The sequence below is a fragment of the Rattus rattus genome, chromosome 6 (assembly GCF_011064425.1).
Source record: "Rattus rattus isolate New Zealand chromosome 6, Rrattus_CSIRO_v1, whole genome shotgun sequence".
NCBI lineage: Eukaryota > Metazoa > Chordata > Mammalia > Rodentia > Muridae > Rattus > Rattus rattus.
The window spans coordinates 81,927,241-82,071,419 of NC_046159.1; the positions used below are offsets into that span (position 1 = coordinate 81,927,241).

The 144,179-nt window shown below is 38.1% G+C and overlaps 1 protein-coding gene across 2 annotated transcripts; it reads left to right on the plus strand.

Annotated features, from left to right (window-relative positions):
• The first annotated feature begins 2,426 nt into the window (after positions 1-2,426).
• Snca (synuclein alpha) lies at positions 2,427-100,032 on the plus strand. Of its 2 annotated transcripts, none has more exons than XM_032906403.1 (6): positions 2,427-2,601; positions 4,655-4,801; positions 16,932-16,973; positions 22,137-22,279; positions 98,399-98,482; positions 99,437-100,027. In XM_032906403.1, the coding sequence occupies exons 2-6, from the start codon at positions 4,681-4,683 to the stop codon at positions 99,467-99,469; spliced, it is 423 nt and encodes a 140-aa protein (XP_032762294.1). In that variant the 5' UTR covers positions 2,427-2,601; positions 4,655-4,680; the 3' UTR covers positions 99,470-100,027. The 2 variants fall into 2 exon arrangements, with proteins under 2 accessions (XP_032762294.1, XP_032762293.1); XM_032906402.1 differs by lacking the exon at positions 2,427-2,601 and adding an exon at positions 3,343-3,544 and having other exon boundaries at positions 99,437-100,032.
• The last annotated feature ends 44,147 nt before the right edge of the window (positions 100,033-144,179 follow it).

Below are 144,179 nucleotides of genomic sequence, written 5' to 3' on the forward strand. Positions count from 1 at the left end.
AACCATCAGCACAGTTAAAACAGCTGCATTTTGTGCTCAGTGCTTTGAAGTGTGGATAGAATAAAACAGAACTACAATAATAAAATGGAGATTATTTTACAACTTTATTGTAGTCTTTTCTGTCTGTGTACACGTGCGCGTGCGTGCGTGCGCGTGCGTGCGTGCGTGCGTGTGTATAGAGTCTTGCAACACCAAAGAATGCTGATACAGAAACTCCAAATATAACTGATATGTGTCTTCATGAGGACTTCAGCTCCCGATTTTCTATGATCATATTCACATTTGAGGGCTATTTGTGACACAGCTGGGTCCTACATTTTTGCTTTCCATCCCTGATCTGGGAGACTTCCCAGAGTGGTTTACAGTGATAGAGGATTGTGCCTCTGGAAAAGCCTACTGGATTAATGCACCCTAAGAACTCCAGGTTCCCCATCTATAAAAGTGACACAATACTAAATTTATCCCCTTGTGATGATTAAACAGTACAGCAGCTCTGTTCTTTGCTAGACATAAAGCACAGAACACAGATATGAAGCTATGCTCCATTGTAGGAAGCACAACTATCCCAGTAAGTCCCTTGTTGATTGGCTGTTGGGCCCTGAAGTATCTTTCATTTTATTTCTCTTTTAACTGGAAGCACAAGGCTTAAGAGGAGATCCCTGTGACTTATAAATATGTCATGTCAGGAATTACATTAAGTAGTTGTCCCTGTAGTCTCCCTAGCTAACTGAATTCTCTAGGTCACCGTGAAAATGTATTATTGGTAGTAATATAAAAAGAAAAGAAGGTAATAAACTACTGATGTCTGCAATCACATAGGTGAACCAACACATTACGCTGACTGTCGTAAGCAAAGGCAATGTGTTCCATGAATATGAACAGACTCAAATAGAACTATAAGTATAGTTCAAAGGGATGAAAAATTTCCAGTTATCTATTGTCTTTTGAGATTTCACCAAGGTCAGACACCTGGCCAGACAGTCTGACTGAAAATAATGGGATCCAGATAGTGCTTGTGTCAGGAACCACACCTTAACCAGTAGTGTTTAGTTTCACATGCAATGGACCTTCTAGCTATCGAAATGGTCTCTCTTCAAAATGCTTTGCTATCACATGGACTTCTTCAAGAGCTGGAGACACTTAAAATCGGAGCAGTTCACTCTATAAGCTATGTTTCAATCTAGAATATCATTTGATGTCATCGTGGGTATTTCAATCATTCTTATATTTTTGAATGTGTGCTAGAATGGTCCCAGATGGAAAACTATGAGAAGCTTAAATGCCTGGAAGGAGAGGAGCTGGTAGTGACAGAGTAGCCCTGCTGATGACACAGAATGATCTCTCTGAAAAGCTGCAGAAGCGGGTGATATTTATGTAAGAATCTTACTCTCACAACTGTAAATATGTTTAGATGTTTTATATACTAAAATTTCAGAGGAGAGGCAGCATCACAATTCACTTTCTCCCTATAAAAGAAAAACAATAAACCTGGATAAATAGAACATAACTTGGTCAAGTTATTAGAGCCAGAGAATCAACTCCCGGGTGCAACCAAAACAGACCTGGGGAAAAATTATTCTAATGAGACACTTGTATCCTTTCATGGCTTCAGACTATTGACAAATAGACCTTCAAAAATTGCAAATCCTCCAGGAATTTGCTGGGGGAAGCAAAAGGCTGAAGCCCTGTGCCAGTTGTAGGGTGAGCATGTCTGCCAGGAAGATATATAAGAGATCAGATACCTAGACCACCTTGCAGAAGAGACTGAAGCATAGACAGTGATGGTGGCTGGAAGCACACTATGACCAGTACTACTCAGTCACACACACCTCCTGACCTCTATTTAAACAAAATGAACTTCGGGGTCCTGAACCTCTCTGCTCCTCTTCTCAATGTGGCCACACTGAATTACTCCCCTTTCCAGTATTTCATTATTTACCTGGCTTGTTGAGGACAGGTGTTCTAACTTACCAGGTTGGGGACACTAGAGCCCAGGGACTGACCCTGTCTACTTGCAGGGGTGCCACTTTCTTCCTCTAATTTCAAGTTAACATGGTATGTGCTACTACTGTGTAGAAAGGTTGATTTTTAAAAGGAACAGCAAGAATGGAAGGCAGTGCTTAATGAATTTCTGCCACATTATTTCTACTTTGCATTTGTGGTTTTATCTACCTCCTTCCCATACAGCATGTCAAAACCAATTGCTTGCCCCTTATTTCAAAATGCTTTTTAAGATTTCAACTTTTTATTTATTTGTTTATTTATTTCCTTTTCAGGATTTAGAAATCAACTGACTGCAAAGGTCAGAGAAAATATTTCCCCTTCTACTTTTTTTTTTTTTTTTTTATACAGTAAAAGCTTGATTTAGCTTACAGTGCCCAGTACAAGTCCAGAATACAAGAAAGGCACGGCTGGGGGAGGAGCTTGGCACTCAAATCTACTCGGCTATCAAACAGCAATATTCTGCTCATCTCAGAAAGAAATGGAAATGTGTTAAGTAACACAGAAATTGTCTCGAAGCCTGTGCATCTCTCTGCGTGTCTGCTGGGCTTGGAAGAAGGGTCTGTTAGCTGGAGCTCCATGCAGCCAGAAGTCGGAAAGGTAAGAGGTGTGCAAAGTCTGCCATTAAGTAGGAAGAAACTGCCTGTGATGGTCCCAGAGGGTGAATCCCACAGGCACTACCTTCCAATCCTGTAACAGGGTTCTCAATAGTAAGCCACTTTTTCAAGTGCAAAAAAGCCTTTAGGCAGCTGGTTTTCGACGGTTGGGGTTTATTTATTCCTTGCTCCACAGATGGGGGGAAAAAAATCAGCGTCTGGCAGCCGCTGATTGGTGGAAACGAAAATGGTGATAGTGGAGTGGGAAAGAGGATTTGCTGAGCCTCCCCCTGCCTCCTCGACCTGTAACTCTTCCTTAGTCGGCTCCCCTTCACACCCAGGAGAACCCTTTTAGACTCCTCCGGGGTTAAAACAAATGGAATTCTCAGGCTGTGTGAACAAAAGCAACCCGAAGGGTGTGTGCTCCCTCCCCTTGCCTGGCTCCGCACAGATCATTTCAGGCGGTTCAGCCCTCTGGTGTCCGCGTCCCCGCTCGTCCGGAGGAGGGGGGTCGCCTAGAGGAACCGAGAGCAGGCTGAGGCAGGGAAGAAGGGGATGAGATAGGAGAGAGGCCAGCTCAAGTTCAGCCACGATAGAACCGAGGGCCCCCTGAACTCGAGGTGAAACTCAGACTACCCTCTCTTCCCTCCTCCTGGGGAGCGTGCTCCCGGTACCCACAGTCCTCACGCACCTCCATCCCGTCCCCTCCCTAGGAAAACGAGCGAAGGCACGAGGCAGGCGAGGGGCGGGGAGAGGCGCTGACAAATCAGCTGCGGGGGCGACGTGAAGGAGCCAGGGAGCCAGAGCGCCCGGCAGCAGACGGCAGGAGACCAGCAGGTGCTCCCCCTGCCCTTGCCCCTCCGCCCAGAGCCTTTCATCCCTCTTGCATTGAAATTAGATTGGGGGAAAGAGGAGGAATCAGAGTTCTGCGGAAGCCTAGAGAGCCGGTAAGTACCTGTAGATGCAGTAGCTCTGGGGATCTTGGAGAGCCCTAGCTACCAACCTGGACGCCTAGAGGAGACAAACTATGGCTACCTTGGCCGTGGGGACAGAGCCAGTGACTGGAAAGTACATCACTCGGCTTTCCTTCCGTTGGAGACCTGCCCTGCCATCCTCTCAAAGCCCGAGGGAAAGGCCAGGTTGCCTGTGGCATCTGCTTTTTTCAAGCGGAAACGCTAGGGTGTTTCATGTTGGATGCTGGATGCTGGAAGCTGAGTGCTGGGCATTGGGTGGAATTTGAGCATCCAACTTTTATACTCCAGCCCCAGGGCATTTCATCTTCCTTCTATAGCGGAAGAAGGGTGCATTTGGCCAGTGATTAATAGAAGTGCAGAGGACAGTAGGCAACAGGTGATAAGGGGTTAATGAGCACAGGGTGCAGGGTCTTCTAGAGGATTCCAGCTGAGGACAGAGCTTCATGGTTGGGTGGTGCTCAAGTGATAATGCTCAAGTGCATGGACAGCGCCTGCTCTGGGCAGATAGCCAGCAACTAGCTAGTGGTGGGTGGAAGGTCTTGCTAGATTAGAAAGACTGGGCTGAAGGCAGTTGGCCTCCAGTTCCCTACTTCCGGATTAAACAGTTCCCCTCCCTTCCTTCTCCAGACTGACGACTCCTCTCTACGTCTTTTTTCCCTCTTGCCCCTATTCCACCTCTGCTCCCTCACCCTCCAGTTCTTTTTTCTAGATAGTCTTTTTATTTCGAATGTCTCCTTTGGGCCCTGGGAACTTGATGGGGTAGAGGAAGTCCGTCTCCTCTTCAGTAACTCCTGAAATGTGTGAGAACAGCCAAGTGATCCATCTGGATCCATTACATTCTTAAGTGGCATGACTTTTTACTAGTGTTGAGTGAAGTGCTCACAATCAATCAACACTGTGCCCAGTCCTCAAAAAAAAGAAAAAAAAAATCGCACACCAGGATGAGGCAGGAGGGGTGGGAGGTATATACTGATTTTTTGGTGGTTTCTTTCCCCTCAATTTCATTTCTTTCTCTAGCTGTTTTAAACCTTGCTTTCTTTTACCCCCAAATTTCTAATTCAAAATGTATTCTGTATTCTCTAGTGTGGAGCAAAGATACATCTTTAGCCATGGATGTGTTCATGAAAGGACTTTCAAAGGCCAAGGAGGGAGTTGTGGCTGCTGCTGAGAAAACCAAGCAGGGTGTGGCAGAGGCAGCTGGGAAGACAAAAGAGGGCGTCCTCTATGTAGGTAGGTAGTGACACTGTGACTAATGAATTAGGGTGACTGCTGTGTGGCGTCTGATTCGTGCACATCACAGCTTCTCAGCTGACAGAGTGACAGCTATGGGGAGGTGAGAGAAGGCAAACCTGCATATTAACTCTCAGAAACAAACAGGGACAGTGCTTTCTTTCCTTAGAATAATTAATTTTGTTATTTATGTAGGGTTTTTATTTGTTTTCTACAATCTTGTGCATGATTACACTGCATTTTTAAAATTGTCAACCCATGAAAAATAACCAAGAATGTGCTTATGAATCAAAGACATTTATGGCAGCAAGCTTGGTGGCACACGTCTGTGATGCCAGGGTTTGGGAAGTGCAGGCCCAAAAATCAGGAGTTGGTGATCATCTGTCAGCTACCAGTGTATTTGATTTCAGTCTGGGCTATGTGAAACTCCACAACCAAAAAAAAAAAAAAAAAAAAAAAAAAAAAAAAAAACAAACAAACAACAAAAACAAAAAACAAACAAACAAATAAAAAAACAAGCTGCAAGTACTCTGGGGCGAATTATAATGCTTAAAACAAGACTTTTGCATGATTTTGCATGTAGTGAAAATACAAATACTTTGGCCCCAAAAAGAAAAAGGAAAGCAAGTCTGCCTCAGCAGATCTCCCTTTAGGGATTACTTGGTTGATGTGGATGCAGGAGCTCAAGGAACCCCAAAAAGATCTGTGCAGTTCACCTGTCAGAGGTCATGCATACAGGGAAAGTAAGAGGTTGATAGTGCCATTTTTGCCTGACAGTATACCTTGGAAGAGAGGCCAACACTTCCTTTATCTTTTCTCTGTGTTAAATTTACAAATCCCTTCCAATACTATGATGGAAGGAATAGACACACATGCGCACACCCTCATGTCCAGCAGAGACCCAGGTGCACGTGGTAGCACAGTTGCAGGGTTCATCTACCTCTCTTTCCCTTTTTGAGCACTTGTTTCCACCTTCTTAGGAGTACATCTATCTTGGTAGAAGACCTAGGATAAACATTCAGACTGAAAAGGTGCAGGACAGGTGGCAGAAGTGACAGAGATGCTACCCAGAGTACCAATTGAGGGAAGTCATCCTGACCCTCCAAAAGATCAGTGTGGAATTTACATTTGCAGACATTTTCATGAATGTATCTTCTCATGGGTGTTTCTAGCAGATCACCTTTTCCCATCCTTTATAGAATAATTTCACATTGAATAAATTCTCTCTTTTTCTGCTTAAAACAACCTTTCAGAAAGTCTGGAAATGAATATTGTAAGAGAAAGGTGTCATTGAGCTAATTTTAGAGTATTCTTTTAAAAATGAATCTGAAGAATTATGTTTTAGATAGAATTCAGAATATAAAAGCAGTAATTTGTAGATTTTGGGGACCCTCAATTCTCTTACATTTTGCAATTACAAGCTCGTGACTAATTTTTTTAGTTCAGTCACTTAAAAAGCACATCTTCTCTGTAGATCACTAATTTTAAGCAAATTTATAAGATATTGAATATTAATTTAATATATTACTCTTTCTGGATCATAAATGGATTTTGCCAAGTAGAACACTGATTTGTTTTTATTGTTAATTGTGAGTTTGGGCAAATAAAATGATTAGTTTTTCAAAGATTAATTTCGTTGTTCTGTGTGAGGCCATTATATTGAAAGTGTGATTTTTAATATGTCTGAGGATATTAAAATTACCAATGTCTGTTATAATATTTAGCAATGTATAATTAATCCACTGCTGATTATGTTCTGGGGTCTAATTAAAACCTGAACACATGCATGAAGAGTAGTGTGTGAAGATAAGAATCAGAGTTCAGATATTTGTCAACTTCTGTTAATGTTCAAGCACATGTTAGAAAAATCTTAGATAATCAGCTGTACTGTTGACTACATTGATTATTGTCTAAATAATCAGCTATACTGTCAAAGTTTGAAAGCAACCATAGGCAAAAGCCAGTGTGACCCCGCTTCAGTAAGGATTGACCCAGAGGATGTAGAAAAGTGAAAGACATGTAGACTCTGGACTTAACATGCCACAGACAGAAATTTAATTCAAGCCACGTGACTTCTACCATTAGCATCTCCAGGAAGCAACTTAGTGTCTTTGAGTCTCCTCCCCCTTTTCACACATACAGTTCATAAAAATGCAATCGCTTTGCAGTTACTAATGTTAGGTCCTTAAGGTAGTAACTGAGTGCACTTTCATAGGAACCTTGACTCTTGTCAGAGAAGCTGTTCGATTTAACAGGTATTCAGCCCACATGATTTCTTATTTTTCACCCGAGATATGAAACTATTATTAATAACTAACTGGAAGGATTAGAAATAATCTGGGCTTTGACCATAGCTCCTGTGGCACAGTGCTTGTCTGCCAGCGTGCAGCACCGGGTTCTATCCCTGTACCGGAAAAACAAAAGATTAAAAATAAAAGGTTAGAAGTAATTGAAAATTTTTTAAATTTCAGCACTTATGAAAGCTTGGCAGAAGTCACATCTCTAATAACACAACATGCGTTGGACAACTGCCTTCCAAGGAATTGAAGAATTGCCATAGTAATCAGTGTGCTGATCGTCTTTGTGATATTTGCACAGAAATCTCAATTAACATATTCTAGCTTTATAATCAACAGTCTCAATGGTGTGGTGTATCATTATAAATTGAATTTAAAGTCAAAAAATTTTCTTCACCTGTGAGTTTTACAGTATTAAGTTGAAGAAAATCACCTTCAAATTCTGTTTCACTGCTTGGTGAGCACCATGGTCACATATCTAACTCTTTTTTTTTTTTAATTGGATATTTTCTTAATTTGCATTTCAAATGTTATATCTTTTCTCAGTTTCCCCTCCAGAAAACCCCTATCCCCTCTTCCCTACCCCGGCTTCTATGAAGGTGTTCCTTCTACCCACCCACCTCCCAGCCCTGGCATTTCCTTACACTGGGGCATCAACCCTTCAGAGGACCAAGTACTTCTCCTCCCATTGATGCCCAACAAGGCCATCCTCTGCTCCATATGAGCATGGAGCCATAGGTCCATCTCTGTGTTCTCTCGGGATGGTGGTTTAGATCCTGTGAGCTCTGTGGGGTTCTGGTTGGTTGGTATTGCTGTTCTTCCTATAGAGTTGCAAATCCCTTCAACTCCTCCAGTCCATTCTCTAACTCTTCCATTGGGGACTCCATTCTCAGTTCAGTGGTTGGCTGCGAGCATTCACCTTTGTATCTGTCAGGCTCTGGCAGAGCCTCTCAGGAGACAGCTATATCAGGCTCCTGTCAGCATGCACTTTTTGGCATCCACAATAGTGTCTGGGTTTGGTGGCTGTATGTGGGAAGGATCCCCAGATAGGGCAATTTCTGGATGGCCTTTTCTTGAGTCTCTGTTCCATACTTTGTCACCATATTTCCTCCTGTGAGTATTTTGTTTCCCCTTCTAAGAAGGACTGAAGCATCCACACTTTGGTCTTTCTTCTTCTTGAGCTTCATGTGGTCTGTGAATTATATCTTGGGTATTCTAAACTTTTGCCCTAATATCCACTTATTAGACAGTGCATACTATGTGTGTTCTTTTGTGACTGGGTTACCTCATTAAGGATCATATTTTCTAGTCACATCTCTTAAGTCTGATATGTGACACTTACTACATGTGGTTAGGCAGTCAACATAAAAACCAATGATATAATTCAGTTCTTACAAACCTCTCCAGTCTGCACCCTTGTGATATCCCACAAAAACAAGACAGGGTGGAGGGCAAGGCACCCTCTGGGCTCAGAGAAGTCATTATTATATCATCAGCTTTCATATCTTACTTCTTATTTGCTTCTTGACACCTACTTCTTTTTGCTACATGTTTTCACTTAGTGCTCTCCTATAAACTGAAGATAAATTATTTAGAATATAACTCATAATTAAGACAACAAAGGTGAGGTATGGTTTGAGATACAGGGCTTTCAAGACTGTCATTTGTCTTTAATTAAAGAGACATTTCGTGGTTTTTACCAAATGACAAATTATATGGTACTGCTGAGACAAAGAAGACAAAGGACCAGCCAGTGAGCATTTCTTTCCATTAGTCATGGTCTTAAAGATTGTTGAGAGTGAAGATAAAATACAGATGAGAATAATTCTCTCAAGCAAGTTGTTCTACTATAACTTGTTCAGGGTGCCCTGCCCCTCACCATTTCCAGTTTTGACTTTAATAGCATCTGTCTCAAACAACACAACTTAATCATCTGATATTGCAATGCATAAATTAATAGTAATTATTCAAGGTACAGACATTACTGATAGCTCTTCCCCTCAAAATAAAATAATGAAATTATAGTTGGTGACTAAATTAAACTGCTTTCAGAATTTGTCCATGAGTTGCCACTTTCCATCTGTTACATGATTCGTACAAAGAGCAACATCTGTGGGTGTGTTGTCTCTTGTACCCTGATAATAAATCCACGTAACAGTTTACAGACATGCAGCTAAGAAAGAGAAAACTGAGGTGAAATCACATCAAGGCAATCAAGTGAAATTTTCTGGGAGCAATTGCTTTACAGAAGAAACAGCTGACTATTCAGATTGCAGAAATGTAAATTATGTATTTAATAATTTTGGAATTAGCAGTTACCTCATATGCTGGTTAGTATTTGTCAACTTGAAGCAAAGTAGAGGTAGCAGATGTGGTAGTGCAGTCCTAGATAGTATGTATGCAGTTAAAGGACTGGAGGTAAATGTATACGCGTACACTGAGGATCTTGACATACTCGAAGCCATTGTTTCAGAGAAAGTAATGCGTTCTCTCTCTCTCTCTCTCTCTCTCTCTCTCTCTCTCTCTCTCTCTCCCCCCCCATTGTTGAAGCATCAATCTGTTTTGTTTGATTGTTTTTCTCTTTTTTTAACTGGATTTTTAAATTTACATTTCAAATGTTATTCCCTTTCCAGGTTTCCCTGACATAGGCTCCCTATTCCACGCCTCCTTCTTCTATAAGGGTGGTCCCCTCCCCACCCACCCGCTGCTTCCCGCTCCCCGACATTCCCCTACATTGGGGGGGGTCTAGCCTTGGCACAATCAAGGATTTCTTCTTCCACTGGTGCCCAACAAAGCCATCCTCTGTAACATATGAAGTTGGAGCCATGGGTCAGTCCATGTATAGTTTTTGGGTAGTGGTTTAGTCCCTGGGAGCTCTGGTTGGTTGGCATTGTTGTTCTTATAGAGTTGCAAGACCCTTCAGCTCTTTCAATCCTTTCTCTAATAACTCCAACTGGGCTCCTGTTCTCAATTTAATGGTTTGCTGAGAGCAAATGAGTTGTTGGGAATGCCTCTGTATTTGACAGGCTCTGGCTGTGCCTCTCAGGAAACAGCTATATCTGGTTCCTGTCAGCATGCATTTTTTAGCTTCATCAATCTTATTTAGTTTTGGTGGCTGTATATATATGGGCCACATGTGGGGCAGGCTCTGAATGGCTGTTCCTTCAGTCTCTACTCCAAACTTTGCCTCCATATCCCCTCCTATGACTATTTTTGTTCTCCCTTTTAAGAAGGACTGAAACATCAGCATTTTGATCCGCACTTCTTCTTGAGCTTCATGTGGTCTGTGGATTGTATTTGAGCTTTTGGGCTAATATTTACTTACCAGTGAGTGTGTACCATGTATGTTTTTCTGTAATTGGGTTTTACCTCACTCAGGATGATTATTTTCTAGTTCAATCTATTTGCCTATGAATTTCATGAAATCATTGTTTTTGATAGCTATAGCTGAGTAGTACCCCATTGTGTAGATGTACCACAATTTTCTGTATCCATTCCTCTGTTGAAGGGCATTTGGGTTCTTTCCAGCTTCTGGCTATTATAAATAAGGCTGCTATGAACATAGTGGAGCATGTGTCTTTGTTGTATGTTGGAGCATCTTTTGGGTATATGCCCAGGAGAGATATAGCTGAGTTTTCAGGTAGTTCAATGTCCAATTTTCTGAGGAATCTCCAGACTGATTTCCAGAGTGGTTGTATCAGCTTGCAATCCCACCAACAGTGGAGGAGTGTTCCTCTTTCTCCACTTCCTTGACAGCATCTGTTGTCACCTGAGTTTTTGATCTTGGCCATTCTGACTGATGTGAGGTGGGATATCAGGGTTGTTTTGATGTGCATTTCCCTGATGACTGAGGATGTCGAACATTTCTTTAGGTACTTCTCTGCCATTTGATATTCCTCAGCTGGGAAGTCTTTGTTTAGCTCTGTACCCCATTTTTAATGGGGCTGTTTGGCTCTCTGGAGTCTACCTTCTTGAGTTCTTTGTGTATTTTAGATATTAGCCCTCTATCAGATGTAGGATTGGTAAAGTAATGCCTTCTCAACCTCATGCTAAAAGAGCTATCAGAGTCAGATCACAGCATGAAGAGTTGTGGTGGCATGAATAAGAATGCCACCCAGAGTCTCGTGAGTCTGGTTCCAGCTAGTGGTAGTTTGGGAAGGAGTATTCAGTGTGGCCTCCTTGGAGGAGGTATGTCACGGGGGAGACTCTGCAGGTTCAATAGCTATCCGTCATTCCCAGTGTACTCTTGGTCTCCTGCTTTTAGATCAATATTCAAGCTCTCCATTATTCCTGCTGCTTTCCCCTCCCTACACCACTGTGGACTCTTAAAACACACAAGTTTTTAGGACATGAGAAAGATACCCACCCTGTAAGGCATACACAATGAGAAGAAGGCAAGCCTTGCTGAAACTACTTACTATAGTTTTTTTGCAAAATAATAAAAATTTAATCTATAAAATATAAGATAAATGTTAGCCGTATTATTTTATCATTTCCCAAAATACTCAAAAAAGGCACAGAATGTTTAATAATTTGACTAATAGCCATAAAACTTCCCCTGCTTATACAGTTTCCCCAGTCATTATTAGATTATGCACACCACACAGCTCAGCTTGTCCTTCTCACAGCTCTAGAGTCCCTTGCAAAATGAGTGGTGCCTGTGAAATGCACCCAGACAGCACACATGCAAAACACTAGAACATGTCCATTTCTGTTAATACGTTTGCCTTTCTCACTGTGCTGCTTCTAGTTCACTGACCTTTCTTTTGCTTTTGGCTCCAGCTTCTCCTTCAGAAGCATTTGTGTGGGTAAGAACTAGAGCTCGCACCATGTCTGTATCATGGCTCAGGGCTTTGTGTCAACTACTTACTTTTATTCTTTTGCCAAGATCGTGATGCAGATTTGGTTGTCCTTTAGTGAAGTAAAGAGTTAAATCTGGATGCTGTACTGGGGTGGGGACATTCTTCGCTTACAAACTGAATATTCCTCTATATGCTTGTTTTTTTTAATTGACTCCTTTCTAAAATATCATTTTAAATATGATAGACGAATATTTCACTTAAGGCTGTGTTTATATATGTTCAAAAACATTTACTAAATACTTTAACACAATTTTGCATACGTACTTACATCATCTTATTGATCATATTATTCAGCGTGTAGAAATGTACCTCTGAATTTTAAACAATTTTGCAATTAGAAGTTACCTCTCAGGGTTGGAGATTTAGCTCAGTGGTAGAGTGCTTGTCTAGCAAGCAGGCCCTGGGTTCGGTCCCCAGCTCTGAAAAAAATAAAAAAAGAGAAAAAGAGAAAAAAAAAGAAAAAAGAAAAAGAAATTACCTCTCAGTGTTTGTCAACTTGATAGGAAGTAGAGAAACGTGGGAAGAGGATATGTCACTTGAGGAATTGACTATATTAGATTTACCTGCATTAATATTAGTGAAGATATTTTTTTGATTGACAACTGATGGAGGAGCATCCAGCCCATTGTGATTGCACCACCCCTAATCAGGTGTTTTTGAGTGTTGTAAGAAAGCAGGCTGAGCAGGCCATGGAGAGCAAGCCAGTAAGCAGCATTCTCCCCCAAGGCCTCTTCATCAGCGTCTGCCTCCGAGTTCTTGCCATGCTTGAGTTTCCACTTTTGATTCCCTAGATAATGAACTTCTAAACTGGAAACTGTAAGAATGTAAATTTGGTCACATTGTTTATCACAAAACAGAAGACTTTGGTTTTGTAAATTAATTATGTAGAGGGAATGTTTATTACAAATGTTGGTAACTGTACTTTATTACTGAGTACTTGGCTTCTAGGAAGTTATGTATATGATATTGTTTTGTTCAATTTTTTCAGCCTATTTCCTGTACAGTTAGCAAGCCTTTTTTTCTTAAATAGTGCATTTTAAAAATCAAAATTAATAATTTCCCCCCATATCTTGACCTAAATCTTTTTCAATTTATATGCCATCATGTCTTTTTATCTTCTACATTCTTCTGTATCTACATATGATTATTTTAATTAATGTTCTTCTCTCCTTCTCTTTAGTCCTTTCTTCTTTGTTTTCTTGGTAATATTGAGGCTCAAATTTAGGTCCTTAAATATCAGAAAACATTGCTCTAATAAGAAGTATATCTTCATCCCTATAAGATAACTTTCACTTAAATGTGTATTACTTATATGTATGTATGTGTATATATATTGCATATGTATGTATATTATGCATACATGTAGATGTGGGTCTGTGGGTCTCCTCTCTCTTGGAAGTCATTGGCAACTGGCCTAAGAGGCTGAGCGGAGCAGAGGAGGGTCAGGCTTCAGACTACCTTAAGTACAACAGATTGACTTCTGGGATGAGCTTCAGTGAGACCGAACAGCTTGCACAGTAGTAGGGGTTTCTAGGGTGGGTGTACATTATTGGCTAGAACTGAGATGCTGGGGATGCTTCATTTACATAAAGAGGCATTCCAAGAATTATTTACTGGGAGAGAGGAAGATGAATCTGTAATCTGGCTGTAACAATGCGATTGTCCTTAGAAGTGAGGTTTGTAGAAGTCACGTGCCACAGCAAGTAGACTAATGGTAGGGAGAGCGTGATCCTAACTCATCCTGTCTTAGGATGAGATTTTCAGGCTTCCAATCACGTCTCAGTCTCACTCTTGCTCCAGGCCCGCTCTGCCGGGTGCACATGTACACAATGATCTTCCCACATATGCATTGAGTATACAGACTTATAGCCATCTTGCTATTATTTGTAGAGATGATCCTTTTTATATTTCTTTGTTGTTCTTGATGTTTTATTTTTGTTGTGAATACTCATTGTTCATGGTACCATTTCATAAGGAATTTTTTTTTTATTAACTTGAGTATTTCTTATTTACATTTCAAATGTTATTTCCTTTCCCGGTTTCCAGGCAAACATCCCCTAATCCCTCCCCCTCCCCTTCTTTATGGGTGTTCCCCTCCCCACCTTCCCCCCATTGCCGCCCTACAATCACATTCACTGGGGGTTCAGTCTTAGCAGGACCAAGGGCTTCCCCTTACACTGGTGCTCTTACTAGGATATTCATTGCTACCTATGAGGTCAGAGTCCAGGGTCAGTCCATGTATAGTCTTTAGGTAGTGGCTTAGTCCCTGGAAGCTCTGGTTGCTTGGCATTGTTGTTCATAAGGGGTCTTGAGCCCCTTCAAGCTCTTCCAGTTCTTTCTCTGATTCCTTCAACGGGGGTCCTATTCTCATTTCAGTGGTTTGCTGCTGGCATTCGCCTCTGTATTTGCTGTATTCTGGCTGTGTCTCTCAGGAGAGATCTACATCCGGCTCCTGTCAGCCTGCACTTCTTTGCTTCATCCATCTTGTCTAATTGGATGGCTGTATATGTATGGGCCACATGTGGGGCAGGCTCTGAATGGGTGTTCCTTCTGTCTCTGTTTTAATCTTTGCCTCTCTATTCCCTGCCAAGGGTATTCTTGTTCCCCTTTTAAAGAAGGAGTGAAGCATTCACATTTTGATCATCCGTCTTGAGTTTCATGTGTTCTATGCATCTAGGGTAATTCAAGCATTTGGGCTAATAGCCACTTATCAATGAGTGCATACCATGTGTGTTTTCTGTGATTGGGTTACCTCACTCAGGATGATATTTTCCAGTTCCAACCATTTGTCTATGAATTTCATAAAGGCATTTTTTTGAGAGCTGAGTAATATTCCATTGTGTAGATGTACAACATTTTCTGTATCCATTCCTCTGTTGAAGGGCATCTGGGTTCTTTCCAGCTTCTGGCTATTATAAATAAGGCTGCTATGAACATAGTGGAGCACCTGTCTTTTTTATATGTTGGGGCATCTTGTGGGTATATGCCCAAGAGAGGTATAGCTGGATCCTCAGGCAGTTCAATGTCCAATTTTCTGAGGAACCTCCAGACGGATTTTCAGAATGGTTTTACCAGTCTGCAATCCCACCAACAATGGAGGAGTGTTCCTCTTTCTCCACATCCTCGCCAGCATTTGTTGTCACCTGAGTTTTTGATCTTAGCCATTCTCAGTGGTGTGAGGTGGAATCTCAGGGTTGTTTTGATTTGCATTTCCCTTATGACTAAAGATGTTGAACATTTCTTTAGGTGTTTCTCAGCCATTCGGCATTCCTCAGCTGTGAATTCTTTGTTTAGTTCTGAACCCCATTTTTAATAGGGTTATTTGTCTCCCTACGGTCTAACTTCTTGAGTTCTTTGTATATTTTGGATATAAGCCCTCTATCTGTTGTAGGATTGGTAAAGATCTTTTCCCAATCTGTTGGTTGCCGTTTTGTCCTAACCACAGTGTCCATAAGGACATTTTTATGTAAGTATGTACAACACGATTTTCCCTAATTTGTGTATGTATTTTCCTCAAGGTTCCCCTCTATTATTCTTTTTCTCCATTGCTCTTCCTCTCCACATCTTTAGTAGAGCACTATTGCTTTTGTATTCTTTTTATATTGCATGTCTGGGAGAAAAAAATAATGCCATGTTTATCTTTGTGAGTTGGGTCATTTCACTTAACATGATCATCTGTCTGCTTCCCTACACATATCATCTTTTCATTCTTCTTTATTACCAAGTAAAACTCAGTTATGAAACTCTGTATGTGGGGAATTCTCACAAAGTTAAAAATAGAATTTCCAGCCATGCCACTTCTGAGCAATCACCAGAGTCAGCATACAAAAATGATTTACTGCATACCCGTGCATATTTGACCATTCAACCATAGAGTGTTATGGAATCAGCCCAGATACTCACATATGGGTGACAGAAGTAGAGACTCTGGTATAAATCAAAACAGGTACTTTTCAAATGAACCTTAAACATGCAAAAAATTAATTCTAAGTCTATTTATTGTACTGAAATTTTCAGCATTAGAGAGATTATTATTAAAACAGTTAACAAACTTACTTTTGATAATATGTGCAATAGTTATTTATTTGTTTATTAATGGTCCATGGCATAGATAGAATTATCTTATCTTACATACAGAACTAGTTTGAAAGTGCCCACAACAACATGAGGCCAGTCACTGAATTATGATTTAAATTTCCTTATGCATGAAATGGGTATTGAATGGCTGCCTCAGAGATGAGATGAGGTGAATCTGTACCAGAGGTTGGGCAGACATGACACCTTCTTTCCTTTCTTTTTTTTTTTTTTTTTTTTTTTTTTGTGCAGTCTCTGCTCTGCTGTACTTTTACAGCATTCTCAAGTCTGCACAGAGAACCTTATTATGCCCATGTTATCTCCCCTTTCCTTCTATCTCTAAATCAATATATACAGCATCGAGGAAAGGTCATTATATATTGTGCAAAATCTTCATTTAGAAGAGAAAATTGTTTACATTTATCTGATACATAAAGGCACAAAACTTTTACTTATCAGTGATGCTTCTCATGATGTTCCCACCCGTGTTTACATTGCATGGTCAAATCACACATCTCTATTGTCTCAAACATTTGTCAGATCTTTATGACATGAACCACTGTAGCTTATAGCTTTTTGAGCTACACAGTGCCCAGTTGGTGTCTATGATCACCCCCTTGGAACAGCACAAGTCCATCATACTGCTGATTAACCCAACTGGCTCCCCACTAAAATCTCTGCAGTCTTCCCTCCTGAGCTCAACGTGGACATGCCTGTGCTAACTTTCCTCTGGGGTAGCGAACAGGTCTCCCACTTAAGTGATTTCTGAGTGCAAATGGTGGCTGTCTGTCTTCTGAGGTTATCTTTGTACATAAACTCCTGAATATTGAGAATTCTTAACTGACTGTTAGAAATCCAAGGACAGTTTAATATTTGTGCATTCAATTCTTTTTCTAGGTTCCAAAACTAAGGAGGGAGTCGTTCATGGAGTGACAACAGGTAAGCTCTGTTGTCTTTTACCCAGGGGTGATATCCCTAATGCCTTCTAGGCTAACTGCACTTGACATTCACAGTTCAAGATACAGTTGTAAAGGCCATTGTCTTCAGAGGAACCTGGGTCAATTTATTTTTATGAATCTATTGTTTTCTTTTGGTATGGGGAGACTGACTTTTGCTCCATAGGCAGAATGGCTTTTGCTTCAGCCTTCTATCTAGCCATATTACAGGCATCACCAACATATCTCCCACACTGGCTTCCTTTAAAGTTTACTGTTTATGAAGTATTTTTAATAGACAAATATGAATTAATAACTTATAACCAAATTTTCTAATGGCTGAGAATGACAGCTTTAAATTTGTTAATGGTATTTAATTCTAATGGTTTGGTATTTGGATAGTGGGCTAAATAAATAAAAGGTAATGATGCTATTCTTTCTTTAAATATATAGTGTAAACATTTCTGTAGTATGTAGTATTTGCACCATAAACTATACTGATTAGAACATTTCCTCTGCAATTAAGGCTCCTTTTCAGAAAATATATTTAGTAGTGTGCTATTTAAAATAACTATGTATTATTGTATTTGTGTTCACTTGGCATAATTTAAAAACAATTTCAGTAAGACTGAAGTAATAAAGACTAAACTAACATGATAAAATAAGATCAAAAATGACAAAGAGAATGAAGTGACTGTGGGGAGGAAGAGATACAGTAGAGTAATAAGATGAGAAAAGCAAAAGAGAAAAAAATATAAACAATTTGCCATAATTTGGTATTAGCCAACCCCCTAATGTGCATCTGCCATGCATCAGACTTCCTTCAATGGGAAGAGACCTGTCAGGAATGCAATATGATCGATCAGGAAGCCTTGGCCATTACACCGTGTAATATAACATTGGATTATACAGCATCACACGGAGGCAACCTGTGTCTTCCAGTGGCCCTTTCCTGAGAAATATTTGCCAGCCATGGAATAAAACAGCTCATCCCTTTTAGCACACTGATAAAGAATACAGATGCAAAAGCAACATTGAAGCCCTTCTTTCAGTTGCTGTCCCACAAAAAAGTGCAGTTAGCAAGAGAGTAAGCAGGCTCATTGGTTTCTGGAGGCTGAAACTTAAGCGTGACTGTAGTAGGATAGAGAGATTAGACAGGTAGAGACGCGTCTAGAGCAACGGTGTTGAGGAGAAGCAATTGGTGGGGTTCAGAGTATGTTGAGCATGCAGCGTTCTCTATTGACAAGCTTGGAAATGTTTAATATTCCCTGAACAACAGGACATAAAGCATAAGTTTTATGCTGTGTGTGAAACAGGGTGTGAAACTGAAGAAGCAAGAAAGGGAAGAGGGGTGTAGCAAGTTTACGCAATAGGCAACATTTTACAAATATTTTCTAGAGAATAATCTTCAGCAAGCTTGCATTTCCATAATTTTATAATGCTGACAATTTTTACATGCTGTATCCATTTAGTTTGTTAAAGAATTTGAAATAATCCACAGTAAATAAAGACACATAATATAATATAACCCAGGGGTCTTGAAACATTTGCTACTGAAACTTCCTTTCAATATCTAACTGTATCTAATGAATCTAGTGTTATAAAACACTATGAGAGACACTGTTAAGCAACCAGGACACCATGTGTAGTTGTAGGCAATGTGCATTACAATTCCACCAGTTAAGAACCCTGACAGTAATATACAATATGAAATATACTGCCACAATTAGTCTGGCTATGAATAAATGCATCGTCAAAGGAGGCCATAGTAAGTACTATTTCTCCCCATTGCATATAAATAAATTGCTTAATTTATCGAGTAGTATTATTTAATATAAACCCTAAAGTTCAATTACAGGGATAAATGCTTCTGGTAATCTCCTCAATATGAAGATAGATGGTTTATTATACTGGGTATAAAAGGCATACCAGAGCTGTATCACACCTGTCCAGTAAGTGTTTCTATTATTCTTAGTAATGTTTACACAAAGAAGCAGGAGAGCATCCTATAGCCTATACAATTACTCACCACTCTTGAAGTTCTCCCAAGATTTATCCCAGTAGCTTCTTTAGCAGGAATACAAACCTAGAAACTCTGGTGGTAACTTTTCTACTTACTAATTCCAATTTTTCTTAGCCAGATAACTCTTCAATATAGATGTAGAAAATATCTTATATGCCATTGCATTATGTGAGGAACAAGACAACTCTGCCCATAATTTTAAAGAACTCAAAATATGGAGCTAGAGATAGGGAGACACTCAATAAATCACGGTAACATTCTCAGTGTTTGCCACTGAGATATAATGATCTGGCCAAAATGCAAAACATGGAGGAGAAACAGGCTGTGACACTAAAAATGAAAGTCAAAAGTAGATAAAGACTTTGGATTAGATAGAAGTCTGTTTATCAAGTAGGCAAAACTGACACATTGGGATAAACAAGTCAATTAGAGTTCTACTATATCTATTGATTGGGATGTAAATACTCTGATTCTGATTACAAGATCTTTAGCCACAAAATAAATGTCATTTATTGAACAAAAAAAGTACAAATAAGTTTGTGTCCTTTTGTCTTTTAAGGCAATGTCAATGAGTAGCAAAACAGGGTAAAAACCTTAAAGGCCAAACAAACAAACAAGAACAATAAATGAAACAAAAACAAAAAAGAGATAATCCTATAGATATTTATATATTTTTAAAGTTTATCTCTTATTATTGCCATATTTATAATGTTCCTTATTTGTTATTAAGATAAAGCACTGATGGGAATCATGCATGAATTATACTTACTATACAAATTCTGTGCTTTAAAACAACATATTAATGTTTTTAAATAAAGAAGTATGCATATAAAGTGAAATTATGGCTAGCAAAAAATATTACTATGCAAAAAGGCAAAACCTATCTTTGCCTTGCTTTGAAATATTTCAACAAGAAAAATGTGTTCATCTGAAGCAAAACTTTTTTTATCATATTCTTGGAAGAAAATCATAATAACCTGAAACACAGAATTCAGCATGATTACAGCAATGTTTATAACAAAATTTCTAGGGAGACCCTGGCCTTTACAATTAGACTGTGGATGCCCAGTGCACTTCTGGAAACTTACAGTATGGTAAGGAGTTTATATGCAGACTCACAGGGGTCTAACCTGAAAGACAGCTACAGAGTCACGTATGTAAATGCTGGTTGCAATAAACCTGACTGTTAGGCTTCCCCACACTGTCTGGTTTTAAGGGGTATTCTCTATGCCTTTACAAGCCAACTTAACTTCAGTTATAAAACTTGTCTTTTCCAACATGATTTTCTTTGCCCACAACATTGAATTCTTGGCCTTTCTGGCTGATAACGTGAAGTGTGTATAGGACGATAACATGTGAATAGCTCTGATGTGGTGTGATTCCTCTCCTCAGGGACCCTGGCAGGCGTTTCAGGAAAGCTTGAAGAAAAACACGTGTTATTTGCTTAGGTAGGAGAATAGAGGACAATATGAACTCCAAAACCTAACAGTCTGAAATTTTATACAAAAGCAAAAAAAAAAAATAAAATTGTAGTGTAATGAAAGGCAAACATGACATCCAGGTGGGAGACATCAGTGTTTGTGGAAATAGGGTGCAGAGGTTCAGGCGCAGACAGCTTCTTTTATTTATTTGGTTAATGTAGAATTATTTTAAAAGTATAATCTTTTGTCCTTCACTTCTTGCATGGTACTATGGAGTCAATGGAAACAGTATTACTTTTATTTTGTGTTTCTATTATTTTGTGTTATCACTAATATGACTGAAATTCTGTCCTAATATTTTTGTTTGGCTGGAGAGATGGCGCAGTGCTGAAGAGCACTGGCTGCTTCCAGAGGATCAGAATTTTGTCCTCAGCACCCATGCTGGGAGATTTTCACCCTCTTGCAACTTCAACTCCAGGGGATGTGACACCACCACCTAGCATCCCTGTGTACTTGCATAACTGTGCACATACCTCAGCCTGCCAGAAAAAAAAATATATATATATAATTAAAATTAAGTATTTTTAAAAGATCCATCCTTTTTCTCTACCATGTTCCTTTGTTATCTCCAAAACCTACGAAGAGCACATACGTACACATAGACCCTTTGTACGAGAGGCGCTTTAAGGAAAGACTTGTTTGAGATTTCAGCTGTTAGGTTTGGGAATATATGCACCTCTGTGAGCCATGTTGGCAATGAAATGCAAGTCTAAATGTGAAATGCATTTATATTTCAAATTCCTTGTACATATTGTCTGCGGGCAATTTCATGCTCTAATTGACCCCAAAGGATTCATGTGTTTGAATGCTCGGCCATAGAGAGTGGCATCATTTAGGAGGTGTCACTTTGTTGCGGATGTGTTGTGAAGAAAGTATGTCACTGTGGAGGTGGACTTTGAGGGCATATGTGCTTACTCTGTGCCCAATGTGGCACACGGTCACTTCTGCAGCCTGCGGATAAAGATGTAGAACTCTCAGCTCTGTTCTCCAGCACCTTGCCTACTTGCATGCTGCCATGACAATAATGGCCTAATCCTCTGAAATTGTAAGTCAGCCCTAATGACGTGTTTTCCTTTAGAAGCATTTCTATGGTCATGGTGTCTCTTCATAGCAATAGAAACCTTAACCATTTTAGAATAATTCTGAGAATGTAATGAAATTCATGCTATGAAGTTTCTGCTAGTATCACATTGGTGCTGCTCAAAAGTGAAGAATTTAGGAACATTTTGGATTTTGGACTTTCAAAGTATTGGCACTAGATATGTTTGAAGTGTATACTTAGAAGGGATAATGGAAGTGACCCTGGGAAGTGAGGTCCCAGAGCTGGCATTGACACTGAAACCATGCAGAGTTGCTCAGACTCACCACTTGACACTGTTGGATGCAATGTTTTCTGTCCTCTCACTCCAACGCAAACCAGATCCAGTTCACTTGTTGTTATGGATTATAATTAACTTCTGAATATTTTTCTAATTTGTGCACTAAACTCATATTTAGTGTTTGGCTGAAACATGTCACTTCTACCTTGCTGTCCTGTCTCTTCAGACTCCTGTTACCTATGGTACATGTGCCTATAGAAGTCGACAGCTGCTGGAAGTGGAATTGGTCAGGTCTCTGTCACACCACCATCTTTTAATCTGTTGTCACTCTTGATTTTCTTAAGTGGCTGAGAAGACCAAAGAGCAAGTGACAAATGTTGGAGGGGCAGTGGTGACTGGTGTGACAGCAGTCGCTCAGAAGACAGTGGAGGGAGCTGGGAACATTGCTGCTGCCACTGGTTTTGTCAAGAAGGACCAGATGGGCAAGGTATGGCTGCCTGTTTTATGCTACAGTGATAACCCTGGACACCATGGTCCTTGCATGCATAAGAAAGCATGCATATGATATGAGGAAGGGCTGACTTTAAAGGGCTCTTATTTTGGTGCACTGTTTTCCTTGGGAAAGGTCACGCACACTGTACAATAACCTTGATTGTTTTGTTTCGGGAGGAAAGCTACAGAACTGAACACTGTAGTAATCCCTAAGAAATCAGTGACATTTCAGAAAGAATGGCTGCTTTCATGGAAATGGTGGGTCTGGAATTCCTCTTTATGGCAATAGAAAATGTTTTCATGAGTAATTTCTAAATTTCCAGGATGAAGATCTTTTATCTGATTTCTTTGTAATGACTTAATCTCTTATGAAATGACATATTTGCATATCACATAACTACTCAGTACCAAACATGATTTTGCAAACTGGGCTACTTAAAGTGCATACCAAACACAGACCATGGCTTCATATGGTGATTCTTACATTGTTAGAATTTTAAATCTGCTTCTGGATGAATATGGGACGGTAGTGACATATTCTAGGTATTGGAAAAGATGTTTCACAAACCTCATGATCTTACAGGAGGATAAGTTTTGCATTTTTATGTCACATGTCCTTTTACATTTTTTGAGGGACTCCAGCTTCCCCTGGCCGGGCTTCTCCCCATGCTCTTCCCCCAAAGCATGCACTTTGCTCTCAGTTCCTCTTCTCCTGGGTCTTTGTTAAATGATACCTTCCTTGAAATGCCTGACTTATTTAAAGTTGGAACCATTCTTACCCATGAAAACCCTAATCTTTCTACTCTTATTTCTTCTTATTCGATAAAGTGTCATTGTATTTAAAATAAATTAATAATTTACTTATTTTGAGTATGTTGTTTAGTTTTCCTTGTCTAGGTAGGCACTATCATAATGTAAATATTTATTTTGTTTGTTGATACTTCATGTGCCTAGGCAAGTTACTAACTACAAATTCAGCACTTACTAAGTGCTTATGAAGGATAGAAAGAATGGAGAAATGACAATTTTCTGAGTATTAATAATCATATACATGCTATTAAAACCTTTGGCTATTGACTGATTCAAAAGTTGTAATCAAATGGCTTCTGAAGAGGAAATGATAAAACCCAAAAGAAAGACACTTTCATCTGTGGACAGATTATCTCAGTCTCTCTTTCTCTATCTCAATCATCCTAGGTGACAGGATACACTTCATGGATAAAGGACTGGGAAATCCATAATGTACTTTCCACAGCCAGTTCCATTGTTAGAGCAATTAAGTGTAATCCCAGATAATCTAGGGAGTGCTCAGAGAAGTGCGTTGCTAATGTGAACACAGGACTAATCAACTCAGCTTTGTTTGAGTGTAATATGCTATTGTAGTAACCTTGTTTGTGGTAATAATTATATTAATGCCTATTTTCCATCTGAAATTGTAATAACATGTTTATCTTTACCATATTTCAAAATTTAAGAGACATCAGTTTAGTATCGAGGAGTCTAGAATGGAATTGTAGGTTCATTGACAACCTAATGAAAAAAAGGGAACTCCTTGTCTGAAAAATACATGACCACACACATGCACCAAAGCACCAAAGGAAGGCCATCAACAGACCCTCAGTTTAAAACCAACCCCTGATCATACAGTGAAGAATGTGGGATTTGTAGAAGGGAAGTGAGTCTCAGGTTCCTGGAGCAGCAGGAGTTACCTGATGACCCTTGCACACATCTATCTGCAGTATCCCTTGCCTAGCTATGACACCAACACACACCTTCCTTTGTCTATAGACTAGGTTGAGCAATACTAGAGTTAGTGGAAAAACTTATTGCTTCAGAATGTATACAGGCCAGGACGCATGTCTCATTCCATTTCCCACTTTGCCTGCATTCAGAATACACATTAAAAGTCACAAATGGTTTGTTAAAAACAGTTCACATTTTGTCAACTCGGACTCGTTTTCTACCTGTTAAAATACCAGTCCTTAGCTTAGTATTCTAAAGTAGAAATCTAACAATGTTACAAAATGAAACATTTGCAGATATCTCTCCTAGGGGAATTAACTGTAGGTTCCTAAAATTTTCTAATATAAAAATGAAGCCATAAACAGAAATTGCAGTAAAAAAAAAATTGGGATGAAACCCAGTGGGTATGTGGTTAAATGGTTGATCTTCGTAGCACACGGGCCATTTGGTAGCGATGAAAGCTTATGTTATGTGCCAAAGCCCCTTTCTTATGCAATGAGGGAGCTCCGAGTGCTGCTATTTTATCAGAAACCTGATAAAGCCCAGTCAGGCATTGAAGCTCTGAATAGGTCTCATCACTCAGGGAATACTCACATAAAAGCCAGTGAGTATGGCTGTATTTCTTGATGCTATACATATCTAGAGTTTAAATAGAATTGAATTTGTTTCTAATGAAATTTGAGATATTTTATTTCATCTTTCAGATTCTAGTTAAAATTATCTTGGTGAAAAGAAACAAGCACATATTCCTTTACTTTTTTTTTTTTTTATTAAATTGGGTATTTCTTATTTACATTTCAAATGTTATTCCCTTTCCTGGTTTCCAGGTCAACATCCCCCTAACTCCTCCCCCTCCCCTTATATACAGGTGTTCCCTTCCCCATCCTCCCCCTATTACCTCCCTTCCCCGCAACAATCATATTCATTGGGGGTTCAGTCTTGGCAGGACCAAGGGCTTCCCCTTCCACTGGTGCTCTTACTAGGCTATTCATTGCTACCTATGAGGTTGGAGCCCAGGGTCAGTCCATGTATTCCTTTACTTTTTTAACTGATTGTCAGTGACCCCATTTGGCCCATTTATAAGAAACTTGGAGAAGAGGGATTGGACCAGTAGTGCTCATACACAGCTGTCTAATAGAAGGAATTATCCACACTGTATTTTTTGGTTGTTGGAGTCTCAAGGATCAGGAACATTGGGGAAATCTAGAGTGACCTTGGATATACCCAGCATGCTTTCTGAGGGTATTTGTCCTATTGCTTCCTCGATGATAAAGGAACAGGTACACTTTCTTCTTCCCTTCCTTTCTTCATATTTGTGCCTTCTTGTTTGGAACTAATTAGTAACAGTTCATTCTTGGTCCTATTATTTTGTAATTTCATCTCTGATTTGCGGTGCCTAAGGTAATATTTGTCCCCAGCTTTAATAAGGTACTATTAGTTAGAGAAAATTGTATTTATCTTCTAACACATGTTAACAGCACAGTGTTATGTCAAATACTCATACAACCCAAAGTGCTTGTAGCATTCAAGATAATTAACATAATCAATGCCTTAAACGACTTTTTCTCTTATTGTGCTAACAGTCAGGTATTATTAACTGCAGCAACTGTGTCACATGTTAAGTTTCATGGGTATTCCTTCCCTCCTCTCCCCTTACCCTTGATAACTTATGACCTACATCTTGCCATTTCTTCCCATTTCTTAGCCTCTGGTAGCCACCATTCTAACCTGTTTCTATGGATTGGATGTTATTTTAGAATATGTTCTACATAGAAGAGAGATCACAAAGTATGTACATTTGTGTATCTGGTTTATTTTGCATTATATAGTGTCCTCAAGGTTTATCTATGCTGTGGCAAATGTAATTATTTCTCTATCTGTAAACACATTTTGAGGACTGAATAATATTGCATTTGTACACATCTTTTACTCTAACTACTCTTTTTTTGTAAAATTTTTATTGGATATTTTATATATTTACATTTCAAATGTTACCCCTTTTCCCAATTCCTCCCGCTCCCATACCCTTCTCTTTTCTTCTATGAGGATGCTTCCCCTCCCATCCACTCCCATCTCAACACTCTGGCGTTCCCCTACACTGGGGCATCAAGCCATCACAGGATTGGTACCAGACAGTGCCTTCCTCTGCTACACATGCAGCTGGAGCCAGGGATCCCTTCATGTGTACTCTTTGGTTGGTGGTTTAGTCCATGGGAGCTCTGGTGCGGTCTGGTTGATTGATATTGTTGTTAGTCATAGGAAGTTGCAAACCCCTTCAGCTCCTTTGGTCCTTTCTCTAACTCCTCCACTGGGATCGTGCTTAGTCTGATGGTTAGCTGCAAGCATCCTCATCTGTATCAGTAAGGCTCTGGCAGAGCCTCTGATGAGACACCCATATCAGGCTCCTATCAGCAAGCACTACTTAGCATCAGCAATAGTGAATGGGCTTGGTGGCTGCATATGTGATGGATCCCCTGGTAGGGCAGATTAATCTTTTGTTTGTTTCCATATCTGAACTATTGTGAGTGGTTTCTTTCTTTATACCTAACAACACGATTATCAGACAATTTGGTATCTGGGATTTTAGTGTTTAAGGAAGTTGCATACAATCTTGGTAATGACTCAGTTATATTCCTAGCATCTGGTGCTCAAACTTCCCTGTTCTCTACATCTTTGTTATTCTTGCTGTGAGTTGTCTTTTGATGACTAGTCTAATGGATATAATCATTGTGGTTTTGAATTGTATTTACTTAAGGGTTAGTGATGAATGGTTTCTGTATAGCCTTTGGTTATTTGTATATCTTCTTTGATAAGTGTCTATCCAGCCAATTAATTCAGTGTGTGTGTGTGTGTGTGTGTGTGTGTGTAAATTTTTATTGGGTATTTTATGTATTTACATTTCAAATGTTATCCCCTTTTCCTAGTTCCCCCTCTCTCCCATCCCCCCTCTATGTGCAACTATGAAGATGTTCCCCTACCCCTTCCTGCCTCCTTACCCTGACATTCCCCTACACTGGGGGGGTCCAACCTTGGCAGGACTAAGGGCTTCTCCTCTCATTGATGCCCAACAAGGTCATCTTCTGCTACTTATGCAGCTGGATATGTCTATGTGTACTCTTTGGATGGTGGTTTAATTCCTGGGAGCTGTGGTTGGTTGTTATTGTTTTTATGGGGCTGCAAACCCGTTCAGCTCCTTCAGTCCTTTCTCTAACTCCTCCAGAGGGGACCCCATTCTCAGTTCAATGGTTTGCTGCTAGCATCCGACTCTGTATTTGTCATGCTGTAGCAGAGCCTCTCAGTAGACATCTATATCAGGTTCCTGTCAGTATGCACCTCTTGGCATCCCCAATAATGACTGGGTTTGGTGGCTGTATGTATATGGGCTGGATCCCCAGATGGGGCAGTCTCTGAATGGCCATTCCTTCAGCCTCTGCTTCAAAACTTTGTCTCCGCATCTCCTCCTATGAATATTTTTGTTTCCCCTTCTAAGAAGGACTGAAGCATCCACACTTTGGTTGTCCTTCTTCTTGTGCTTCATGTGGTCTGTGGATTGTATGTTGGGTAATTTCGAGCTTTTGGGCTAATATCCACTTATTAGAGAGAGCATACCATGTTTGTGTGTGTGTGTGTGTGTGTGTGTGTGTGTGTGTGTGTGTGTGTGTATAATTGGGTTACCTCACTCAGGATGATATTTTCTAGTTCCATCCATTTGCCTATGAATTTCACGAAGTCATTGTTTTTGATAGCTGAGTAGTACTCCATTGTGTAGATGTACCATATTTTCTGTATGCATTTCTCTGTTGAGGGACATCTAGATTCTTTCCAGCTTCTGGCTATTATAAATAAGGCTGCAATGAATATTATGGAGCATGTGTCCTTGTTATATGTTGGTGAATCTTTTGGGTATATGCTCAGGAGTGGTATAGCTGGGTCCTCAGGTACAACTATGTCCAATTTTCGGAGGAACATCCAGACTGATTTCCAGAGTGGTTGTACCAGCTTGAACCAACAGTGGAGGAGTGTTCCTCTTTTTTCACATCATTGGCAGCATCTGTTATCACCTGAGATTTTTATTTTAGCCATTCTGATTGTTGTGAGGTGGAATCTCAGCGTTGCTTTGATTTGCATTTCACCGATGACTGATGATGTTCAACATTTCTTTAGGTGCTTCTCAGCCATTTGACATTCCTCAGTTGAGAGTTCTTTATTTAGTTATATAACCCATTTTTAATAGGGTTATTTGATTCTCTAGAGTCTAACTTCTTGTGTTCTTTGTATATATTAGAGAATAGCCCTCTACCAGATGTAGGATTGGTAAAGATATTTTCCCAATCTGTTGGTTGCCATTTTGTCCCGATGACAGTATCCTTTGCTTTACAGAAGCTTTGCAGTTTTATGAGGTTCCATTTGTCGATTCTTCATCTTAGAGCATAAGCCATTGGTGTTCTGTTCAAGAAAATTTTCCCAGTGCCCACGTGTTCTAGAGGCTCTCTTTCCCTCTTTTTCTTCTGTTTGTTTGAGTGTATCTCATTTTATGTGGAGGTCCTTGATCCATTTGGAGATGAGCTTTGTACAAGCAGGTAAGAATAGCTCCATTTGCATTCTTCTACATGCTGACCATCAGTCGAACCTGCACCATTTGTTGAAAATGTTATCCTTTCTCCCCTGGATAGTTTTAGTTCCTTTGTCAAAGATCAAGTAACCAGAGGTGTATGGGTTCTTTTCTGGGTCTTCAATTCTATTCCATTGATCTACCTACCTGTCTCTGTACCAATACCATACTGATTTTATCACTACTGTTTTTTAATACAGCTTGAGGTCAGAGATGGTGACTTCCCAAGAAACCAAGTTTTTATTTGCAAGTGTTTACTTATTGGAGCAAGCTTCTGGGCTAGGGGTGGTGGCATGTGTCCATTAGTTCATCTTTAGAACTCCATCTGGTGCAGCTGTGCAGACTCTGCGTGTGTTTCCTCAGGCTGTGTGAGTTCCTATGTGTGTTGGTCCTGCCATGTTTAGAAGGCCTTTATTCCCTGCTGTCTTTCATTCCCTCTGGCTCAGACACTGTTTTGCTCATTTTTAAACCAAGTTACTTGCTTTCTATTGAGCACTGAACAGATACACAATTTGCAAATTGTTTCTTCTTTTTACAAGTTACTCCTATATCTTGATAGTATTCTAATTAGCCGTGGAGAGGCTGTCAGTCTGAGGCTCAGACCAATGGGGAGAAATTTTCCTTTATGCTTTGTTATATCAGTTTTCAGGTATTAAATGTTGTGTTTGGGCTTAGGCCTGCTTTCTGTTTTGTAATTGGCTGTTCAGTTTCCCCAATGATGTCTATTGAAGACTTCCCAGAGCCGCCTTTCCCATTGTGTGCTTTTGACACTTTTGGCAAAGCTTGCCTGCCGTCAAGTCTGTGGGTTTACCGTTCTCTGTTCCAGTGCATACATTGTGCCAGTATAATGCTGTTCTGGCTACTCTGGTTTTGTAACAGATTGTTTTGATCTCGCATTCTGATGCCTCCAGGTCTGAGCTGAAATTCTGGTGTTATTGCTTGTTGCTCAAGGTGGCTTTGGATATTTAAAGTCCTCTGATTTGACTCTTGCGGGTTTATGGTTTTTGTCTATTTCTGTAAATTGTAGCACTTTTAATTTGGGGAGGAGTCACATCCCAACTCCAAGCCATTTTGGCTATATTGGTGATTCTTCAGATCCATAAATACAGGTTTTCTTCCCATTTACCTCTGCCTTCTCATTCTTTAAAATGAATGTTTTATAATTTTCAGGTATTTAGGCTTTAAAACATGCATCAAATTTATTTCTATGTTCTTTTTTGTTGATAGTCTTGACACTTTTGACACCATTTAACTATAATGAATCACTGGTTTCTTTCTTAGGTAGTTAGATATCTGTATAAAACTGATTCTTAGTTTTGCACATTAACTTCATATCTTGAAACCACTTTACATGTTAATTAGTTCTATTTGATGTAATGTATATATCAATTTGCACATATAAAATACATGTATATGTTATGATTGTACTATAAACAATCAGCCATAAACACTTAATGATATGAAATATGGAAGATTTTATGAATGACTCAGTAATAGGCAGACCTGATCTACAATGTGCTGTGTGTAAAAGCTTATCAGTTGCTACAAACTTAGTAAACTTACTAAACTCATTTAGTGGAAACTGACTAGTATGCATTGGCACAAATAAAAGCTAGTAGTGATATTATGTACAACAGATAAAACTATTAACCCTTTTGACAGAGAAAGTTCTGGTTGTACCAAGAATGTTGAACGTTGGACGCCACGTTGTTGAGTAATGGCACAGTGTTTACAATGCAGAGTTAATCACTGAGCATCTGTCTGGGACATCTGACCTGTCTGTCTTTTATAGCTGCTTAATGGTGTTCTGTTTGAGCCTACTGTTCAAATCAACCATTGCTAAATAAATGGATATCTCTAGTTCAATTTAGAGTGCTCTGAAAAGTTGTAGCCAGATGTTTAAACATGTTTTAAAAAAGGTGTGAATGGACTGAGTCAGTTTTGGAGTGTGCTGCCTTGTATACATGATATTACCCTGCCTCCCATCCTGTCCTTTTAGGTACATCCTATCTACATGGTAAGTCATAGTTTTCACACAGGTAAGCTTGATGTACCAAGAAAAGGAGTGTTCGTTATTTTTCTCCAGAGTCAGAAGGTAGTTCTGAAACTTGATACTTTTGAAACTTTCATCATTAGAATATAAATAATGTTTGAAATCCTCAATTTCAAGACAGAATAAAACACATGCCGTCTATAATTATCTCTTGATTCAAAAGAAGGTAGCTAACTAAAGGGAGAAAGAACAGTGTCATATTTGGCATGGGCTTTAATGATAATGACATTCTTCTCCCTTCTTCCTGTTGGCATGATTGATGTGTGCACTGTTGCCCAAATTAACTCTTAAACCCTGAAATCAAGCTTGATCAGATGACATACACTGCCTCTAGCTGATTCATTTTATCACAATCTCACAAAGAATCCACAGGCCATAGGCAAATGGAGTAGCCTCAGACAACTATTTTAACCATAATATATTACCTGTTTAGACACGAGAACACAAAACTGCTTTCACTCCAGTTCTAGGTTCAGTGGTTTATAATCTGACAGCATGAAATATTCACAACACAGACATTGAATAAAAATGTTCAAAGTCTAGACAATGGATTTTGTGGTTTACAAGAGAAATGCACTGTAAGGCCTGCATGGCAGTATGACTTTAAGCATACCAGTGGACAAATACAGGCTATACTATGCAACCAGTTTATTTCTTCACAAATGCTGGCATAGATTGACCCTCTAACAAGTGCTACATAAGAACAATGACTATAGTGTCATCAATTGTTATTTTTTAAATTTTTATTGGTTATTTTATCTATTTCAAATGTTATCCCCCTTCCCTGTTTCCTCTCCACTAACCTCCTATCCCATCCTTGTCCCCCTGCTTCTATGAGAGTGCTCCCCCACCCAGCCCCCTCGCACCCTGCCAACCACACTCCCATCCACTCACTCCCACCTCACTGTCCTAGCATTCCCCTGTGCTAGGGCATCGATCCTTCTCAGGACCAAGGGCCTCCCCTACCACTGATGCCAAATAAGACCATCCTCTTCTACGTATGCAGCTGGTGCCATGTATCCCTCCGTGTGTACTCTTTGATGGGGGTTTAATACTTGGGAGCTCGGGGGGGGGTGCCTGGCTGGTTGATATTGTTATTCTATTTGGTTTTATTGTTCACATGTGAACATTTATTGCTACTGTCCTTTCACATAAAACTATTGTGTAATATCTTTGATAGGGTTTCATTTGAACTGCTATCATTATATTTAAGGTGATTTCAAAGTTAAGGATTTTATTAAATTTATTTATTAAAGGGATTAAAAATGATAAACTCATCTTCACACACTCCTACAGTCAAACAAGTTAACATGCTTGCAATCTCACAGAATTACTACTCTTTATTTTTTAGTAACAGAAGCTAAAAGTTACTTTCTTGGAAAATTACTTGTATATACTCAATATGACATATTGTCTTTACATACCTGAGGTCTCCAGACTTACTCATATAGTTGCTTGTATTCTTTTTAATGTCTTTCCACATCTCACTTGTATTTGTAACAAAGTGGCAAAATCTTCACATGGGGACAGAACCTGATTAAAATATGTTTGCATGATAGTCACTAGTCTTATCCAAATTCAAAGAGTAAGAAATCATTTGATTTGTTCCTTTTTTGCATGGAGGCTTTGATTCTAATCCCATAGAAACATAGCTTGTATTGTTACTTATCAAAATAAATGTCAGAAAATATTCTATACTTTTCCAAATATTCAACAATACACAACGATTCAGGATATAACACAATTATTGATATTTCCCTTGACAATTTCAGGAGTAGAAATAAAGTGAATAAGACTTGTTGTGTTGGCATTGGAATATATCATCATGAAAATTGGAAGTAGATGACATATATCATCAATCTATTAGGTGAATATAAATTGTCAATTCTGATGTAAGGTAATTACTCCATATTTTTTATTAATGACTTTTATTAACACTTTAATATTTAGGTATACTTTAAGGATCCACCCTACTTTCTGGTGTAGTAGAATCATTAAATGTATTTATAACATTTTCATGGTAGTATTTAATTTCCATTAAAACAAAAAATGTAGTCTGGAATCAGTTGAATAGAAAATGATGAAATAAATGAAAAATGGGAAGAATTAAGTTTATTTCAATTTCCTTTATACCTTATCTTTCATTATTATTTCTTATTAAAATAATCTGACTAATTTATTTGGAACTCAGTTCACACAAATGAATACAGTTGCAGGTCTGTGTATTTGAGGAGTAAAATGAAATTTAGATTTTAACTATACTTGTGAGGCGATGAGTTTGAAAATTCACAATAACAAACCATCAGCAACACACATTCTCTCTCTCTCTCTCTCTCTCTCTCTCTCTCTCTCACACACACACACACACACACACAGACACACAGACACACACAGTTCTTTCTATTTGATTATTGAAAGTTGACACAAAAAATGAGAATAAAATTTAAGTATGTTATATGATTTCCTGTCATACTACTTTGGAGAATGCATACTCAGTTTAGCTTTGACATTTCAGGTTTTGTTCAGTGGATTGTATGTTATTTGTTAAGTCTCTGGGGGTAGGCATGTGCTTCCTACTTGTGCCACCAAGCTTGGAATTAATCAATCTGTTAAACAAAGTCTAAAAATTACTAGAATATTTCATCTTTAATTTTACAACATATGTAATTCAGATACCTTTCAAAATATCTCTGCTAGAACTTCTAGAATCGCTTATAGCAGCAATCATCTGTCCATGGAGGACAGCCACTGTAACATTGAGACGAAGATAGTTCATACATGTTCTGGTTAGAGCTACTTCATATCTGCTACTCAACCCATTTTGACCACCATCTGGTCCTGGCCTTTATCCCCAGTGTCTGGTTTCTATGTCCTGTTTGCTCAGGCATATAGAAATTGTGGCTGGGTATAGATGACAACTCTGTTCGTCATGGAGTGTGGCATTATTCTCATCTCTTTCACCATGCTGGATGAGGTCACCACACTGCTTTGAGCACTGACATTTTTATCCATGAAATAGAATTGCTGAATGAAATGAGCTCAAAATGTTTTGTATCTCGATTCAGTGGCTTGAATTCTAGGCCACTTGTTTTTCAATTATTCATCTCCAGCCCCCTGGCAACTCATTTAACCTTTCTAAAGAAGAGCTTGTCCTCTGTAATTGGCCAGCCAACTGCAGAGTTGGAGTGAGAAGGAAATGTGGCAGCAAAGACAATCAATCAAATGGATTGTAGCATAATTGTGGTATTTGTCAGTACAGAGCCTGATGTTCACATTTATATCTTTGGTTTACACATGTGATTATCGCAATCGTTTTTCTTAATGGTGTGGTTTGGCTTTGTTAAGTGGTTTAACACTGAAAGTAATATACTTCAGAGAAGAGGTCACTTTATTTGGCTTAATAAAATTAGTCACATCCCTTGATTTAGTTTTTTTTCTCATGTTGATGTGATTAAATTCCTCTGACTTAAGCAATATAAAGTAGAACGGTTTTCTTTGACTCATGATCATGGGTACAGTCTACCATGGCAGGGAAACTGGGGCAGCAAAAACTTGAAACATCAAGTCACTTAAGAAAAGAAAAACCTAGTCAAGTGCAGAAGGTGTTGAATGCTAACAGTTCAGTCATGTGCTCTTTTTATACAATTCAAGATCCTAGCCTAGGGTATGGTGCCACTCACAGTGGACTGGTTTTTACCAGTTCAGTTATCTAATCAATATAACCTCTTACAGGCATTTCCAGAGGCTAATCTACATGATTCTACATCTCATCAAATTTACAATTGAGGCTAGCAATAATACATTTGTTACTTTTTCTTAAATTTCTCAAAACCACTAGGTTTTATTAAATGTTATCTTCATGTTATAATTGGAAAGGGTTCAGTTCAAATGACTTTGAGAAACACTGGTATAAACAAAGTTTTAAAAATTATCTTTTAAATTGAAAAAAAAAAACCAAGTACTTAGTATATTACAGGGGCAATATAAGACACTTTTCTTTCTTAGTGCCTCTTCGCACCATGCATAGAGAATAATTCTAAATGTTCATGAACCACAAATAGGAGATGGCTTAGATAATGACCCTCCTCACTCTGCTTTCCTCCTCTTAGTAATAGCTGTTTTGGATCCCAGATAAAAGGACATTCAGAGCAAGCAAATGAATGATAACTCAGCAGGTTATATCATAATCTATTTTTTGGAGACAGTTTTTAAAACATTGTGAAAGAAGGACAAAGAAATATTCCCTGTCTTCCTGTGAGGTTTTGCATCAAATCCTGGAAAATATTCTGATAGCCTAGATGGTGAGTGGTCCATCTAGACCAACTATGAAATTGGCATCCTCTTCATCTCAACCCCTTTCCTCCCAGACATTATAGAGGAACACACAGAAATGGTTTCCTTGTGCTAATTCAATTTGCTAGAAATTCTAAAAGTGGGAGCTGTCCCATAGAGAAACTCCACACAGACCTTCAAGAGATCTTACCTAAGGTCTATTGAACATAGGACTATGGTTCTGCTGAGAGGAGAAGCAATAGACACACAGAGTGCTCTTGCTCTGGCTGGTGTTTGGTAGTCATTCCAGACACCTCAATAGCTCTGTGACCACTCTTCTATGTGCTTGAATGGTGCCTCACTGGTACAGTCCCAACCTATGGCCTTTGGAAGGAGAGCTTTCTCCCTGCTCTTCTCTCCCTTGTGGTGAGCCAGCCTACACTTCTTTCCAAGACCTAATTCGAACCCAGATAACCTAAGAATTTGTCATTGAAGTGTTGAATATCAGGAACTGAGGTTGGTGTGGGAAGGGCACACTGCTTTCTACTGTGCTCACATGTTGAGAATCTCTGTGACACAGGTTAAGAATGTATTGATGGAAGAATCCCTGGGAACACACAGGACACTGGTGGAAAAGCACAGCAAGTGCTTCTCCACTCAGTGTATTTTGAGTCCAAGAGTTTAACAGTTCTAGATTTAGATATAAGGTTATTTATCAAAACATTGGTAATGATACATTTCTTAAATGCTAGAAGCTTGGCAATAGCCACTGGGCCAAATACATGATGGCTTATCCTATGTAATAATTACTTGAACAGAAAGGTGCAGAAGAGTAATGGATGGCATAATATGTTGCTCTTGCTTCATTAAGTGAAAAGACAAGACAATGAAAAAGTAATAAAATTTGTAAAACTTTTGTTCTTAAAACATACATACACATATGTGTGTGTGTTTCTAAGTGCTATCTTCATTTAATTACAAGTAGAAATTAAAGATATAAAATGTTTTTGTATGTTTCTAAATTTCAATTAAATTGACACATAAAGTCATTTTGGCAGTGAAGGACTTGAAATTATTAATATGGCTGTGACCATTGATGTTTATTCATTTACTATCCACACATGCATGTGTTGACCTATCTAATTCATATTATGTGTTCAACACTGTACCAAGTATTATAAGCGTAGTGATGTAGAAGATTGATTTTGGGGACCCAGTGCATTGACATCAATCATCTTGTCTCCTTCTAGTATGTAATGAGATTTCTCTTGTGAAGTTCTGAAGCTTTGGATGATTAAAACTTCCTAGCTGGAGTAGTTTTTTGTTATATAGTACTCTTGGTTATAAATATCAAATTAATATGAAATACCATTTTGTCAATTCTCTTTCCTGTTGGCTAATGATAATTCCATGACATATCCAAATATCAGAACAAAATATCTTGAACAAAAATATCTAAATATCAAAATATCTTAAACAAAAACTTTCTAAGCGCATGGATTATATTGCCTCAGTGGTTAATTTTTGGCTTATGTATATTTGACAAGAATTTCTGATCTTTTGAACCTTGATAATTAACTGGCTTTGCTGATTCTTATCTTTGGACTCGGAGAGAGCTGTCCTCATAGTCAGTATGTGCTAGGGTCACTAAACACATTCAGTTGGGTAATTTATGAAACACAGAATTTACTCATCACACTGTAAAACTGGTAAAATCGGAGATCGATGAGTTTAAAGTCCTGCAGGATCTCATCTTTGTTCGAGGATGGCATCTTGTTACTGTATCTTGGAGGGGAGGTTTTACAAGGTGGATAGAACTGAAGTGGTAAATTTGTCCCCTTATACCCTGCTATTGGACCACAAATCCCTCATGGCACCTTATCTATAAAGGGCCCTACCTTGTAATGCTGTTATATTAGTGATTGCATTTCAAGTAATGGGTTTTGGGGATATTTGGGTCATAATAGCTATTATCTTTATTTTCATGTACCATTTGAATGTTAGCTTCTTCTCTTTATTAATAACATTCACAGTAGGGACAAATCCCTGTCTTACATATCATTCCCCATTTGCTTGTTATCCTGTTTGGTAAGGCACAAAAAGCCACAAAAGCACATTCTGGAACTTCTCTATTATTACACTCCCAGTAGTTAGACACATCTATAGTGTATTGGTTTATTTCAGAGGTGAACAGGAATCTCATGTATATTGTGGGAGTTTTTGAACTATACATGTTTATATTTGAAAGCATCATTTAACTGTGGGTTTTCCTTTGGAAATAATGCCTTCCAAAACAATTTTCCACATCTCAAATCCAAATATACCAATGATTTCCTGTAGCAATTAGATCATAAATAATAAAATGAAACTGAGGTAGACTCAAAAAAGATTTCATGTTCCTTCCACCTTTACTGCCTTTAACTGGCTAGGCAGGCTGCCTTTTTAAAAAGAACAAAGTAAATTCCTTGGAAAGGAACACTATGGTTTACTCAGTGACAAGAGAGAGAGAGAGAGAGAGAGAGAGAGAGAGAGAGAGAGAGAGAGAGAGAGAGAGAGAATACACATGCACACATAGCTCTCTCTCACACAGAGACAGACACACCCAGACACACACACACACATACACACACACACACACACACACACACACACACACACACACACACACACACACACACACACACACTGAGAAGGTATGTTGAGGACCGTGAATGAAACTATATTGATTGACAGGACCGTGTGCCTTTGTCACTGGACTCTTCATTTGAGTGGAAACCTGCAGGTCCTGCTGAAACCCTGGGCTGTTTGAATTCTTCAGCAATGATATTTCCATTATACATGTCATAACACATTAGCTTTTGTGATTCTGAGTATTCACTTCTGAGGTTTCTCAACATTCCAAAAGGAAAATTATGACTTCCTTTATTTATAGCTTACAATAGTCTATCTAGAAATTTCTCATTTGGGGGTAAATCTTCAAGAGCATCATTTTTTTTTAATTAAAAAAGTATATCCAAAATTCCCAAGAAATTTAGCCTACTGTGCTGTTTGTTCTGGTTGAAACCACTGTAGCTAAGTGTCTTGGTCAGTGTTCTATTACTAGAAAGAGACATCATGAACAAGGAAACTCTTATAAAGGAAATTCTTAAAACTGGGGCTAGCTTACAGTTTCAAAGGCTTAGTCCATTGTCATTGTGGCAGGGAACACAGACAGGTAGCCATGGTGCTGGAAAAATAGCTGAGAGTTCTACATCCAAATCTGAAGCCTGCAGGAAGAAAGAAAGCTGCTAGTCCTATCTTGGGTTTCTGAAACCTCAAAGTTCTCCCCTAGTATCATGCTTCCTCTAACAAGGCTACACTTCCTAATTCTCCCAAGTAGTGTCACTTCCTGATGACTAAACATTCAAATATATGCCATTTTAACTATAGGGCCATTCTTATTCAAAACATAGTTAGCAAATTGATACCCTATAGCATAATCATGTTAAATCATGTTGTTACCTATTAGTGCTTATTCATAGATACAAAACACATCCATGGGACCTGGATGCCAGTGAGAATTATGTAAGCAAGATACTTGACAGATACAGTCTTTCAGTTTTGTACTTGCTTGACCCTCATCTAGATGATAGTGTTAGAGAAGTCCAAAGCTGGCCCTGAAACATTCTGAAATCACAGGTCACCCATCCACACCTCATCTTGTGATATGGGCATATACTTGGACATAATAAGTTGTTTGTACCACAACAAAAATGTTGGGGAATTGGTTATATAAATCATCAGCTTAGATTTTGCTGGATTTATTCACAGTATTTAATGTGGAATTACATCTTCTTCATTTTTAAGTGTTCTTTACCCAGCATTTTAAGCAAACCCAAGGCAGGCTGTACATGCACATGAACAAGTCTTTTGCTACAATCAGAATCAGAATCTTTTAAAATTAAATTCAAAATACATTTCTCAGAAAAAACGTGTTTATAATTTCTGCTTTCATGTTCCACTGGTTATATATCTATAGTTTTCTTATAAAATTCCATTTTCTGTGGGCTTTTGATGTTAGTTCCTCTAAGTTTTCTCTCAATTTTGAGCTTGTTTTTCTCAATTTCTTTTCTATGTGTCTCCTTTTGGATAATTGAAAGATGTACAATTTTTAATACTTATATTTGATACAATTGAAATGTGTTTTAAAAATCATCACTGTTACTACAACACAGTTTTCTCCAAAAGTTGTATCTGTGGTTTTTGTGCATTTCACTGTGCCTGGCTGATGTTCAGTGTTCTAGGATCCAGTGAAATGCTACTGCATCATTTCACCCAGTTATATTTCACATAAGCTGGTAGCGATAATACGATAATACTTTGGTTAGGACTTATCGATGCCTAGGTACCAGCAGCATCATACTTTGTCTGCACATTTCAGATCTTTTATGCAACCTAAGCTGGAAATATATTAATATTCAATGTTCCATTCACACAGAGGGTTTTGGATGACAGGAGAAGGTAATTCCTACACAGAAAATGATAAAAATATCAACAACAAAACTCTCTCAGCATGTACAAAGACACAAATTGTACATTGTCCTAGTCTGTTATTATGTTCTATCACATGAAAATCTAATTGTGTGATCGATTCCCAGGGAGCATCACATGTTGTCATAAGTCCTGAGATACAAGAGTGATTAAGATGCCTTCTTGGATCCAGAATAATGAGCATAGCATTTGCATGGACACCTCTGACTCCTCTCTTCTGTTCCATTCCCATATTGAATTCAATCTAAAGGAATAGTTTCCTCAGTCCGTCTTAGCAGTAGACATTCTATTCAGTGCTACCTTTCTCCTGTTCACAATGGAATCCCCCCCAAATCTCTTAACCCCTGGGCAGTTCTGAAGATGAAATGCTAAGATACTAAATCGTCCACAAATTTATCTTGATATCCTCTCTAGGCTCACTTTTACTGAGTGTGGCAAACAGAATTGAGGTTGTTAAGAGTCTGCTGCTGTTGCTATTTATTTAATACAAGGAAAAAGTAAAACAGTATTATTGCTACAGAGCCATGATCAAAAACAACACTCAAGAAAGTATAAATCCTGCCTGTAAGAGCATCTGGCAAAGAGACCCAAGATTTTGGCACCATCCATATGCTATGTGATAATGTATGCATATAGTTTTGTTTCAAGAAATTAGAATTCTGAACGAGTCTGTGCAGTTAGGCTATGTAATGTAGCGTTCTCCAGTGTCAGGAATGCACAATGTCATTAGTTATTTAATAATGGAAACTTTAAGAAAAACCACGTTTTAGAGGTGTGGTGATAAATGCCCTAGTGCCTGCCATAAAAGAGATTAGAGTTTATAGCCTTGGTATTCTTTTGAGGTCTAGAAATTTTAATGCTTCATCCTGACATTTAGGATGAACCAAGTTGCACTGTGGTTGGTGAGTGTCACATTACCCTGACAAATTATAAACGTTACGAAGAAAGGACTGTCACTAGTGAGTCAATACACTTTTTATAGGGTTTTATACATTTCAGATTTTGTATTGTTTAAAGTGCATGGGGTATTTATTTAATTTCTACTTGTCAACACTAATGCTACATAAAGAATGATGCAATATCCTTTTTACAAATGCATTTTAAAGTTTGTAAAAAATTCCAATTATACCCCAAATCTCATAAATGGTTTAGTGACTTGAAATTCCATGTCTACCTGGCTCATGAAGAGTACTGTGCCTCAAAGGAATTTCATTCTAACTTATAGAATTTTACGAATATAATTAGATATATCACAACATATGGCCTTTTAATCAAAATTCCTAACAGTTAGCAAATCTTTATCCTATGAAATATTTAAACCAGTAGCAAATGGGTAGTGAAGGATTTATGTCCAGTGTATGTAGAAGTCAGATTTTAAAAGTCACCCATTACAAATCTTAGTTTAACTACTCTGACATTCTCTGCATTTAACATGTTGCCTTTCCATAGTTACCTATTCGTTTCTTCAGTGATTCATTTGAACAGCAGGGCCTCTGGCTTTGCTTTCCTTCATTCCTTAAAAGTCTACATGACAGCTAGCTGCCTGATAAGCTCACTATACAACTGTTGGATGACCAAATCTTTAGTCCACAGAGGAGGGGAAGTTAGCAAGAGAAACCCGTGCATTGCATCTGTACACACACAAAGCATGCTTTGACATTTTGAAATATAGTGTGGATGCTTGTTTCTGTTTTTGTTTTTTGTTTGTTTGTTTGTTTTTACAAAGCTAACTCTGAACTTATTACATGATCCAAGAGTCAAAATCATTGGTATTTTGCTTGTGTTGAATACCTATGTTTCCATGTGAACCTGCTAAGTAGTGTGCTACCAGATTTATCTGCAGTTCCCCAAACATGGAGGCAGCCAAGAACTTCTTAACAAGTAAAACATGATGCATCCACTCAATGGAATTTTATTCAGCGTTGATTAAAAAATGGCCATCATAGCGCAAAGACATGTGGAGGAAAGTAAATATATATACCAAATGAAATAAGACAATCCTTAGACTATGAATCAAGAATGTGATAATATGTAAAAAGTGTGATGGTTTTGGAATGCCAAAATTCTGAGGCCAGTAAGAAAATAAAGCAGTGGTTGCAGGGGCCTCTGGATAGAGGGAAGGCTGCATAGTGAAGCAACGTAGTGGGGGTGGGACACAACTAGGCAAGGAAGTTATGATGCCATGGTTTTCCATGCTGGGCATTTGTTGACTCATATAAAAGAAGGGGATGCCAACTGTGATCTTCAGTGATGTTATCTCAGCTCACATTAACTTTAAAAACTTTAAAGTTCGTAAACCTAGTAAGGCAAGATGATAAGGTGGAATTGGGAAATCTGGAAATCCTCATTATTTCTGCATTATTATTCTGCCCAAAGCATATCTAAAAATAGTATATCAGAAGGGTGTACACCCTTGATTATCTGTATTTCTAGAGTGCTAGGAGCCTCATTTAAATCCTTTATCATCCTGTGTTATCCCTTTTGTTTCACCTTGGTAAGATTAGAAATGGAAATATGTAGGTTGAAAATGTATGGAAAAAATTTGTATCTTAAAAATAATCTCATTACTGCACAGGCTGGACTTAGGCCTCCCTGCACTTATGCAGCAGAATTGCCGCTTTGTCTTCCTTCATGTGGGTCCATAATAACTGGAGCGGCGCTACTCTGAAAGCTGTTGCCTCTAAGTGGAATATGTTCCTCTAGCTGGGCTGTCTTGTCTGGTCTCAGTGGGAGGGGAAGCATATTGATGTGCTAGGGTGAGGAGGGTACCCAGGGGGCACCCAACTGCTCAGAGGAAAAGGGGAAGGGGGTGAGAGAAGGGTTGCAGGAGGTGATGGCAGAGAGGGGTGCAGTGGGCTGTATGCAAAGTGAGTAAGTAAGTAAATAAATAAAACAGTAATCTTGGTACTATAGTGTTCCTCAGATAAAGAGGAGCAGAACATGTCTAATGGGTCCCTTAACCATGGAAAATTGGTAGGCATTACCTATGTCTGCAGTATAGCTAGAACCTGGGAGAAGTGTTTGCTCTGATAGCTCCACACAAAACTGGAGCACTGGGTAGAGATTTTGTCTTCTCTCTTCAGTTTCCATGTAATCTGTATGCTCAGCAGCTATTTGTTGTGGCATTGCTGAGTAGTCCCTTTGTAGGCACTGTAAAGATTTTGTAGTGACACTGATGGTTTGACATTCAAGTTTATGTCCAGTCCATGTATAATCCTAACTGCTTGTCATGCTTTGGAAGATTATATATCTTCTTCCGGCTAAGAGTGCATCTTAGCTGGATTTGTACTTCTACAATATTGATCACATTTCACAGGTACCTAGACTGTACTATTCAAGAAATGATCCCTTGACTGAAGGCTTAGTCAGTCATATATTTCTCCTTCCTTGCTCATTTATAACATTACACAGGTGAATGCTACCAAAGGTACATGCCGTCCATGGCTTCAAGGCTTGGCCTCAAGTCATGATCTCTGGGTGTTGCTTCAAGACATGGCCTCAGGGCATAGGCTCAGGACATGGTCTCAGGGTCCACCACCTTAGGGTACCTTTGGGTGTCTTTGCAATGTCCAAGATGAGCTACTCCTTATTGTAAACATGTATCATCTCGCATAAGAAGGGTAAGGTAGGTTTTTAGAAATCTTTCCAATTAAGCAAATGTAGGTATAAAAGGAACTAAAGCATTAGCTCATGATTACTACAAGGCTGTGTGCACAAACATCCCAGTGACGAGGGCCAAGACAGAGAAAACTCAGTAACTATTTACAATTTTACTTTTCTCTAAATATTGTGGTATATACTTCCTCTGTATTTATTAAAAATCCTGCAAGAACAGATGGTACGCACAGATTAGACAACTTCATTAAGTGACTAATTATGGAGGTTGGTAATAAAAGCACCTTATAGCAACCAGTAAAACAATCAGGAGAGGTCACCATAAAGGGAAGAACGAGAGCTAAGGAGAGGGATGGAGTTGGGAAAGGGAGGACAAGAGAGAGGATGTGAGAGCAGGGGGAGCAAGCAGCAAGCACTGTGTGAAAATGGCCTCCTGACTGGGCTTGCCATCTGTGAACTGACAACTGCCTGCTTACCCTGGCCAGGCAGGCAGTGACTAGGGACTGTCTGGGAACAGATTGCCTCACCTCATATGACCTCCCCGATGCCTATCTTCATGGTGCTCCAATTTATCAATGTCCCACAGTTGTATAGACATGTCAGACATAGAGTAGTTGTTTATGTAGGACAGGTTTCTCCAAAGGGACTCTGAGTGTACCTCAATCTGTGGGAGAGATGTGCTTCCTAGCGTAGGCTGCACAGGGGCTGAGGATTCTCTGTCCAACCTCTAATGCTCAGGACACATCCTATGATTCAGTCAATTGTTTAGATGTCACAACAAGTCCCAGTACAGTTCATATAGTTCCTCTTCACTACGTGTGGTAGGATGGTGCCAGTGTCTGAAACAAAGAAACAAACAAACAAACAAACAAACAAACAAACAAACAACAAACCAGGTGAAAAGAGACCTGGGGAGAGACAGCAGGAAAAATAGAAGACAGCTCGCAAATACATCTGGTGGTGTTTATGAGATTTATTAAAATTCAACAAGGAGTGCATAATATTTAGCAAATGAGGTTTGTCTTTAGAAAAATCCTTGTGGGATTTATACAAGGATCTGTTAATAAAGGGCACATACAGCACTCATAATACAATCAGACATGTTATGTAAAACAGGACAAGAAAGTAATAGGATAAGAGTGTTTGCACAAGGGATTTTGTGATATAACACATGATTCTTCTGCCTTCACTGTGCACTTTTAGAGGCTGTGATTTGCATAGTGATGCAGCCACATGAGACAGTAACCTTGACATTTTTGCACCTGTACATATTTGCACACGAGACACATAAGCTTCCTGTCTAGTTATTATTTGATTCTTTATTCATCTCTTATTTATTACCCAATGCATTATCCACAAAACTGTTTCTTACATTTTTCACAATTTAAGCTTTTAAACCACTGTGTGGATTACAGACATATTATCCAATTTTGCCTTTCCCACCAGAAATGCCATATGTTCTCAAAAGCATTTATGATTTTATTTATAATTCTAGCTAGATTGTTTACTTAATATTTCTTTGCATATACCACATGTTTCCTTTGATCCCCCATTTCTGCCTCAAAAGGACAAAACGTTCAACTTAATCTCTTTCTCAAATAAGCATTCCTACCATTAGAAACAGTAGTTCACTGTGACCCACAACACAAATCACAGATGTATTTAAGGTTTGTAATTATGCTTTCTCCAATAAAATGGACCTAGGTTCCTTGTCATTCCAACTCTGTCTTCCTTTCTCTCTTCCATCATTTCATTCAGAGACACTTCGCCTGGAGAGTGTAGGAGACCATCAGCTTGTCTATCTGGTTGGCCTTTCCTTCCAGTTAACCCTTAGCTGCCTTTCCCCCTAGCCACATCATTTCCTGTGAACACACATTTTACCAGGTCCTCACGATAAGCCAGAGTTTGTTCTAAGCTTCCGTTTTTCTCCATCCTCATTGTGTACATAGATTTTCTGTCATTTTTTTATTCATACATTTGAACTGAAGATCCAAGAAATTATATTTTCTAAGACAGTGGTTAATAAGTACTTCTTATTGATCTCTACCCCTGTGTGTGTAAGGTGTTTGCCACTGGCCTGATGTTGCCACTGAACCTTTAGAAATGAGATACAGTTGTAGCAAGCATTCAACTGATGCATAGGTCAAATAGGATTCTACACACACACTCAACTGAGACATAGATTAAATAGACTTCTGAGTGCCATATTACAAACTACAAAGTAACCTATTTAATATACTTACCAATGGTTGTATTTGGAATCTATGTCATATTATCAAAAATTTTATGTCATTTAAAAGATACTATGTCTTGGAAATCCAGTACACTCTTTATACCCATATCTCACAATTTAACAATTGACTCATTTGGAAACTATCAAAGTATCAACTTCATATGAGGCTGAACAAGATAGGGTAAATATCTTCTTATGCCTATTGTCAGTACTGAAAGCTACCCTCTCTAAAACCTTTCATTAATAATCTTATTCATTAAGACTTTGGCATATATTACTATAAACCTTTTGCTTGGTTACTGGAAATTGAATTAAGCAAGAGGGACAAAGTTTTCAAAACAAGAAGCCTAAAAAGAACAACAGCAATTGAGGGTTGGGAGATGATTCTTGCTGTCTGAATGTGAGGACTTGATTCTGAATCACTAGAACCAATGCAGATCCAGGTATAGTACTGTGTGTCTGTAATCCCAGGCTACCTATGATGGACATAGAATCTTTTGTCTTATTAAGCTGACTGAAAAAAAGCTAATGTAAGTAGACAAGGAAATAATAGCAATGGAAAATATGATAGAGAAAATAGTTTCAAACTTTAGAATGGTTTCTTTTTGTTTTTTTTTGTATGTGTGTGAAAGTTTATGTGTATAATATATTTGTGTGTGTGTGTGTGTGTGTGTGTTTGTGTGTGTGTGTGTGTGTGTGTGTATGTTTACCTGTCTGAAAATGTTCACAGGGCCAGAGGTGGAGGTGGATACTAGGGTCATCCTGTTAATCACTGCCTGCCTTATTCCCTCTAGACAAGGTCTCTCACTGAACCAGAGCTAGGAGGGCGGCCTGCAATGCTAGCAACCCTTCTTTGTCTGCCCCATAACTCAGGAGCTGTAGCAGGTGTGATTATGTCCAGAGTCTTACATGGATTCTGGGGATTTGACCTCAGAGCCTCATAGATTTGCCAGTACTCTAACCCATTAAAAATACTTTCCCCCCCCATCTTTATTATCTTGAGTATTTCTTATTTACATTTCGATTGTTATTCCCCTTCCCAGTTTCCGGGTCAACATCCCCCTAACCCCTCACCCTCCCCTTCTAGATGGGTGTTCCCCTCCCCATCCTCCACCCCCATTACCACCCTCCCCCCAACAATCACGTTCACTGGGGGTTCAGTCTTGGCAGAACCAAGGGCCTACCCTTCCACTGGTGCTCTTACTAGGCTATTCATTGCTACCTATGAGGTTGGAGCCCAGGGTCAGTCCATGTATTGTTTTTGGGTAGTGGCTTAGTCCCTGGAAGCTCTGGTTGGCTGGCATTGTTCTTCATATGGGGTCTCAAGACCCTTCAAGCTCTTTCAGTCCTTTCTCTGATTCCTTCAATGGGGGTCCTGTTCTCAGTTCAGTGGTTTGCTGCTGGCATTCACCTATGTATTTGCTATATTCTGGCTGTGTCTCTCAGGAGAGATCTGCATCCGGTTCCTGTCGGCCTGTACTTCTTTGCTTCATCCATCTTATCTAATTGGGTGACTGTATATGTATGGGCCACGTGTGGGGCAGGCTCTGAATGGTGTTCCTTCTGCCTCTGTTCTAAACTTTGCCTCCCTATTCCCTGCCAAGGGTATTCTTGTTCCCCTTTTCAAGAAGGAGTGAAGCATTCGAATTTTGGTCATCCTTCTTGAGTTTCATGTGTTCTGTGCATCTAGGGCATTTCGAGCATTTGGGCTAATAGCCACTTATCAATGAGTGTATACCATGTGTATTTTTCTGTGATTGGGTTATCTCACTCAGGATGATATTTTCCAGTTCCATCCATTTGCCTATGAATTTCTTAAAGGCATTGTTTTTGATAGCTGAGAAATATTTCATTGTGTAGATGTACCACATTTTCTGTATCCATTCCTCTGTTGAAGGGCATCTAGGTTCTTTCCAGCTTCTGGCTATTATAAATAAGGCTGCTATAAACATACTGGAGCACATTTCTTTGTTATTTGTTGGGGCATCTTTTGAGTTTATGCCCAAGAGAGGTCCTCAGGTAGTTCAATGTCCAATTTTCTGAGGAACCTCCAGACTGATTTCCAGAATGGTTGTACCAGTCTGCAATCCCACCAACAGTGGAGGAGTGTTCCTCTTTCTCCACATCCTTGCCAACATATAGGCTAGAGAGCTGGCTCAGAGGTTAAGAGCACTGGCTGCTCTTCCAGAGTTCCTGAGTTCAATTCCCAGCAACCACATGGTGGCTTACAACCATCTGTGATGGGATCCAATGCCCTCTTCTGGTGTGTCTGTGGATGGCTATAATGTACTCATATAAAAATAAGTAAATTAAAAAATACTTTTCTTGAGATTTAAATAATGGACATGTATCACTCAAATGGATGTGGCAAGGATTTCAAGTTCAGCTAGAGGTGGTAGAGAAATGAAGGTCTTGAGAATGGATTTTTGGAATCATGAAGGGTAAAAACATAGCATTAAATCTTATAACATAATAAATTTAAAATAATTATTTTAGACTTTTCCTGAAAACTAACTACACCCTTAATAAAAATTCTCAGGTAAAATTTTTTTTCTTTTCAGACTAAATATTTGGTAAGTCTATATTGGGGAGAAGTACATTGATAACCTAAAAGACATGTTCTTTTCATGTCACATTAGGAAACACGATTGTTTTGTATATTTTTTATCTGTGCTTTCAGTTGAAACTAACAGCATTATTGAAGGGAACAAAGACATTTTTTAATTTTGCTGAAAATGCATTAAACCAAGAGACTTTTATGATTATTTAACACAATGAATAGATGATGAAATTATTTAAAATCCAAATTATTATTTGTGCAAAACATGGCACAGATAATCAGTCCTTCCTTAATACGTTTGTGAGAATTTTTGACAAGCTGCTGTGAATGTTCACCGAAGGGAACATATTTTTGGCAGCACCCTTCTATCTCCTACACAGAGAGAAAGTCTTTACTGTGAAACAAATGTTTCTCAATGTGTACCATACTCTCCTATCTCCTTTAAACAAACCCGTTTTCTTCTGCAATGTTGAGTTAAGAGAGAAGATTTGCGATGATCCAAAGTCATGTTGACTTACACAGATATTTTATAACCAGGCAGTGCTGCATCATGTAGTAAAAGCTATAAGATGCTAAATGCCAAGCATATAGGAATAAGGCTCTGCCAGCCCTCTGACTGTTATTGCAACTGGATGGTTTAAAGGAACATTTGTTGCTCTCAAATTGTTCATAGACCATCCCAATTATAAGATCTTGAGTGAAATGTGAATGTCCATATTAGGTTTCTGATAGGGAATTTAAAAAAAAAACCTGATTTTCAGAATCATTCTGGCATTACTGAAAGTATGCCTGCTCACCACTTCTCCCTTGTTCTTTCACGTGCCCTTTGGCATTTCTACCCACCCCTATATGGCTATGGGGGTGTGAAAACAGCAGTGCCTGGTATCTGAACAGGCCTATTGGTGAGGAAAAATGATGTGAAGTTAGGTCAAGGTTAATATTCAGAAGCCACTGAAGTGGGAAAGGAAAGAAAGAGGTGTCTAGAGAATTCTGAAAAAGAAAGCATGGCTTCAGATTGTCTGTCACACCAAAACAATGGAATGAATACTAAGTAGAATAATTTTAACACTGTTTGTTTTTCACAGTAGTGTTGTGGTTGGTCTTGTCTTCCTGACTGATGAGAAACTATATGTTGTCTGTATAGACTAGTCTTGTTCTTTCCAGGGGATACATGCTGAACATTAAGGGTTATGTCCCATCATCCATCTTGCTACACACACATACACACATGCACATGCACACATGCACACATGCACACACTCACACACACATGCAGAGTAGGAGGAAAGAAAAAGAGGAGAGAGATGGAGTGGCAAGAGGGAGAGGGAGAAAGGGTGAAGAAAATGTCAATGAATAAAAAGACAAATGAGGTAAAATGTTTATGATTAGAGATTCTGGTAATGAGGGTATAACACTCCTTAAACTGTTAGTTGAAACTTTTTTGCAGGTTTGAATTTTGAATTAAGTCATCCTTAAACTACAAAAGAAGCATGGTTCATAGAATCTCCTATAAAAAATGCTCAAATATAATAAATGTATAACGGGAGTTTCTGAAAGTGGGAGCTTCTTAAGCAAAGAAGTTGAGGCATCTAATCTCTCTCCTGCTACTGACCACAGCCCTATGCAAGAGTGTGTCCATCATTCCATCTTTCGTTTGGAGAAGCACATTTAATTTGTTTATCCATACCATGGGCTTTGATTCATAATCTGAGGAGGCTGGAAAAATGTCCCATAGAGTTCATGCCTGACAGAGAAGGTAGAACAGATTTTTGGCCACCTATGAAGCCCACTATGAGGCTGACACTAGAAACGTCCCTCAAGATGAGAACTGAGAGTATTTTTCTTTGGCTTGAAACTAGGCTAGGAATTTAACAAGAGGACACAGTTCTGTCAGTGAGCTCACAAAAGATGAATGTGCGAAAAATAATAATGACTGTAGAGAGCTTGTGCCATTTAAGTAAAATGGAGCATTCTCAAGTACAATGTAGCAATAAATTGCTGTAGGCAGGCTAAATCTCATCATTAACTGCAATCATGTCAATGAGAGAGAAAGATGAGTTACAAAGAGAGCAATTGCTAAAGCAGTTTTTCCCTTTATTTTATTTCTTTTGTTGTTTAAAGATATTATGCCTGTCATCATTTAGAGTAAAGACTGTAGTTTTATAACCATAGTAAGAAAACATGTTATCAATGAAAATGTTGCATTTTTTACAAGCAACAATCTAATCACCTTGGTGTCTCTGTACAGAATTGAACTGGTCATGTATGTGGCCATGACCAGAATGTGAGGATACCCCTTTATGCTGCAGATTTCCACCCACTCACATCCAAATCCTCTCCAGAGAGTATTGCTAGTGGCAATTTCAGAGACCAAACATCCTTTTGGCTAGAACATAACCCTGTAAACAAATCTATATGCTATTCCAATGAAAACATCTTTAGGCATTGTCCTACTGGGCATAGATTCAAGTAATTAAAGCCAGCCTGTGGGGCAGCTTGAACTTGGCTCCTTGTGTATGATTCACCCCTAGAAGCATCTACTGCCAGGAGGACACTGGCAGCCTTCATGAATGGAGCTCAGAACTTTCTTCCAATTAGAATCCCTAGGTTATCTTTTATTTGAAATAGGTTTTGGATTTATGAAGGAAATCAAAACTATTATGTGGGTAAGTAAAATATAAGTAGACTCAGATAAGTGCTTATAGTGACTTATCCCTTACTTTTTGATAAACTTTTTGGATTCCATTCTACTCAGGACTTCATTGCTAGGTGAGTGAAATGTTTGTAGACTAGTTTTCAATAGAGTATCAAATATACTGACATTATATGGCAGTAACAACCCTGGGCATGGGACACAGTAGCACATACCTGTAACCCAGCCCAGGAGGTAGAGGCAGGAGGGCTTCTGTTTTAGGTAGACCGGAACCTACAGTGAGTTTAATGCCAACAACAACTATAGGGTGAGGTTCTGTCTCCAGAGACCAAAAAGCAAAAACACTAGGAAGGAGATTTAACATGTCATATTATGTAATATTTAGCATGATAGCAGGATAATAGTGTGGCTGTACCACAGTCATCATTGCTCGTGTCTTCATTAGAAAGGTTACTGATCATAGCCAAAAGTATCCACAAGGTCAATTCACATATGCGGCTGTACAAAGCATAAGCCTTTTGGGTAGAATATGGCAGTGTGCCGAAGGCAGGGAACGTCTGTGCTTGGGCAGCTAACAATGGATTAAACCCAAACCTGCTTTTGCCCTCCTACAATTCAATCAAGAAATCAGGTAGCCTCTCTGCCCTCTATTTATTTTTGAATTAAACTTCATCCACTCAATTTTTAAAAATTCAAATCCATTTTACTAGATTTTAAATATTATAAGTACAGTTTTGTTGGACACTCCTCTTTATATCTTAACTAGTCCTTTGGAAAAATTGGGGTAAATACTAGAAGTACAAAACTGCTACTCAAAATATTGTAAATTCCTGATGGATACAATTAACACATCCTATTTAGTAAATATTTCTCATTTCAATATTTATTCACCTTTCATTTTCACAACATTTTTCTAAAAAAGTGCCTGTCAGGTCATGAAAGTGTCAGTAAAAATTTCATGAAAGCATTTATTCATAAGCAATCTTTAATGTCAGTGGAATCAGTTGCTTCTACCAAAAGAACATAGAGGTTATCAGTAGCAAATAGTTTTAGAATTCTAGGGTCTTATTGTGTTACACCTCTTCTTAGAATCTAATTATAGCAGGAGAGTTGCATAATAGTAAGGCAGTGTTTACTTGTTGGAAACATGGAAAAATAACCAGTTTAAAAGGAGTAACACTTTTTATAGTTTGACTGTTATTAATTTTGTATTAATAAAGTAGAGAAGTGTACTTAGTGGTCTTTAGTTTCAATTTCAGGTATATTAGCTTTCCTTTAATATGTCATAATATTTGTCAATAGCTACTATTTATTTATTTTATGTGTATATGTGAGTACCAGTATGTGCATTACATGTGTGTGCATGGTTCCTACAGAGGTCAGAAGAGAGTATCCAAGGAACTAGAGTTACAGGAGGTTGTAGACCAAAATGTAGGTTTTGGGAACAAACCTCAGATTTTCGCCAGTATTATCAAGTGATTTCATAACTGCTGAGCCATCTATCCAGTCTTTCTTTTGGTTGGAGTGGGTTGTGTTTCAAAATGTAGCATCTAAATCTGTAGCCCAGGCTATCCTGAAACTCACTATACAGACTTTCCCTAGACACAAGCATATAATACTGCTTTTAACTAAGCTCCATTTAAAGTAATCCATTTGCCTTTGTGTTTTAGTTGAACATGTAGACTTACTTGAAGCAATCCCTAGACACAGAACATAACTAATAGCTCAGTTCCAAGATGGGGCTCATATGGTATATGTTAAAAGGAAAGCAGTAAGAGAAAACCATCTGATCATCTTTGGAGGCTTGTAGAAAGGTTACCTTGACATCTTATCCCACCTTTGGGTGCAGGTAGGTGATTGATGCAGTGATATGATGACCAGGGCTTGATGGATCTAGAAAGAGAAAGCTAGATGATATTCCTCCAGAAGAGCATCTTGTTTCCTATAAAACAATGAAACAGTTATCACCTTGTTGATGGAGAGATGACATATCATTTAGGAGCACTTGCTGTTTCTCCATCGAACCTGGTCATAGTTCCCAGCACCAACATGATTTACAACTGTCTGTAACTATCATTCCAGGAAATATTGCATCCTCTTCTGATCTCCATGGTCTTCAGGCAGGTGAAATGTGCACAGACACACACACACACAGACACAGACACACACACACACATACACAAACACACACACATGCAGGCAAAATATTTATATACATAAAAATAAACCTTTAGCACATTTAAAATATATTCACCTCCTCCCCACACTTACATGACATATGAGTCCAATACTGTTTGTATTATAGAACTTTATACTTTCTATATTATCTTAGACAAGTAAAACCTAAACTATGTAAATTAATAGTTCTATTTTATACATCTGAAATTGATTTATTTTAATATTGAATCTCTGTATGCAAATTAAAATTAAAAGTAGCTAGACATATATTCCAAACAAAATATTTGTAAAAAAGATGATTATTTTAAGTTTTATAGTTGAGTAAATAATATTGACTCTGAATGAGTTACTAAAGTTTTTCAATTCTGATTTAATGGGAAGGATCAGTCAACAAGACATTTTCTTTAATATTTATGGCAGTTTTTTGATTAGAAAATACATTGTAATTTTCTATGATGACAATTTCCTAATGGTCTGTGCAAGTTTCAGAAGATACCAATGAAGTCTCCAGGACAAGGGTTGAGGATCAACTGTCTAGGTTCAGGCAGGATGCCCATTGTTCTTTATCTTCAGTTTTATCTCCGGATCCAGATTAACTGATTTACAGTCGTCAACTCGATGGGAAAAAGAGCACCTGCACATGTCTAGCTTTGACTGGGGGAGCCATCTTTGTACATAGCTCCCTGTGTTCTGGTATCATCACACATTTTATCCCCTGTGATGGTTCTTTGGCTGTTGCATAGGTTAATCAACCATGAGACACCTTATTATTGCCCATCTCCACATAGAATAGCAACAGCTCTTTAAAAACCACACTTGCCTGTTCTTTGTTGTCTGCAAGCTACTTGGTAGGGCTGAAAGCCAGTAGAAATGTTTTCTTTCACATCCAGGCAGTTTCCTGATTCATTAGAGGACATTCTTTATCTGAGCAGAGGAATTCTCACATTTCCCCCACCCCATCCCTTGTTGTAACATTCTGAGTTCCATGGCCATGTATTAGTCCAGCCCTGTGTTTGGACACAGGGGAAGGAAGCATTTCACATGATCTTTATAATTGACTTGGATTAAGTATGCACAAAGACTCAAAGGTCCCCAGGTGCAAGCGCCTCTCCTCTCACCAGATCATTTCCAGTCATCCATTGCTTCGGCTGCTGTTTATGGACCAGTATTGAGTCAACTTCAATACCTACCTTGAGGAATATAGGGACCATTTGTACATTCTCTTCCATCACTGGTTATTCCTGTAAAATTACATATTTACTTTTGTTTGGCCTAATCTTGACTGTGACCTGGGTTTGACTTTAGACTTCTTACACTTTAACATTGTATCTGCAGCATAAATAATTTTTTTGGATACTTTGATTGTTAATCCAAAAATTTTTTCCCAAGTCATTATAACAGGCCCCAAATTATGAGTTACAATACTATGGTCAGTAGACCTATTTGTGCTGGATAGCAGTAATATATAGTGCTTTAATAGCAATATTAAAAAGGTAATGCGCCTCATATGAGCAATGGACTTTTTGTTATTGCCTTCTCCATTTTCCATACCAGATATATGTGTGTATGTATATGTGTATATGTTTTATATGTGTGTGTTGTATATATACATGTGATATACATATATCTCACATGCACACATACATATACATATTCTGATGTGCATTTGTGTGTGGAGGCATCACATGCCTTTTTTCCATTGTTCTCATAATATTTTTGAAACACTGTCTCTCACTGAATATGGATCACTCTATACTATACTGGCTGACTCTTGAACATCTTCAGAGCCCCTGCAGTGGTTTTATAAACACTTTATGCCACCTTTTGATTATATGATGTGTCTGAGTTCATTCCCTCCTTTTCAGTAAACACTTTACCCATTCTGCATAATTTTTATGCTCTAGACAAGGTATTTAATTTCATTTTTTAATGTGTCCACCATAGCAAAGTCTCCGAATTATAAATGTGTTTCTCCAAAACCCTCAATTTAAGAATATGGTTGCCTAATTATACTTCTGAAATTAATAACCAATATAATATTATGTTTCACTAAAATAAATATTTGTAGATTTTATTAAAGGCAGTTAATGAAACTAAAGTTAACAAAATCCTTAAATACTGTTTATCACCTTTTGTGAACAAAATATGATGAAAATGTTTTGTTCATAACTCTGCCTTCACTATATCCATCTGGACTCAAAGAGATAGGAATACTTTCTGTCATTCACAGCGTACATCTGCAGATGGGTGCTAGAACTGATCATAAAAGGTAAACAGGTTGTGGATTTCAAGGGCTCAGGAAGAGTCATTGTAGGTTGCAACTCCATCAGTCTCTGAACATCATGGCACATGTAGGGAGACCAGAAAGGAATGTGTTTTGTTTTAGGCCTCTATAATGAAAAGTAAATGTGAGAGTTAAAACTTCACCTTGAAAAGCCCCTGTACATTTTATATGTTTTTCCTATTTCCTTATGAATGGGTAGAATACAGAGATCGAAAACCACCAATCTCATCCCAATATCCACCCCCATTCTCCTCCCAGTACCCCCCCTCACAAACCTTCCTCTGTTCCTTCTTTCCTTTTTCCTCTGAGAACAGGGAGCCCTGCCTGTTGATATCACCTCATCCCCCAGTCACTAGCACATCAAGTCATGGAGGTCCAAGCACATTCTATCCCACTGAGACCAGGCAAGAGAGCCCAGTTAGGGGAACAGGATCCACAGGCAGGCAACAGAGTCCGGGACAGCCCCTGTTCCAAACCATTCTCATTCCTAATAACATTTTCTTAGCACTATGCTGATGACTGGAACAAACATATAGCTTTTGTTCTTACTTGACTCTTACAACTTCAAACATTAAAATGGTAAATTTTCAGTTAGCCTTTGATCATTAGACAAGCTAATTAGTGAAGAATTAGGCACAGAATTCTACATAATAAAATAATTACAGAAAAGACTTGTATCTAAGGTCAGTATTAGTATGACATCTTTTCCCATCTGTCATGCAGAAACAAGTAATTCCTTAAGGATGCTTGAGGTCAGAAAGAAACACCACTGAGACTACACTGCTGTTCTGGTGAGCAGAAGCAGCAAGAGACTCTCCCAAGCACAGGGAACATATTAAAGCCCTGCGTCTGTTGGCTCCACTAGTGCATGGAATTTCAACTGGCGGATGAGTTAAAAAATTAAAACAAGTTCTGCCTGACAGCCACTCATCCGGAATATATTCTTTGCTGTCATGAGGATTAGCCATCTGTTCTCAGATCTGAAGAATATTTTTTCCTAGGTCTTACCCATCTACTGTCATTATTATCTACTATCATTGCCCATCACTAAAATCATTAAATCACATTTAAAGCTGTGAGGTCTAGGAGCTGTGAGTTATCTTTATGATAGCGTACTTGTCCAGTGTGCTAGCACTTGTCCTGCATAGGTTCTGGGTTCAACCACCCCTAACACCATCAAAATGCAAATGATCAAATAGGAAGATGTATTAACTTTATGCTTTATTAGACTCTACCTATTTCTACTAATAAAATACCACACTCTGTGGCAGTGAAAGGGAGGACATGCCATGCATGCTGCTTGACCAGGTTTTAGACTTGGAACTAGTTTCAGGTTATGTTCATAAAAGCACATGGAAAGGAAAAGTAGTAAAATTTGTGTATTTGGATTATTTACTTTGAGGGCTGTGCTTATGGAAATCTTGTTTTCAGGTTGTTTCCTTTTATCCAAAATAGAAAGAATTTAAAATTATCTGATGCAGTGGTTTTCAATCTGTGGGTTGCAACCCTTTTGGGCTTGCATATCAGATATTTACATTATGATTCATAACAGCAACAGCATTAGAGTAATGAAGAAGCCAAAAAAATATGGGTTGGGGTCACCACAGCATGAGAAACTCTATTAAAGGGTTGTAGCAATTAGGTAGGTTGAGAACCACTGTTTTAAGTTCAGTCACAATTTGAAGCAACACAAATATAAGTGCTCTTGGGTAACTTCTACATGGTCATCTTACTTTAGTAACTTATCCAACTGGGAGAAGTGAACAGACTGCTGCAGACTGAATCTGAATAGAAATAAAAGTTCTACACACCCATAGTTCCCTTAGGCACATCCTTCTATGGCTTGCACTACACTGCTGCCACTCAGCCTAGATCCCCTCTCACTCTTTGTGAAAAAGTGATTGTATCCTTGGGGATCTATAAAGGTTCTGACTTTGTGAATTAACCTCAAATCAGGGAGTCACAGGACTTCCAACTTTGTTTTCAAAGATGTGTGAACGCCCCTGTAAGACATTGTTTATTGAAGCCTTTGTGAGGTTCAGCTATTTGAAAGACCAATTATCTTATTTGTAATCAACTCTTGTATTTTATGTGAGTCTCTGTGTGCTGAGAAGGATAGGATAATTCAATCAGCAATCACTCATAGGACTTGTACTCAGTCTATGTAATTAATAAAGAGGTATTAGGATCAGTGAAATGAGTCAGAGGGTAAAGAAACATTCTGCCAAGTCTGATGACCCAGGTTTGGTCCCGTAGAATCCACCTAGTACAAGGAACAACACCATGCCACAGGTTGTCCTTTGACCCTTTGACCTCCCCATTCTCACTCTAGCACATATGCACTCACATACTAAATACAAAGTTTAAGAGAGACACTAGGCTTAGTCAATAAAATTAATAACAGATGATTGATGATTTACTAGAATACTCAATTACATAGTCCACAAAGAAACTAAAATTATGGATTAATAGCAAAATACATATGGACGTGTGTGTGTGTGTTTTGTGTGTGTGTGTGTGTGTGTGTGTGTGTGTGTGTGTGTGTGTGTGTGTAGTGGGGAAGGGTAGATTAAGGAATAGCCATACAATAGTTAAGCTTCATCTGGTCCTTCAAAATTCTGAGTAAGAAAAGGGATATGAACTTGAAACTTAAAGGAACTCTGATGGCTATGTGCAAAATACTTTAGGGCAGAATTTAGAAGTGGGAATTAAAATTTGAAGTCCATAATGAATTCATCCAAAATTGCTTTACACAACATTGTTTTGTACACTGAATACTATGCAAATGTTTTTTAAAAAGTAACAAAAATATTTTGTTAGCAGTGGTTTGCATATAATCAGGAAAGAAGGCTCAACAGGTAAAAGATCATGCATACATGATGTACCAAATTCAATTCCCACCAAAGGGTGAAGGAGGGAACAGACTGCAAAAAGATGTCCCCTGACCTCCGCATGTTACACATTGCACTTATATCTAACCATACATTCTATATACACTCATACATACCATACAATGTAAAGACAAGCGCCTACATTCTGTATTTTTAAAGGAATATTTTTTAAAATTTTTGTAATAAATAAGATTTTTGAAATTTATCAAACCAATCCTTTTACAAGCAGATGTAGTAACTCTTAAAGTCCCCAATTTAAATGACATGCAAAGTTTTTGTTATTGGTTTTGATACACTGACTTCACACCATAGTGTGGCATTCAGATGTTTCTGGAAAACTCTGAAATCTTTTCATTGTCTTCTTTTGGAATTGTTCTATGACTGTTCCTCTTTAACAGGAAAGCAGAATGAACGAGCATTCAAAATGGTCAGGCCATGTAGCCCATGTTGGAAAATTCATTAGTACTAGTGGATTCCATTGAGGACTGACCAAAAGATGGCAAAACATATTATATGAATGCAGTTATGTGGAAGATTTTCCTGCAGGATTCAAACAAAATCAAGTAACTGACAGACAGACAGACAGACAGGCAGACAGGCAGACAGACTCACTCCTCCCCTTCCTCCCTCATATACACACTTGTGTGCAGGGAAGAGAGCCATTGTATTAGAAAATGCAATTTGGATGGCCATCAGGGAGTGAATGTTAATTACCACAAAATATATCACAAAGCAAAACAGACAGCAGTACTTTTTATGGAGAACACCCGGGCTGACTTTAAACTCAACTGGAGCCTCCTGGGCCTTGGCTATGATTTTGGAGTAGAGTGAATGAAGGAACAGTTAAAAGAGAGACAGAAGCAGACACTTGCCAGTGCTACCTAAACAGGTACTTGGTGTATTTTGAGCCTTATTTCTGGCAGGTCTGAGATGTAAAAGGAGGTGAAACCGTGTGGGAAATGAGAGCCCAGAGATTCTGGAATGGATGTGAAGCACTCAGAGGTGGTTTGTCATTGCTCAGAGCTGTTCTCATAATAGTTTAAGATCCCAATTCTTAAATTACCAGGAACTATGTTACTGTTTATTTGTTTTTTTCTACCCTTTGGTTAAAATACACTTTTGATGCTTCAGCATAGTTATGATGGGGAATTACTAGCAAGTGCTTTTTAACAACTGATATTTGGGTCTCCTGGTTTCTATGCAAGTCATAAGTCTCTTTAACCACTTAATCTCCTGCAAGCCCCATGTCCATAGAGCATCTGTATGGTTACTCGCGCCCATGCTCCAGAAGTGAGAGATGTACCAATGAGTGGAGAATCCAATTTAAAATTGCATGAGAATGTAGAGTATACAAAGGAGCTCTGCAGGAGTGCATGCAGATGTGAATGCCAGCAGTCCCTAAACTGCTTTCTCTAGACTTTCTCTGCTCATGGTCTTGCTACCTGCTTTGCTACCCTTGTCCTTACCTTAGCCAGCTCTCTTAAATGCTCCCATCATTTATCTACCACTATCTCTCCTTTTACACTCTTCCCCCTCTGGTTCTGGATGCTTATCTGTCCTTCCTTTTTGTTCCATATCATATGCTATTCATTTTGCAGTAGCTAAACTGTATTATAGTGGTCTGGGGGTCTGGCTCCAGAGTTCCACTGTGAGCTCATGGACAATAGCTGCCATCCTCTGCACTACACCAATAGATGAAGTTGGACTGTGGACTGTGTCCCATGGTGCATGAGTGCTCTGTGCTGGTTGAAACCCTATAGCTAGTGGACAATGTGCATACATTGACAGTGTTTTCTGTTTGTTTGTTTTGTTTTGTTTTTGATTTTGGGCAGGATACTCACTTCAGGGTTTTAAGAATATGACATGACCTGTGTGTAATTAATAAATTATACACAGACAGAGGATTTTCAGTTTAAAGTTATGGATCAAATGAGAAATCAGTGAAGGACTGAAGCAGACTGTAAGATGAGAATGAAGGAAAGTTCCCAAAATATATGCTAGGAGTGAGGGCTCCAGTGTGAAGAATGGCTAAGTGTGGGTCTGTTTTTAAGGGATGTACAAACGTATCTGTGCTAAGCAGGCCCAATATTTACTTTTGAGTGAAGGAAAATGCTTGTGACTTAACAGTTTGCCTGTGCAATGGACTAAAACTAAAAATGTAAACTACTACTACTACTACTACTACTACTACTACTACTACTACTACTACTACTATTATTATTATTATTATTATTATTCTTTAATCTTTCTTTACAATCCAGTTGTTTTGCCCCTCATGGCCCACCCTCTGACTGTTCCTCATCCCATTCCTACACTCCTGTCTCCAAGAGGATGTCCCTACCCACTATCCCCACCCCATCAGATCTTCTCACTCCCTGGAGCCTCAAGTCTCTTGGGGTTAAGTGTGTCTTTTTAATATCTCACTTTTGCCAAAGGAGTCTAACATTATTGCCACCAAATCCCAAAAAATACTAGACCAGCAAAAAGAAGGGAGTTCCACGAATCCCCATGACATGCTGCATTTTTCTAACTGTAGGTTGAACAAGAGCTTTTCTGAATTCATTTCATGGGAACCTCACTGTGTGTCCCTACAAAGTGCTGCTCCATAATTTAACACACATATGTGGTGTGTGATATTCGATCAGGGACTCCAGCCTGGAAAGACAGCTCTGTAGGTGCCTCACAAACACAAAGACTTGACTCGGTTTCCCTGAACTCATATTTGAAAACAACTGGTCGTGACACACGTGAGTGATCCCCTCTCTGAAAAGATGATAGGAAGGCCTCTGAGTTTCTTGGCTAACCAGCACAACCTACTTGGCATGATTCAAGCTTGCTAGAGATATTGTTGGAAAGAAAATTGTCAACAGAATCTGAGCTGTCTACTGGCCTATACACACCTCCTCCTCCCCTCCCATACCCACATATATACATATGTACACATGTACCTATAGATAAATGTTACCCTCCCCCACATATGAATACACACACACATACACGTACACACACAAACACACAAACACACACACACACATGCACACATACATGCACATGCATACTCACACACACCCCATTCATTTTAAAGACAGGCTACAATTTTCATTGCTTTGGCCATTGCTCATTCTTTTTGTTAGGAAACTGCCAGTGTCATTCCCCTTGATCCCTGTAAAACAGCTAATAAAGTGTTATAAACTGTGGTCACATTATGCTGCAGTAGAAATGCCGGAGTCTTCCTTTCTGTCTGTATACTGCTGTGTTTATCCAGCTTCTTCCTGCCTCCTCTATCACTGTTTACCCTTTCTATCCTCTTGTGACAGCTGTTCTACTCTCTATTTCAATGAAATCAATAATTTACCTACATTTTAATAATTTTAATACAGTCATTAATTATAGCAACCATTTTGAAAACACTTGTTTTCTTAGACTGCAAAGTTTTAACTAAGCAAATATGGTTTTCCATGAAAATATTTAACAATATATAATATGACATTATACATTATATATTATATATTGTACATGTATATAATGTAAGTCACATGTAATATGATAATATATTTCATATTATAAGTAATTATTCAGTTATATTTTCCAATTGTGTATTATATTTATTGCATATTATATAGATTATATATTTATAATGATATCACACTATATTATGTAGTATACATATTTAATCTTTTTATGGAAAACTATATTTATCTAGTTAAAACTTTGAAGTCTAATGAAAAAACATTTTGAAATGATTATTATAGTAATTTAAAATTATTCAAATGTAGATAAATTCTCAAATCTATGGATATATATCCATTATATTTGATGTATATTATATTGTATATAAAATATCTTTGTAATTAACTGCCTTTTAAGCAAGAATACCTCATTGATTTAAATAAGTAATATGACTTCTACATTATATCCATTCTATCTATTATTTTTATGGTGCTGTTTGCAAATTCTCTATTTTTATTCTGGTCTTTTTGCTAAGCCTCAATAAAACACACTATCCTCCTTAGCCACTTCATTAGAATCTACATAATTAAGCCACGAGAGGGAAAATAATGGACTCCTGCTCAATAAATTACATGAAATGTGGGAAAATGCTTCGTTATATTACAAAGTGGACGTCTATGATTGTGTCTACAAAGTGGACACACACACACATACACACACACACACACACACACACACACACACACAAAACTTTATAAAAATGTTAAAAATAATACCAGACAGAATGTTGTGGGAAAATAGCATTAGATATTTGATTAATTTTCTCCTGCTTTTTAGAAAAAAAAATTCAAGTCCTTCACACAAAAGATTCAGCCTAAGGAAAACCTGAAAACTGGGTTTTATAAGCCACCAGTCCAGAAGTTGAATATTTCCAATCAAAACACTCACGCCCCATTTCCTCAAAGTGCTGCTTCAAAACAAAGCAATAATAGTGGCCACGGAAAACCACTGGCATCTCTAATTTATGGTGGAATATACTGATGAATGATTTATTTATCTTAGAAGTGCCAGTATTTCACTCTTCTGCCTCTCTTGACAGCAACTGAAATAGTTTCAGTAGCACAGGCATAACTGGGTTCTGGGATTTGGCTAGAAATGATTTGGCTGGGTGCCTGTTGCCGAGGGAAGAAACTGCCAACACTGAGGATATTTCTAAAGCCAAACACCAAATTGGGCTTAGCGTCATGTATCAGGCTGGCCCTGCAAAATGATTCCATTCCAAAGGTCAGAAATGCTGTGCCCTGATTCCAGAATTCTATTCAGAAATAGGAAACAGAGACAGCTTCAAAATAGTGCACATCCCATCTTCTTTTCAGAATAAAAGCTTTGGCTTCCTCGGTGCTTAGGAAGCCATTCTGGCCTCCAGTATAATATATGGGGAGTAGGTCACTTTAGAAAGACACGGTCTCTATGTGTCTCTTTCTTCTGTGTATTTTCTAAAAACTAGGAAGAATATGAATGTATTTCAACCCTCTCTATGTAAAATGCATGGGAGGAAGAGGAACTTAATACAAAGTTTTCTTATTCTCCTCATATTACTGTTTGCAGGTTAGAAAGTATTCCACTTTTGATTTAGTGGTAGTAGCTTTTACCAAATCAACAGTAACTGCACCCAGATAACAATGAGTTTGTGTGAGCAAATTTTTCACATGTTGGAAGAATAGAGCTACACAGGGTTGAATCTGCCTTGCATTTTGATCTTTATCAATTTTGTGGAGGCATATTTCCACAATCACACCTGTGTATGTTTACTGTAATTAGATCCATAACCATAAACCAATTGCTCCCTCATTTCAATATTATATATATTCTTAATGGAACAAGATACAACAGCTAGTAACCATTTGTTTGCCTTCTTAGTTTCTTACTCTCACAACCCAGTATTTACTGTGTAAAGCTATCAGCAGCTACCATATGCCAATGACATGAGTTTTACTCTGTGGAAACACCCATGATAACAAAAACAACTTGGGTGCTCAGATATAGGGAATGCTCAGCAGTCAAAGAGGTAGAAAATTCATTTTTTATCTAGAAAAACTCACTTTCTCTTGCATTTTCAACTTGTTTTATATTAATTAGAAACATCAGCAGTCTAATAACATAGTGGATTCACTTAAAGACGACACATCCGTTGATAACTGAAACTCAGACTTCAACACTGAGTTAAATGAATTATAAAAAGCATCCTACATCTTGCTAGAAAACCTTAGGTACGTAAAGCCAGCAAGCATCAAGCTTCTCATCTCCATGGTGGAAGTAATTAAGGTAGGAAGTGCCCATTTTGACCCTGCTGTCAGCAGAAGAAACACTTGGCTTGTCAGTACAGCCTTGGCCAGGCCATCTACTTCCCTGACACGAGATAGGTGTAAATTAGCATGTCCATCCTTCCTTGCCTTTGTAGTTCATACAGAATCCAGGGAGCAACACATTCAGGAGTGAGAGCTGTACCATTTTCACATAGGAAATGTGAACACACTTAAGTGTCAATGCAGGGAATTACACTGTTTACAAAAATCACAGAATTTCTTTGGCTGATGCTTTATAGAGAAATATAAAATGAGAAGCACTGAAATTACAACCTGGCATCACTTCTATCCTTGGAGACCTGACTATTTCTGCAGTCACAGCTGCAAAACCATCGTTATGTTTGCTTTGTGCTAGCTTTGATGTCCTGTAGATGAAGACTATCACAGTACATTTTCTGAAACTCCCAAACCACTTATGATCACCACACAAGATATTTTCTTTTTGTTGAGAATTAAATAAGAATATGGCCAAGGAACAGAATTAGCATTGTGGAGAAGATGTGATAAGATGAAGAACAATTAGGAGCTGTCAATCATGTCTCCCACTTGCTGGGTTCATTTTCTCTCTATCTCAAACATAACCTTGTTCCTGACTATAAAGTCAGCAATGTAATACAACTAATTTAATAGGATTTGGAAGAGGCTAGATATACCAGCTAGGAAAAGAATATATCCACTGCCTTAAAACATGTATTATAAGAAGCATAGTCTTATAAATTCCTAGGTTTGACAGAACCTCAGTGCTGAGTGGTGATCACTTGGTATGTGCTGGGCACTGGTGGTGCCCTTTACCTGCATTGGTTCGTTGTATCCTCACCTTGAACAGTTGACTGCGTTTCACTTGCACAGCCCTCATTTCTGTGACCATTTATCCTTCATCATCTACCCAGCAAGAGCCTGCTATGTGTTTGCTCTGCCATTCTCCATACTCCATGGCCTTCTTCATACTCCGTGAAATTTTCAACAGTGTCTTCTTCTGTTCCCCTCCTTGCTCACATTAGAAACATGTGAAGGATAAAAGGTTTGATTTCTTCAGAATCATTACCTTTCCTAGCAATAACTAACACTGAAAGCTATCTGAAGCACAAATAAATGAATAGAATTGAGCTATACAGTCATTTAGCAAAAGGGCCACTCTAGAGTAAGGCAGACTCAGCTTAAGCCTTGAATAGAAGATAGGCAGGTAGAACAAATGAAATGTGAATGCTTCACTCCTTCTTTAAAAGGGCAACAAGAATACCCTTGGCAGGGAATAGAGAGGCAAAGATTAAAACAGAGACAGAAGGAACACCCATTCAGAGCCTGCCCCACATGTGGCCCATGCATATACAGCCATCCAATTAGACAAGATGGATGAAGCAAAGAAGTGCAGGCCGACAGGAGCCAGATGTAGATCTCTCCCGAGAGACACAGCCAGAATACAGTGAACTAGATTGTTGGGGGGGGCGGCAATGGGGGGGAGGGTTGGGAGGAACACCCTCACGGAAGGGGTGGGGGGGGGATGTTTGCCCGGAAACCGGGAAAGGGAATAACACTTGAAATGTATATAAGAAATACTCAAGTTAAAAAAAAAAAAGATAGGCAGGACAATTATCCTTTTGATGAGACAGACATCTTATGAGTGTAGTTATGCATAACTTTCTCTTTCTTCTGCCTTTTCTAAGTGTGCTTCTTACAGTTTATGTAATGTTTCTGCTTTTCTTCCCTATTTTCCTGTTCTGGGCAGCTGTCGAGAGGTACAGATTGCCTTCCTTTGGTTATTTCCTTTTGAGCTGTAATAAAACCACTGTCTTTTAATAAACAGGCTTTGTTTGCCTTCAAAACCTGTTTTAGATATGTTTTCCAGGAAGGTTCCCATCTGTATTCTTAGACCCTTTATGTCTTGCACAAGCACATTCTTCCCCAATTTTTATACTAAAAATAATTGGTCGAACCCATATTTGTTTGGAACATTTTGATTTCATTTTGTCTTTGACATGCTCTTTTGCCTTGACCTAGTTGAACAGAGCTTATGGGACTCCAGAGTCTTCCCTGAATAACTTCCATGAAGCAAGGCTTCTGGGTTTTTCTAAGATGTTCTAAGGAAGATGCAGTCTTAAATGAACCTTTATCCTGATGTGGTAAAGGTAAAATTTTATGACAACTATTTTATTGTTGCTAGTTAAGAACCACTTTGCAAACTTACCCTGTAGAATACATTTAAGTCCGTAGCTTTTAGCTATATGTCCCTACATGTAAGATGTTTCTGTCTTCTGAGATCCTGATCATCTCTGATCATGCTCTTTGTCATCTATGTTTGATAAACATTTGCCTATTCAAATTCTACTTCATGGTGAGGACTTTTACTTAGAAACATAACTAATTAAATGCTATTTTGACCATTTTCTGTATCGTTTAAATACAAAATTGTAAAGGATTTAATATATTAACTAAACACAGACTATAATATTATTTAAAGTAAACCTATCAATGACTAAGGTATGTACCGACATAGGGACCAAAATCTTCTCTACCTCTTAGTCACAGCCTAGCAGACTCCGGCTTCTCATTTTCCCCTTTCCATGCTCTCTAGTTGATACCTATGAGACTGAAAGTTTATTGCTGAAGGGAGTTGCCTCTCAAAGGAACTGTCCAGGCCAACCGTGGCCACAAGAGCAGGGCCACATGCAAGTCTCTCTTCCAACTCTACAATGATAGTCAAAATGGGTGCCGTCTTGCCCTCCACATTTATTGTCAACCATACTTTACCAATTTCACATATATGTCGTCTAAGCTTGCTTACATTAACGTAGTTCAACATTCCTTATATCTCTCCACATTATACTACCACACATTTCCAACTACAACCCTTACATACTTCTTCAAAACCTACAAAGCAATGTAAAGCATATTATTAACACATTCAGGTTTTCTGTGGTTTAACTTCATTTTCTTCCGCTGCTACTTTTTCACCACTTGGCTTCCAATGCAAGTAATTATCACTAGCACATGGGAGGCAAACATGAAGCTTGAAGAGTTTGTGTGTAATTTCTGCAATAAGTTGGTTCATGGCCATTACACCAAATGCCTGATTGTAGTTGTTGACAAGAGCCTTCCCACCAGATAGACTGTTTGCCTGCTGTGAGGTCTTGAACAGCGTTATCTTAATTTTTGTGTTCCTTAGCTTTTGTACATGTGAGATAGGAATAAAAATGACCCCTACTTCCTCAGATTTAAGTAAAGTGTTTAACATAGTGCCTACCCTATAACAATTCAATTCAATGATATCATGAAGAGAAAACACATGACTTAAATTGGACTTTAGAGTTCTGATATATATATCGTGTGTGTGTGTGTGTGTGTGTGTGTGTGTGCGCGTGTGTGTGCGTGTGTGTGTGTGTGTGTGTGTGTGTGTGTGTGTGTGTAAAATAGGGATCAGAGAGGATAACCTGGAAAGGACTGACTACAGAATGACAGAATTTTGGCATATTTGGAATGACTGTAGAATTTTTATTTGCAAATAAAGGGAAGAATGAAACCACTGGTCTTTTGGAAACTTAAAGAGGGTGGAATAGTTCAAACGGCATTCAGTGTACCTTTCTGTGATGCTCTCCGTCTGCTGCTGCAAAATAAAGCTTATTTTTCCTTATGAGTGGTGAGAATGACACTTCCCTGTGGGTGTTGGGATAACTATTTAGAACACAGCTAGGAATAATATTGCTTAGAAACGTTGCAGTAGAACTTCTCTTCTAGAGTCTATTGACTCACCTGCCTCAAGTAGTTGGCTGAGCTTACAGTAACCAAGCATGAATTTCCCCATATTTAATAGGACTTAGGCCAACTAGAAGACCAGTATAGAAATCCGTAACTGGCCAGAATGCAACGGACCCTTGTTTACTTATTGCCTTCAATACATTTACAAAGAACACATATACCTAAGGCTCAGAAAATATTCTTGAAGAGGGGGTAGAAAGACAGTGAGACCAGAGGACCTGGCAGTTTGTTAGCATATGGGGCCCTCCTAAAAGATGTGCAAGGGATAGGGAGAGGGGAGCATGAGTAAATATGAGCACAAGACCAAAGACACTGTATGAAACTCTCAAAGAATTAAATTCTCAGTGTAACTTCCAGTGGCAGGCTAGGTCGTTATTCTTAGACCCATACATAAGTGTAGCTCTTACCATTCATCACAGAAAGCCATAGCTAAAAACCTTTTGAACTGTTTTTCCCTCTATCGGTTTCCACAAGCCTAGTGGCTTCTTTCTTTCCTTTATTTGCAAATATAAATTCTATAGTATTCCCTTTTAAAGAAGGAGTGAAGCATTCACATTTTGATCATCCGTCTTGAGTTTCATCGCTCCTGAGAGACACAGCCAGAATACAGCAAATACAGAGGCAAATGCCAGCAGCAAACCACTGAACTGAGAATAGGACCCCCGTTGAAGGAATCAGAGAAAGGACTGAAAGAGCTTGAAGGGGCTGAGACCCCATATGTACAACAATGCCAAGCAACCAGAGCTTCCAGGGACTAAGCCACTACCTAAAGACTATACATGGACTGACCCTGGACTCTGACCTCATAGGTAGCAATGAATATCCTAGTAAGAGCACCAGTGGAAGGGGAAGCCCTGGGTCCTGCTAAGACTGAACCCCAGTGAACTAGATTGTTGGGGGGAGGGCGGCAATGGGGGGAGGGTGGGGAGGGGAACACCCATACGGAAGGGGAGGGGGGAGGGGGATGTTTGCCTGGAAACCGGGAAAGGGAATAACATTCGAAATGTAAATAAGAAATACTCAAGTCAATAAAAAAAAAAGAAAAAAAATTCTATAGTATTTTCATTTTTAAAGCAATTTCTGTTTTTGCTTTTTTGTTTCTTTGTTTGCTTGTTGTTGTTGTGGAAGCAGTGTCTCTCAATGTACTTCTACCTATCTTATAACTCCTGTGTAGACCAGGCTGACCTCAATCTCACAGAGATCTTCCTGCCTCTGCCTCCAGAATACTGAGATTAAAGATGTGCACTGCCGTCTCCACATTCCCAACTACTTGAAGGCTGTTCATATTTTTGGGCCTGTTTTTGTCAAACTTCAAGTGAGAAGATTTAGGTTAAGACTTATAGCCCCTTTTTTCGTCCTAAAACAAAGTCACCTTACTTTCAAATTATCTTTTAATTACCAAACTCACAGTTTAAGTTTTCAGCATGGATGTACAATTGATGAGAAACTCTCATTTCTTTGCATCTCCTGACCCTCTGTGTGCAGCACTGCTAAGCAGCCTAATACCCTCCATTTTCGCTAGTGATGTCCTGAACTCTGGAATCGCCCACAGTTCCTCATTCATAGAGTCCATTTATCTAAATGGAAAAATAAAAAGGAAAGGATGCTGGAACAAATGCCCAAAAATATGAATGGCATTCACACTGTGTTCTTGTGGAAATGTAATAGAAATTAAAGCTGACGTTAGGTGACAACTAAAACCTGGGAGGTGTTTTGTATACTATTATCGCTCTGGGATGAACTCTTATGAATGAGTGCTGTCAAATAGAACAGACCTGTAATTACAGGTTTCGCTGGCCCTGTCACTAACTAATAAATACTGTCTTAGAAGTTTACCTAAGTCCTCTGTACGACTGCATTCTGCTTATTGTCCACTGCCCATGGTACTACTGTCCAGTCCACAATCCAGTCCCCTATCCATATGACTCATTTGACTGCACCACAGGAGAGGAACTAGCTTCACCTAACTAGCACCACCATAGCTTTGAGGAAGGGACGGGGGAAGAATAGCCTGCCAACCAGCCAGCAGGCCTGTTCATTCCCTCTTTACTTCTAACAGTCACTGCAGGACTGCAGCCAGCATAGATCACTGTTAATAGTAAAAACTCATGCACCATGGCAAATCAGTGTCTTTTATGGTCAGAAAAAAATGACATCTCTTAAGTGTTTCCTGCTTAATGGTGGTAGAAGATTTATGAATGTTCCTTTAATGACAACCAATATAATCAGACTAAAACTGAACAACTAATGCTATAACTATAGGAAGTGTGTAGAACACTGAATAATGTAGATGTTGATCATATGCACGTGCCAAAGTGTCTTGTAAGAAAAGAAGGCAGTGTCACAAATGGAAGCAATTTTAAATGAAAGTGTTGCTGTGAAGAATCACGACAGTCACAAGTCTGGCAGCATGTGAATGTACAATTCCCATGGTCCTTTCTGTGATAATATGAACGTGATCTTTTTACTCCCATAAAGGAATGACAAGTCAAATTGGAAGGACAAGCAAGCAAGTAAGACAGACAATGTTGCCTACTTTTTTTGCGATTATGCTGTTGCAGCTCAGCAAATGCCTGTATCCCCTGGTGGTGTTTAACAGGGAGTTTTTAATTGTCTCTGTCATAAAATGCCTGGATGTCATACAGATGGATGAAAGGAAGGCAATGAGTAAGAACTGTGGATTTTAAATGTCAGTATAACCTATTTTTCCACCAAAGCTGTAACCCATCTTGACCAATGATGCCTAACCCACTCTGGATTTAGGCAGTGACATAAACCTTTGTTCTCGCATATAGCTCCCCAATCATGGTCAAAGGACAACATGAACAAAGGTGATGACTTTGGTTTTGCAGACATAGGCCTCAGTATCTCCTTTGCAATGTTTGATGGGTCATTCTTAACTATAGGCAAAGACTCCTGATAACAGGGCTTACATAGAAAAATTGCAGGACAGGTTTGGGATAGAATCATTTTTCATCCTCAGATGCTAATCAGATTGAAAATAAGCCTGTCACTGAGTAGTAGCAACAATGCCGGGGCCATTTGCTGCATGTGATCTTTGCAAATGGGCTCGCTGCCTTTCAGATGACTTTTCTGTCACACTCCAGAGAACACGAGTCCCTGAAGATTTCTGTGAATGCTTAGTTATTAGGAAACCATCGCCTCATGGATGACTTCATAAATGTTTGCTTTTGCATCAGGAAATGGCACACAACCTAATTTTTCCTGTCTCCCCACTACCCACACACACATATCTCCTTTGAAAACAGCCAATAAAATGATAGAGAGACTTTGATTGATGATTAATATCACAAGAACTCCCCCAAACACTGTCCCCTAGACACAGTGTGGAATTTACATTTCTCTGCACATTGTAAATAATATTTGTTCCTACTAACATATTAGAAAACTCACAGTTTTATAATATTTTATTGTAGTTTATAAATTTCCGATATTTTTCTTTACTTCTTGTTTTAGAACAGTGATGATGTAGCCAACATACTGTTTTTTTTTTTTAAATGCAACTGTTTAGCATTACAGTCATGACATTGCCTGGGGGACTTAAGTGGACATCTCCCACTCTACCTAAAAACATGCTTGTTCGTTAGCTTTCTTATACAGCTATCTCCAACACATTATATGTCAGGAGTCACGGCCTCCCTGAAGACATTTGTTTAAAGGCTATTTCAATCTAAATGTGTCAAGTGTGGATAAAACACAATTAAAAATTGACTCGGAATGGTTGCTATATCTCAGAACACTTCTGTGTTATGTAATGTTGACGTTATTCATTCCAGATATTTTATATGTGAATACTCTTCTTATAGTCATAGAATTCTTATAAACTGTCATACTATCTCTTAAAAAAGGGTCTGTAGCTTAAAATTTTAAATTCTATCAAAAATACTTTCCAATTTTTCTATTTCTTTTTTGAGAATTTCGTGCAATTCATTTTGATCATGTTCGCCAACCTCAACTTCTCTACCCATCTCTGTGTCTCCTTCATCACACATACACACACACACACACACACACACACACACACACACACACACACACACACATCTATCAAATACAATCTGTGATGATGTTTAGTTATTCTTGGTGTATGGTCTAGTTACAAGGAGAAACACTCTTAAAGAAAATCCATTCCCACTCTCCCTACAGCTAACACTTGACAATAGCTCCTTGGCCAGTATTGGGACCTCCTGCACACATTCCCCTCATGCAGGGATTTTTTATTTTTGGCTTGACCTTATACATGTTTGGTCCATACTTTGAGGACTATTGTTAGTTCATATATGCAGCTGCTCGGTTATGTAGAGAAAACACTGTTTCCCTTGAAACAGTGTCTGGCTCTTAGAATCTTTCTGTCCTCTCTTCCTTTACTATCACCGACCCTTGGGGTGGGTTGATTTGATAAGGATGACCAATTTACAGTTGGACATTATTCAATCTTTTGTTTTTTCTACTTTGACTAGTTGTAGATCTCCATGTTAATTGTCATCTATTGAAAAAGATGCAAAAAAAAATCCCCCCCCAAAAAAAACCCACAAAAGAAAACAAAACAACCAAAACACTTTTCTCTGATAACCTACCCAGAAAAGAAAACCCTGTTTTTTTTTTCCTTATTTATACATGCTGGTTTAGAGCTATAGAAATATGTATTTCACATGGACTATCCATAAGGGTCAGGAAATTATGAGAGGACATGAGGAAGATTTCAAGGGAAAGGAGAAAAAGCACAGTGGTAGAAATAGTTACGTGGAAATTATGGGACAGGAGGAATTAAATGGAGGGGGAAAAATGGGAGAGTGGGGCAGAAGAAGGAATATAGGAAGGAATAACTACTATTGAAGACCTTTTGAGTAATAACCATATAGAAAGTGAATGGAAAAATTTAATTAAAATTTCAAAAATAAACAAAAATGTCATATGGATGCCAACTATTGTGAAATGTTTCTAAAATATGCATACACTATATAAAAAGGGTGTAAATATAGTTACCTATAGCAGGGAAACAATGACTCTATTAGACTCTATATGGTAACAAATAGAAGCCCAGTGTGAGGAATGCCTTATTATCTTTTAGAATTCTTGGGGAAATCAACAAACATTACAGGTTATTACTAGTACTGTTGTCTATCGTCTTGAACCTGATATTGTGACCCTATTGCTGGAGTAATCACATTCTTGAGTTATAGAACACCAAGAAATCAAGATGGCATTCATTGGAAACATCTTCTCTACTACTTTGTATTCATAATGCTTGATAATATTACCAGAGGTGAAAGACAGTCACCAGTATTAACCAATTTTGAGGTCTAGGAAGTACAACCATGCCCAGCTTGGTAAGACATGACCCTTGGTGCAGTAGTGGCATGGATGTCATAATAGTAATCAACCACTTTCTGGTTGGATTTAACTTAGGCCTGCTCCACAAGATGAAAGTCATACAGGCCACCATTACTGGGTCTAAAATTCCTGTACCTCAATAGATCATAGCCCCCAGGGGAAAATGTACTGCCATTACTCTGCTCAGTGCTCATATAGCTAAACCAACTTTTCATTATTATACCCATAAAGTAGTGAATCTATTAACTATCAAAATTTTCTTTATATAAAGATATCTCTATAAATATGTATAAAGAGAGTAATAAGGGAAGACACTAGAGAAAATGTCTGACTACTTCCTATCTTTATTGTATACACAGATTCATAGCTCTAACCACTTTTGAACAAGAATCCAGAAAAGATACTTGAGGAATGCCTAGCATTGTTTATTAGGGCAAATTCACTAGTTTGAAAGGGATTAACTTCTAGAGACAACAGCAGCAAGTGTTGTCAGCACACTAGAGACTGTGTACATCCAAATCATGCTTGATGTTTCTACCTCTAATTATGGGAATTTGGCCATCACAGACTAATTTACTTAATTGTAATTTCAACTTATCCCACATGATTTTTGCTTTGTCAATAGTTGAATGTCAAAATAAAAGCATATTTGAAGAGAAAACAGTTATATTTCATTTATAAACATGTTTAGTGTCATTCAGAACTTTTAACATATTATTTTCATAAATCTAGATAACTAGTAATATTAAGTTATAGTTTGTTATATAAACTCCTTAACATTTTTCTTTCAAACAATTACATTTAAACATATAATATTTATACATTTATATTAAAACATTTAATTTAATCAACTTTCATGCTAATTAAGGTATCATTTAATCTCTAGAGAAACAAGGAGTATATCAATCTCAAAGGCCATCTTTCAACATGATTTCAACGTGTACCTTCCTACATACTTAAAATCCATCTCTAGATTTACAGTACCTAATACAAGCTAAATGCCGTGTAAGTAGGTGTTATAATGAATTTTTACGGACTTTTGGTATCAATCTATAGCTTAAACAATGGTTAAGATTCTTTGTTTTAATTAATTGAGGTTGCATTGTTTCCTTCTGTGCTTGTTTTCAGAGGATAATAGGTTGTAGCACAGTTTGATGATTGTTTTGTCTGTCAGACTAGTATTTTAAGCACCAGGTTCTATATCCAGTTGGCCATTGTGTACTCTCTATGGAAAGTCTTTATTCAACAGCGAACCCACTCTGATATTAAAGAAAGGGGTGGCTAAAACCAGACACTGTTTACCACTTAGTTTAAGGGGTAAAGTGACTTCAGAGGCATTGCTCAATTAGTATGGTTATGATTGGAAAGGAAAAGGGAATTCAGAAATGATGGGAAACCAGTGACAAGTATTACGTTATTAGGTAGAATTAGAGGGGGAGGACATATGTGTGGGAATAATTGATGGAAAGGGGAGAAGTGCCATGTATGTGTGGAGGTTCCAGCTAGTTCACTAAAAAGAGTAGGTAAAAATATGTACTCAGATACCATAAAACAGGTCAGCCTCTGATCTTAATAATTAGTGGGGAAGGTATAGGAAAAAGGAAAACAAGAAAAAGAAAAAGAAAGTCAAAAAGGGAATGAAGATGAGAGGGATGAGGAGGACAAGCAGCAGGAGAAGAAAAATAAGAGAGGGAGAGAAAGAATGAACATCAGTAACAGGTGCAGAGTAGAGAGGGACCAGTGTCAGCTGCCTACTTGACCTACTAGACTGTAAAGATAGGAAAAAGCTGTGCAGAGAGGAGAGCTAAGTGGAAATATGAATTCTCTGGCAGATATGTCATGAGATGAGACATAAGGGCATTATAAAGAAGTGAGGCCACTGGCTTGAATGCTGCTTTTTCATCATCCTGGTGAATCCAAGACTTTGGCTTTCTTGGTCCTGGTCTTTGCTACATCCGTGTCACATCTCCCCTTACATTTGGAGTTTTCTTGACTATCATCTGTGAACTGTAGATAGCAGAGACACCCTCTTCTAAACTGAGTTACTGTAATTCTTTAGGATCAACAAAGGAGCCAGGCTTTGTGGTGCTCAAAGGACTGTTTTGGAGCTTGTGCTAAGCACTAACTTGACCTTTCCTTTCCCGATGGGGGTTCTGATGATGGCCTGAGCAGCAGCCACTGGAAACTCCCTTCATAACATCTGTACCAGCACAGCTTTTAAGATTTCTTGATAGGAACCTTCAGCCCACGTTTCTGGAGTGTGACTGAAAAGGCAGCTGAAGTAGAAGCTAGGCTGACTTTAGATTCAGCAGCAAATCCAGGCTAATGGTAGAGAAAGATTGTGCATTAAAGTAGTAAACTTTTGTTAGTGTGTTGATCAAGTCCACTCAGAAGCTGAGAGTTATTAAATATTTCTATTTCCTTGTTTTTTCTAATTAAAGATATGTTTTAACATGCCTTTCTAATCACCACCTATGCCATATATATATATATATAAATCAAATAAAGTATACTATGTATGTATTGGTCTGTAAATATGAGTTTGTGATAACTTGGCACTCATTGACTTGAAACCCACAGTTCTGTATGCTAAATATTTTTAATTTAATGAGATAAATTAAATGAAAATATATTAAGAAGTGTATCATGAATATTCAGCTCAAATGCGATGTCTCTATCGAACTCCTCCTCTCAGAGCTCAGGTAACCCCATGGAATGAAAAGCAGAAAGAATATGAGGAATTGGAGGACACTCGGACAACATGGCAGTTTGAATTAAAAAAAACAAGGCTGAATAAGCAAGCACAGGGCCAACATGGGTCAGCACTCTGTCTTCTACATACACATTACAGCTTCCAGTTTAGTGCTTTTATGTTTCTACAGAGTGTGAGAAGGTGTGGGTCGTGTGCCTTCTCCTGGGCTCTTTTCTTTCTGTTGGTTTGTATTGTTCAACTTTGATGTGATCGTTTTTGTTTTATCCTATTATATTTTATTTTGTTATACTTTATTATTTTCTCTTAGAAGCCTGTTTTCCAATGAGAGATAAAAAGTTGACCTGGATAGCAGAAGTAGAGGAAAGAGAAAATGTAATTAGGATAGATTTTGTGAGAAAAGTATCTATTTTCAACCTTAAAAATGTGTCCTGATATCTTATCTTTATCATAATAATTATGTCTGAAACTAGCAGTCAAGTTCTAATTAGTCTCTTGTGCTGTTGTATATTTTTGCTCTTTGGACCAACATAGACTTGTAAACAGTGTTACTATTTTTGAAATTCACCCTAACTGCAAACTGAAGCTTTCTTCACTGCTCTGGAAGCCTGACTGAATGTCTGAGCCTTATTTTTCCCAAACCCCCTACTGTTTCACAATATGGCCACATAGAAGGATACACAAACCTGCTGGACTCAGACTTGGGGCCATAAATAAACCACTTGAATGGCTTAATTGGAGTTTCAAAATGGAACTGTTCACATATGATGCCTCTTTGAATCTCATTACCTTCCTTATGAGTAGATGAACAAAAACTGTTAACACTTGATGAAGTCTTAAAGATCTTTGTATTTAGATTATGTCAGTGATTAAAAGTTCCCATTAAACCATTATCCATGATTAGAAATTGTCTTTATTTTTGTCTTAATTGTGCCATAATTATCTTTAACAAAATGAGTACATGTGAGCATTTATGCCTGTAGAGGATATCAATCACATTTTTAAAGCATACACAGATTTGCTGTTTATTGTAAACCTATTAAGCAGGATTGAAAATCTAATTGATTGTCTAAATTTGTTTTTAGATTAAAAAATAACAATCCCTGAGATTAAAAAAGCAATTCAACATCTCAATTAAGTATAAATTTTGTTCCTAACAGTTACTCAGCTTTATATAAACTTATCCCCGACTGATGATGTGATAGCAAGTGTGTTTTTAAAATGAATAGTTATGCTGCGTTTGTTTTCTACAAACATAATTCATTTGACATTAAAGGAAACATCTAGTGGCTGGCTATGTAGTCAGCCATAGCCACTGCCTATCAGATACTTCCTATTTTACTTAGAGCAGGTCAATGAAGATATAAACTTGTTCAAGCTAACTGACATTTCAAGAAAAACTACAACCCTGGAATCTGTGCATTGATAGTGTCATACAATACACAGAGAGATGAGAGCCCATTCCTACTGTCACATTGGTTGCAGGCTTTTCATTGTTGAAAGTTAAATGAATGCTTACGTGGACTCCATCATCGGGTTAAAGACAATGATAATAACATGTGTGTGCTAGAAGAAAGTTGGTTAGAGACAGATGAAATCCATGTTGATAGTTTCACTAGTTAGAAACTAGTTGATAGAAGAATGCACATCTTCACTTCTTGTCTGTTTGACAGCTGACCTATAGCTGTTGAGTATCGAGGAGGAGGAGAGGAGTGACCAATGAGTGGCCACCTGATGAGGCACTAAAGCTGGTTTGTGGCTTTTCATAGTCTTAGACACTGTTGGTATAGAGATGGATCGGTAACTGCTAATCATTGACTCTTTCCATCCCACAGCTCTATTACTTACCCTGAATTTCTTCAGACCAGGTAGCTTGAGACTGAACCTGGTTTCCTTCCATTGTAAATGCTATCTGTGAGTCCTAAGCCTCCCTCTGGACCACCGGTGATTTATTAGCATCTGTAAGGTTATCTCATACACTTGAGAATGAATAAGTTTGCTTTGGTCTGCCTGGCTGACTTTTTTGAAATTACCTATGAGTTATTCAGGAAGGAACCATGCAAGTCTGTTCCCCTTGCTAATGACCTAGTTTCTTCTGTCTGGAATATTCCGGCTGGAGTGTCCTCTGTGAATAGTAGTGCAATACTTCATGCCAGGCTGGAAATAAGCACTGTTTCCTTAATCTCTCCCATAGCTACGTACATCCTTTGTGAATTTGTGAATGCATGCACACACATATTTTTTAAATTATCATAAAATTTCAGCATATGAAATATGAGTGTAAGACAGCTCATTTCATATAAAACTTACATTTCAATGTGAATCATACATGAAAAGAGTCAAGTCATATCACAATAGCAGAAATAGTCCCATTTGTTTGTAGGATTGACATATCCAAAGCAGAAAAAAATTCCTGTATGAAGTTTTAAAAGATTTGAGAATCTTCTGTCTTAACTGCATGAAGGTGGGCATAGGACTGGGACAGAGTAAGGGAGAGAAGAGATGCAGACTGAGGGTCGATGGATTAGTTATAGCAAGAAGAAAAATTTGATCTTGTGCATAGACTTGTTAGCATTTTATGAAGACAATTATTATGGTTCAACTTAAGACATATTTTACTTATAACTAAACATGATCCAGAAGCAAACTTGGACAGTGTCTTATTTAGCATTTTACTGCTGTGAACAGACACCATGACCATGGCAACTCTCACAAGGACAAGATTTAATTGAGACTGACTTACAGGTTCAGAGTTTCAGTCCATTATCATTAAGGCAGGAACACAGCAGCATCCAGCCAAGCATGGTACAGGAGGAGCTAAAAATTCTACATCTTCATCTGAAGGCTGCTAGCAGAATATTGGCTTCCAGGCAGCTAGGATGAGAGTCTTATAACCCACACCCACAGTGACACAACTACTCCAACAAGGCCATATCTTCTAATCATGTTACCCCCTGGGCTCAGCATATACAAACCATCACAGACAGTAGTATTGGGATGATAGTGGTGACCTGGGTCACAAAATGCATGTGTATGTATTATACAGATGTCAAGATCTTTTACTATTTTGGTTATAAATTTATAAATGCATATGTTTATGAATGCTAACTTTTATTGAGAATGTTTGCTAAAAGTGGTTTCCACTTGCTAAAGAGAAGCATCACTGTTAAGTTAGAGCATATGCATTTTCTTTCCTTCTTGGAATTCTGGAAGAAGAAATTATTTCAAAGTATACCCAAGGGCTTTCAAGTAATTTTGTGACTAGAAGGGTTGTAACAGGTTGATTGAGGGCTTCAAAACCATCACTGAAAAGCAAATGTATGGTAGGGCTTCTCTTATTTTCATTCATTCTCTGGTTGATGAGCATCTGCGCTTGTTCCATTGTCTAAGCTTGAGAAGGGGGTTAAGGGATGGAAGAGAAATACAGCACTGGTAAGAGAAACCAAATATCTCATGTTTTCTCTCATAACTAGGAACTGCTCCTCCTAGATTTAAATATACATTGCTCTAACTGTGACTGAAGACAGAGGTGGAGCACTTAGGAAGAAGAAAGACATCAGTGTGAAGGAGAGGAGGGTCAAGAGAGGGCAATGGAGTGAATATGATCAAGTACAATGATATCAACCCATGAAAATACTGTTAGGACATCAATCACTTCTAATTAACCTAGACATTTAATTTAAAAGTGAACTTGAAATTTGTCAATTGAAATAGACTCAGAATTCCCACATTCTCAAAGCATTTGCTTTCATGAGTTTCTTTGAGTAGCAAGAAATCTTTTTATACTGTTGAAGACAAGGCTGTAGATTTTACTGTATAAAAAGAAGTTCCATTTACACCAGTATTATATAAGTTTATTCACAAATGGATATGATTCTGCCTTACAGTAGGTCTGCTTTTTCAATCTTCTACTGATCTCCTCACTGAGTCGTTCAAGCACACTAGACTTTAGACACTTTATCCATTTGATGTAATCTCAGAAGACCAAGGATGTAGTTACAATCCACACTCAGTATCTTATCTTTTCCTTTGACTCTAAGTAACAACTTGTCTTTAAGTAGCAAGGTCAAGGTTTTTGTTTTATTTCTGCCTCCCTCAAAACAGTTCTCTTCCTCTCCACAAGTTTCAGACTTATTCACAAAGGAATACTGCAATACGGATGCTATTGTCTGTATTTCTTCCTGGAACAAGTATAATTGATCTCTTTGGGTCTATGTGTAGGGAGGAGTGGGGACCTAGGAAAGGTACTATCTGGGGAGTTCCTTTGTCTTTGGAACAGAACAAAAAGATGCTGGTTATGAAAGCTTTGCCTCCCCAGGGCTTGCCTGTGGCTAGACTCAATTACGACTGTAGAAGCTGTGGCTTATGTGCTCTGAGGCCATTTGACAAGATAGTCAGCTGTTTATTCTTGTTTCTTTTCTTGTACCTGTATTTTCAGAAAAAAAGATTCTTTGAGTAAGTGACACGTTTAATCTGCAATCTTCAAAGGGCATAGTGTGTTCAAATACAAAAATAAATAAGACAATGCAATTTCTGAAATCGACTTACAGGGCTATCCCATGGGAGAGTACACAAACCATCCGCCCAGACTCATTGCTCTTCTAGTCAAGAGTCATTACAGAGAGCACAGCTGGAGACCCAGAAAACAGCTTTCCCTGGCATTTGTGGTTATGGATCCTTTCTTACCTACTTAGAAGACATTACCGTACTTACAGAGTCTATAAATAGAGACTAAGATACTTCCTGAGGTTTCAAACAGTTTAAATTGTACAGATTATAAAAACTAAAGGAGGAAAATGATTCCATTCCATTTCATCTTAGTTTACCAGTTGCTCTTGTTAGATTAAATGGAACATTTTTCAAACACTAAAGGATGTGTTGATTCTTGCACAGAAGCAAAACTTGCACAGAAGCAAAACCAACACATGTCAAAGATGTTATCTAATCACTTCATGGAACGGGTGGGGAGATTGAAGCACTGCATCATAAGAACGGAAATGGGTTAACCAGTGAGAAGAGACTAGTTACCATTACCTGGAGTGGAACCTGTGCTTTCCACTGCAGAATACTACCAGTTATCCATATAACTGAGGTGCTAGGGCTCTAGTCAGATAGTTACTAATAAAATCAAACCTGTGCATTAAAAAATCTAACACTTTAAGGACTAATATCAAGCTGGGGAAATATCTAAGTCAGTGAAGTTCTTGCCATTCACAATGCAAATTCCTTAGTTTGAATCCGAGTATGAGGGCAATGGGGAGGCAAAGACAGGTAGATTGCTGCTGCTACTGGACAGTCTACCCATACCCAGACTAAACAGAGACCCTGGTTCAAGAAACAAATTGGACAGATCCTGAAAAATGACACTCAAGATTTACTGTGGCCTGCATCCCCACCCCACCCCATATGTACCTGCACACATATTCATAAATAGAAAAAACAAAATGGATGGCATGCTTTGGTTCTCTAGTTCTAAACTGCACACTGACAAATGACAAAAATGAAGAATCATCCAGGGCCCCAGAACCACCTCTCGGAAAGCATAGCTAACTCACGTGTGACCAAAATGTGTCCCTTGTATAACTACAGCTTAACTGTATCTAATGTACAAAGCTGCCTGTTGATTAGCACTGTGGGAGAAGTGCCAGTCTCTAGAGATACAATCTGAGAGTGACAGTATTGTAAGGATCCATTGTGTTACCTACTTTCTTTCTTCTAAATATTTGATAGAAGTTTGTAAGAAGATGTATTCATTTCTGAGAAAACACATTAGATTTGAGAGTAAGATGTCAAATTAAACAAAAGTACTTTTCGTGTGTGTGTGTGTGCGTGTGTGTGTGCGCGTGTGTCTGTGTGTGTGTGTGTGTGTGTGTATACAAATCAATTATAAAGTTCCCACATGTCTATTATACTTTTTCTGTAGTATTGGAACGTGCATGATGCAGACTAAATGAATTCAGTGCCACTTTCTATTATTTTTAAAAGTGAAGGGATTCTCTCATCTTCTTGGAATTTCAGACCATGAGGTATAGATTGGTAAGTGCTCTCAGCCATCCTGACGTGCTGGCCCCTAAACATGCAGCCACACATGAGTGTGCTTTGAGAAGCCACGAGACCTGGTAGCTCAGAACAAAGACACACTTCCTAGACATAGCTTGTTGTCCTCTGCCATTGAGAGCTCTAGGTTAACCATCTGCAGAATAAGTCTAATCCTTCAGCACACCTACTAAGACTGATATGAAATTCCTAGTGTGTGTCTGTCAAGGAGTAAATCTTCAGATGTGAGTCAACATAAGTCCTCTACTTACAGCCTCTTTAATTGTTAAGATGCTGGATATTTCAACCTTGTGCATATAACTCATTGTCTGGTTATTCTGAGAAATGGTGCCTCCTAGTAATGTCAGAAACTGTACCCATAAAGTCACACCAATGTGACTGCCTGAACATGAACTTAACAAGAACAATGACATGGTAAACTGAAAGGAAAAGAGTCCATGAGATCTCAACCCTATACAAATAACTATAGGCAGCTAATTCTCATTGTGAGAAAAATAGCGTTCCCTAAGGAAGAGCACAACTGGCTAAAGAACACTACCTGCCCCTGAAAATGCACACATAAGTAACATGATTATACATATGTTTTATATATATATATATATATATATATATGTATATATATATGTGTGTGCATGCACACACGTATATATACATGTAAAAGCAATGAATGGAAAAGGTACTATGAGTTTGAAAAGGAGCAAGAGGACATATGGGAGGGCTTGGAGGGAGGAAAGGGAAGTGATAAATGATGTAGTTATATTATAATCTTAAAACATGAAAGAAAAAGGGTACATTGAAAACTCGATGTCACAAAGCTCAATGTCAAACAATACATGTATTTGATTTATGATATAAAAAAATCACATGCTTAGGACAGTATTTCCTTTTTTATCAGAGCTCAAATTTCAGCCACAAATCACTGAAAAATTTCAGTTTAAAAACAGTTAAATTGTCTCACATATTTATGCTTTTCAATTTCAATTTGCCGTTGAAATTGAGGAAAGATTTATAAAAGGTGCAGATAAAAATGTGATATCCTTATTTTTAAGTTCTTCACCACCCCATTGGATTAAAGGCTTTTTACCTACACCAGAACAGTCTAACATGGCACTTTATGTGGGTGGGTACTTACATTACCACATAGGAAAGAAATAATTTCAGAAGAACCAAGGCTGTTTCCCACCAATAGGATGGAAGAATAGGGAACACCATTAAGTTACTCCTCTCATATCCCTTTTCTTCTTGGGGCAATTAGTGATGGGAGTCCAAGTTTCAGTCAAGTTACATATTACTGTAACATGGGCAGCCTCAGAAAGTCTATGGAAAACATGCTTTAATCATCATTTCCCCAACATAGTATCATCCCAAGAGAAGCCCTCCGGGTAGATTTGGGTCAGTCTCCAGTTGATCAGTTCAGTTCTCAGCTTACTCTTGTCTTGCTGTGCTTTCTCACCTGACCGTGGTGATGCAGTGTGAAGACAATTTTAACCTCTTGATCACAGCCAGCACCTGGTTCCCATGTCTATGCTCGTTCAAATGAATCAGCCAGAAAACTATATTAGAAGTCATCAAAGATGTGTGAATTTCAAACTGACCTATTTTTTAAAATGTGTAACGGTACAATTGTGAAGGCTCAGTCTAGACGATTCTTTCCTTCGCTTTCCCCCTCTCTTTAAATCTCTGTGTGAGAAAATGTAGCTGAGAAGCAGACTTTACATCTTAAAGTTTTCTCCACCTCTGTTAGAAATAAAATACTAAAAATAAATTACTTTAAGATTCAGAGCAGCAACCTGTCCCCAGTGAAGCTCTCTTAATTAATGTGGTGACCTGTGTAGAGAGAAGGGACAAGTGTAGAGTCCCTAAGTAATTATCCAACCAAAGCTTGAGATAATTACAGGAGGGAGGTTTTCAGGACATAGGATATCCTGAAACCTTGAACTTCCATGTTGATTTAGGTCTTCTGTTCATTCCTGTTGGTGTTTGTAATGGACAAAGTCAGCACATGTCAGAAACTCAAATGCTACTAAAGTCCCTGTGGGAATTTCAGTAGAAAATAAAGTGCCTCTTAAAAATGGTGGAAATTAGGGGATTCCTTACAAATAAAATTGGGAAGTTCTTATGCAGTAATGAATAATGTGGGCCAGATATAAGATATATTTATATATACTATAAGATTTACTAGACAGCAAATGGAGAATGGCTGGCAAAGGTTGATATCAGACAACAATATATTGCATTCATAAAGAGTATTCTTCAGTAATCCAGTAATGGGCAATGCTGGAAAAAATCTTGCTGAGGTACTGTATTTATGAATATTTAAACAACTCATTAGCTAAATTTCCTTTTGGCTTAAACTCATAATTGGGAATCCAAATAAATCCCAGTTCCCTCCTTTACAGTTTGTTTTTTAAGTGGAATCTCTGTGGCCTTCAGGTGACTCACTGGGCTTGTAGATTCAGTCAATCTGAACCCACATAAATGGATTTGGTTTTATTAAAACCACTTCACCCCAGTGGTTTTCTAAAACTTTAAAAAAACCTGCTCTCAGTGACCCCGTCTAACTTGAATCATGGCAAAGGTTTCTCAAGACAATAAGTATTATCTTCTCCGTGAGAGTCAAGGTGATTGTGTAGATCACCTTAGAGACCAAGCTAGCTCATAGATGTCCTGTCCTTCAAGAGAGAAAGAACAAATTGCTTTTCATCGAGTGGTCACAGTGGTCATTTTAACCACAGGCCATGCATGTTCCTTTTGTCACAGCTATGTTGTAGGCTACAAGACAGAAGGAAGGCTTATAGTTGCTGTTCTCAGTACTCTCCATGTGTCTCCTCTGTTGCTTTCCTAGTTCCGTAGCCTTTTCTCACAGGTGACTTGACGCACAGTAGTGTGTGTTCATTAAGCAAGTCATCCTTTCTCCTAGAAATAGGAGACTTTTGATAAAAGAGGACTTGAGGCAACAATGGCCTGTGACATTCAAAGCAGAAGGAATGACAAGTGAAAGAGAAATTCGGGAGCAATCCATGAGCAGCTTCATTTCAAATACAGTCACAAATGGCTGCACGCGATGAATAACCCTTGTCAACCACTTTTAGCAGGTTGCTGACTCATCCAGTACATATTTTGCTAGTGTTTGAAGAAAATAAAAGGGAAATCCTAAATTTTCCCAATTAGTTTCTCATTGAGGAATTGTTTGAAAAACCCCCATATTATAGGTGTGCTGATATGCAGCGTATTAGGTGCTTAGTCAAATCATAATTTATCAGTGCAATGGAAGTGGCCTCATTCACTAATCAGTGGATTGTATCATGCTGTCTTTTGATAGAAACATGACTGAGTTCTCTGCTGTGGTTTTCACACTTGTTCCAGTGAATCCTACAGATTCATTTTACGTGTCTAAGTCATCTAATCCCAGCACTCAGGAAGCAGAGGCAGATGGATCTCTGAGTTCAAGGCCATGCTGGTCTACAGAGTGAGTTTTAGGACACCCAGGGCTACACAGAGAAACTGTGTCTCAAATAATCAAACAACAAACAAGATATATATCCCCCCTTTCGCTCTACATATACATATATATATATATATACGTATATATACGTATATACATATACACACACACACACATATATATATATATATACGTATATATATACATATATATATCCTCCTGAGGAGACGTTGATGAGGCAGCAGCTAGCACAGAGTTGTATGTACTGCTCCTCCACACTGATGGGCTTTCACAGCCTTCATATTTGTGCTGCTTACACCATGACCAATCTGCACAGAGTGAATGTTCAAGTACTAGACACGGAATTATGACTTAAGGAATGAATAATAAGCAAGAAGAGCCACAGTTTCAGGGGAAAATCCCAGCATTCAACAGATGTCACTAGGGAATCACTCAGAATTGAGAGTTATCAAAAGTAAGTGATAGGATCAATATGCATTTTATCAATGTGTGAAAATCTCAAGGAGTAAAAATAAAATTTAATTAAAAGATTAAAGTTACAAGAATGTATCAAAGGAGGTAAGTAGAATAGTTTCTCTAGAGGGATAATACAAAACAGTATTTGCTCAGAACAAATAAATAAAAACAGATCCAATTGTGTTTCATTTCAAAAAGCAACTTTCAACTTTTAAAGCTCATTGTGCAAAAACAATTTTGTGTATGTCAATTTTATGTCTGAATGATATTTTTTTCTTTTAGGTCTTTATTGGTTTTCTTCTACATCTAATATTTTAACACAGGAATTTAATTCAAGGATTTGATAAGATACTGTTTTTCATATGTGTTACACATGTGCTTAGTTTAACTGTAACATTGTAGCACAACCTGACTCATTTATGTAGGACCTATCTGAATATTCTCCTTGGAGAATCATTGCTATCTTTTACATTGGACAGTATTTTTTCATTATAGATACAAAACATCCTATTAATTTATACTGTCTTTAATTTTTAGAGAAAAACGAAGACATTGGGCTGACTGACTAATCCCTAAACGGGCAATGCCCACGTTCTATTTGTTGTTATGTTCAACTTCTTCCTCCACAATGCCCAGGTCCCACTAGTTACACATCGCCTCTCTCCGCAGTTGGCTAATTTCCTTCTAATTTATTTTCCAGAATCTATTACAGAACTTTTCCAATTACAATCACATCCCAGCACTTAAAACTCATGCTTTAGTTTAACATCTGAATGGCTATAGACTGAGCTTGAAGACCAACACTGTGATGGGTTACTTTATAGGGTTACATGGTGAATAAGTGAATTCCCTTTTTCTTTTGCTTTCCTGTTCTGGATCCTATCACTTTTGGTGAGAAAACAGAAAAGGTGTGTCATCTTTGGACTCTCCCATCAGGATAGAGTTCTATTGCTTATGTATTAGCCAGAGATTCGTGCCTGTAGGCTCCAGCTTCAGTGAATCCTCTCGGCATGCAGGCAGGTCCTACCAGTGATAACAGCCTGTTGGTAGGACACCAAGGCTAGGACCCATAGCTACCATGGCTACTGTGGTAGCCTTCTGAAAAAGAGCTTTCTTGCTCGCCTTCTCATGTCTAAAACAGTGTGGCATACTCCCAGGGTCTGGATTGTTTGGGTTGACAGCCGTTAACAGCAGCTGGGATATGAGCTTAAGGTCTAAGTCATCATCATGCCTGAGTTCTTCCCAGAAATTTCAGAGGAGGTTAGATCTGCAGCTTCTTATCTCTAGTTACTCACAGTCTTCATGGTTTTCATGACGTCTCTCCCATCGTCTCTATTCAGCTGTTCTCTGGAGCTTTTTGGCCACTCTCTCTTCATTACCGTGCAGCTCCCCTTCTTTCTTTCATTGCCATATCAGCTACTCTACTGATGGCTAATTGGCTGAGAGTCCCTCACTCAAATAGACAGGGTACCAGAGAAATTCTAGCAGCTGTCAGTTAGCAAGTCACATTATGAAACCAACTGACCCCATAATTTATTCAAAAGAAAATTTTGCATTAAGTAGTGTTTATGATGAAGGATTATCATAAATATTACTGATGTTTTAATGGTATACAGCAACTCTGCTCAGTGCCTTAGGGACAGGGGCCTTCTATTATTTGTCTATAAAACACACTTATAGATCTGACATCTTTAATGTCTTATTCATAGCAGATTTGAAGAATCATTTTGGACAATGTATCTTAGACAGGATTTATGTGCCCTGAAATGTATTGTGTCTTTTTTCTCTATAGCTAATAACAGTCCCTGTCAGACAAGAAATCCAATAAGTGAGCATTGAAAACAAACGTAAGGGTAACATTATATGGACTCAACAGGCTATGTTAGAAATGTATATTTATGTACAAATACATATAGATATGAAATAATAATGAAAATATGACTGCAAATTTTAAGGAGAGAAAGGTGTGGTATATGGGATGGTTTGGAGAGAGAAGGAAGATGTAATTAAATTATAATCTAAAAAAAATAAAAAAAATGTGAAAAAACCAATCAGTTTGTCCTTTTCTTTTTGATACTTATCCATATTCACACAGTCTTGGAACACATACAATCTCACACTTCCACATATTTTAAACAAGGTACTGATTGCTTTTGCTTGGGTCTACCTTCCTGAGGATACTTGTGTAATGACCAGGCTTGGAAGGTGGACCCAGCCTTCTGAGTAAAAGACAGATGTGAGTGTGCAGCCTTAGTCAGATGATCTGTTTATAGCTATTCTTGACTATTAAAAAATCTGAGATGGCTCAGAGGTTAAGAAGACTGGCTGTTTTTCCAGAGGACATGGTTCAATTCCCAGCATCCACATGGCAGCTCACAACTGTTTGTAACTCCAGTCTCACAGGACGTAGCACCCTCAAGCAGACATACAAGCAGGCAAAACATCACTGAACATAAAAATAAATAAATCTTAAAAGACGCTATTTTCCTAAGCTCCAGAGTTCCCTTGTATCAGGAACCTAGTTATTGGGAGTCTTGGTTTCTTTAAACATTCCTGTGAGATTGGGATGTTCCCTGTGGCTTTGGGAATTCCATGTGAGAGCTGTGCTCTGGCTACTGCTATTCTCATAAGCAGTAAGGTCACTAGTCTCAAAAATTTTGTATTGTTCAATATCTATAATATTGACCTTGACAAATGTATTAATTTACAGGTAGCAAAGAATTTCAAACTATGGACAACTTTTAAGCAATCATTGCTGACTTTAAATGATAAGTGGTGGAGATTACAGTCGCCGCATCTTCATTTTCAATACCCAACCTGTCCAAATGAGGTTTCACTGTCACATGCACCTGACAAAGACAAAGACAAACATTGAGGTTTTTGTAGTGTCTCCAACGTAACTAATTGATGAAAACAGACAAAAAACCTTCTATTGTATAAGATTAAAAAAATTAAGTGTATTCTAAAGAAAAAACTTAGCTATAACTTGATAATATAAAAATAATGAGTACTCATCAATGAAATATGTTTATTGAAATACAAAGCAAAATCATATGCCATTCAAGCACATAGACCCTCAGTAAATATTCTGTTACATAACCATGAACTGGTCATTACTGTGTACTTTATGTCACCATGTGTAATGTCACAGGTACCATTTGCCACGTGGTTAGTCAGTTACCAAATACTTTGTGCTGAGTGGGGAGTGATATGCTTTATCCAGAGTTTCCAAAGAACTTGAAGTGGTTTTGTAAGGAAGCTTTCATAAAGTGATAGCACTGTTAATTTTCTCCAGATGTGCTTCTCTGTCACATACACATGCACTCTCGCCACACAAGAGTGCCTGCAGCTACCGCTCGCAATCATAAAGATGCTAACATTGTCTTGGTGTAGACATTCTGTGTCTGTGGGACTGAGAGTTCTTGTTGAGCGTTCATAAGTAGATCTAAAGGAGCCAAACTGATGGCAGATCCATTGACAATGTTGAACAGAGCTGTGCAGTGACTTATTGAGAGTTTTATAATGTATGTAATCCAGAAATTTAATAATGGATGATTTAAAAGTAATTAAAAGACTATAAATACACACTCAGTGCCTTATTATGAAGAAGATAAAGGCAACATTGAGCTCAGCCGTGATGAGGAAGTAATCTTTTCTTTCTCTTTATATTCTATGTGAATAAGTAAGCAAAGTATACGTGATTACTAGATATAGCATCTGCCCCATGGACTTAATGGATCATGATGCCTTATTATAATAATCAAAGTGGACATAAATGCAGGGGCTTAGGAGGGATTACCATCTTCAGTGCTCAGCAAAGCTCTGCTCCTTGTCAGCAGGGGAGAAGAAAACACTCAAGTGATAATAATTTGAACTATTCTGAAAGTTCCTAGTGTCAGGACCGCCAATAAAATGACTTACTACAAATTCAGAAGATAATATTGTCTGAGTGGGGTTCTTCATTAGAAGCAACTTGTTTGTTGCCCCCTAAATAAAAAGGTCTGTTTTTGTTCTTGGCAAAACACTACGCACACGCACTCAATTCCCTTAGCCATCTGAGATCATTCTTCCTAGAGCAAATAGTAACAAGCTTTAATTAATACCAGAGATAGTTGAGGTATTCAGAAATTAATTATAACTCATTCACAGAATCTGGCTTAATGTTTTATTGTGAAGGGTTTATTTACAAGATGCTTCAAAAAATATAACATAATAATTAGGAGGGCAGACTTTGGAACAGGTGCAGTCTATTTAGCAGTGAATAAAATGAGGATGATGATGACAGCCTTCTGTAAGGACTGGTTTGAGTTCAGGTAAAGTTTATAAGATCTTTGGAATTTGTCCATACCCTAGTAGTAATCACCAAGGAGAGTGTGGTGGTGTTGTTTGTTTGTTTGTTTGTTTGTTTTAACTGTGGCTGATTTATAAGTAAGATGGGCAAGAAAACATGTGGAAGCATTTGCTTTTAATTACCTTATTCTTTTAAATTTAGTTTAGTGTATTTGTTTACTGAGTTTTAAAATCATGTCTCACTCTATATTCCAGGCTGGCTTGAAGTGTACCATGTAACTATGTAAGGAAGGGTGGGCTGGAATCATTGGCATTCCTGCTTCAGTCTCCAAGGGCATTATTATAGGCACGAACCACCATCTCACGTTTCCCCTTGCTTATCGGCTTTCTTTATAATCTGGTTTAGAGTTCCCCTTTAGCACTAATCTGTTCAAACAGGTTTGAAGTTCCCAGAAAAATTCTTAAAGGAGGAGGAGGAGGAGGAGGAGGAAGGAGGAGGAAGCAAAAAACTGGCTACCAGCACTGTGTGACAATGTTTAACTGTGACAGTATTTGCAAATCCTCCTGAAGTGCATTGCTGTGGTCTGTGAGGCCCTACCTGCTCAGTGCTGATGATCCCATGGAGACACTGGATAGCGTAGTTAATCTAAGAGGCTGAGGCCCAAGCGAGGACCTTTTCTTTTCAGATGGTAGGCCTGGTAGACTTTACCTGGTCTCTGCTCACATTCTTGATCCAGTTTTCTTAAAGCCTTTTAATCACTCAGATGAGGAAGACACAGCCTTCCTTTGTTCTATAAGATTTCTTGATTTCATATCTATTGGTTTCTAAGCCTTCATTGTCTACTTCAGAACTTCAGAACTCTAGTCATTTTTTGCATGCAAGCATCTTGTTTTGCCTGAAGTATTTTCCGTCAGTCTAATAGTAGGGTAAAATGTCCATTATTTCCTTCTTTGTTTAAAACAAACACTTGTGCCTTGGCCTTTTAAAGTCTTAATGTTTCCTTCATTTTCCCCTCAATATTTTCAGCAATTTCTATGGTCTTCTAAAATGAAACCATTAATCTTGTTTTATAGTTGGTCAGTGTGTACCTTTTTTATTCAGTTACTAATTTTAGGACTTTCTTTCAAAACCAGTACACTGGCAAAGAAGATGTAGCTAGCTCTTTCTGAGTCCAATGTGCAGCAAATCTTCCCAAGATCATCCCACTTGAACTCTGATGATACCCTGTGCCTTCCCTAACCAGGGAGTTTATCTTTAAAAGCCCAATCCGTAAGGGTTTAAAATAATAGTAAAAATCCTCAGGTATATATGTAAACATATGGAATAATATTTTCCCTCAATAGTCCTAAAACATGATAAAGCCGGTTATTCTGAGGTTTCCATTGTGTGTTAGTATTCCCACTAGATCATATTCAAATAACAGGAATAAAAGCAAGCAGTGGCTGCCTTGCTGTGTAGGCTCATTAGATGAGTCAGCTAATGACAGGGTTGTGCATTCAAAAGGGCAAGCACTATGCTGCTTACCAAAGAGAATGAAGATTAAGATAGCATGTCACCTCCTGAAAACTCTACTTAAAAATGCTTTTGCATGGATACCTACTTAGCTTGCCAAGTGTTTTATTCAACTAGTTTTTGATAATTGATTAAAACCCTCTAAAAAGATTCCTCAAATCTATTTAATATATTATATAGTTTTTTTCATCATCTCCCAAAACGTTTAAAACGTTGAGGTAAAGGAGTACTTATCAATTCTCCATACTGTTCTGTCCCTCTGACAGGACTGCTGAGACTAAATCACTGTGCCACAGGGAGGAAGAACGGGGGCTATCAGACTCTCAAAGTAGAACACAGTGCATGTTTGGTTGAGAAGAGGAGTGTATGTTGTTTCCACGTAGCGCTAGAATCTCCATGAAAGTCACCCAACAGGATAAATGAGTGTTCACAATCTGAAAAAGCGGTCTTCAGGTGTGACCTGAGAACAGTGTTTTCAGCATTTCTTATCAGTGTTTCCCATCTTTACTATTCCAATGCAATTGATAGCGTAGCAATTTTCTGCTCATTGGGAAAATCTTGTTAGGTGTAATTTTGCTGGATATTCTGTACTGAGTGAGGGCAGCTAAGTCACTATGATCATAAAGCAGCCTTTCAGATGAACTAGGAACCTCATATCTTCAGTCAGCTTTGTGGCTTGTTATTTTGCTGTGGATGCTAAAATCAAGCTATAGGTGTGTTTTTGTTAATCCAGAGGTAGACCTCAAGGTCAGGGAAAAATCTCAATTACTGAACTCTTTAGTTGTATTTTATATATCTATGAATATAGGGTGCCTGGATCTGTATATGAGTGTTTATCAGTTAATAAGCATGTATAGTTAAAGACAACCTGGGAGAACTCTTCCTTAGGTTCCAGACAGGCAGTCATTTGCAGACATGGAACTGAGTCGACTCTAGTTTGGCTAATCAGCAAGCTCCAGGGATCTACTTGTCCTTTGTGCCCACCATTATCCCCCCACACCCTACCCAAAGAGTACAAGCACAAATTACCCTATTCAGGGGCTTATGCAAAGAGAAGGGCACTATTCAAGGATTGTCTCCTGGCCTTATGCAATTTTCATAGATAACAAAGCCCCTCCAAGTTGTAAATTGTCTATAGGTTGAATATCTAGGCCAAAGCAAAACCTGGCAACTGAAAAAGCTGAATACATGGTAAATATCTTACACTTCCTTTCTAACAAGATTTTCATTCCTCATGTTTACTTTTTAATGTGTCCATAGAATACATGGCTATTTCTCTTAGTAAAATACGCTTTTCAATTAATACATATGTGGATTTCCCTACATGGGAAATGGAATATATGGTGTGTACATTTTTTCAATTAAGTTTACTTGACATTTTATACACACACACACACACACACACACACACACACACACACACACACACCTCATAATTACTCTCTCCCTAACATTCTACTTCTCTTTTATCTCTATTAAGACCTCACTCCCACAATTGCCAGTAGCCCTTTTCCCAGATACATGGCTTTTGGCTTTGTTTCGTGACCCATTTTGTTTAATCAGATCCTTTTATGTGAACTATTGGTTGAGATTGTATATCAGTTCATGGTGTGATCATCAGTGGGTATAAAATTGAAGGCAATGATTTACTTTTTCCCCAAACCATCAGTAGTAAATAGTAGAGCAGTGAGAGATAGGGTCATCTGAACCCTTCTGTCTATTCCTGACAGGCTCATTTTTCCGCATATACCATGTAGGCAGCTGTAGTTTCCATGCCTTTATGATTGAAATTCCTATGTCTTGCCAAGGAACACTATCTCTTTCTTCCAGCCCTTATGATCTTTCTGCCATTACTTCTTCAATACATACTGATCCTTATAGGGGACAGTATAAATGCATTGTCTAAAGCTGAGCACTAATACTCAGTGCCTTTTGTAACCGTGAGTGTCTACATTCACCACTGTTCACTGGAAGGAGAGGCTTATCTTACTAAGGCTTGAAAGTAGCATTTATTTAAGAGTATAAACATGAATCCTTAAAGGCAGTTTGATACTAAGTGAATTTGCTGAATAGCACTATTCAGTTCTTCCAAGGACCTACAATAGCCTCTGCGGGGGTGTTATTTTTTTTATAGTGTTTATAATACTAGACTTGGATTCCCTTGTTTGAAGCAGGTCATTATTTAAACCAGAGAGCAATTGGTTACCTCCCCTACAGTAGTAGCACTAACACATATTGTGCTTGGAAGGTTGGCCTCATACATTGGAGAAAAAGATAAGTAGATTGATGTCTTTTACTTTCAGCATCTTGTACAGTGCTTTCTATGACTATGAGAGCTGGACAGCAGAGGGGAAGCTTCCAGTTCTGATCCTCATTGACTTCTCTAAGGCCTGCATCCAGGTCGTTTGTGTCTTCAGCAGCATAGCCTTATCATCTACTTGTGACTGACAACAAAGAAGAATGGCCAGAACCTGTACTGTTTGGGGATTTTACTTGGGTCTTTGTGGTAAACAACTCAAGAAAATATCCCACTCCTGGAATTTAGTGTTTGGTATAATAAGCCATGGCTTTTGGAGAAATTTTGTTCAGCCACATATTTTTTTAAATAGATCTATGTTATTTTAATGGAATTCTGGTATGTATTTTATATTAGAAGCACTTAAAATAATAAGATGTTTGCCTAAATGAACCATTCCCTATTATGTCAAAGTTCTTTTAAATCTCTTCCTTTGTCTTTATTTTCTCCATCTTTATGATTTGCTCCACAGCAAATGTGTTGCTTTCTTTATTAATGGGTTGATTAACACTTCCTGACATTATAACAAAATACAGGTCTCATCCAAAACATATGTTAGCTTAAGAGCAGTGGGGTGGTGTCAAATCTTGACTTGTTGCTTTCAGTGTTATAGGTGTAGACGTCAGGTACTTTATGCTATTTGTGACTATTATGAAGGGTGTCATTTTTCTAATTTATTTTTCTGCCTGTTTAGCCTTTGAGTAGAGGAAAGCTACTGATTTGTTTGAGTTAATTTTATGCCTATCCACTTTGCTGAAGTTGTTTATCAGGCTTCTTAGCTGTCTGGTGGAACTTTTGGGGTCACAAGTATATTATCACGTCATCTGCAAATAGTGATATTTTGACTTCTTCCTTTTCCATTTAGATCCCTTTTACCTCTTTTTGTTGTCTGATTGCTAAGGCTAGGACTTCAAGTACTATATTGAATAAGGAGGGAGAGAGTGGGCAGCCTTACCTAGTCCCTGATTTTAGTGGGATTGCTTCAAGTTTCTCACAATTTAGTTTGATGCTAGCTTTTTGATGTATGTTGCTTTTACTATGTTTAGGTATGGGCCTAGAATTCCTGATCTTTCTAAGACTTTTATCATGAAGGGGTGTTGAATTTTGTCAAATGTTTTCTCAGTGTCTAATGAGATGATCATGTGGTCTTTTTCTTTGTGTTTGTTTACATAGCGAATTACATTGATGGATTTTCATATATTGAACCATCCCTGTATCTATGGGATGAAGCCTACTTGATCATAATGGAGGATTGTTTTGATGTGCTCTTAGATTCAGTTTGCAAGAATTTTATTGAATATTTTTGCATCGATATTAATAAGGGAAATTGCTCTGAAGTTCTCTTTCTTTGTTGGGTCTTTGATTAGCCCTTACCATTGAAAATATCACCATATATTGTTGCAACTGTCTTTCAGGAACACCAATTTTCCTTTACCTTCATGAAATTTTGAAGCAAGGTCATCTTTTATCTTACCGTATTCATCCTGGCAGTTAATACATTATGTTCTTATGCTAAATGACACTGTGAAGGTTACAAACAATTGCTTACAGTGGACAGTAATTTCCAAGGTCAGTTGGAAATTCTGATCAGTTCTGATCTTAACTTCTTGTTTTCACGAACAGTCCATGTTTTCTGTATTGTAACTTTGCCACCAAGAATTATCCTCTACAAAATACTTTGTGGAAAACTTCAGCGGAAGTTATGATATAAGATGTGCATGGGGGGACAGGGAAGATGCAAGCCATACATTGGAACCATTAGGGTGCAAGCTATGGATGGGGAGACAGTTATGGTACAGGCTATGCATTAAGGGCCAGGAAGTTGCAAGATAATCATGAGGGCCAGATAGGTTGGAAACCAGGTAACTTGAAAGCTATATTTTAGGAACTAGGAAGATGCAAGATATGTATGCATGGAGGTGATAGGTAGGATACAAGCTATGCATTTGGGGGCCAGCAGGGATGGGATCTATACATTAAGGGTTAGAAGGATTCAAGCTGTGCATTAAGGAACTGGTAGAATTCAAACTATTTACGGGGTGAGGGCAGGTTGGATGAAAGCTGTGCATTAAATGCAATGTGAAATGCAGGCTATGCATTAGAGGCCAGGTATGATGCAAGGTATACAGTAAGGTCCAAGTAGCATGTATGTTATACATTAAAGTCCAGGTAGTGTACAAGCTATGCAAAGGAAGCCAGGTGCTATTGCAGCACAGATCTCTCTGACAAAGAGAAGATACATGTTTGATATCCTTGCTACAGGATTTGGACTACTTGCTCTGCAGGAAAAATGACTGATGAGCCTGTATTTTGCATAGCCACTATATCTGTACCGACACCTCAACTTACCCTAGATCCTCTATCTTTGCCCTTCTCACAGGTGTTTTCCACAGGCTGGTTACCTGTCAGTGGTTTTTTATAAGTAAAGAAATTCTTGATTTTTATTTAGATGACATCTCTCTTTTTTGAGTGTGTATTTATATTTTAAAAGCTAAAAGATTTACTCTCCTGGAACATGCTCACAGATAAACTTTTGGACACGTCTGTGGTTTAAATTTTATTATAAAAATTATGGGTCATCTATGATTTGATGGAACCCTTTCCTACAAACTAATTTTGAATGTCTTAAAATAAAAAATAGATAAAGATAATTCCTCAAGAATTTGTCAAATAGAGTACCTAAATGAATGTCAGGGGAGTACAATCTTTAGCACATGAAAAGGTAGTACTAGGAAACACAAACACATGCACTATGTTTTTAAAAAGTAACCAACCATTAATCATTTACATCTTGGTTGATTTTATGCTTAAAGTTGACATAGATGCATTTTAATTGTTTGTAGTACATGGTAAACACAGAAAGAAATTTCTATGCAACATCCAGAGTTATCTGGTTGAACTTTGAAGGGCAAACACAGTTAGCCCCTTGTGTGCATGGACACTCACAGTCTGTGAGATTCTCTTCTACTCATTCAGGAATATCAGAGTTAGCAACCCCTAGAATTAGCCTTCCATATTGTCTCATTCAGTTTATAACATAAATCTCACAGTTTACATTAGAAAATGCACTGAACATGCGCTTTACTATATTTCCTTTACATGAATTGTCTAAAAAGTATTTAAACATCAGTGGGAGGGGTTCATTGTGTCACTTGCTTCTCACAATTATATACAAATAAAATGATCTCTCTGCTGTCTTTTCTCACTAAAGCTAGTTGATGCTAAGAAGTGGTGTGGATAACATGCCCAGAGTCACAAAAGATTGATAACTTACATGCTGCATTTGTAATGTGCATCTTGTGATCAAGTCCTGGTGTTGAAATACCACACAAAAAAAACACACACACACACTCACACACACACACACACACACACACACACACTTCTTCCATGTATAATACTGTTAGAGTAATATATTACTCTATGTTTTGAAGTAATGTGTTTTAGGAACAGTTTGAATTTTACTGAAAGTATGAGGAAATTGGATTCTCTGGGTTTGTAAACAGATGTTGGTGATATCTATACATCAGGATAAGATTGTCTATAAGCTGCCCTGCCCAGCTGCCAAAACATGATTTTTAGAGTCTGATCTTGCCTTAGTGTCAACCGTTGTTTCTTTCCTCTGTCAACCTGTCCTTCATGTCTATGATAAAAGCAGAAGGAGATAGCATTTAAACAGAACATATTGTCCACAGAGGCTAAGGATCCTTTGATCTCTTCAAATTAGCCCATTTATGCTCTAGTTACATCTCTGTTCTTTGAATATTTGCTGAACTCTGTCATTCAGTAATTACTTTGGTGGAACAAACGGGAAAGAACAAAAAGGCCTTTGATGGAGAAAACAAAGAAGGCACATCATGTCAGACTGAATGCTATGATGTCTGCACTGTGGAGAGATAATCTGAAATTTTGTCCAATCTAATCTTTGGCTTCTTTTTTAACTTCAAGTATGTATAATTTCCAGATTTCCAAGGAGAACTATTTCTTTGGCAGCATTTATAAATGAATTTATTGGAGCCAGAAATATAGCTTAGTCATTAAGAGAATGTGTTTTTCTTCCAGGGGACCCAAGTTTATGTTGTAGCATCTGTATGGAGAATCACAGTTGTCTACAGCTCAAGCTCCTGGGAATGGGATGCTTTCTTCTGCCCTCCGTTTCACCACACATGCACATAGTGCACAGACCTACACACAGGGCAAACATCCCTACACATAAAATAAAATAAAACAATGAATTACAAAACACATGTACTTTGCCTTATCAAATTTAGGGAAAAACATAATGATGTGTCTGTATATTAGTTCCACTTTCTTGGAACATTTTTACTTTCAGATTCAAGTGTTGTGTGGATTCTGTCCACAAACAATGTCCTGTTAAACATTACACCAAAATTAAGTCCTCCCTATTAGAGAATTATCATGATTTCAGAAAAAAATAGAATACTTTGCCATTATTTGATTCATCATTACCAGCTCACTACAAACCATTGCTACTATAACACTGTGCTCATGGAGAGAACTTAGGGTCTTTTGCTTTGCAACTTCCTGGGTAATGAGTTACCTGGGCAAAAGCTTTGAAAGCTTCAGATTTGTAACCCATGTTTGCATGATGTTTTTTTCTGGTGGTTTGGTAGTTTGGCTCGGTAATTATGAAGAATGCACTTCTTAGAACACTTCTTGTAGCGCCTTGAAGATATACCTGACATAAGGTTTTTTTTCAAGTTATGCTTCAGAAGTTAAAACACTATCTTACTGTGCTTTCACTTCCCTGTCTGTAGGGTGAAGAAGGGTACCCACAAGAAGGAATCCTGGAGGACATGCCTGTGGACCCTAGCAGTGAGGCTTATGAAATGCCTTCAGAGGTAAATGCTTACAAACAGAAAAACCAAGAAAAATGCCCTTAGGTATTTTCTTAGGTACCTTCAGAGGTAAATGCGTATGTACAACACTCAGCCACTCTCACATCTCCCTCATATTATGGTTTGGGTAGTTCAATCATAAAAAGGGTTTTGAGAAAATGATTTTAATCCCTGTGGAAGAGGGTAAGGGATATGGCAGGTCAAAGGAAGAACATTTTAGAACATTCTAGCACAAGAGGCTATGAGAAGCAAAGGCATATGAAAATGCCTGAGCAACAATGGGCAGTCATGAATCATGTTTAGAAAACATAAAATATGATAGATTAAGGCTGAAGACATAATTAAGGTTATAGACAAACTGTAGAGCCCCAAGTTAACTTTGTCATTTAAGTTTATATTGACATTTGAAAAAGAGTTTGATAATAGGTTTAGTTTAACAGCAGAATCCTGATATAATCAATTAATTGAGGAAGTTTATCAAATCCAGTTACATTGGACCATTCCTGTTATGAATGTTACCTGGACTTTGTCCAGGAGGCTCAGGCTTTAGAATAAATGAGCCTGTGTGGAAACCTCTCATGAGTGGGGTTTCCTAATGGGGGAGAGAGGAGAAGGATGAGCTCTGGAGGAGGCCTTATGCAGCTCACCTAGGTGTTCACGGCTCACAACCCAGAGCAAAGGAGAAAATCAGGGCCCCAGCCAATTCATACTGCAGCACGAAATCACAGATCAAAGGATATATCTAGAATTAGGCCTAATAATCTGTGATGACCCCTATAACGTACAGACGCTACATATGGAAAAATCAATACATGTTCATGACAGATAAGTCCCAAACACTGATCTGAGGATCAATTTTATCTGATTGAAAGGCTGAGCCCTCCCTCCTGTGAAGCAGACGGCTGATACCTGTCACTTCACTGACAAGGCATGCTCTTATTTTTTTCCTGGTGTTAGGAAGGCTACCAAGACTATGAACCTGAAGCCTAAGAATGTCGCTGCACCCACTGTCCTGAGATCTGCCCAGCTGTTCTTCCATGGCGTACAAGTGCTCAGTTCCAACGTGCCCAGTCATGACCTTTTCTCAAAGCTGTACAGTGTATTTCAAAGTCTTCCATCAGCAGTGATCGGAGTCCTGTACCTGCCCCTCCGCATCCCGGTGCTCCCCTCTCACTACAGTGAATCCATGGTAGCAGGCTCTTGTGTGCTGTGGATATTGTTGTGGCTTCAAACCTACAATGTTAGAAGAAACTTAAAACACCTAAGTGACTACCACTTATTTCTAACTCTTCACCGTTTTCTGTTTCTGTTCCCAAGAAGTTGTGATTTGCTATAAGACTTTTAGATGTCCTTAATGATTCTTTCCGTCTAAGAAGAATGATGTGCTGTGAAATTTGTTAATATATATTTTAAAATATGTGAGCATGAGACTATGCACCTATAAATATTAATTTATGAATTTTACAGTTTTGTGACATGTTTTATTAACTTGTGTTTGTATATAAATGGTGGAAATTAAAATAAAATAAAATATTATCTCATTGCAAACCTTTTCCCCGTTTCACTTTAGTAACGAAATCATGCGTATCAGGAGCATGAACATGAAATAACAGCTGACAAAATGAACTAGAATGTAAAGTCTTAACGCTATCTTGAGGAATTGGGAAGTGTTAGAGATGGAGCTCTCCTGCAGGAGGGAGTCTCCAGTGCCATTGCCCACAGCCAGCTTGATCTACAGTCCTGCTCAGCGCTGTGGGAGCACTGAGAAACACTCCATTGGAACTAAACGGTGTGAGGGATAGCGACTACGGCTCTTTTACATATTCATAAGACACATTAGCATACCCAAGGCAGGCTGAGGAAGAACCTGCTTCATTTGTAATTTATTGCATGTATACATGTGTGTGTGTGTGTGTGTGTGTGTGTGTGTGTGTGTGTGTGTGTGTGTAAGCAAGAACTCAGGAAGTACCTTAAAACTCCTCAGGGCCCCAAGTCAGGAGGCTGCATAGATGATACCTTAGCAGATATGCAAAGGCAAAAGAAAAATGGAACAAAAGGAAATGTTAATTTGTAAATACAGGGATTTGAGAATTTTTTTAGGAATTTTTTTTTTTTTACAGAGGATTAATTCCCCATGAATGCAGACAAATCTTGACTGAGAAATCTTGCTCAGTACAGCTTTCTAATTGTTTAGAAGAAAAACAGTAGCGTCACAGTGAAAGTCACTTGCAGAAAGAACACTTTCAGTAACAAATATCATAATTTATGTATGGTCATCGAGTACATCGATGCATGATGGGCAGTGACAGGAATGGAAGAGGAATGAGAGACCATGAAGATATCACCACTGGAAATTCCTTCTCCCTCGTTGAGAAGATACTACTCTGTGTTCAGGTGCACGTGTGCTTTGATATTGGAAATAGGTCATAATTCCTTACCTAATTAAGCTTCTTTGAAGCTGGTGAATGATTCACTATTAAGATAGCCTGTATGTTGTTTAGGGTATGTTTTAGATTTACCAAAAGCACCCTCATTTTAAAAGTAGAAAGATACAAACAACAAAATCAAATTGACAGCCATGACAATGAGCAGTGTAGGATGGGAGGAAGAATATGCTTGACGCTGGGTACTGCTATTGATGGATATGATACTGCAAAGCTCTACTTCCCTTTTTTATTTTTTATTTTTATTGGATATTTTATGTATTTGCATTTCAAGTGTTATCCCTTTTCTCCCCTTTCCCATTCCCCATCCCTCCTCCCCCTGCTTCTATGAATATGCTCCCACTCACACCCACCCACTCACACCTCAACGCCCTGGCATTCTCCTACACTGGGAAAAAGAGCCTTCACAATACCAAAAGCTTCTCCTCCTGTTAATGCCAGAGGAGGCCATCTTTTGCTACACATGCGACTGGAGCCAACGGTCCCTCCATGTGTATGCATTGGTGCTTTAGTCCCAGGGAGCTTTGGGGAGGAGGTAATCAACCAGCCAGTTCTTCTTCTCTTAAGCAGTGTCTGGCTGTTGATATGGAAGCAGTTAATTAGTTTTTGTTGCTTTGCTTTGTTTTATCCTAAGCGTTGATTTTTCACTCAACACCTAAAAGAGGTTTCTCAGTTCACACATGCCCTGATAAGGGTCCTGTCCCTGACTACTGCAGCCTGAGGATGCCTCTTAACTAAAGCTCTAGCTTTTCAGCTTGAAATCCCAAGTCAGATCTGTTTGATCTGTAATGAGTCCACCAATGACTTTAAAGAAAGCCTTCCACAGCAGGCTTGGACGCACGGTTGGCCGCACAACACAATCAAGTGGACACGTTGGACTTTTAACTCGTGTCCCTTTCAAAAATCTCTCTCCTAGATTGTAAGATGCAAGTCACTTGTGTAACTATTTGTGATGTATTGAAATTTATAAATTCAGTGTCATACAACTAGTACACTACTAATAATCTATTCAGAGACAGGAGGATCATGGGTTTGAGACACTGTCTCAGGAAACATATACTGATAGTTTCTGTCTACAATTCCTGGCAGAATACCTTAAAAGCATTGAGATTTTTGTGAGCCATATGGTTGCTAAGTGTATCTCTTAGTCTAATAGCTAATCTGTCTGTCTGTCTGTCTGTCTGTATCATCTATCATCAATGGTTTGGGCATAGTTTCCAATGCTGAAAAATTTCCTGACTCTTGTTCTGGTGAAATACATACAATTTGGCTTCTGAAGCTGGCTGATATATAAGAGAGAAGCACTATATTTTCCTCAATCAGCACAAGGATGGCAGAAGACATTGCTGTAAGAAAGATGGGCAAAATGAAGAGCAAACTTAGCAAACCAAAGTTTGTCACGATAGATGAGTATTCAGGAGTTGAGGGCTAAAAATACAAACTATATTTTTATGGTTGAATTTTGTGGAAAAATAAAGTTTTATAGAACTATGGTTAAATTAAAATGCCATACAACCTAATGGCAAGATACTGGGGAGGGCTGACAAATCCTGTGTGTATTTTTCTTGCTTGTTAGCATTCCTTCCTTTGGAGCTGGGTGGGTATTACTTGAGGGTCTTCAGGAATGGAAAGATAAAAGTGGGGGCGCTTTCAGATTCCAAAGTTTTCTCTTTCCTTCAATTCCAAATACACAGCATGCCAAAGTGTGAACACATTTCAAGGCACATGTTCTGAGTCTCGGCCTTGGCCAGCAGAAATGTCAAACCATGTTTAGAAACCTAAAGCTTTCAAACCCTATTCCAGTCCTTTAGGAAGGGAAAAGATCTAGACCTTAAGATCCATCTTTACTACTTCTTGGTGAAAGTCCCTATGTCAGGGCTTAGACAGCTTCTAAGCAAGTGAGCACCCAGAGATGTCCTGAGGTTCCCAGCCCACACCCATCATCTTGCACTTTGAGCCTTCCTTATTTGGCTTTATCTTTTTAAAAAATACCTGATAGTATACTGAGTAAGTTGTGAACCCCTCCTGAAAATCATCAAAACTAAGCAGAGACTCTTGGGAACCTCTAATTAGGGAACCAAGTCAGAAGGCAGGAGTAACGAGAAGACCTAGCTGTACTTGCTACTGGCATCTGATATTGGAGACAGTTTGGGGGGACACTTTAGCCTGAGGGCAATATTTTGTATTTTATTTTTACAAGCAACAGTGTTATGTAAACCTATCCCAAGGAAGAAAATATATTCTTCTTACTGAAAACTCAGCACATCGCTCCTGGCATTGCCCTGGGGAAGCTGTATTTCTATGTGGGATGAGTATGCCTGCTTTCTTCTTTCTGCTTTGGGCTTTGCAGCACATTAGGACTGGCCTGATCATTCTAGCTCTGTCCCTGGATTTGAATATACCTTCAGAAAACATTATTTGCCTAATGTAGATTTAGGTATGATTTTAATGCATAATTTTAGGTCATTTAATTCTTAAAACAACACCAGAGAATTGAATTTTCTGTCTTGTTTATTACATGAGCAAGATTAAGCTCCTCCTGGCTAAAGCGCTGATCAAGACTGCCTCTCTAGTAAGTGGAAGCACATTGAGTCCCAGCCTTCACAAAGTCTCAGGGGAAGAAGGTGTCACTACAGGAAAGAAACGTCTAGATGTCTAAGCAGTAGTGTGGATTCTACTACTCGAGGTACAAATATTGGGATGTTTCTATTGTTCTTCAGGTGCCTTTGTGCTATGAGAGTTTTATATCTGGAGAGATATTTCTGATATAGGAAATATAGTCGCCCGTTGATAGATATTTTATTGTAATTAAGTGATGAATTTCCTGATGATCCTCCTCATTTCTTTCCAATACAAATTGAAATATTGATGTAATCATAACAAAAGTCTATCACAAGGCAAATGTTGTCAAATCTCCATAGAATCATTGCTATTTGGTGTCTTTCAAATGGCCAAAGAGACAGATAAATTCGTTCCAATTTTAATTGTATTTATTTATCAGTGAAATAGCCTAGTGGATGAATGTATTACCATAGTAAGGGAATGAGCTAAGAATTTCTATTGATTATTGATATTGATATGCTAATATTTTGTGATAAACTCCTAATTTATAGTTACATTTTTATACAGTGAGGCCATATTTTTAATTTTTGCTCAAAATAAGATAGAAGAACTCAAAATGTAGCAGAACATATATAGCATCAGAACTTTTTGAAAGGTGACTTTGCTTCCTATAATCCCAATACACTCATCTAAAATTTCTTTTTCTTTCATGCTTCTATGGTCACTGTATTTACCATAGATCTCATATTAGAATCATTTAAAAACATTTTTTTCAAAGGGCTCTACTTTGACTCTATATCTGAACAATACAATTTAACTCAAAAATCATGCAGGATTTCCCAGGGGATTTCAGATGTTGCACCAGAAACTAGAGATGAATATCCTGGGCTGATTACTCTGACAAGTCTTATGGAAGTGTATCCTTGGATTCCCTGAAAGGTCAGTGACCAGAAATTCCCCTTGCTTCTATAGCAACACAGTAAGACATGATGCCTTAGAAATTTGTTGCATCTTAATTACATTCCTCTTAACTGCCTTTTGAAGGTAAATAAATACCAGGTTTATATCATGAAAGAAGTTAGACAGTAACCCATGTTCACAAATATGGAAGTTAAACCTGGAATATAGTAAAGTCAAAGCTAAGCACATGTAGTAGCAAATCTATGTGTTTATCAAAGGAAAGATATAATATTCTTTACTTAGAATAGACAATGATGCATGCTTCGGGAGGCTGACCAGAGGACTGTTAAAGACCCAGATTCCAAAACAAGACCATTAAAGGTTGGCTCGCCTATTGCTAATGTTACTTCAGACAAATTACTTGATATCTAGATGGGTACCTCTGATTTTGGCCAAATAAATACGTATGGTAATCATAATACTTCAAAGCATTACTGTACAAAAGATAAATATTGAGTAGAATGTTTTGGATTATTGCTGGCTAACAGAAAATGATCAGTGCTGCTATTACTTGCTTAGAATAAGTTATATTCTTAGAGTTCTGAAAGAAACATGATGCTAGATATGCTCAGTTATATAATTTATATCTACTCCCAATAGAAAATACCGAACAAGGTTCAGATGATGCTGGAACTTTGGGGACTAGAGCTAGAAGCTATTAACTATGTTGTGTTGGGACATTTAATGATGTAATAAACAGTGCTACCATAACTAGACTTAACTGAGTATTGTTAAGCTATCAGAACAATGCTAAATTGCTGAGAGGCAAATATGTGCATTATCCATAAACAGTGTGTTGATGAAGCACATCTATCTTTAGAGCCAACTACATTCATCATCAACCAGGTGACATGATAGACATATATATATATATATATATATATATATATATATATATATATATATGTCCTCTGATCATGATAGTGAAGAGAAAAATCTCATAGTAAAAATTATGGTAATATATATATTACCATAAGCACTAACCTAAAACTCATTGATCTATAAACTCAAAGAAAAAAAACTTTAAAATCCATCCATCAATGTCCCTCATTCCCAAATTTAATTCATTTCCCACCATTCTTTATGTCCTACCCATTGGTTTGACCCAAAAGAAGATAATGTTTACATGACAACTTCTACATTACCCCAGAAATAACTGAAATGCCAGAAGGTATATTTCTGCCAGAAGGTATAGGGAAAGTGTTGCTTGTTTTCCTTTATTCCTATGGTTGCATACTGATAAAAGGGAGTGACAGATGAGGTTCTTTCTGTGATAGCAGCCTGTGGACCACCCTAAGGCCTAGAGTTGGAAGTCAGTAAGTAGGAAAACATGAATATGGCGTTTCACACTCTGACCCATCACACTCTTTCACAGCTTTTGGTACTAAAAATGGCAGGGCATTGTTATCTAGCTTTTTCACTCCTAAGAAAGACTAGCTCATAAAATATCTTTATACACACATCCTGTCTGTTGTATGTGGCCTCATTCAGTTCTCTGTGTAAATGGTAGGACCAGACTTCAGAAATTGCCAAGTATTTGTAATTCAGAAGGACTGGCTCCTGCTGTTAAAGATGTAGTGTCACTTTGAATGATGAGAAACTGTCAAGTGTTCTTGTCAGATGTCCCTAGCTACCTGCCTTGAGAGACTTTAGCAGCTTATGCAATAATTTTCCTGAGGAAATTTCTTTAGTATGATGAACAAAAGGATAATTACAGAGATAGTACTTTTCTCACAACCTTATAGATCTTCTCTAAGCTAAGCAAAGATTCAGGAATGAAGGCTAGTGTTGTTCATATTGAACTTTAAGATTTAATCATAGCTTGTGCTGGGGAAATACGCTGGTACACATTAGATGCTTTTCTAAGGAGTTTAGCATTTCTCAAAGCTGTGTCTCAGGAGAGTTCTGGGTATCACTCTTATGATGGCTGTCTTGTCATTGTCTGTGGTGACAAGAAACATTCAGCTTGCTTCCTCCTACCAGAACTATTTCAAAGCCATTAGAAACATCCTTAGGTCATCGTTTCCATGACACTTTCTGAATGCTATAGAAACAGTTTGTTTTTTACTTTTTCCTGAGTAATACTTCTTGGAATAACATTAACTTCTACTTTCTTTTTTATAGATGATAACTTCTATTGACAGGTTTTAATTGACTTGAGTTCCTGGAGCAGTTTCTCAGCTGACATACTTCTCCAGCCCACTCCTCCCACCCATCACAGCTTACACAGACCCATCTGTCATTCTCCATATTTAAGTCCATGATATATTAAGAACAGATATGCTCATATCCGGTATTTAACATGTAACACCCCTATAACATTTTCAATCATTAAATATTAACTTTATATATGTATCCAACTTGTCTCCAAATAATAATTTGCTTAGAGTGTAACAAACAAGTAAGTCACCAAAAACTAGACAGAAAACCTTAAAGTGAACTAATAATGCTGACTATTTAAAAGTAAAAAAAAATCCTAACTAGTACAACAATATAACTACACAAAATGTGGTAGGTAATAATTAACCAAATGTCCATTATAAACAAATGTCTATTTTAAGACATGGCACAACCATATAGCACCCTTCCAAATTATATTAATAGTCAAGTACATCTTAATTAGAATTTTTCCCTGAAGAAGAAATAGTGGTAGCCCCAAGACTTACTAATACTAAAGGATTTAAACTAATTGTAATACTTCCTCTTAAGTCTAGGAGTTCAAACACAGTGGGACATGTTTCAGTTTGTCAGTTCTGCTATGCTTCCAAAAGCAATTATCCTAGTCCCAGGTGTCACCTACATAGTTATAAAACTAAAAATGCTGAAGCACTTTTCCTTAAGAAAAGGACCCAGTAGAGACATTGGTCTACCTTAACAAGGTATGGTAATGGCACTAGACTACAGAGGTATTGATTTTATGAATAGTATTGGAAGAAAAAATATTGTAAAATTGACTGGTTCTTGGGGAAAAGGAAATGTCAGGGAAGATTATTGATACATAGGAATAAAAATATGTCAATAAATTGTGCATTAAAGTTGATCACAAAAGGTGAAGAGTAAAGCAGTACTCTGTACATAATAAACATATGTGGCATTTACCAGACATCAAGAAAGTCTGAGGGTAGTAAACACCATTACACCAAGTGAGGGGCTCAAAAGTAGATCTCCAGAGCTTTCTATGAATTGGTTACATTGTAAAATGCTATTTGCTGAAGATACCATATACTTTAGTCATATAACATGGAGAAATCCTTACAGTACTGACCAGTTTCACTCCCTCCTTGCTAGATTTCACAGTTTTGGAGGTGCTGTGAAGCTACTAAGAGAGAAAAGTAAGCATAAACTATATCTACCTCTGAATGCTGTGTGGTAGTTTGAATATGCCTGGCCCAGGGAGTGGGACTATTAGGAGGTGTGGCCTTTGTTGGAAACAGTGTGTCACTGTGAGACTGGGCTTTAAAAAACCCAGGAGAGCTAAAACTCTCCTCAACAATAAAAGAACTTCTGGGGAATCACCATCTCTGATATCAAGCTGTATTATAGAGCAATAGTGATAAAAACTGTATGATATTGGTACAGAGACAGGCAGGTAGATCAATGGAATACAATTGAAGACCCAGAAATGAACCCACACACCTATGATCACTTGATCACTGACAAAGGAGCTAGAACCATACAGTGGAAGAGAGATAGCATTTTCAACAAATGGTGCTGTTTCAACTGGAGGTCAGCATGTAGAAGAATGCATACCAATCCTTATCATGCTGTACAAAGCTTAAGTTCAAGTGGATCAATGACCTCTACATCAAACCAGATACACTCCAACTAATAGAAGAAAAAGTGTGGGAGAGCCTCGAACACATGGGTACTGGGGGAAATTTCCTGAACAGAACACCAATGGCTTATGATCTAAGATCAAGAATTGACAAAAGGGATTTCAAAAAATTCCAAAGCTTCTGTAAGGTAAAGGACACTGTCATTAGGACAAAATGGCAACCAATAGATTGAGAAAAGATTTTTGCCAATCCTACATCTGACAGAGGTAAATATCCAATATATACAAAGAACTCAAGAAGTTAGACTCAAGAGAATCAAATAACCCTAATAAAATGTGGTACAGAGCTGATATTTCTCAGCTAAAAGAATTCTCAGCTGAACAATATCAAAAACTGAGAAACACCTAAAGAAATGTTCAACACTCTTAGTCATCAGGGAAATGCAAATCAAAACAACCCTGAAGTTCCACCTCATACCAGTCAGAATGACTAAGATCAAACTTAGGTGACAACAGATGCTGGCCAGGATGTAGAGAAAAATGAACACTCCTCCATTTTTAATGGGATTGCAAGCTGGTACAACCACACTGGAAATCAGTCTGGAGGTTCCTCAGAGGACCCAGCTATACCACTCCTGGGCTCCAATGTATAACAAGGACACATGCTCTACTATGTTCATAACAGCTTTATTTATAATAGCCAGAAGCTGAAAAGAATCCAGATGCCCTTCAACAGAGGAATGGATACAGAAAATGTGGTACATTTATATAATAAAGTACTACTCAGCTATTAAAAACAATAACTTTATGAAATGTATAGGCAAATGGATGGAACTAGAAAATATCATCCTGAGTGAGGTAATCCAGTCACAAAAAAACCACACATGGTATTCACTCACTGATAAGTGGATATTAGCCCAACAGCTTGAAAGTACCTAAGATATAATCCACAGAGCACATGAAGCTCAAGAAGAAGGATGACCAAAGTGTGGATGCTTCAGTGTTTCCTAAAAGGGGGGACAAAAATATTAATAGGAGGAAATACAAAGTTTGGAGCAGAGACTGAAGGAAAGGCCATTCAGGGCCTGTCCCACCTGGCGATCCAGCCCATACACATACATCTACCAAACCCAGACAATATTGCTGATGCCAAGAAGTGCATGCTGACAGGAGCCTGTTATAGCTGTCTCCTGAGAGGCTCTGCCAGAACAGGAGAAATACAGACGCAGATGCTCTCAGCCAACCACTGAACTGAGAACAATGTCCCCATTGGAGGAGTTAGAGAAAGGATGAAGGAGCTGAAGGGGCTTACAACCCCATAAGAACAACAATGCCAATCAACCAAAGTTCTCAGAGACTAAACCACCATCCAAAGAGTACACACGGACAGACCCATGGCTCCAGCTGCATATGTAGCAGAGGATGGCCTTGTTGGGTACCAATGGGAGGAGAAGTTCTTGTCTTGCCAAGGCTCAACACCTCAGTGTAGGGGAATATCAGGGCAGGGAGGTAGATAGGTGTAGGTAGATGGGTGGGGAAGCACTCTCATAGAGGAAGGGAGAGAAAGGATGGGATAGGGGGAATATGGAAGGCAAACCATGAAGGGATAACGTTTGAAATGTAAATTAAAAAAGAATCCAATAAAAAAGATCCTTCTAGCTATCTGAAAGCCAGTCCTCTCATAGCAGCCTTTAGACAAAGAGGTAGAACTATCAATTTTTGGTGTACCATGCTTGCCTGGATGCTGCCATGCTTTCACCTTGAAGATACTGGACTGACTCTCTGAACCTGTTAGCCAGCCCCAATTAAATGTTTTATTTATAAAAATTGCCTTGTTCATGGCGTATGTAGTAAAACCCTAACTAACTAACCCTAACTAAGACACCCCATGAGCTATAGTAATGACTCTCCTGGTAAGGTAAGCTTATTGGTACAATAATCATACAGGCATGGAAGGGGGATAGACATAATATCGAAGTACTTTCTGCTTAGATTTAAGCTCTACTTAACAAGATAAAATCCATACATTGCACAGCTATCAGGTTTAGAACTTATAGCTAGAAAGGTCATAGACCCTAGCGGAAAACCCACTACCATTATTTTGCTAACTATAAATAGTATTCAATTGACTCCTATACTCGTATCATTATATCCACAGATCAGTGCATCTTCCAGCCTTCATCTCAGAGTATTCTATTTGGAATTCACAGTGATTAATTGGGAGATTGTCAACTGGTCAAGATGTACAGAATAATGAACTTCAAAATGATTAGTTCTAAGCAGAATATATATACACAATCGTCTCTTGCAAAGGCTTAACAATCAGTTAGAAATAAGGAGTGGAAAAAATATAAGAAACAGTCAGAAAAAGAGTGAAAGGAAACTGTGTTCGGTAGACATCAGGACAGCTGAACTGATGAACTCATATGTGGGTGCATGAAACCATTGCAAACCCAAGCTAGACCAAATCTCAACATGAAGATGGGAGTTGGGCTCAAAATTACACCTCTAGCCATGGGGATATAGCTGGGAGAGGAAGACACAGTTCTTTCTAAGAGTGCAGACCTTGGTCAGTTAACCACACTCCAGTGAAAGGCCACACATCCAATAATAGTTGTGTAACACAAATTATTCTTGATGTGTTAATGAAAAAAAATGACACAAACTTGGGTGGGTAGGGATGGAGGATCTGGGAAGAGTATTAGGGGGAATGAATGTGATTCAACATATGAAACTCCCAAATAAATACATATGTACACATATGTATGACTTCACAGCTATCAAATTTCTCAGATGTAGCACAGGCATTCAACCAGCTAAAAAGAAAACGGTTATGATGCTCTTGATTCTTTGATAGATAAAAACATTTCTATTTTTAGAATAAAGTTTATGATGTTGCTATGAAGAACTTTGTTCAGAAACAAAGATACCTGGAGGACGAAGTCCAAAGCAAACAGGAACTTGAAACTTCATTTGCTACATACACAGGATTCACAGTTTCTAAGACCCAGTGCATGCTTCATCTTTCTTTTTTTTAGGGAGAAACTAAAAGTTTACAACACACAAATCTCAGGAAGAAAACTGTTTGGCAATAGGCACTTTGAACGTTCTTAATGCACACTCTGGAAAAGCTAGGGTTTCAAGGTGGAGATTTGATTAGTTTTCATTATGGTGGACGAATTTATCTTCTGGGTTCAAAAGAGTCATGGGTAGTTTGTCTAGTGACAAACCCAACATGGTAGCCAAGTCAGGACAGATTGACAGATTCTACAATGATAAAGGATACAATTCCTTAAAGTCTAAAGTAATAAAGTATACAGAAATGCAAAGTTTTGAGCTTCAGACTCTAACAGAGCTGGGAGAAGGAAATCTAATTTCCATTGTCTCTAGTATCATGTTCTAGCAAACACAAAGTTCTGGTAGTGCAACCTCCCCAACCCCCAGCACTGAAGCTGATCCTCTTTAACTTAACTCACCAATACACTAGCATTGCTACAAAGCTATGGACTGGCTCAAAATTAGTGATTGACACCACCTTTTAATCACTCAGCACATTCATTGTAAAAACCAGCACTGAACAACTCACTGTTTTGAATTCACATACATTTTTTGCAATCAATATTTTGTTATTTCAAAAGCTATTAATGGACCCAATAATACAGAATACCAACATGCTAGAATCTGATTCTAAGAGGAACACACAAAATAGTCTCTAAGGCTTAGGATTCATTGCACATCACTCCCTGGAGCTGCTATGTTCAACTTTACTCCCAGATGTTTCTTATTGCTATAGGTAATGAAGTAATTGTGTGATACAAGTTTTATATAAATGTGTAGGAAAGTAAACACCAAATTTTATGTCTAAACATTAAGCAATAAGAATAGAATATAAAATCAGGCCAACCATACTTCTGCAAAAATATAATCTCATCAAATTACTGGCCATATTTTTGGAGCCTTCATATCAGTCTCTGTAGATTCTTGCTCAAAGGAATTATCTTCATGAATAAGAATCAATTACGTTTCCACATAAAATTTCTTTTACCAAATATATTAAAGGGGAGACAGAAGCTGCTTTTATATTCACTGAATGTCACAATGTATCATTAAGGCTTGTTATATTATTCAAGCATATGATTAATATCTAAGTATACGAGAGATGACCTTTCAAGGGCTTCCCACAGAGCATAATGGCATTTGCTTTTGAAATGCTATCTCTCTGTTCTTTAAACCATGATCAAATCATCTTCATCCTTTAAATGCAGAGGCTCTAGGTTAATGAAAAAGGGAAGCCGTGCTAAGACAGAAAAGCATCAGTCATCTTAGGATAGCATCAGCTTGAAGACGACAGTGCTTTTTTGGATTATGTTTGACATTTTCCATATATTTTGGGAAGGTCTTCCTGATCTAAAATTGTAGCAGATGGGGAAGCAGCAGGTGTGAATTCAGCAACTACACAAGACACAAGACTGCAAACTGGGCCAGCCACATAAGGACTTCTTCACTTGAGATTAGCAAGTACACTTACTTTTCAAAAGATGCAGATGTGTGTTTGTGTGTGTGTGTGTGTGTGTGTGTGTGTGTGTGTTGTATATGTGTAAAATGTATTAAAATGATAAGAGTAGTTTTCTGTATGATATACCACAGATCTAGATATTAGAGTCAGGCCCAGCATAGGATACACAGCATTAAGAGACAACAGAGTAAAAAGAAATTGAACCCTGGGTACTGGCAACTGGCTACTGTGCAAACCTACAGTTGTGATGTTTGGGAACAAGAGATATGACTTCAGCTTTCCTACAAAACTACAATGGAAGCCAGGGCTGTTCTCACTCTCTCTCACAATGGCTTTCTCACCATAAGACACTGCAAAGCTCACATTCATGTTAACTCCTCTGGAAACAAACCTACTGTGCTGTCGTTTATAAAAAGAATATAGCACAAAATCATGTGTCGAACCCTTGGTAATGACAGTGAATAATCATTTCTTCTGGCTTATGTATTTATTGTGTTGTGATTAATCATAAAAAAAGGTTTCTTAAAATCAGTCTTGAACATGTTTGCCATGTTTTTTTAGTTTGCAAGATACTGTGCCCAGTCATTGACCAGCACTTTCTAGGGTTTGCCCTAGGATGTGTATACAGTGATGGGATGACACAGAGATCAATCTCTCTGAGTGTATCCTTGTGCCACCAAGCATGGCTACATTCATGAAGCTTTAGCCTCAAGACTTTCTTTTCCAGAAAACAAATTCTGACTTAGTTCAACTAGCTTGACCTGACATTTTGAAATGACAGTCATTATTCTTTAGAGATGTGGCCTTTTTTAAAAAAAAATGAAATTTTCCATATAATATAGATCATGGTTCTTCCTCCCTCATCGTTCTCAGATCCTCCTCACCTCATCACTCATACAACAACCTGTTCTCTCTCTCTCTCTCTCTCTCTCTCTCTCTCTCTCTCTCTCTCTCTCTCTCTCTCTCTCCCTCCTCCCCCTCTTCTCTCTCTCTCTCTCCTCCTCTCTCTCTGTCTCTGTCTCTCTCTCTCTCTCTCTCTCTCTCTCCCCTCTCTTTTCTCCCCTCAAAGAAAACAGTCAAATAAAAATTATTTAATGAAAGAACACATACTATAGAAGCAAAATATCAGTAAAGTAAAAAAATGTGCAAATAAATTAATATGAGATAAAAAGTTCTCCCAAAACCCACTGAGTTTATTTTGTGTTGGCCATCCACTGCTGGGCATAAAGCCCCACAACCAGGCTAACCCCAAAGTCATGGGTTCAAACAACTTACTTCCGTATCTCCCAAGTAGCTGAGACCACAGGCATGCACTACCATGTCCTGCTGTTTTAAAGCTATTAACATAAAACAAACAAAAACATTTTTCATTTCTTCAACATTTTCATTCCTCTAAACTTGGTCCTGCTTTTGTTTTTGGTTCATTGTTTCAAGGTTCTGACATGCTACTTATGTAATCCTAGGGAATATTCATAGGCTCTGAGCATTAGATATAAACTGATATTTTGAGCATTTATTATATGATTCTAGAGAGTAATTAAGATCCACTCTAAAGTACTGTTAGAAAAATCCAGGGTTCTATCTTCTCATCCTCAGTGGATTAAGAAAAATTCATAAAAGAAAAAAGTCAAAAATTTAAAAGCGGGATGCTATCAAATTAAAATATTGTCTAAATGGATATATTTACATATGTTAATTTCTTCTATTACTACTGTGAAGATACTTTAAAAATAAGTAAGTAAGACCTCAAAGAATAAGAGATTGAGGCAAAGGGGTGGATATTTTTTGAGATAAATTTTAAGGATTATTGCTAGTGCAGAAATATTTTCTTGTACTTCATCTTAGATAGAACTTGATAATTTCCAAAACATCTTTTGATTCAGAATACCTTTATGAGCATAGTATTAAATTGGGTTGCAAAGCAGTAAGTAAGTATAATCTTACCTCATCGTAACTCAGGGGAAACTAACATATAAAGTGGGCCCCTTGCTGCTTACATGGCTGTGCTAAGTCTATTGCTGAACCCAATATTGTAGAGTTGGTGATCAATAACAAGGTAGACTCTAGTGTGTCAGAAGCTTACACGGCAGAAATACATGTTTAAAAATATTTGTTTTACTTTTAATTGTGTCCATTCGAATGTGCATACCAGTGCAGTACCCATAAAGTCTAAAAGAGGATGTTGGATTCTCTGGAGCTGCATTACACACTGTAATGATTCCCTCAGTGTGTCTGCTGGGATCTGAACTCAGGTCTCCCGTCAGAGCAATGAGCACTCTTAACTATTACTCCTGCCCCAACAGTTTGTGTTATTTATATCCTAATTCATCATCGTTTAGATGCAGTAATTATCTGCAACACTCTTATCTTTGTATATTGCATTTTCTGGCAGAGCAAGAGTAAAAATCACCTACTTAAACAAATGGTGGGAACAGAACCTTACAATTTAAATTACCCATGGTTATATGAAAAAAAAAAACAGAAAGAAATCTTAATTTTTAAGAGAGCCGGAAAGTTCAAAGTTCAAGTTTTCTTCTTACAATGTCCAATGGTAAAGTATCACACTTAAATAATATGCAAATTTTGCATTTTACATAAAAGTTAATGTCCATATGTCTATGCAACTTTTTATGGCTGAACACATTTATATTTTGAACCACTTCTAAAATGGACATGACCCAGAAAAGGTTAGGAAGCAGGAGAGGCACAATAATGTGTAATTGCTAGACTTGCCTCACGAATCAAAGAGTAACATCTTATTTTGAAAAGATGTATTCTCTCCACAATGGTTCTTAGAAAGTTAGGTAAATATTTAAAAAAAACACTGAAAGGTAAATTAAGCTTCTATACTGAAGTATTTTTCAGAGCTGTTAACAGTTTTAATGTAAACTTTTCTATTAATTCCTTGGGATTTTCATAGAATGTATTTTGAGCTTATTGATCCCATATTCCTTCCTGTAACTCCTCCCATATCCATCTTACCTCCTAAGTCTTCTTAAATTTTTCTTCCTTCCTCTTTTCTCATTTTAAATAACTGAGTCTACTTTGTGCTTCCCATATACTCGTGGATGTGGGGCTACTAGCTGGAGCATAGTTCATGTACCAAAATCTAAGCCCTTAAAGGACACTCTCTCCCTGAGAAGTGATCAACTGTCTATAGTTTCTAAGCTATGGGTGGGAGCTTATGAACTCTGTCCATCTCCATGTTATGTTGACTCACTTGACATTGTGCAGGTTTATGCAGGATACCATAGAGTCTGAAAGAGGGTGTTGGATCTTCTAGAGCTGGATTGCAAGCTGTTAGGATTCACTCAGTGTGTCTGCTAAGATCTGAACTCAGGTCCTTTGGAAGAGCAATGAGGACTCATAACCATAAGTTCATGAGTTCAGCTGCCCTCTAGGAGACATTGCTTTGCTTTGGTCCTACCTGACCTCTGACTTTTACAATCTTTCAGCTTGTTCTTCTTTCTTTGATGGTTTATTTGAACAGAATAATAAATACAAGTTACCTTGGGGGCATGAGTGCTCCCTAGGGTCAGATTTACAAATCCAGGCATGTATTTCCTTTTCTGGTTCAGGCCTTGAATACAATAAAAATTAGTTTATTATTTACCATAACATGTGTGTTGCTACTGCATTCATGGACATATGCAGAGCAGTCCTGAGGTTCACAATTGGGTAAGACAACTTTTAATGACTTTGCTTTCCCAGTAACTTACACATCACTTTCCATTACTATGACTGCTAGCCAACAGCGATGAAGCCTTCTAGTCAGTACTAACTTGATATCTGCATGTTCTGTGACAAACTGTTACCATTTTAATAAACATGTTCTCCAATGCATGCCATGTATGCAATTGTGCAAAGACACATACACACGTATGTCATAAAAGTTGGTCGTCAACTTCCACGTTGTTTGAGATAGTGTCTCTTTTATTATTCGTTGCCCGAGCCAGGCTAGCTGGGCTGACAGACATCCAGACAGTCTCTTGTCTCTGCTACCACCTCACCATAGCAACACTGAAAAAACAGATGTATGCTTCTGCACCTGGCTTCTACATGGATTGAAGGGAACTCAGATTCTTATACTTGCCAGCAGGCGATTTATCCACTGGGCCATTTTCTCAGCCCTCGGATCTGGTAAGTCGTAGTTGAAGAAAAGCAGTAATTGTGGTTTTGGTACTATGCAGTTCTTCAATGAGGATAGCGATGCTTTCACAAACATCATGATTTGGACAAGTCTCCACAGAGTGTGCTTCATATTTCCTTCATTTATCAGGGCAAGGTTGTCCTGGCCTGCATAGCCTTTCAAATTTCTCCCTTACTTGTCAGCTGGTCTACTGGGGGCAAAGAGGTCTAATAATAGCAATCAGGATAGAAAAGATGATGTTGCACAGGCAACTACAGAGTCATAGGCAACATTGTGTGAATTTGGGGAAGCCAAGGCCTTAATTTTTCCTTCATCATTATGTAGAATGTGAAGTCTCCTCTGTGAGAATTCATGTGTAGCATACGGAGAGATGATTGATTAGCAGATCAAGCACTTGGCTGTCACAGTCCTTCAGACTTCCTGTAAAACAGTTTCTCATGCTACTACTGCGATTGGCATTCCTGAGGTTTTATTTCTGCTAAAGTCATAGGTAAAAGAACAGAAATATAGAAGGGTACAACCCATTCTTTTCATTCCTGCTCGTCTCTATCCAGGCCTCCATTTAAATTGGCAACCTAGTGGTTTGCAAGTCCCTCTGCTTGAACTACTGATGTTTTAGGTGCCATGTTGTTGCTTATGTCACCAGCTTGCTTTTTCCATCCTCTGCATTTCTCTAGCCTCCCAGAAGGACAAATTCTGATTCAATAAATATTTTTAGACCACCTATGTATTCATGAAGACTAGTTTTAGGATCTAAGGAAGGAAAGGAGAAAGATAGCTGCAATATTATCAGAGATAAGGTAAGTTGTTTTTAAAATGTGTCTCTTCTTTCCTTTTATAGTGATTGAAATATGATTCTTCATTTATTTTTTAAAGTCATTTTAAATTTATTTTGTTTATTATTACTTTTATTTTTTTACAGTCCAGTCATTACCCCTCTCCTGGTCTCCCCTCCCACAGTTCCTCATATCATTCCTCCTCCCCCAGTGTCTCTAAGAGGATGTCCCCACCCCCTACCCCACCTCCAGTGGTTGGCTGCAAGCATCTACAACTGTATTTGTCAGACTCTGGCAGAGACTCTCCAGAGTCAGCTAAATTAGGCTTCTGTCCACAAACACTTTTTGGCATCAGTAATATTGTGTGGGCTAGGTGTCTGCAGACGGGATGGATCCTCAGGTGGGGTAGTTTCTGTATGGCCTATCCTTTAGTCTCTGATCCACACTCTGTTCCCGCACTCTGCTTCTTTAGACAGGAGCAATTCTGGGTTAAAAATTTGGTGATGAGTGGGTGTTCCCATTCCTCAACCTGGGGCTTTGATTAATCTCTGGACCTGGTCTCTACAGGTTCTCCCTACCATTTGTTGGGCATTTCAGCTAATCTCATCCCTGTTGGGTCCTGGGAAACTTTTGCTTTCCTGGCATCTGGGACTTGCTATTGGCTACCCTCTGTTCCCCAACCCCTATTGCTACACACCACTCTTCAAATTTCTGACCCTGTGGTTATTGTCCCAGTCTCCTCTCATACTTGATCCTGTTTCCCTTTCCCCACTACCACTCCTTTCTTCTTTCCAATTCCCTTCCATTCTCTACCTTCCATGAGTATTTTGTTTCCCCTTCTAAGAAGACTGAAGCATCCACACTTTGATCTTCCTTCTTCTCAAGCTTCAAGTGGTCTGTGAATTGTGTCTTGGGTATTCCAAACTTTTGGGCTAGTATCCACTCATCAGCAAGTACTTTCCATATGTGTTCTTTTGTGATTGAGTTACCTCATTCAGGATGATATTTTTGAGATCCATCAATTTGTCTAAGAATTTCATATATTCATTGTTTGTAATAGCTGAGTAGTACTTCATTGCATGTTTTCTCTGTATCCATCCCTCTTTTGAATGACATCTGGGTTGTTTTCAGCTTCTGAATACTTTAAATAAGATTGCTATGAACATAGTGGAGCATGTGTCCTTGTTATATGTTGGGGCATCTTTTAGGTATATGCCTAAGAGAGGTATAGCTGGGTCTTTAGGTAGCAATATATCCAGTTTTCTGAGGTGCCTCCAGAGTGATTTTAAGAGTGGTTGTACCAGCTTGCAATCCCACCAAAAATGGAAGAGTGTTCCTTTCTCCACATCCTTGACAGCATCCACTTTCACTAATGGTTTTATGTTAGGATTCTGACAGGGGTAAGGTGGAATCTCAGGTTGTTTTGATTTGCATTTCTCTGATGGCTAAGGATGTTGAACATTTCTTTAGGTGTTTCTTGGCCATTAGATACTCCTCAGTCAAGAATTCTTTGTTTAGGTCTGTAACCCATTTTTAATAGAGTCATTGATTCTCTGGAGTCTAACTTCTTGAGTTCTTTGTATATATTGTGTATTAGCCCTCTATCAGATGTAGGATTGGGAAAAGTTTCCTAATCTGTTGTTTGCCATTTTGTTTTGTTCTATTTACAGTGTCCTTTGCCTTACAGAAGCTTTGTAATTTTATGAGGTCCCATTTGTCAATTCTTGGTCTTAGAGCATAAGCCATTGTTCTATTCAGGAATTTTTGCCTGTGTCCTTGTGTTCAAGGCTCTCCCCCATTTTCCTTTCTGTTAGTTTCAGTATATCTGGTTTTATGTGGAGGTCCTTGATCCACTTAGACTTGAGCTTTGTACAGGGGGGAAAGTATGGATCAATTTGCATCCTTCTACCTGCTGACCTCCTGTTGAAACAGCATCATTTGTTGAAAATGCTGTCCTTTTTCCACTGGATGGTTTAAGCTCCTTTGTCAAAGATCAAGTGACCCTAGGTTTGTGGTTTCATCTCGGGGTATTCAATTCTATTTCATTGATCTACTTTCCTGTCTCTGTACCAATACCATACATATTTTATCACTATTGCTCTGTAATATAGCTGGAGGTTAGGTATTGTGATTCCCCAGGAAGTTCTTTTATAGTTGAGAATAGTTTTTGTTATCCTGGGTTTTTTGTTATTCCAAATGAATTTGCAAATTCCTCTTTCTAACTCTATGAAGAAATGAGTTGGAATTTTGATGGAGATTACATTAAGTCTGTAGATTGCTTTTGGCAAGATAGACATTTTTACTATATTAATCCTGCCAATCCATGAGCATGGGAGATCTTTCCATCTTCTGAGACCTTATTCAATTTCTTTCTTCAGAGACTTGAAGTTTTTTTCATAGAGATCTTTCACTTGCTTGGTTAGAGTCATACCAAGGTATTTATTTTATATTATTTGTGACTATTGTGACGAGTGTTGTTTCTCTAATTTCTTTCTCAACCTGTTTATCCTTTGAATAGAGGAAGGCTACTGATTTGTTTGAGTTAGTTTTATATCCATCCATTTTACTGAAGCTTTTTATCAAGTTTAGCAGTTCTCTGGTGAAATTTTTGGGGTCACTTAAGTATACTATCATATCATCTGCAAGTAGTGATTCCTTGACTTTTTCCTTTAAAATTGGTATCATTTTGACTTCCTTTTGTTGTCTAAGTTTTTGGGCTAGGACTTTGAATATTATATTGAATAGGTAGGGAGAGTAGGTAGCCTTGTGTAGTCCATGATTTCATGGGATTTCTTTAAGTTTCTCTCCACTTAGTTTGATGTTGGCTACTGGTTGCTGTATATTGCTTTTACTATGTTTAGGTATTGACTTCGAATTCTTGATCCATCCAAGTGTTTTACCATGCAGGTGTGTTGAATTGTGTCAATTGCTTTCTCACCATTTAATAAGATGATCATTTGGTTCTTTTCTTTGTTTGTTTATATAGTGGATTACATTGATGGATTTACAAGTATTAGAGCTTCCCTACATCCCTAGGATGAAACCTACCTAATCATGATGAGTGACTTTTTGATTTGTTCTTGGGTTTGGTTTGTGAGAAATTTACTTAGTATTTTAGAATGTATATTTATGAGGGAAATTGGTCTGAAGTTCTTTTTCTCTGCTCAGTTTTTCTGAGATTTAGGTATAAGTGTAAATGTAGCTTCATAGAACAAATTGGGTAGTGTTCCTGCTGTTTCTATTTTGTGGTATAGTTTGGACCTTCCTTGAAGGTCTGGTAGAATTCTGCACTAATCCCATCTGGTCCTGTGATTTTTTTTTTTTGTTTGGAGACTTTAATACTGCCTCTATTTCTTTAGGTGTTAGGGGACTGGGTGGATGGTTTATCTGATCCTGATTTAACTTTGGTGCCTGGTATCTGTTTAGAGAGTTGTCCATTTCCTCCAGATTATCCAGTTTTGTTGAGTATAGGGTTTTGTAGTAGGATCTGATGATTTTTTTTAATTTCCTCAGTTTCTATTGTTCTGTCTCCTTTTGCATTTCTGATTTTGTTACTTTTGATACTGTCTCTGGGTCCTCTCATTAGTCTGGCTAAGGGTTTATCTATCTTGTTGATTATCTCAAAGAACCAGCTTCTCATTTTGTTGTTTATTTGTGTAGTTCTGTTTTTTTTCTTCTTGGTTGATTTCAGCCCTGAGTTTGATTATTTCCTTCTGTCTACTCCTCTTAAGTATATTTGCTTCTTTTTGTTCTAGAACGTTCAGGTCTGATGTCAATCTGCTAGTGTATGCTGTCTCCAGTTTCTTTTTGGAGGCACTCAGAGCTATGTGTTTTCCTCTTAGCACTGCTTTCATTCTGTCTCATAATTTTAGGTATGTTGTACCTTCATTTTCATTAAATTCTAAAAAGTCTTCAACTTCTTTTCTTATTCTTCCTTGAATTATCATGTTATCTTGAGTAGAGATTTGTTCAGCTTCCATGTGTATGTAGGCTTTCTTTTTTTTTCTTTTTCTTTTTCTTTTTTTTCTTCGTGGTTTTTGAAGACCAGTCTTAGTCTATGATATCTGGTCAAAAGCATTGGATTATTCTATTTTATTGTATCTGTTGAGACCTATTTTGTGACCAATTTTATGGTACCATGAGGTGCTTAGAAGAAGGTATATTCTTTAGTTTTAGGATGAAATGCTCTATAGATATCTGTTAAGTCCATTTGGTTCATCACTTCTGTTAGTTTCTCTATGTCTCTGTTTAATTTGTTTCTGTGATCTGTCCATTGATGCGAGTGGAGTGTTGAAGTCTCCCACTATTATTGTGTGAGGTGTAATATGTGCTTTGAGCTTTAGTAAGATTTCTTTTACAAATATGGGTATCTTTGAAGCATAGGTATTCAAAATTGAGAGTTCATCTTGGTGGATGTATCCTTTGATGAGTATGAAGTATCCTTGCTTATCTTTTTTGATAACTTTTGGTTGAAAGTCTATTCTATTTGATTTTAGAGTAGCTACTCCAGCTTGTTTCTGGGGACCATTTGCTTGGGAAATTTTTTTCTCAGAGTTTTACTATGAGAAAGTGTCTTGTCTTTTTCACTGATGTGTGTTTCTTGTATGCAGCAAAATGCTGGGCCGTGTTCATGTGTTCAGTCTGCTAATGTATGTTTTTTTTATTGGGGAATTGAATCCATCGATGGTGAGTGATATTAGGGACCAATGATTGTTTTTTCCTATTATTTTCGTTGTTAGAGGTGGAATTATGTTTCTGTGGCTATCTTTCTTGCTTTCTTGCTTTTTCTAGAGTGTAGTTTCCTCCTGTAGGAGTTTTCCACTTATTATACTTTATAGGGCTGTGTTTGTGAAAAGATATTGTGCAAATTTGGTTTTGTTATGGAATATCTTGGTTTCTCTGTCTACTTTAATTGAGGGTTTTGCTGGTTATAGTAGCTGGGTTAGCATTTCTGTTCTTTTAGGGTCTGTAACATATCTCCTCAGGATCTTCTGGCTTTTAGAGTCTCTGTTGTGAAGTCTGGTATAATTCTGATAGTTCTACCTTTATATGTCACTTGAACCTTTTCCGTTACTGATTTTAATATTCTTTCTTTACTTTGTGCATTTGGTGTCTTGATTATTATGTGACAGGAGGAATTTCTTTTCTGGTCCAGTCTATTTTGGAGTTCTGTAGACTTCTTTTTTAGGTTAGGGAAGTTTTCATTTTTTAATTTTGTTGAATATATTTACTCACCTTTTATGTTGGGGGGTCTTTGTTCTCTTCTATACCTATTATCCTTAGGTTTGGTCTTGATATTTTGATTTTTTTTGGGTTAGGAGGTTTTTGTATTTAGTCATTTTTTGACTGTTTTGTCAATGTTTTCTATAATATCTTCTGTACCTGAGATTCTCTCTTCTATCTCTTGTATTCTGTTGGTGATGCTTGTGTCTGTGACTCCTGAACTCATTCCTAGGTTTTCTATCTCTAAGGTTGTCTTTCTTTGTGATTACTTTATTGTTTCTATTTCCAGTTTTAGATCCTGCGTTGTTTTGTTCAATGCCTTTACCTATTTAGTTGTGTATTTCTGTATTTCTTTAAGTGATTTATGTGTTTTTTCTTTAATTGCTTCTACCCATTTACATGTGTTCGCCTGTATTTTTTAAGGCAGTTATTTATGTTCTTCTTAAAGTCCTCTATTGTCATCATGAGATGCGATTTTAAATCAAAATCTTACTTTTCTGGTGTGTTGAGGCATCCAGAGCTTTCTATAGTGAGAAGACTGAATTCTGATGATGCCAAGTAGCCTTAGTTTCTGTTGGCTAGGTTCTTGTGTTTGATCCTTACCATCTAGTTATCTATGGCATTAGCTGGTCTTGCTGTCTCTGACTGGATTTTGTCCCACTTGTGAGCCTGTGAGCCTGTGATCTTAGTTATGTCAGCACTTCTGGTGGACCATATATCCTTGAGTGGGATTTGGGTGCGGAATGCTGTGGCACAAGGTTAGCTCTGGAACACAGATGGAAACTGGCAGTATTCTGTCTCTGTCTGCTCCGCAGTCTCTGTGCCTTGTAGACTCGTGCCAGGTCTCTCTTTGGCCAGTTATTGGAGCAGTAATGGTGGTCTCACTTGTGAAGTTAGGGATGACAGTAGTACTGGAAGACCAGCTATTTCAGGGCAGAACTGTGCCACAGGGTTAGTTTCGAGGTGCAGATGAAGACTGGATGGAATACAAGCCCCTTTATCTGAGTAAAAATTTTCAAACAAACCCCCCCTTTCTCTGTCTCTCTGTCTCTGTCTCTGTCTCTGTCTCTCTGTTTCTCTCTCTCTCTCTCTCTCTCTCTCTCTCTCTCTCCTGTTCTACAGATTAAATTTAGATTTTTCTGTCATTATAGAAAGCTGGAGATATGGGAATGCCATCAATGGTAAACACACATGAACGTAAGATAAAGATAGGCTGCAGTCATTAGTTAAGATTCTTATCCTTGCAAGGATAACAAACACCATCTGGGTCTATGTTAAATTAGTCTGCTCTCTCAGAAGATGCTAGTGACTATCCCAGATGAGAAGGCAGAGCTCAGCAGGGACAGAACAGGTTTCTGAAGTGCCCAGGTCTGTGTACATTGTGAGACTCAGCTACCAGACCAAAGCTTCTGTGTCATTCAGTCACTTTCCAAATTCTTGTGGTGGTCTGGCTGCCAGAGCTAAATGAGGCATATTAGATAAAAGCAATTTGGTGGAACTGTGAGTGGAAGAGCCCCATTGCTAGGTATAAGGTGCAGGTCTCAGATAGGAGAATTCTTAGACTACATGCCAGAAATAAGAGCTACTTCTACAACTGAAGAATATGGCAGTTTACCAAGTTACATTGTACTGACTATCAAAATTGATAAATATACATTTATGATAAGATGTGTTCAGCAGCTACAGATAGATTATCCCTGTGTTTAGCCTTGCAAATAGCAGGCATGTTCAGTTTTTTCCTTCTAATGCCGATACAATCATCCAAATGCTTTCACTGTTATTTTGGAAAGTAAACAATGAATTTTAGAAGTCATCCCAGTTGGCTTTATTTATTTTTTCCCTCCTGAGACATTTGTCAAATCTCAGATATATCAATTTGAATTTTCTAGGAACTTGAAAGCCTTCACTGAAAACAATTTTATAAAAAAGAATAGAGTACTTTTCTATGTAACAGTATAATTATCAATAATGTCTGGGCTCAGTCCTTTTGCAGAAACAGAGGGATACCTTACTAGGGTTTCTTTCTGAAGTGAGTAAGCTATGGAACTTTCACTAGTCTTAGAAGAATTTTCCTCTGTTATGAACTTTCTTCTGATAAAGATGTTTCTTTAAAGTGCTCTCTAGTGAAGTTATTAATTGTGTGTCATACTTATTCATGTCAGCATTCAAAATTTACCAAGAACTGCAGTGACTCTTGAAGTGACACACAAATGAGCAAACAGACAAACAAAACCCACTGAGACTTCCAAGTAATTACATAGAAGCCCTTTATTTTTAAGCAACGAAACCTCCTGTTATTCTTATGCCCATCACAGAATAACATCATGAAGAAACTGGGTGATTTTTGAGGGTAACAGTTTACTAAGGAAAGAACAGGCTTCAGTGCCATTTTAAAAGGGCACCAGAATCAAAAATAGCAATATTTGCTTTCTTGCTTCTTATAGTAACCAAGCACTTAACTCCTTTAATGAACTCCTTTTGTTAGTTCTTGTGATTGTTGGATGGAGAGCCAGAAATGGCATGCTGAAGGGGTAGCCCTTTTTGTTTGAACAGCTGAATGCTGAGCAGAAGCAATATCAGGGGGCTTGAGCAAGAGCAGTCATGATAAAAAAGGAATGGAATTCTTTGTCTACTCACTGGTGCTTTCAGATGGAGGGCCATGGACCAGCAGAGTCTGAAATAGAGCATGCAATAGGGCATAGATGTCAGTGAAGAGAGGGATACCTTGCTGTTCCGCACATTGGTGAAAGGCATGTGTTCAAACAGCAGGGTTGTTTCACAAATAGCACTCCTCTTGTCCTTTCTTCATTTGGGGGAGAAAAACGTACTTGGAACCTTTGACCTTCTATTGAAGGATATAAAGAAGCTTCAGTAGCATCTGCTCTGCAGAAGTGTGCTATCCTGCTTTGAGGAGAATTGCATAAGAAAGGAAAAGCAGGGTTTTCTGTGAGCTTAGATTGTGAGGCAGGGGGATTGAATGGATCCTGCTTTGTTCCAGCAGTTAAAGAAACATGGATGATATCCTTTGCATGTCATAAGCCATTCAATTGCACGTGTTTTGTGTATATGTAATGATGATAACTTCAGGTATTAACAAGATGAACACACTAATCCTTATCTAGTTGATTTAAAATGAACCCAGAGCTCTAATTAGAATTTATTTTATTACTTGTAGAGAAAACTATGGCAAGAATTTTGCTGTTCACTTAGAAGGAACCTGAACAAACAAGGTATTGTCAGGAACCATGTATATTAGACTTAAGAGATTATAATTAAATATAACATAATCATTAACTTAGCTGCAATCTACTTCTTAAGTTTAATTAGATTCATTAAATAAGATAAAAGTCAGTTTTGGCACTTATTATGCTGCGTAGTAAAGAAAACAATCAGGTAAAGTGGCAGTCTAGAAAATGGGAGGAACTCTTTGATATCTATATATCTGGTAGAAAGTTAGAGGATTAGCATCTAGAATATACAAAGAACTGAAAAAATAATAAGAAAACAAAAACAACACCAAACTCTAAAACTGAACAAGAAATCAAACAGCCCAAATCAATAAATGAGTCAATGAACTGAACAAAAATTCTCAATGGATGAAAAACAAATGATCACCAGAATGAAAAGATGTTCAGTCTTACTAGCCATCAATGAAATGCAGATTACTAGATTGTGATAAATATCATTCCTTGTTGAATGGCAGTCACTATGTTACCAATAACAAATGCTTGCAAGATACTGATAAGAGTGCTCTCATGCACTGATGCTAGGAATGTGAAGTAGACTAGCCACTAAGGAAATCAGCATGAAAGTCCTTAAAACTAAATACAGATCTACCATACACTCCATTTTCTCCATTCATGGGTATTGGATCAAACCAGAGCACCGCATAGACACTTACTCTTCAATGTTTCCTGCAGTTCTATTCACAGTGGCCTATTATGTAACTTAACTAGACACCAAGAAGAGAAAAAGCAATAAGTATATGTACAATAGATTTTTAAGCCATAAAGGATTTATACCATTCAGAGGAAGATATATGCAACTGGAGATATTCATTTTAAATGGGGTAAATCAGGTTCAGCAGGACAAATACGTTCTTTCATCAAAATTTCTACACTTTGCATTTAAAATCATGCCTGTGTTTATATCATGAAAACAGAATTGAAACTGTCTAGGCAAGCCAAGGAACTAAAAGGGGGAGCTGAGGGAGAAATTGGGTGAACATTGGAAATTTTATTCACAGTATATTGTGTACTTTAAAGAAAATGTTCATACGGAACGCAATAGTATGTGCAATGGATAACACAATGGAAATTTTAAAAATGAAAAATTGAAAGGAGAAAAATAATTAGCTTTATTCTATTTGAATTACATAAACGACAAACAATTATTAGGTTTGAACTTGACAAAAAGTTCCAAACTTTACATATTCAGCAAGCAGAGAATTGCACTGCAATAAGCACTGAATGAAGGACTTGAGAATAATTTTGCATATTACCTAGCGAAGAAAGGAGGTGGGAAGGAGCCTGGCAGGAGTGCTAACTGTTAAACTTACTCCACAGAAACTGAAGGAGATACCAGAAGACAGAAATCACCGGCTTTATCACACATCCACTGGAGATATTCAGAGAAGTACTAATTAGAAAGACATTAAGTCACATGGCTTTTGCTGAGCATAGCTGTCCCAGGAAGGAAGACACCAAGAGTAAGTGATTACAGATCAAAAAGGAAATATGAAAATCTAAGAAGTTAGAGGCCGGTGTCAAGTTAACTCACTTTTACAGTTGTGGGTGATTAGGACCAGCAGCATAATGTCACAGAATGCTAAAATCTCAACTGTGTTGGAAAAGGCTTAAATGGAGAAGAGTGAGGCCCAGATATGTGGGATGGTGTACGGAGTAGCAAACAACCAAACTCCAGGTACTATTAACACTTCTGGGTCTACAACTTTCCTACTCCTTCTGGCCAAAATTTCTCTCTTTTCTTTGCTAGAAAACAGAACAGCCTTATCCATCTTGAATACTCACCTAAGAACCAAGCTTCATATCCCTGTGACCACCAGAACAATACATAGCACCAAGATGTATCATTAATTGGCCAATGAAGTTCAGGGACCCAAAGAGAGGAATAAATAAATCCCTAAATAGCTCTGTAATCTCTTCAAACTTAGGAGGAGCCAGCACAAATGAATGGGACTTGATGGATTCTGAAGGTGAAAGACTGAGAGATTGGGGTGTGGATGGAACAGAACTCTGGATCATGAAGGGGTCTTTTGGTACAGTGACACTGCCATGCAGCATCTTAAAATTCCATAAGGACTTGAAGAGATTGGGTAATTATGATGTTTAAATGGAGTTTAGAAGTTCTATGGAAAGTATAATAAAAATAAACAACCACAGAGCAAATGAAGAGAAACCAGGAGTTCTAGAATGGTCATTAATGTAAGATTGGAAGATTTAGCAGGTGATTATGTTTGATGAGTAGAGGTGGAGAATATTTCTTTTGTCAAAATAGTAACTGTGTTCTTACAAGAGGAACACAACATCACTGAAAATAATGAGGGTAACATTTTTCTATAAGTAAGGAGAACTAAAGTGCACGCACACACACACACACACACACACACACACACACAGACACACACACACACACACCACACCCCAGAGAGAGAGAGAGAGAGAGAGAGAGAGAGAGAGAGAGAGAGAGAGAGAGAGAGAGAGAGAGAGAGATTGAGAACCAGGGGAGTATCCTGTTATGGAACAGGACTCAATAATACAACCACAAATGGCAGAATCTCCAGATAACAAGCACCAATTGCAGCCACTTAACTATCAAAAGAAAAGTGATTGCAATTAATGTGATAAACAGCAAGACTGGTAGGACAATCACAGAACAGGACCACAGGGCACCATGGAAACAGCCTAAGAAAACCTGTCTTCAATGGTGGCTACATAATTTGGTCAGCCACAAGATGTACACTTTATTCACAAAAATCAAAATAAGCCAAGGAGGGAAGCTGAGTTCTACTAGGACCAATAAAATATTTCAAATGTATGCTAATTTCATTTTCTGAAATTTGTCTGAAAAAAATGAGCCTCACAGATAGAGTGCTGCATGTCCTTGTAGACATGAAAATGTATACACAAATGATTCACATGTAATGCATGAAAGATTCACAAAGTAATTCCCGAAGGGGCTGTAGCCCTTTCCTCATAGAAGCTATAGTCTGGGAATATGGGAATAAAAGAAGTTCAAGAACTATTGGACACTGTGTCTAAGCTGGCATCAATGCCTAGGATAAGGGGCAACTAGTCAAAGAAGTACTGTTCCAACATCAGCAACTGGCTGTCCCCAAGAGCCTTCCTGTGTTGGCTTCTCTGTTCTTGGGCCTGAACATACAATTGATATAGTTCTATTCTGGTGTTGTTGGAACTTCTGTGTGTTAACTGGTAGAGAGATAAATGCTTCTACTCAGTCTAAGATGCTACCCCCCAAAACAGTATCATCCTCAGTTAAGGTAAATTTTCCTGCCCTAATTAATGCAATCTCGATAACTCCCTTGCAAGTGTGCTCAGAGATACCAGCAGCTGTCTAGGGAATTCTGAGTTCTTGTGTTGGTAACACTAAACATCACAGGATCCACAGCAGAATGTCAGTTGCACCAAACAGCTAAGAAAGCAGCACTTTTGTTTTGATCACCACACTATGAAAAAATTGTTGTCCATTGATTTATGACCTAGATCTTTTTGTGTAGAGGATGGTTGACTATAGCAACCTTCAAAATAAAACTCCCAGTGGGGCCATTTGTCTGTATTCTAGATAAGTACAGGGAAGCTAGAGACATTCTCTTCCTCTCCCTGGAGGAGTTTTGTTTATATTTCAAAACAAAAGTTCACATTTCTAAGAGGAAGAACAAGTATTCCAGTGGTCTTGCTGTGCTACACTAGCTCTGACTGTTTCCATTTCCTTCATTGTTTAGTGGCAGAGTGCTCGTTGAAGGTGCCTGAAGTCCTAGGTTCCAAGCTTGGTCGCAATAAGGATTGATGTATAGAAATACATTTAGAAATATATGGGTGAATAGTTGAAACAATAGATAATGTACAGCCTATCATATTACCTTGTAAATAAGGTTTCTCACAATTTCAAGTTTAAAATTGTGACTTATCACTTCTAGGGGGAAACAGGTTACATGGAATTTCTCAGAAATTCTTTGTCATCAGTCATGCAAGTTTTTAAGCAAAACACTCTCATTTACAGCAGAGAATTTGTGTCATGTGCAAGACAATTCCTCAATTGCTTTGAACTGTTTTAGAAATGGAAATAAAAGAGGTTTTTTTGGTGTGAATCATGAGAATCTTAAAATTGCTATGAGGGAGGAAATAATGTTTTGAAAATGGCAGTATTCAGGTTCTGTTTCTGAACAGTGAGACATGTGTGTAGAATAATGTACAGATTCCTTTGAAATTAAAACAAAAGCAAAAAGCATTTGAAAATGGTAATTAGCTTTGCAAGGAGTTGATAATGTCTGCCATCCTTTAATCACAGTGCAAAGGTCGGTCTAGTTTGTTCCCTTTGCTGTGATACACACTCACCAAAAGCAACTAGAGGAAGGAAAAGGTTATTCATCTTATACTTCCAGCTCACAGTCCATCACTGAGAGAAGTCAGGAAATGAATCCTCCACGCAGAAACTTGAAGATAGGACAGCATGCTATTCCATGCAATATTACCTCTGACTGGAGAACATCAACCACAGACAAATAAGTACTACAGAAATCACTGGGGAATGCTTGCTTTCCTACCTCTCTTACAAATGCCAAGATCATATGCCTCGGGAAGTTACTGAAATGGAACTCTCTATATTGATTAGCAATCAAGATAATCCCTCACAGATATGCCTACAGGCCAATGGGATCTGGGCAAACTCTCAGCTGAGAATCCCCTCTCAGGTGCTGGAAGTTGCAAGGTTATAGAAAAAGTAACAAGGGGTGCAAGAGGGGAAAAATTAAAAGGAAGAGACAAAGACAGGAAGATCAAAAAAGAGAATCTCAAAGTGTTATTGACACAGGCAGGATGTAACTCTTATTGTGAGAGTAGACATTTGAGTAGTTGTTAGAAAAATTAAGAACCGGAAACTGGCATGAAAGAAAATTGCACAGTAAAGAATGATAAGTGTTCCATACTTTACTGCAGCCCAAATGTAAGTCAAGCAACAGTAGTTAGAGCACACAGTATGGTGACTTTCAAATGACTGATTTTCAGAGAGAACTTACGAGAATCCAGAAGCCTACTAGCCCTGTAGTAGTTTTAAAAGAACCAATTGTTCTCTTTTGGCTGCCATAAAAAAATGAGTACACCTCAGCTGAAGTCAACACAGCCAATGCAGCTTTGGCTGGTAAGGATGCAGAGTCCAATGTGGATAATACTGTAGCTAATGCAGACTCAGAGGACAGTATGCTGTGATCCTGTCATTCTCCCAGTGATATAAGCTCTGATCTCAGACCTAAATTAAGTGATGAAAAATATACTGTTTTCATTCTCTTTTGTGGCATCTTTCTTATTAATAAGAATATATATAACATATTTACTAATGTTTATTTCCTGATGCCTTAAAAATGTCAAGCAGTAGAACTATTTTATAAATTTTATATTACATATTCAAACAACTTGAGATTTCTGAGATGATGAAGAAAGGGGAGGAGGAGAAGGAGGAGGAGGAGAAGGAGAGGAAGAAGAAGAAGAAGGAAGAGGAGGAGGAGGAGGAGGAGGAGGAGGAGGAGGAGAAGGAGAAGGAGAAGAAGAGATAACGTCATAAAAGGATTCCAAGGTCTAGTGGATTAAGTAAAGAAAACTTCACAAATAATACATTTTGAAGCTTAATTTTGGTAAGGAGAAAATTATGAAGTCTTACATTTAGTTTAATGATAAAAGACAGAAGAGAGATGGGAGAGGTGCATTATTAAACTAATACAGGCTGAAAAACAAAGCCCCAGTTCATACTCATGCTTATATGGGAAAACATTAATTCAGGTGTTGCTCCCAAATACTGCAGCACCCCATTTTCAGCTTAAAATATTCCCAAAGCAACCATGACTTCTCCCAGACTACCTCCTGCCTTATGTCTGCTCTTTGTCATTCCTCTCACCCTGTTCACTGAACAACTTATGCCTATGAGGTGGTGTCTTACAGTTACTATTGTGTGGTGAATCACTAGGACCACAGCAACTTCTATAAGGGAAAACAACTTAATTGTGGCTACCTTACAGTTTCGGAAGGTTAGTCCACTATTATCATGGCAGCATGCATGGTAGCATACATGCAGACATTATGCTGAAGAAGTAGCTGAAAGTTCTATATCTGAATGGGCAGGCAGTATGAAAGGAGAGAAACAGTGGACCTGATTTGAACATTTGAAACACCAAAGTCCACCCTCAATAGCATACTTCCGCCAACAAGATCATGCCTACCCCAAATAAGAGCTCACCTCCTAACTAACCTCTCCCTATACATTCAAATGCACTATTCAGTCCACCTTGGTTTAAATGCTATTGCCTCATAGTTTGAAGATTTGGTCTCCACTTGGTGCTCATTTGAGGAGGACTAGGAGTCATGACCTTGCTGAGGGAATGTCACTGACTCTGAGATTTCAAAAGATACTATCTTGAGTTAGCTTTTTCTGCTTCACTGTTATGTTTCAGAATATGAGCTCTTACCTACTACAACACCATGCTTGCCTTCCTGCTGTTATGCTCCCTACCATGATGCTTATGAAGTCTATTGTATGTACATTTCTATCACTATGAGAAGGCTCCATGACCAACACAATGTACTGAAGAAAGTGTTTATTTGGGGTTATAGTGGCAAAAGTTCAGTATCCAGGCTTGTTCTTGGAGAAGTAGTTAAAAGATTACATCTTGATACATAAGTATGAGACAGAGAAAACTAACTGAGAATGACTTGAGCTTTTGAAATCTCAAAGTACACCCCAGTGACACATCCTTTAGTAAGGCTATGTCTTCTAATTCTTTCTAACCAGTTTCACCAATTGTGAACCAAGTATTCGACTATGTGAGCATGTGAGGCTCATTCTTAACCAAACAACCACATAATATAAGACTCTTCTGAAACTATAAACCCAAAACAAACGTTGTTTTGCAAGTTGCCTTGATAACAGAGTTTTATCATAGAATTGCAAAGGTACTTAAAACAGAAGTTGTTACAAGAAATTGTGTGTTGCTGTGGCACACCATACCATGGGTTTTTGTTTTGTTTTGGTTAGTTTCATTGTTTTGTTTTGGTTGTTTTTTTAATGTAGAATTGTATTTTTGGACTACAAAAGTAGTTGAATGCTATAATCAGAGATTAATGGAATATCAGAGAAGGATCTTCAAAATTAATAGTGCTTAGAATAATGGGGAAAATGGGAGTCCAGTGAAAAGTTTTCAGAGAACATTATTAGGAATTAGACTGGAGCCCATTCTAAGAGATCTTTTAGTGAAGAATGTGTCTGCCTTCTCTTCTTGTCCTAAAAAATTGCCTTTCTTGAGTGGAACAGATTTCAAGACTGACTAATATTAACTTTGTTTCATGGTTATTAGTATCCTATTTTATTCAGCTCTACATTGAAAAGCATCAAGAACAAGAAAATGAAATACAAAATGTACAGTTAGAAGAAAAAAAAGAAAGCCAGGATATTTAAAGTTTGAGCTAAGAGTTGAAGAATAAAGAAATGTCTATTCAAAAGTGAAATTAAGAGGTGGGTGCTCTCAGGGCAAGACCCCTAATCCATCCAACTTATAAAAAGGAAAGGGCTGAGGAGATTTCTGTGCATAAAAACACATAAATAAAAGCATATACAAGTGTGTTCAGTGGGGTCAACCTCTATCCAAAGTAGGCAGCTGAACATAGCAGATTTGTTCCCATGATTTGACTTTAGAATCATAAAGGATACATGAGTAAAGTGGCTCTGGGCAGCTTCCTTCACAGTTAAATAAAGCTGCTAAGGCCAGCTGTGTCTCAGGGGAGTCATTGCGGTTCTGAGAGGCTATTATATGAAATTATGAAAGTAAAGCCCTATTTTATTGGATACCACAAAATGTTAGGGTTGTTAAGTCTGTGGGATGGAATTTGGGCTTTCAAATGGTATTGAGACTCTATTAAGTCTATGCAGACTTTTGAAGTTGGACTAAATGCATTTTCCATTATGATATAACCCACAAGCCTATGGAGGCCAAATAACAGAATGGGATGTTTTGAATGACAATGTCTTCTCCATGTTTGCTCATACTTTTGGGTCCTTTCTCCATTTGGTATGTGTTTGAAGAGTATCAGGAGTGTGATCTTGATGGAAGAAGTATGTGAGGTATTCTGAGGATTGAAAAGGCTCATACAATTTTGATTACTTTGTATTATTGTATCTCGTGATGTGATTTCTTAGCTACCACCTCAACACTATCTGCCTGCCTGCTCAAATGTTCCTCACTATCATTGTCAAGAACTCTAACCCTTTGAAATTCTAAGCTCCAAATGAATTCTTACTTTTACAGTGTGCCTTGGTCATGGTACCTTATAATTTCTTTTTTTTTTTTTTTTTTTTTTTTTGAGCTGGGGACCTAACTCAGGGCCTTGCGCTTGCTAGGGCGAGCCCTACCACTGAGCTAAATCCCCAACCCCATGGTACCTTATAATAACAGTAGAAAATTAATTAAAATATCCAGTCTTGGATCTAGGCCCCAAGCGTATATGTAGCAGTTGTGTAGCTTGGCCTTCATGTGGGTCCTGAGCAATAGGAGTTGGGGCTATCTGTAACTCTTATGCCTGTCTGTGTAACCCATTCCCCTAACTTGGCTCTCTTGTCTGGCCTCAATGGGAGAAGAGGTGCTTAGCCATGCAAAGACTTGATATGCTGGAAGGGAGGGGGCATACCCAGAATGGGAGCCTCCATTCTCTCAGAGGAGAAGGAGAGAGGGGATGAGGGGAGAGAATGTGGGAAGGAGTAGGAAGGAAGACAGAGATCAGAATGTAACATAAACAAGTAAACAAACAGACAAAGAAACAAAAAGATATCCAGGCTTCTGTAAACATCTATTTAATGCTAGGTCAGTCTAAAAGCTATTTTCCAAACTGCTGTCTGGCTTTGCTTCTGGGAGTTCTAGGAACTTGTTCTGTTTGTTTATTTCTGTATAGGTCCTGTAATGGTCAACAAATCCTTTTATTTCAGAGATCCTTCACTCTAGAGACTTTTTGGGTTATGAATTTGTGTTTGACTTAGTGTTTGTTTGTTTGACCACTGACCAGAGTGTCATGCTACACTCTTTTCTTATTTTGCACATTCTAGTCTTCACTTTTGGGAACACTCCAGTAGGAATGCTAAACACATGCTTTATAGTCATTGTACTTTATTTTCTCAATATATTGGTGAACTAGAAAGTAGAATGGAAGGGGAGGGAGGGAGGGAGGGAGGGAGAGAAGGAGGGAGAGAGAGAGAGAGAGAGAGAGAGAGAGAGAGAGAGAGAGAGAACAATATTAATACAAATTTAAACGGACAGTCATTTAGACACATATGGTCAGAAAGTACAAGGTCCTTAAGGCTTGATAAGGCCCTTGTTTTAAAGTTGAGCTGGATTTTGAAGTGACTTTAATAAAAAGTGCAACAAAACTGATAGCAATAACTTTCCAAACTAGGATGCCGGGACATAAAATATGGTAGTTCTTCCACAGACTCACCTGAGGCACTTTATTTTTGAGATACAACTTCCATGTTGAAAAGCAGCAAAGTTCACTAAGATTCCACCTGGCAACCATATGGCTATATTGATCATGTGACTGTAGATTATATATTGTATTTCTGCAATATTTTATACAATGGGAACTTACATAAATTAATACATCCAGTAAATTTTCCATATTTCTGAATGATTGACTTGAAGATTGATCTTTTTTATTATTATTGAAAAACCAAGAATTTTTATTAATTTCTTCTGGAGAAAAGATAAAATAATATTAAACCTACCCTATTAGGATTTCTTCATTGCTCCAATAAATAGAAATTATAGATTTATGACATCATCCATGGTTTTCTTATGACTACATCTTCCTCTTTTCTCTCTCGTTGACAAACTATTCCTCACTTCAGGGTCCAGCCTGATTCCCTAACTGAACATTCATGGTTTATTTCATCTAATGGTGGAATGATGGCTGGAAGTTCAGCAACATTACTCATCAAACTCCTGTCATTGAGCAATTGCTGAGTTCTTGCAACTTCATTTCCTAATCTCTGAAAATGCATCTTGGCTCCTGGCTCACTTCCTGCTGGGAGGCGGGTGCTCAATAAAGCACTGCTGTTCTAGCTGTGATTTAAGATTTGGGATTCATCTAGCACCTGATCACACTACTTTATTTCGTGCCCTGGGCTCTGGTTCTCTATAAGGGTAGGACACATATCTCCCAAACAGTCTTTGACAATAAGAATTTTATTTGTATCTCTTATGGTTACCAAACTCTTCAGATATTTGAGTCTGTTAGATGAAACACTTGCTCCAACCCTGTAACATTTCAGCATATTTTATAGCATATTACTCATAATATCCAAATACATTGGAAATTCGATGTAAATACTTGTTTCACTGTTCAGGAAATAATGAGTAGGAAAAAATCCATACACATTTAGTGCAAGTGTATTTATTTTGTAAGTATTATGAAATGCAAAACACATTTATATTCCGTTTATTATAAAAGAACCATTGTCATTGGAGGAGTTAGAGAAAAGATTGAAGGAACCCCAAAAGAACAATACCGACCAACCAGAGCTCCCAGGGACTAAACCACCATCCAAAGAGTACACATAGGCAGACCCATGGCTCCAAGTGCATATGTAGCAGAGGATGGCCTTATTGGGCACCAATGGGAGGAGAAACCCTTGGTCTTGCCACAGCTGGAAGCCCCAGTATAGGGGAATGTCTGGGTAGAGAGGCAGGAAGGGTTGTGTGGTTGGGGAGGGGGAATACCCTCATACAAGTAGGGGAAGGAGGATGGGATAGGGGTTTATGGATAGGAAACTAGGAAAGGAGATAACATTTGACAAGTAAATAAATAATATTCAATAAAAAATTAAATTGAAAACAAATACCAAAAAAAAAAAAGTAGCCATTATCTTTCTGTTCTACTGTGTGTCCTTAAGATTGTAATTCTGGTACTTAGACGACTCTCGATGTATTTTTGTATGGAAATTATATAACTTTAGCTTGAATTTTGGAGTGAAATTCATATACCTACAGGTCAGTCCTGTCTACTGAGCCCTAAGCAGTATCTGTCAGCTAGACTTTCATGTGACCTTGCCGTATGATTTGATAGTTCTCTCAGTAAGGTAGGATGTCTAAGGAGATTTAGCCTTTTTTTTTTCATCTTTATTAACTTGAGCATTTCTTATTTACATTTCAATTATTATTCCCCTTCCAGACCAACATCCCTCTAGCCCCTCCCCCTCCCCTTCTCTATGTGTGTTCCCCTGCCATTCCTCCCCACATTACCGCCCTCCCCCCAACAATCACGTTCACTGGGAGTTCAGTCTTGGCAGGACCCAGGGCTTCCCCTTTCACTGGTGCTCTTACTAGGCTATTCCTTAATGAACCCATAGCACCTAGAAAAACAGGTACTGTTGGAGCAGCATGACTTCTAATTTGGCATTTCTACATCAAAATAAGATGTTTCTAGCTTTTTGTGGTCTGTTTTACAGAAATAAGTTATTCATTGAAGCAGTTTGTTTATAGCATTCTTTTTTGTTTGTTTTTGACCTTAGAAGCTAGACGTGACTTATTTTCAGGTGCTGTGTTCTTCCATCATTTATTATTCAGGGAATGAGGCAAAGGAATACAAGATAAGAAGAAAGGACATGAGTCCAGATGATAAGAACTACAAATTCAATCCTGGAACAGATGACAGGCAAGGTCACCTAGACCTGGGAACATTATTTATCTTCCTCAATTTGTGGCTTGGTATATCTGTGAGAATAAAGTTTTTATTTTGTTTTGTTTTTTGTTATAAATAGATGCATACAATGCACAAATATTCTCAGTGATATGTGTGACACAACTTAATGTTATATCCCTTAATGTTATAGGGACAAAGAACAGAGCAGAGACTGAAGGAGAGGCTATCCAGAGACTGCCCCACCTAGGGATACATCCCATATGCAAACTTCAAACATACACACTCACTGATGCCAAGAAGTGCCTTGGTCCTGTGAACACTCAATACCCCAGGGTAAGGGAATGCTAAAGCTGTGAGGCAGGAAGGGGGAAGAGGGACGGAAAAGAGGGTTTGGGGAGGGGAAGTGGGGAAAGGGGGTAACAATTGAAATGTAAATAAATAAAACAATCAATTCAAAAACAAAAAAAAATTTGTTTCAAGAAAAGCAATCAAAAACATTTGCCAGTGGGCATATCTGTAAGTATTTTCATTAGTGATTGAGTTTATTAGTTTTAACGCTGGAATATCATCCTCTTTAAAACAATTTTAATCATATTTCTTGATATCTTCATTATCTTTGCTCTTAGGTATTTTTCTACCTTTCCCTAGCATTCAAGTACCATTTGATCTTAAACTTTTTGTTACTCATTGGCAGCATTTTCAGTCATTTGTTATAATAAATATAACACTATAACGATCTACTATTTTTGTACTTTTGTCCAAATATGGTTAATGTTTACTAAATAATGTACTTAATTCATAATTTGCTTGGATAGATAGTACTGTATTCTTTCCAAGAAAAATGGACACTCCTGGAGAGGTTCCAGTTTCTTTACCCTCAATTTATTTTTAGATATTTTAAATGAGTGTTAGAAATATTTAATATTAATAATACACATAGTATTTTATATCAAATATACCCCTCATTCCTTCCACTCCAATTCCTTCTGTTCACCCACTACTTTTCCATCTCTACTTCACATGCTTTATATATGTCTTAAATAAAACTTAATATCTACTGATTGGGTGCTTAGTGGAGCTTACATATGAATAGGTGGTTGTAGGAATTTTTATGGTAGCATTGGTAGCCTTTCAGGGCCTGAAAACGTAGAGAAAATAAATTGACTGTCATACTCACAATGTCCATCCATTGCCACTAGCTCCTCATAGAGGGGAGATACCCTTATCCATGCTGGGATTTTCTCTGGGTTGATTTATACAAGTCTTGAATATGTAATGCCAGTTATTCTGAGTGCATGTGTGAAACTGTGTTCTATCTGGCAAGTACTGTCTCACTGAACATGCCTACTGGTAATGGCTTTTACAATTCCATTTTCTCCTCCGCAGTTATCTGATGCTTTGTGGTGAAGTAGGGGGGTGACTGGCTAGTTTTATGTCAACTTAACAGGAGTTGAAAGGAAGGAACTTCAATTGAGAAAAATGCCTTTATAAGATCCAGTTACAGAATACTTCTTAATTAGTGATTTAGGGGGAAGGGTGCAGGCCATTGTGGGTGGATCATTCTTGGACTGGTAATCCTGGGTTCTATATGAAATCAGACTGATAAAGCTATGGGAAGCAAACAGGTAATTAATACCTCCCTATGGCCTCTGCATCAGCTACTGCTTCCTCTTCCCAGCCATGCTTGAGTTTCTGTTCTGACTTCCTTTAAGGTTGGGGCTATGATTTAAAAGTTTAAGCCAAATAAAACCTTTAATCCCCACCTCGGTCATTATAATTTAACAGAGCAATAGTAACCCTAGTTAGGACACTGGGTATGAAATGACTGTCTCATTTATGGGTGGACACTACACAGACTCTTATTCTCTTGCATGTTGACTGGTTGTACACCTCAGTATTAATTACTACATACTGCAGAAAGAATCTTTTGTGATGAAGGTAGAGGTATGCAATAGTTTGTACACATAAAGGATACAATTTAGAATACAGTTAGTCATACCCATTTAGCATTATAATAGCAAAAGTACCTGTGACATAACCAGTTATATATTTTTACTTTGTTCTTATCTTTTATCAACAGAGCAAACAATATCAGTATGGGTTCCATTTTATGGGCAGTTTCAAATCTAGCCAGAAAGGTATTGGTTACTTCCATTACTCTTGTGTCACACATCAGTGGGAATGTCTTTCTAGACTAGTAGTTATAATAACTCACCAGTTTCACTTCTCCTCAGTAAGGTTGTTGATGACTTTTCTTACCTAGTGCTGTACATAGAATCTATTAGTACTATAAAAGCTAGTCAATAACAATGAAGCTTCTAGGTAAGTATCAGTCTGATTTCTCAATGTCTTATGATTTAAACATGTGTTGTCTTCAGCAAGAAGATCTTACTATCACTTTCAAGAGGGTGACCAAAAATAATGGAAACAGCCTTTAATATTTAGGAGGAAGTCTGAACCTCGGTTAATTTACAATGGGAAAAGAAGCAACCCATACTTGGGGTTTTGCACTTTTTATTTTATTATGTTTGAGAGAGTTATTGTCTATCCATTATTGGATAAACCTGTCTACGTCATTTATACACACATATGTACGTATTTATGATGTTTCTACATTGATTTTTCAAAGTTCTTTAATATGTTACCCTTCCCCATATGCAGTTCCCTATTTTTTCCTCCTGCCCTTTCACCCAACTTAACCCTTCTTTTTAATTTGCCCTTCATTCTTTTTTTTCTTCCATGTTTATTAATTTGGATATTTCTTATTTATATTTCGATTGTTATTGCCTTTCCTGGTTTTCGGGGCAACATCCCCCTAACCCTTCTCCCTCCCCTTCCCTATGGGGGTTCCCCTCCCCATCTTCCCCCTATTACCGCCCTCCCCCCAACATTCACATTCACTGGGGGTTCAGTCTTGGCAGGACCAAGGGCTTCCCCTTCCACTGGTGCTCTTACTAGGCTATTCATTGCTACCTATGAGGTTGGAGCCCAGGGTCAGTCCATGTATAGTCTTTAGGTAGTGGCTTAGTCTCTGGAAGCTCTGGTTGGGTGGCATTGTTGTTCATATGGGGTCTCAAGCCCCTTCAAGCTCTTTCAGTCCTTTCTCTAGTTCCTTCAACAGGGGTCCCATTCTCAGTTTTGCCCTTCATTCTTACAAATTATTTTACATTTAAATGTTAGAGACTGGTTTTACCCCATGGAACTGTCTTTGTTCATGCATAGGTTCCATCTCTTTGAAGCCTAATACATAACTCACTCTTCCTGTTCCAAACTTCCCCCTTGGGGCAGATCATATGCTCTACACACCCCAAAAACCACCAGCCTCATAGGTGAGACTCCAACCCAGTCCTAATACCTGGCCTAACTAGGACATCCCTCCCCCAGGGCCAGAAGCAGGAACTCCTGCTTATTGGAGGCACACCTTCCATCCTGTCTACAACTTCATCCAGAGGCAGCTCTTTCACTCCAGGACCCCATTCAACCCACACCCAGAGAAAACTTCACTCCCAGGAGGTCTGTTACACAGGCTAACAGGCACACAGGAGGGACAGGCTCCAAGTCAGAGACAACAAGGACAGTTAACACCAGAGATAGCCAGATGGCCAAGGCAAACACAAGAACATAAGTAACAGAAATCAGTGCCACTTGGCACCATCATAACCCAGTTCTCCCAGTACAGCAGTCCCTGTATACCATAACACCACAAAATATTCTGACCTAAAAATCTCATCTCGTGAAGATGATAAAGGACCTTAAAGAGGGCATAAATAACTTCTTTAAAGCAATAGAGGAGAACACAGGCAAACAGATATAAGTCCTTAAAGAAAAAACACATATATCCCTCAAAGAAATAAAGGAAAACACAACCAAACAGGAAAAGGAATTGAACAAAACCATTCAGGATCTAAAAATGGAAATAGAAACTATAAAGAAATCACAAAGGGAGGAAACACTGGAAGTGGAAAATCCAGGAAAGAGATAAGGAGTTACAGATGCAAGCATCACCAATAAAATACAAGAGATAGAAAAGAGAATCTCAGGATTAGAATATAATAATAGAAGATATTGACACAATAGTGAAAGAAAATACAAAGTAGAAAAAGCTCCTAACCTAAACCATGCAGGAAATTTAGGACAGAATGAAATGACGAAACCTAAGAATAATACTTATAGAAGAGAATGAAGATTCCCAATTCAAAGGGTCAGAAAACACCTTCCACAAAATCATAGAAGAAAACGTTACTAACTTAAAGAAAGAGATGACCATAAATATACAAGAAGCCTACAGGACACAAAATAGATTAGACCAGAAAAGAAATTTCTCCAGTCACATCATAATCAAAGAGTTAAATGCACAGAACAAAGAAAGAATATTAAAATTGGTAAGGCCAAAAGGTCAAGTAACGTATAAAGGCAAATTTATCAAAATTATACCAGATTTCTCAACAGAGACTTTAAAAGCCAGAAGATCTTGAACAGATGTCATGCAAACCCTAGGAGAACAAAAATGCCAGCCCAGGTTACTAAACCTAACAAAAATTTCAATCATTATAGATGGAGAAACCAAGATAGTCTAAGACAAAACCAAATTTAAACAATATCTTCCCACTAGTTTAGCCATACAGAGGATAAGAGAAGGAAAACTCCAACACAAGGAGGGAAACTACACCCCAAAAAAGTAAGAAAGTAATCTTTTCACAACAAACCCCAAAGAAAATATCCACATAAACACAATATCAGCTCTAGGAAGAAAGATAACAGGAACCAAGAATCCTTGTTATTTCATATCTCTCAACCTGAATGTACTGGATATGTAAACAGGACTCAGCATTTTGCTGCATACAGGCTGAAAAAAATTTACTAAGCAAATGGTCCCAACAAACAAGATGGGGTGGCCATTCTAATATCCAATAACAGACTTTCAATCAAAAGTTATAAAAAGAGATGGGGAGGGACACTTCATACTCATCAAAGGAAAATTCCACCAAGATGGTCTCAATTCTGAACATCTATGACCCAAATAAAGGGTCACCCACATTTATAAAAGAAATGTTACTAAAGCTCAAAACACAGATTGAACCTCACACAATAATAGTGGGAGACTTTAACAGCCTATTATCACCAGTGGACAGATCGTGGAAACAGAAACCAAACAGAGACAGAGTTAAACTAACATAAATATGAAACAAATGAATTTAACACATATCTACAGAATATTTCACCCTAAAACAAAATAATATACCTTCTTCTCAGTACCTTAAGGTACCTTCTCCAAAATTAACCATATAATCAGATACAATACAAGCCTCAACAGATACAAGATTGAGTTAATCCCATGCATTCTATCAGATCACCATGGACTAAGGTTGGTCCTCAGTAACAATGAAAACAACAGAAAACCCACATCCTTGTGAAAAGTGAACCATTTTCTACTCAATTTCTTGTTCAGGGAAAAAATAGAGAAATTAAAAACTTTCTAAAATTTAATAAAAATTGAAGGTACTGCCCTACCCAAACCTATGGGGCACAATGAAAGCTGCGCTAAGAGGAAAACTCATAGCTCTGAGTGCCTCCAAAAAGAAACTGGAGAGAGCATATACTAGCAGCTTGACAGCACATTTGAAAGCTTTAGAACAAAAAGAAGCAAATATAGCCAAGAGGAGTAAAAGGCAGGAAATAATCAAACTCAGGGCTGAAATCAAACAACTAGAAGCAGAGATCTATAGAAAGAATCAAAGCTAAGAGCTGGTTCTTTGAGAAAATTAACCCTTATCCAAACTAACTAAAGGGCACAGACACAATATCCAAATTGACAAAATCAGAAATTAAAAGGGAGACATAACAATAGAATCAGGAAATTAAAAAAAACTATCAGATCCTACTACAAAAGCCTATATTAAGCAAAACTGGAAAATCTAGATTAAATGGATGATTTTCTTGTCAGATACCTGGTACCACGGTTAAATCAGGGACAGATCAACCATCTATTGTTCTGCAGTAGAGCTTGAGGTCAGAGATGGTGATTCCTCTAAATGTTCTTTTATTGTCGAGAATTGTTTTCCCTATTCTGGGTTTTTTGTTAATCCAGATGAAGTTGAGAATTGCTCTTTCTATCTCTGTGAAGAATTGAGTTGGAATTTTGATGTGGATTGCACTGAATCTGTTGATTACTTTTGATAAGATGGCCCTTTTCACTATGTTAATAGTACCTATTCATGAGCATGGGAGATCTTTCCATCTTATATTATCTTCATCAATTACTTCCTTCAGAGATTGGAAGTTCTTCTCAAACAGATCTTTCACTTGTTTGGTTAGAGTTACACCAAGATATTTTATATTATCTGTGAAAATTATAAGGAGTGTT

Coding starts and splice junctions, on each gene's coding strand:
- Snca (XM_032906403.1), top strand. CDS start 4,681: ATGGATGTGTTCATGAAAGGACTTTCAAAGGCCAAGGAGGGAGTTGTG. Junction 4,802..16,931: donor AGAGGGCGTCCTCTATGTAG/GTAGGTAGTGAC, acceptor TTCTTTTTCTAG/GTTCCAAAACTAAGGAGGGA. Junction 98,483..99,436: donor CTTATGAAATGCCTTCAGAG/GTAAATGCTTAC, acceptor TCCTGGTGTTAG/GAAGGCTACCAAGACTATGA.